The following is a 124264-nucleotide window of genomic DNA, read 5'->3' on the forward strand; positions in this document are numbered from 1 at the left end:
AGTTTTTGACTTCAGATAAAGGTAGAATCGTGTAAGCCTTGCTGGAATGGCTATCTTTAGCAATAGTAACTTGACATGGCAGATTCAGTGGCCTAGATAAGATTCTAGCTAGTTTCTACTACAAATCAAACTACTAACTTAGGGAACAATTATAACAAACTGATCATCCCTCCCATTTATTATGTGTCCATAAACTTTTTTTTCTTGGAAACTACTAGAAAAATGGCTCCACCATTTAGTATGATGCTTTTGGTGGGGGATGTTTTCTCTGAATATGATAAATCAGTGGAGACATGTTATGACCCATGGTGGAACAAGCTAGGCTGTTTAGGACATGTTATGTTAAAGAAGGAAAGGCTAAGTCACTTGGGGGTGCCAAAATGTTAGGCACCCCCAAGTGACTTTAATCGTTTACCTTGTACCCTGGGCTGGTGCCCCTGTTAGGAGAAAACCGCACCAGCCCGGGGTACCTGCAGCGAGCACTTCCACAAATTTATGAATAAAAATGCATCATCTGTGAACAAAAAATTGTCATGTTCAGTTGTCCAGATCTGTAAAGTCATTGAAGGTTTGGATGTAGTTCAGCTGAATAGTTAGGATCTTCTGACTCCTGCTCAGCAATGACTCTGAGTGTGCAAAACAGAATACACAGAGACAGGGGATGACTTTGATGTAGTTGGCCAGCTTGAAGTACATTGACAAACAATCCCTGTTTTGCTTTAAGGGGAGGGCATTTCTTGGTAGCTTAATGCACAAAATATCTCAATGTTCTATATGTATATTGGATCTTTTGTTGTTGTCTGCCTTAACGAGTGTCAAGGTTCACTTTAGTTGCTGAACTTAAATGCAAAGGTGACAGAAGAGCATTTTATTTGGGCATTAAAAGGTGTATAACAAAGCCCCTTTGAGCTGACTAAAGTGCTGCACAAAGCACATAAATTATAGATGAATACATTGAAAAAAATCATTTTTGAGCTTTTGTGGTCATACAAAGTAAAAAGCTACAGTAGAGAGAGTAGAGCAAGCTTCAGTCAATCTAGAAGCTTCTGGGAGCACCAACCAAAGACATTTATTCTTTTAACATGAAACAGCCTTGGGTGTAATGTTCTGCATAATGCTGTTGTAAGCAAAGTTTGTAACAGATATGTATAGTGTTGGATCCCTTTGGACATTGGGGAAACATAAAACTTCATTACTGAAATACATAATATACTCACATAACCTTCTGTCTCCCTATCAGATAGAAAGTTTCATGTAGTCATTATATTTAAATTAGTCTGTTTCAGTGCCTGAGTAGGGGTGATCAGCCAAACTGTCTGTTCAAATTCCCATTCTTGCACTTATATGTCTTCACGACCCTTTGAAAGTCTGTATGGTGTGAAGGGGATGTAGTATTTCTATTTGACGTCCATAGTACAGCTCACCGAGAGCATCTGTAGCCATCTTCTTTCATTGTGCATATGTGTAGGCAACATATAATATTTCTAGGGTGCTTGTACTCACTGGGGTCACAGGAAGCTGTAAGCACTGTAAAATTCTGACTGATGTAATTGAAAAGTGATCTCTGGGTCTCCTCCAGAATGTTAGTAATACATTCTGGTACTACCACCAATTGCTCCCTTTTATCAATGTCCTACAAGAACATTTTAGGAGGTACATGACTTCTGGATGATTGTTTAATGTCTAAGTTACAGCATTGGATTTAGTTATTACTCTCAGTACCTTCTCCTATAGATTTATTTTCTCCTAATAGTTTAGGAAAGAAAGGAGACTACTTTTCCTCATATGATGATTCTTCAGCAAGCCTTCCTGCATAGACTACATTCAATATCAACTTAATGATAACTAATCTGCCCTACAAGCCCACCTCAGGTTTTTATCATGTCATGGCATATTCATGGGTATATGATATTAATATCATGTTCTTTTCTATCTCTATTATATTAAAACACTTTTACTGTAAGGAAAGAATTCCTAAATGCGATAATAAGCATATTGTTGAAACTTGTTTTCTTGAAAATGCCCTTCACAGCAAATTTAAGCTTCTTGTTTTATTCTTTGGATTTTGAAATACCAGGAACACCGTGTGTGTTCACAGGAACACATCCAAACTTCCTCCTCAGGACTCATGCCAAGAATCCAACCTGCCTCAAGAAGGGTTAAATGGGCTGTACCAGTAAACTGATCTAAGAGAAATTCAGAGTATAGCAAAGTTGCTTTTTTATGCAGCTGTAGCATGAGGAACGAGGCTGGATTGTCCCATGAGCTGTGTGGTATAAAGGTTTATACAAGAGAAGGTCAGTTGTTGCAAACTCTTTGGATGACAGAGGTGTAGAGGATGGTTACTTCAAAACACTATTTATATTTGTAATCTCAGATTTTCTAGCCGGTATAGCAGAGCAAGGCATTGCGATTGAATTGTTCTACTTTTTCTTTGTCTACATGTGCTCTTGTCTACTGCTCTTTGGGATAAAGTCAGGATTTTTGTTTAAATAACACAGACCCCGTTGGCATGGTGGTTGGTAAATGCTTATAATAGCTGTATATAATATTTTTTTTAGATACAATGCATGTGACAACATTGTTTGGTAAGTGGGAACACTAGAGGCAATAAAATAACTATTCTGTTTTAATAGAAGAAATCTAATTCTATTAAATGCTTATATATATGTTTCCTTTTTCCTTTATTTAACGTGTATTTACAATGAACCCCCCCCAAAAAGTATCTATTGTAGTTTTTATCAGTTAAAAACAATTAAAAAGGTATGTATTTCAGTGTTGTGTATTAATACAGACAGTTTTACTGTTGCCCTGAATAACTCCCTACTGTCTTGTATCGTTTCATAGGTCCCATTTGTTGTGTAACTGGATTTCTGGGATTAGTTTATTAGATGTTTTTATTATTGTGTTTACACAGATATCTACTGTGCTATATGCTATACCTTATCTAGGGATATATACAGGCATATGATCTATTATCCAGAATAATATAATTTGGATCACCATTTGCCACCAGTATGTATTCATGCAGCATAATTACCTTTAATACAAGGTTCTATTATTATAGAGAAAAGTAAAATCTTTTTTTAAAAAAATTAGAATTATTTGCTTAAAGTTGAGTCTATGGAAGATGGCCTTTTTGTAATCTGGAGCTTTCTGGATAATGTTTCTAATGGTCTTATTCTAAGGAATCCTATATCCATACTGCATTCTAAATACAGATAAACTGATTTTCATCTTGGCACACATCATATATTTTAACAGACTCACAAGGTATCATTTAATAATATGCATTAAACACCATTTCTTACCCCCCAAAAAAGTATAGTATAAACCCACAGTAGAACTGGCAGAGCTTTTGCGATAGGTAGATTCGTATTAATTCCACAAAGCACTGTTCATACTTATACTAATTCATTGCTCCTGGCTGATGTGCCCATGGCCCTGGAGCTGACTGACACCTTGACAAGGAATGTGCCCATTTTGAATGTTGCATTATTGGACTTTATAGAACTTTCATGCTAATAGAGTTTTCTTTTATTAATTTAGGAAGAGCATTTCTTATCATTTACACCCAAAAGCTGCTTGAAATTTAGTCCACTGGTCCCCTATAAAATAAATTATATTTAAATATGTTATTTATATTAAAAAAACATTTAAAAAAATATAATTTACAGCATGCCTGGTAAAATGTGTACAAAGCAGCAAAAAATATGACTACACTCAACAGGCTTGGTGTAACAGATTTTAATAGACAAACAAAAAAATTCCAACATTTCGGTCACATCATCATGATCTTCCTCAGGGAAAAAAACTATATACATATTTGTAGTTTAAAATAGCCAGATTAAGCTGTTTGACACCTCTTCTGCCAGCCCATTTTCAAACTTGCGTAATAATTCTCATCAAGAAAGAAGATGTTATCACAGATTTATGTTGCAAGAGTTACTTCACACTTTTACCTGCAGTCATGTAAATTCTCTGAAGAGAATGATTTGGCTGGCTGACATGGAGGAAACTTGTCAGCTTAATGGCATGATTCTTTTTTCATTTGCAACTTACTTTCCTCTTACTGGGTTCATTTAGTTATACTGCTAGAACACAAAATAAATAAATGCCTGGGTAAGTATGGTTGGGTGTGATAGTTCTAATCTTTGTATTGTGTAATAAATTCTGGAAGTATGACCAAAATGTGGTCACTCCCATATCTATGTAATTAAAGGAGTACTAAAGCAAAAACAAGGGTAACTAGAAATGCTGAACATTATGTACTGAATCAGTAATGGTCTATGCCTTCAAAGTTGCCCAGAGAAACTCCCCATCTTCTAATCTTGTGATCCACCGCACATGCTCAGTGGCTCAGGAGTCCCTAAGTTTAGGGGTCATCATTATAAATCAAAACCTTTGCAGAAAGTGAAATTCTGTTGTATCAGTTAATGTTACAGAGATTATCAGCCTTGTACTTTGAATTTTATATGGTACAGTCAATTTATACAGTCTTTGACTATTATTGCAATAAGAAATAATGCCTTATTAAGTAAATAATTAAGGGCCAGCAATAAACTTTGGTGATAAAAATGGCTTTTGCACATTGAAAGTTTATAGCAGGATCTTCTTAGGACCGCTATACTCTCTATTGTTACACCCATTTTTAATTCTATAAAGTTCCCCATTTACCAAACTAATTCTAATTTCTTCGGATTTCAAATTTATCAACATGCCCCAGCTATGATGTCAGAACTACAGCATTATAGCAATATTTATTGTAGGAGAATATAACAGTGCACCTAAAGTTCAGATTAGCAAAATACTGAAACGTAACGCCTTGATCTTTCTTCATAATAGCTGGGAAAAATATGGCTAGGTGTAAAACCTAAATTAAACAGATTGTCCTTTCTGAACCACCATGAAAGTGTAGAAAAATCAAGTGATTCTTTGTATGTTTCCTGTAAAGCACAACCCTTGAATCCTGACAGCAATGCAACAAGAAAGCAGTATTTTATAAATTCCATTGTATTTGTGAATCACAAATATGACTCATTGGAATAGAAACTCGACTGTAGAACTGAGGTGCACATTTGAAAGGCGTCTGATGAGAGATTGCTGGATAATACAGTACATAGGATTTCGCCTTGATATGATGTGTTGGTGAATTATTTTTAATCGTTGGCCCATCTTTAGGTGTGGGTCTCAGGATTCTTAGATTAAAAACACTTTTCTGCTCTTTGTTTTAGTGACTATGAAGCCTTCATCATCTTTGGTTTAACTGCATATTTCGAATAAGATGGATGAATTGGTTGTTCTTGACCTCCTGGATTGCCCCTTATGCCTTGGAAAATTGGATGTTAATGCCAAGGTGCTGCCATGCCAACATACCTTTTGCCAGCCTTGTCTGCAGAGACTATTTAAAGCCAAAAAGGAACTGAAATGCCCAGAATGCAGGACCCCTGTACAATGCAGCATTGAAGAGCTGCCAGCCAACTTATTATTAGTACGAATACTAGATGGCTTGAGAGGTGGGCAAACCCTTCTGAGAAGAAACTCCTCACGGAGGATGGGGGGACTCTTTGCCCAAGATTCTTTAAAGAAGAGCAAAGCAAACAGAGCAAGCCAGGATTCTACAAGTAGGACCATTTCCAAGGCCAGGATGCCTGTAGATGGGGTAAGAAAATAGGCTGTAATTTCTCTATAATTAAGTGGGTGAAACCATATGGCATTCTAAATAAAACACCAGAATAGCTACATAGCTACAATAAAAAGCAAGAATAGCTACATAATATTACAGATAGTAAAGCTACGCAGTTTAGAGTAATTTCCTAGTGCAGTTATAGGGCTTTTTCTGATTTCTTTCAGTGGGAAGGGGATGGGTGATACCTCCACTGCCACAATTTAAGTGATTGATATGAAATGGTAAAGGTTGTTTTGTCTATATGGTTGTGAAATCTTGTCTTGCATAAGACGGCAGAAACCAGAATAATATTACATCTTATAAAAGCACCTTTTACATGTCTCAACATCATCGATATTGAGACGTGTAAGTCATCGACATTAAGTCATACATATTTTTTCAATAAGAGGTTAAAATCCATATGTCGCTTCCATGTTGCTTGCATTAGATGAATTAATGAAAAAAAATCACAGTGCATTTATGCAAGAACGCTCAGCGCTGAATGTCAATTCAATGCGGCTTTTTTTATCCTGTTATCACACAACAGGGATAATCACGGATTCATGATGACTGCTCATAAATCTTGATCATCTGCATAAGGGATATGTCTTGAGATTGGGTATTATTAGCTCTAAATCAACATTTTACCTAAGGGTCTAAATAACTATTTAAGAAGTCAGCAGAACATATGGCTTGGTATAATGCACCAGATGCTCTTCCAAATCCTAATTTAAGAAAAAAATAGGCATTGTTTTGTATTTGATACTTAAAATATTGCATTTTATACATACCTAGGGCATGTTTTTTTCCATTTATGTCATGTAATAAAAAGTGCAAAGTTTATTCCAGGTCTAGTAACCCATAGCTACCAATAAGATTTTTAAAAAGTAGCCTGGTAAAATGCTGCAATACATTTATACATATACATTTATAATACTCTTTAACTGCCAGCCGGTCATGGAGGTACTTTTACTGTCTGACCATTTTTTAACATTTTTCACTTTAGGGGCCTTTCCTAGGGGTAATTTTAGTTTACCTTGGAAAACAGAATTTTTGTGAATTCCACTTCTGTAACAAGATATAGGCTTCTAAGTGTCTAAAAATGAAGGAAAACGTGTTTTTTCCGTAATATAAATACAAACATCAATCAATATAAATGAAGCATCAATTATGTTATGCACAAAAATAGAAGTCAGGTCGTGCAACAATTGTGTCACTGACTTGGCAGCTCCCTAGCTCAATGTGTTGGGGGCACATCTGACTCTCTGCACCGGCCACAAAAGTTGCCAGTGCAGAGGAGAGCCCTTAACTGCAAAGCATGTATGTGGAAGTGCAAAAGTGTTAAAGAAGGACTATATCCCTAGAATAAATACTTAGCCAACAGATTATATCATACAATCTTACCAAATTGGAATATATATATCAGTAAACATTTGAGCCGCCATTAAGTGATGGGCTGTGTGCTCCCTCAGAGATCACCTGACAGGAAATAATGCAGCTCTGACTGTAACAGGAAGTAGTGTGGGAGAAAAGACAGAACTCTGTCCATTAGTTGGCTGATGGGGCCATTTCATTTTATCTGATTTTCTTCTCCAGAAGAGCAAACTTCTTTAATCGTAACTTATCCTGGGTTCAATGCAGGTGTGGCACAGCAGATGCACACACAGCCAATTGTATATCTTTTTTGTCATCTGTATTGTCAGGAAGCAATCAAAACCTTGTAATTATCCTTTTAAATTTCTTTCTTTTTAACACACAGGCAAATATTTATAACCTTATTCACTTACATGTTGTATTCACAGCCAGATTCTGTTCCAACGGCAAGTGGCACTGGATGAAATTGTTCATCCTATCACAAGGTTATCATATACCATTTGGCACCCGGCAAGGTGTTTCTATAAAGTTCTGACGGGGCAAAGGAGGATTTTTAAAGTAGAAATTGTATTGGTTGATGTGAGCAAGCTGCTCTGTGATGAAACTTTTACTACTAGGCAAACACCTGAGAAACTGTTAATTGCCAACAGCCAGAGCACGAACTCTCCTTTTTTTAAGTTTATGATTACATCTCCTTTGCATACAGCAGAGGTCTCCAAGCTTTTTTTTACCTGTGAGACATATTCAAATTTATAAAGTGTTGGGGAGCAACACAAGCATGAAAAATGTACCTAGGGGGTTGTTATTGGCTATTTGGTAGCCCCTACATGGACTGGCAGCCTAAAGAAGACTCTGACAGTACACCTGGGTTTTATGCAACCAAAACTTGTCTCTAAGCCATAAATTCGAAAATAAGCACATGCTTTGAGGTCTCTTGGAGCAACATCCAAGGGGTTGTTAAGCAATATATTGCTCCTGAGCCACTGGTTGGGGATCACTGGCATACAGTATTCTTCTCTCTGGTGGCTCTTGGATGGAAAATACTTTCTGCTTTTACCATCAGTTAGTAGTCTGTCAGTAAACAATGTTTTGACTACCTAAAGAGTATACATGCTTTCCTCTGGATATGTGGTGCCAAGTTGGTTTCATTAAGGGTTAAACTTTGTAGATAACTATGTAACAATGCAATCATCGATACCAAACACAATACCAAAACGCTTGCCTAAAGTCTGAATAAATGAAGTATATGTTGTAACATGCCAACCACCCGCCGCCCCAACACTTGTGCTTCTTTTAAGCTGGAAGTTTGACTCTGATCTTGTTTCTGTGCCAAGCTAGCATATAACTCCACCACCCAGCCTCAGTGCTTCTCAGCAGCTGCAGCTGGGAATAGTTCTTCTTGTATTTATGCCAACAGAAAATGCATCTAGTTCTTACGGTTAACTGGAAACTGAGATTTAGATGGTATATGATGAAGCTTTGTGTCTGGTGTTTTCAAGACATCATCAAATTTCAATCAGGATTATATTTAATGTGAACATATAATTAACCCTAACAACGTGGGCAGTGCTTACTTTAAAATAAAGGGGGAAAAGATTATCCATAGTCACTTTAACCAATCCCTTTATTGTTAAAAGAACCACTGCCAGCATTATTAACTATCTTCAAAGGCAGCTGCTGCCAAGGTATTCACCAGAATTCCTCTGCCTTTTCTCGTTCATGAAGCTCATGACATAATTAAGAGATGATAACAATTACCTGTTAAATTAGTAGGTTTCAGGGAGACAAACAGCGGCATGTAATAGGGGCAGGTCTTCCAGACTATTTTACTCTACTGTTATTTAAATATAAATAGTAATTAACTATATAGACCTATTTAATTAAATGTAGATTGAATAGAAAATCAGGTACAGGTATGGGATCCATTATCTGAAAACCTGTTATCCAGAAAGTTATGAATAGGCCATTTCCCATAGACTTAATTTTAATTAAATAATTCAAATTTTTTATAATGATTGCCTTTTTATCTCTAATAATAAAACAGTGGCTTGTACTTGATGGTAACAAAGCTACAGAAATCCTTACTGGAGACAAAGCAAACCTGTTGAGTTTATCGAAAGTTTAAATTATTTTAGCAGACTAAAGATATGATGAGCCAATTTACGGAAAGATCCCTTATCCAGAAAACCACAGGACCCAAGCATTTCCGATTATAGTTCCTAAACCTGTACACATTTTTCAATCAGATTATATTATTCAGACTTGTAAAATTCCCATATTTCAGAATGTCTTGAAAAGTACCAATGTATACGTGCTTTTTTAAAAATGTGATGGGTACGTTACCTTCCATTGGTTACGATAATTGCACAAATATGAATTTTTAGCCAGCTGAAAAGTGCTTGCGACTGCTTCTTTTGTCCTCCATTGACCTAAAGTTTTTCAGGCAAAAAAGGTCTCACACAATCTCACGCACTCCTTAAAAACTGTCTAACAAGGAATATTATATTGCAAAATGCAAATTTTTATCCTTACTTATGAAAATTTTTTCATTTGTGATTTGTATTACATTTCCCACTAACAGAGCCGTGGTTACTATGAGCCGTGGTTGCTAATGAAGCCTGGAGGAAGGGAGTCATTTACCTTCAAATACAATTAGATTGTCAACTCATTGTTTCCAAAATAAGGTTGTGTGTCCACAATGGAATATAAGTATCTGGGATTTAACATTACCATTCCCCAGTTTGTTGCTCAATTGAGGAAAAGAAAAATTAAGAAAAAAACATAACATATGAGACATCCCAATGCACCGCAAGCCAAAAGATAATATTTCCATTTTTTTCTCAGGCATAGTTCATCTTTTCTGCCAATATTGTCACAGTATCTTCTCCATCTCTGCTCTAAATTGCCTGCTTTTAGAGTTTAGATGGAGTGTTTGCTTTATTCCTTGAAAGAAAAGGGGCCAAACAATCTCCAAGCCCAAGTGAGGAATGTGGATTTACTGTAGTGTCCGATCAAGCATGTCCTATTTTGAACCAAGGATCTTCAGATCATTCACACTGACAGGTTGGAATGGAGCAATTTGTTAAAGTGTATTGGGATGAAACTGTGCAAAAGCATTTCATTTTTTTGCCTGTTTTTTTAGTATCCTTTTAATAAATCTACAGTGGTTTTAAACTTATACAGCAGTATCAATTTAACAGTGTAGAGTACGGCTCAACCAATATGATTTTAGTTTGATCTCATTGGGTATTTCTAGATATTTACAAGCAATGTTTATCAGTGCTATAATAATACACTTCCCATGGACAGACTGTAACATCTGGAAGTACCACTATAATAACATACAGTATACATATGCTTTAAATGCAGCACACACCATGTTTGCTCATATCGTTGCATTAGTAGCTGTAGCAAAATGTACAATAGGATCATAACAGAAAAAGTCATTAGCAAATATTTACTTGTTCAAAGTTGCTGTGACAGCAAATTTTCAGGGTGAAGACACACTGGGCTACTAGTAGCAGCTGCTTTTTCAAGGCTACTAAACTCTAAAAAATACCCTGCCATAGACAATACCAAGAATTGCCTCTGCTAAAACACACACAGAGACAATTATCAGTAAACGATCAGCATTGTCTATTTTAGTAGCCGTGACAAGTAGCTGCTACTAGTAGCTCTGTGTGTCTTCACCCTCAGGGTTAAGGTACCAAGTAAGCATAATATAAAAGGCTATTGTAATGCTATAATCTACAGTTAGCATAGATATTGCTATTTATAGTTTATATGTGTGACTGTATAGATAGGTCAGTATAAGTCTATATATATATGCACTGGCATTTGCTTGGAGGGGTTGAACTTGATGGACTTTGGTCTTTTTTCTACCCAACTTAAATAAGTCACTATGTAAATGTTGACAAGAACTGCCAGCTTCTTTAGGATTTATTGGAGTTTGCTTAACTTTTCATTGTCCATTTTATTTTTTTGGTGGGGGTTAAAGGATTGCTATTATATGGGATCTGATATCTGAAATAGTTAGGGCCTGGGTTTTTTTCTTTATTAAGGGGCCTTACATAATTTGTTGCACAAAGCTTTCAGGCTAAAAACATTTAAACATTAAAAGCCCAACAGAATTGATTGGCTACCAGCACGGATTTATGCACATTAGTTACCATCAAGTACAAGGTAATGTTCTATTAAGGGGAAAAGGCAAATAATTATTTTAAAAAAATGAGAAATTGTTGAAATAGGAAATTATGGAAAATGGCATTGCTATGTTTTGGAGTTTTTCAGATAATGGGTTTTAATGTTTTAGAGCTTTCTGGATAATGGGTTTCCTGATAATAGATCTCCTATAAAGCAATACTTTAAAGGGGCAGTATACCCTCTTTTTATAACATAAGTTGAATTAATAGGGCTTGTACAAAACCCACTTTTTGTCTATTGTTTTAATTAATTCATATTAGTGTTTGTGTTGCTCTTTTTACACTAAACAGGACAAAATCTAAAACCGAAACCAATTTCTCCTATCAACCTTATTTGATTCCTACAAGCAATAGTGGAAGGATGAAAAGTTAAACAAATTCAGACCACTGTGAAGCCCAATTATTTTAAATTCTGACAAAGGCTGCAGCTTAGGGAAGCGTGGTTGTTTATTTAGGGGTGATTACCTCAATTTAAAAAACTACCTTTATTACTGGAAGGGTGAGGGTTAGAAAGGGACTAAAAGTGAAAACAAAGGAATAATCCATTATTGCTTTTTAATATCCTGCCCCTTTAAAGGCTTACTCAGCATCAGACTGGGGTGTCCAGGGCCCACTGGGGCTGCAAATGGCCCCCCTATGTGGTCCTTTCCAACTGTGAATGGAAGGGGAAGTATTGCAGATTACATGGGGAGAGGGTCTGTTTCAGCAGGGCACGTTAAGGCTGGGCCCTTCCCGGTGGCCCATCACCCCAGTCTGACCCTGGGTTTACTTGTGTTATATCATTGCTATAAACCCAACCCATCAAGCAAAACAGGCTCACATCTTGTCATTCTGTGGCAGTACAGTTTTCAGGTTACATTTACTGACAATGCAAAGCAGAGCTAGGGGAAGTCCTTGAGAACAATAAGAAGTTTAATCCTCCCAGTTGCCATATCCTAAGGTTCGAGCTAGTACAAAGCCTACACTACAGTGCCCAATGGCTGTCTATATTTAACCGGACCAATATGGCTATTAAATCAAAGCGATGCCACTGGTCATTTACTATTGCCCTTGATCAAAGTGCAAGAGCAATGCCTGAGCTTAACCTTAACTATGAGCTGAATTATAAATCTAGAGCACAGTGCAGAGTGCACGACTGATGGCACAAGGCTTCCCTACCCCCTTGTGTATAAGGCACAGCAGAGTACTTGACACTAATGTCTAGATGCATTTGATATTCACCTACTGGATGGAAATTGGTTAGGAATATAATATTACAAATAAGTTAGCCCTTAGCATTTAAATTAAGCATTTATTAATAGTGCTTTCAGCAAATACAAATATTTCAATTTGTGTGCTTATATTTGTGGTAGTACTTGCATTTTCATTGCACCGCTAGTATTTGTGAATTAATTCAATACATTTCATTGAGGTGTTTATTGATTTGCAAAGACTCTGCATTCATTAAGCCAATGACTATATTGTAGTTTTTTACAATGCTTGACTTTCCATCATTAAACAACTTGGTTAGAGCCAGATTAGCTCAGAACAAGATTACATATACAAAAATCTCACCCTGCTGCAATGTCAGGGCTATTCAGAACATATAATTTAACCTAAATTCCCCCCTAATCAGCTGCTGAGAACCCCCCAAATGGACTGGCCTACATTTTAGGTAAAAGCCTATCTTTAGCACAGTAGTTGACTAACTGCTTTATAAACACAGTAACCAAAAGTAACCAGCCTTTTTTGCATTAGACACCTGACCCAAAAATGTCTTTCATTAAGTGTCTTGGGCAAATTTCAAGATGTTGTGTCCGCCCAAATAATTAAGTATGATCGTGTATTTGGTAACAAACAAGGTGTATCCTTATGCATACACATGACTCACTGCCACAGAAAAATAAAACTCATCATAACATTAATGTACAGACACAATTGAAACTTAGGAAGAGATCATAACTTTACTGTATAGACACAATGGAAACTTAGGAAGGGATAAGGTATTAGGAAGGGATCAAGACCTTAGTGTACAGACACAACAAAAAATAAGCAAAGGCTTCCACACACTTCCTTAAGACATTATTAGCCAGGGATAGGCAAGTGGAGGCCAAATAAATGATGTTGACTGCAATTTGCCCATGCCTGTTCTAAGCAAAATAAAGGCTTATCCAACTGGTAAACAAAGAAACACTAGTTTAAGAATTTATAATATTAATATATATTTTTGAAAAGCTATTATTTCATAAATATCACATCAATCATACTGATTCAGAAACTTTTAGTTTCTACTTTTTAAAACTGAAAGGGACTGTTTAGTTAGCTGTTTAGCTGTTTAATTTTATAAAATATTTCTAAGGAGTCTTTTTTTACAACACTGTATACAGTTTTGAGTTTCTCAGTATCTGCCCTGGCTGAGAATTATTTGCAATAAAGATAATTACACTGTTACATAGCCACAGGCAGTTCCATCATAAGCACAGGTGATGTGTCAGCAGTGCTGAATACTGGTTACACCTGCACTCATATGGGACAATTTTACTGTCTGTGCATAATTTGATATCCAGTGACTTGGGCATGTGGATGATATTATTCTGCCTTCTCATGAGCTTCAGCTTTGGACAGTTAGTTCTTTCCTTCCTTTTTTCATTTTAAGAGTTTGGATGGATAAAATACCACAGCTTTGAGGTCATTGCCTCATGTTTAGGCTTTGGGGTATGCAACTATATTCAGTAAAAGCCAGATGCAAGAGAGTTTGTCCTATGGGCTAGGACCTCATGTAATTGCATAATGAGAAATAATGTTTGTAACATGCAAACCTAAGGTTTTCTGGTGATTACAGAAGATGATATATACACTTTACATAGAAACCACAAATCATAGAGATTTGCTTCTAGTTTTGGTTGTTTGACTACCCAAGGTCTCAGCACTGCTGCAGATAACTTTTCCTCTTTCCTTTCCCAAATGTAGCACATATTTTAATGTGGCATAGAGCAGTGTTTTTCAACCACTGTTCCGCGGCACACTAGTGTGCCGCGAGATGTTGCCTGGTGTGCCGTAGGCAGGGCACCAATGTACTAGGGGGGCACTGCTCTTGGCACCAATGTACTAGGGGGGCACTGCTGCTGGGCACCAATGTACTAGGGGGGCACTGCTGCTGGGCACCAGTGTACTAGGGAGGCACTGCTCTTGGCACCAATGTACTAGGGGGGCACTGCTCTTGGCACCAATGTACTAGGGGGGCACTGCTGCTGGGCACCAATGTACTAGGGGGGCACTGCTGCTGGGCACCAGTGTACTAGGGGGGCACTGCTCTTGGCACCAATGTACTAGGGGGGCACTGCTGCTGGGCACCAATGTACTAGGGGGGCACTGCTCTTGGCACCAATGTACTAGGGGGGCACTGCTGCTGGGCACCAATGTACTAGGGGGGCACTGCTGCTGGGCACAGAGTTAAATTTTTTAAAATTTTTTAATGGTGGTGTGCCTCGTGATTTTTTTCATGAAACAAGTGTGCCTTTGCCCAAAAAAGGTTGAAAAACACTGGCATAGAGGTTCAGAATAAATATAGTTTTAACAGTGACCCTTTAGTGCTTAGTTCTGGAATGAGCTTGTGGTATCAGCAATCTATTTATGTCCATTATGACTTACTAAAGAGAACACATAACTATAACCCCCAGAGGGTGTGAGCACTTTTACCAAAGAAACAAAAATATATCTTCTTTCAGTTTAGATCACTGATTGTACCTTTACATAGTTCTTTGGTGAGACTGTTGTCCGCATTGTCTTTTTAATTTCCATACTGCATTTTTAAGATGCTATAATATTTAATCAATCAGGAAGAACCCCCAAGAATTGCTTTCTCAAGCCCCTAATTATACACTATGGAAAAGTGGAAAGAATATAAGGATCTCTTATATTTCTTACACTGTCCTACAAATATAACATATGTAATATGGATATAAATAAAATGAAAACTGTAGACTAGATAATTAGTATCAGTATATATAGATAGTGAATAATATTGTAAAATATGAGCATATTATAAGTCACAGAGGAGTTCCATGAGCATATAAAAGCACTAGGCTGAAGGCCAAGTGCTTTTATAAAGGTCATGGAACTCCGAGGTGAATTCTAATAGCCTAATATTTTACAATAGGGGCTACATTATTTATTTTAATACACAAGTTTCAGTGACTCAAGTGACAGAGTGACATCACTAAGCACCATTGATACAGATATAATTTACAGGATATTGCCTGTATTATATATATATATATATATATAGCATGAAATAATCCATGGCCGGCACACCCTTAAAATTCAAAAAAATTTTATTGAAAACTCATTGTTTAAAAACCAACGTTTCGGTCCTCATTAGGACCTTTATCAATATATATATATATATATTTATATTTATCTGCACAGTGGGAAGCTTTAGTTGTGTTTTGTCTGATGAAGAGCCCATCAGAAGTTTAAATATGCAAACAAACAGATGCTACATCATCATCATTTATTTATAGGGGTAGGAAATTTAATATAATCTTCATGTTTAAGATATGCTTTAATATATTACCCACTGCACAGCTGTGGGCTTACCAGACCATGACATGGTTCCAAGGAGAACTACATTTTCATTCAGGAGGTAGACAGATATTTACAGTATGTATATTCTGTAATAATGCTTAATAGATGGATATACTGTGTGTTGGCTTTATAAAATGAATCATTCTTCTTGTTTTATTTATGAAAGAAGAAATGTGGCCTCAGCACTACTGAGAATGCTAGATGGTTTCTATAGTCTTGTTGCTTTAATAATATTGATGTTCTGATGGTTAACTTAATAGCAAGGATGGGTGTTGAATATTGGATATCCCATCACCATGTTAAATGTTTTAGAGGTTGCAGTAATGATGTTGCCAGAGGTAAAAAATAGAATGGATATGTTGAGGTGCTTGTTATTGCTGAGAAGCAATGAGATGATTCAAGTTTTCTCAACCCTATTTCACAAACACACAAAGAGTACCCAGGCCTCACCTACTTGAAACATCACTACCGATACTGGATTTCAGGTGATAGGTCTCTGCAATCATTACTGTTTTATAAAATTGTTTAGGAAAAACTTTAATTTCAACAGTAATAATGAACTGATTTCTCTGGCAAATGCAAAAGATGTGCCCCATTTCACTGCAGTAAATAGGAGACTGATACTTTAGTAAGTAAAAAGTCCATTCTGGACTAGACAGTATGGCAAATGAGCCCCACTAGTGAGGCTAGTCTCACAGTAGGCCTGGATTTGTGGAAAGGCCTGGACCTAGTGAGGCAAACATTTCAGCCATAGCCATTCCTAGTCCCTTAATTCTGCAGCAATTTCCTAGAGCAGGGGAACCATTATGTGACTCAGCATGCTGCAGTTTGCTGCAGTAAAAAATGTAGCAGGTTTACAACTAAATCAATAAATGCTTCAAAAAAACATAAAAACATAATGATTTTTGGTTTGGTGAGATTTTCACAAATGGTGGCAAAACACGATCTCAAAAAAACCCCATAAATCAGGCCCTTTGTGTGAAACACAATACAGTACACTTTTAAAATAGTAACAAAGCAACTTAGATTGAGTTGATAGACTTTTATGTCTATATGAAACCTGCCTAAATGTGGCCATACACGTAAAGATCCGCTCGCCTGGCGAGGTCGCCATGATTTTCTCCCGATATCCCCACCTACGAGCGGGCAATATCGGGGGAATTTAGGCTAATTCGGTCGAATTATAACGACTGTAATGGGCGCAGTTGGTTCGGGGACCGCATCAACGAGCCGATGCGGTCCCCGATCCGACTGAATATTTTAACCTGCCCGATCGATATCTGCCTGATTTCAGTTGGGCAGGCCCATCGCTGGTGTCCCTACACGGGCCGATAAGCTGCCGAATCGGTCCAAAGGACCAATATCAGCAGCTACAATCTGCCCGTATATGGCCACCTTAACTGCTAGATGATCTAGAGATAGGCAACCTCTCCACTGAAGGAGGGAAAAAGATTCCTTCCTCACTTTAAAATTGCAATCAGACCATTCCCTAGATCAATTTGTACTAAGAGCTATCTCCCATACCCCTGTATTCCCTCACTTGTACTAAGAGCTATCCCCCCTACCCCTGTATTCCCTCACTTGTACTGAGAGCTATCTCCCCTACCCCTGTATTCCCTCACTTGTACTAAGAGCTATCTCCCATACCCCTGTATTCCCTCACTTGTACTGAGAGCTATCTCCCATACCCCTGTATTCCCTCACTTGTACTGAGAGCTATCTCCCATACCCCTGTATTCCCTCACTTGTACTGAGAGCTATCTCCCATAACCCTGTATTCCCTCACTTGTACTGAGAGCTATCTCCCATAACCCTGTATTCCCTCACTTGTACTGAGAGCTATCTCCCATAACCCTGTATTCTGTCACTTGTACTAAGAGCTATCTCCCCTACCCCTGTATTCCCTCACTTGTACTGAGAGCTATCTCCCATACCCCTGTATTCCCTCACTTGTACTGAGAGCTATCTCCCATACCCCTGTATTCCCTCACTTGTACTGAGAGCTATCTCCCATACCCCTGTATTCCCTCACTTGTACTGAGAGCTATCTCCCATAACCCTGTATTCCCTCACTTGTACTGAGAGCTATCTCCCATAACCCTGTATTCCCTCACTTGTACTGAGAGCTATCTCCCATACCCCTGTATTCCCTCACTTGTACTGAGAGCTATCTCCCATAACCCTGTATTCCCTCACTTGTACTGAGAGCTATCTCCCCTACCCCTGTATTCCCTCACTTGTACTGAGAGCTATCTCCCATAACCCTGTATTCCCTCACTTGCTAAAAAGCCATCCAACCCCTTCTTGAAGCTTTCTAATGTATCTGCCAGTATGACACAGTTCACAACTCTCATTGTAAAAAACTCTTTCCGAATATTTAGATGGAACCTTCTTTGTTCTAATGGGAATGGGTGTCCTTGTGTCTGCTAGGACCTACTGGTAAATAAAGCATGGGAGAGTTTACTATATTATCCCAGTAATATTTTGTAATTCTCTTTCCAACCAATTTAAATTTTTCTAACCTTGAAAATGAATTTCGAGGAGACTGCTTCTGGTCTTCTGCATTGCACCAGTTGCAACTGTATGTGGCGGGGCTAATATCAGTAATATTAAATCTTTATTCACCCTTTCTATAACTGTACTGTAACTTACTGAATTAGGGACATGTGAGAAACTGCATTTTGGTCAAATAAATCATTCCAAAAAACTGCAGCTGCCCAATTAAAGATTCATCATCACCAGTTATTTATTAGGACAAATATGTAAAAGGGACTCTTCCTGGAAAGTACAGGCAGTTATTATGAATTTTAAATCAGTATGAAACTAAAATCATAATTCAGTTATGCTTTGTATAGTCTGGCTTAAAGGATTTAAATATATTTTGGGTAAATTAAAAATGTCACCAAATCCCATGAAACCTTATTTATATATCTGACAATGCATTTCACCTCATAAAATAATATAGAGCCGTTTGTACTTGATTCCTTTATCCTGCTCAGTTCCTGAATACTTGTAAATGTTTAATTTACCTATTAAGCATTAGCTTTATGGCTTTTGCGATTCATATGGGATTGAATTTGCACTGATACCAGATGCCTTCAGTGTTGCATACATTATATATTTCATATCCCTGAAGCCATCATGCCCCTTTTACTTTTTATTTATAATGCTATGATTAATAGCAGGGGCAGCCATTACAGCTGGAAAAAAGGAGAAAAGGCTCAAGTTATCTGTTATGTAACCTGTGTTATTTATATGTAGAAAACAAAATGGGAGCTTTCTATTGCTCTTTTAAGCTATATATCTACCCCAATGAAGGTCTGCAAGGTAGTATATAGGGATATACACAGTCAATTCTTATATATTCGCAATAAGGTCTGTAAGGTAGCAGTATCCACGTGGGGTGCAGCCTCCTCAAGCAGATGGTCAGTCTACAGAAATCTATGAACAAGCAAAAGAGAAGAAGGGGCGCATTCCCATAGTGTAAAACCGATCGTAAAATAAAATATATGCACTTACAGGCTTTTAGAAGTATGTAGCTCATTAAAGATAATAGCCCAACGTGTTTTGTCTAGGTGAGACCTCCTCAGATGCCCCCTTTTTTACTTTATTTTATTCAGGCCTCCCTTAACTTATGTTAACTAAGTTAGCAACAGAAAAATAAATAGATATAAAGAGATAACATTTCTGTAATAAATACCTTGTTCCAGTTCTACGAATAACAGTAAACATGCGCTCACTCAAAAATGTTAACCAGGAATGCGATAAATGGTCTAAAGTTTGCTACTTGTATAGTAACCCATAGCTACCAATCAGCAGGTAGCATTTACTGGTTAACTGTGAAAACACTCATCTCATTGGTTGCTATGGGTTACTAGATGTATGCCTACTTTAGACCTTTTATTACATTACTCTGTATTCTGCCTATTGTTGTAATTTAAAAAAAAATCTAATTTGAAAGCTGGGCTTTCGATCTATCTACCTCTAGACAAACAAAACCCTCTTTTTGCCAAGCAGCAGCTTTTGAACAGCTCATTTTCAGGGGCTTCTCAGCGGACTGGCAAATAGAAGCAGTTCTAAAGTATATATTTGTTTAGTGCCAGAAATGACAGAGACCATAGATATTTCCTAATTAAAACAATAGCAAGATTATGTTCAGCACAAGACCTATTGATTGCACTCATGATGAAAAGGTATAGTCCCTTTAAAGACTACTTAGTACAAAAAAATGAAACCTATATCTAGCCACCTACAACTAGCAGGTAATAATCTCCTTGCCTGATACAAGTCCAAAAGAACAGACTTTTTACCCAGTTCAGTTTCATGCAGTGCCATAAGGTAACAATAATTGCCCATTCTATAGGTTGAATCTAGGTTCATAACCAATTTAGTCAGTGCAAGACAACAGAAAGAGCATGCCATATTTGCTTTTCTTTCTTTCTAAGAGTCCTACCACAAGTTATCTTTCAGCAGATGGGCTAACAAACAAAGAGAGCGCCAATAGCGCATTTCCACAGGTAACTACCTGTAATGAGCTATTGGCATTCTCTTTCTTTCTTTGTTTTTTCTAAGGGCTGGTGGTGATTAACTACCTTTGCTACAGAGAAGCCTCTTAGAGACTTATCACTACTACATCACATTGGGATTACCTTCAATATGACTGTGCAAGTTTAATGGATATTTTGGTTATTAACCTCTAACAAGCCAGTATATGAGGAATATTTGAGGTAGAATTGGGGTATTGCCTGCACAAAGCCAGACAATTTCTGTTGAACCTGTTCTCCAAGTTTACTAAACTGAAGCACAGCGGATTGCAGACGGATGGAATTTGCTTGCCATGACTCAGACTGACTGGTGCTGAAGGAGAGAAGGAGAGGCACAGGGAAGAGTGTTGTGAGGATCAGAGAATAACATAGAAGTCTCCATGTAATCATAAACAGCTATTTCCTTTGAGGAGCACAAAAAAGTCACTTTCAGTAAGAAAATAACAGAGAAATATAAACTGACAAGTGCAATAGTTTGTCTCTAATCTCACAACACAACAGGGGTGGGGATCATCAAACATCAGCTGCTCCCAATGTCGCAGCCAATGTCTTTGTAGTTCAGCAGGATATAATAGACCAAAGGCCTCCTTTTCTATTTACTGATCAGAGTCAAAGTTGTACACAGCAGTCCTATAATTCAAAAGGCAAAGACCTAAAAACTTCACTTTTGGTCTGAGAATATTGTACTTCCACTTTAAGTGCAAATTTTCATGGGTTGTGCCGCTGCTAAAATGTTAGCTATTTCTTGTAGCATGGAAATGACTTCATCGCCATCTTTGTTGGAATCAAGTACAAGGTACTGGTTTATTATTACAGAGAAAAAAATGAATCATTTTTAAAAATGTGAATTTTGATTAAAATGGAGTCTGTGGAAGATGGGCTTCCTGCAATTCAGAGCTTTTTCGATAAGGGGTTTTCTGCATACCATACTATTTCCCCTAGTGTCCTATTCCTAGAATTCAGTTATGCTGAGATGGGCACAATCCCACTATATGCATTCTTGCGATACAATAAAATACTTCTAATAGATGCAAAGTAGACTTAAAATCTTTACCAGGATAGTTGCCTGGGGTTAACTGTTAGAACAATACAGGTATGGGATCCCTTATCTGGAAACCCATTATCCAGAAAGTTCCGAAAGGAAAGGCCATCTCCCATAAACTCCATTATAAGAAAATAATTATTACTTTCAAAACTGATTTCCTTTTTCTCTGTAATAATAAAACAATACCTTGTACTTGATCCCAACTAAGATATAATAAAAGGGCCACTATACCCTTAACTTTTGAATTTTGCTAAGGACAGGGGGATACATGTGCTGGGATGCTATAGCTTTCCCTAGTCTATGAGAAAACCTAGTTTGTTGCCCTTGCCTTGGAGAGCTTCATTTATGGACATGATCAGCTGACAAATCCCAAGTTATGTTCCACAATGCCCCTGCAGGGTTTAATTGCCCTCTAGAAACCTGCTGCCTAGTGTTAGAGGTCTGGGGTCTGGCAAGTCTGGGGTTAATGGAGTTCTCAGTGACAATAAGATCACTACAGAATTGACCATTGACCATTAACCCCAGACTTGCCAGTAAGATCATTGCAGAAATGGCCAAGTCTGTGGTTAATGAAGTTCTCATGGCCATTTCTGCAATGATCTGGGGTTTATGAAGTAGGTGTGGCCAAAAATTATTTTCTCCGCAAAAATACTACCTTGCCTAGGTTCACATTTAGTCTTAAACCAGCTCTGGCCCCATGCAAGCCATACACCCTTCTGGCTTCTTGATATGGCATTTTAACACAAAACAAGGGGTATATTAGATGAAGAGGAAGCTTTGGACCAGCCGAAGAGAATGGCAGGGGCAAGCTAATATATATGAATATATGATAGCAAATGTTTGTCCTGGTCTAGTAATCCACACCAGTCACTAGCAGTTCTCTTTTAATGGTCACAATAAGAAAAATCTTTTTTCTCTAAACATGGGTATTATTTGCCCTTTACTTTATAAGTCCACACTGACCCAAGTATTTTCTATATAGTTGCTAAGGGTTAGTAGACACTAGACTGGCACATTTTGCACTTGTTTCTTTTATTTTGCTACATGTATTGAAAGGCCAGGCCAACACCTTGGGCCACCTGCCAGGGCCTTTCCAAAACCAACTTACCCAATAAACGCTGCATTTAATTGTGCCTGACTTGCAGTGAGTACACGTGGTGTATTACTCAATCCTCCTCCACTATCTAAACAATTGGTTTCCAGACAGGTGACGCACATACCTGCCCACTTTATAAAAGGCTTTTATTTATTTATATATTTTTACATCAATGTATTGATTTAATCTAGAATGCCCAAGGTGCCTTTTGCTTCATATATTCTCTTTTAAAGATTAATCACACCCTTTTTTGCATAATGAAAGAAATGTTCTTCTAAGCAACTTGCTTAGAAATAAAAAAATGTTTGGTTTTGGAGTTTTCTGTTAAAAACTGTATTTGTCTGTGCTGTTCTATTCTCTCAACTGCTGGTTCTGGCTGGTTTCTTTCATTCTGAAAAAGAAAAATACAGTAGGGGGAAGAGAAAAATAATCCAGGAAATTGTCAGATCAGGGACAGTTATGATGCATTATATATTAGTGGGGCCACAAAAAAAATGATGTAAAATTAGGGAAAACTTAAAATCATTGGATGTAAAATTGACGTTTCACTGTGTGTTGAGTATAAAGGAGAAGTAAATCCTGTGTTTGGTATGCTTTATTTTATATACTGCACTTACTATACCAGCCCTATTATAGCAATGATTTCTGCTTATAAAGTTGATCACAGCATATTGATCTTGTTAGGCCAGTGCACAGCCTCTTTGTTCTTTGAGCTGCTGATGTGAAGTTAAGTTTAGGGGTCACAAAACATCAGAAGAAAAATGAGTTTACGCTATTAGAATCCAAAGAAACTGTCTTTATTTTCTCATATTAAACTTAAAAAAAACACTAACTCCTTAAGCACTATATTTTTAGAAAGCGTGCACACCCATTGACATCCCCTTATCTAGGCTTGCCTCTCTGCTACAGCTTGAATTGTCAGAGAATGCACAACATGGTTAAATATACAACCAACCAGGTGAATGACCTTCTGAAAGTCTGCAAAGATCTTTGTCTATGGCGGTCATTTCCCTAAATTGTTGTATTTTCCCATGTTGTGCATTCTCTGACATTTCTAACTGTCCTTATCATGTCTCTTCCTAACCATTATTAAAATATAATGTAACAGGACTGTGTCAGTTCCCTTGGAAATTGTAACAATGCCCCTAACACATGCCAAGATTAATGCTCAGCTTTGTGCCTCAGTGTCGGGGAATGTCAGCACACTTCATGTCATCATTTTCACCTGTCTGACTCAGTCACCCTACAGACATATTACTAATGCACAATCTTCCACAGATAAGTTTCTTTTTTTTTTCCATTCCATGCCTGTCTCACAAAAACTACTCTAAATTACTTGAAGGAAGATTATTCCCCCAAAATGTATACTTAGCTGACAGACAGTTTATATCCTAAAGTGGCCTTGAAAAAAATCTTGCCAAACTGGAAAATATATATATATCAGTATATATTGCCCTGTCACTTCCTTTCCCTTGGCCACCATTTAGTGATGGGCTGTGTGCTCCCTCAGAGATCACACAACCAGAAATAATGCAGCTCTAACTGTAACAGGAAGTAGTGTGGGAGCAAAAGTCAGAACTTTGCCCATTAATTGTCTGATGAGGCCTAGCATGTATGTGTGCACTGTGAATCCTATGATTCCAGGAGGCGGCCCTTAGTACTTAAAATGGCAGTTTTCTATTTAGGGATAACCAATGGCACAAACTATTAAAAAAAAAGTATATTTTTATAAAAGTTTGTAGCAGAGTTTCTTAGGGGTTCAGGGGTATAGTTTTCCTTTAAGAACTTCTATATCCCTTATATATATCTTATGACAAATCTCTTAAGAACTTAACAAGAATACAACTATGAAATCACATCAAACTATCCTCTAAGGATCCTGTATACATTGAATGTGAAGCATTTTTTGACAGAGTTGTAGTCCTTTGTTCAGTAAAAATTACTGCCTTTACATCCTTGGCAGCGACTGCCTGACATTGACTTGAAATGATGAAGACATTCTTTGCAGTGTGTTCTTTGAATTGCTTTAAAAATGCCCACTTTGGCCTGTTTTACATTTCTCTTAAATAACTCCCTGTAAACTATAGTGGTTTGTTTGTCTTCAACTTGATATTTTCAATGAACCGTGGGATTATTTTTTATATAAATGTGACCTTGTTTAGCCAAAACAAAAGCCATAGAAAGTGCAGAAAGACAAACTGGACAGTATTTTGTCTAAAGATATCCCTCGGATAGAGACACTACTGAACGACCTCTTTGTCCTTGAGCAAAATAAGGTAATGCTGTGCACTTCTGCTTCTTCTTTTTTTCCTGAATCAATCGCCATGATCCGGTTCCCATAACAGCAGTTGGTTCTTCACGTGACACATAAAAGAGCAGATTGCAAGTACAAATATAAATCAAGCCAGTGATAGCAATTATTGGAAGACACCTGTTATTTTGTCCAGGTGATGAATCAGGCAGGGTATCCTTTCCTGTGGGAAATGTCTGAATTTCATGGCACAGTTATTTCCAACACTCTATAATTTTCTACGCAATGTGTCCTATAAGCCAATTTGATTTTCATGAAACTGTCTCCAACGTTTGTTCACACGGAGAGCTGATTAATCTTCAGTATCTTTTATTTTCGTGCTTTTACCTTTGTAGAGCAGGCGTTAGCAATCGTGCATAAGGTAATCAGTAAAGATAATTCTAACCATTGATCACATTTGTGAAATTTCATTCCATAGAGTTAAGTATGAAAATCTAAACTATATATAACTTAGCAAATACCAAATTCTGTTATGTACTGGGGACCACACTTACCTAGCCAATTTGATATATAGAAATAGTTGATATATAGAAATAAAATACACACAAAATCATATTGAGATATAGGCTTGAATACAAGCATTGTGTGTTTTGCGAGCTAGAGCTGTACAACTGGCAGCCCACAGGCACCTCTTCTATAGCTCATGGCCCTGTGTGATTTTTATCAGTCTGAGGAGAGTGGTCTCAACTGGTAAGCTGTGGGTTCTGGTAAATGCCAGTGGGGTTGCTGTAAGATGCCATAGACAGTCACTATTTTTTGGTCCTGTGGCGGTGCTGTTTGGGCCTCTGTGGACTTGAAATGTCAGGGCTTTAGCCTTATTTTGAATCTCAATATAGGTCTGGAGAGTGATTCTTTATAGGGATAAGCATATTTTTGCCTGAAATTGTTCTGCATCAAAATTTATGGTTTTGGCAGCTGTGATTTTTTTTGGTGAATCTGCAAGTTTCCACATATATGTTATTTTGACCCAAAAAAAATGTTTTTTTTCCACGCTGGAAACAAACGGTAGAACACGTGCCAGCTGCAGTATTTGCGTTTTTTTAACTGCATTTGTAGAATTTCTCCATGTATCTTCAGGAAAAATGCCCATTGACTTAAATGCATTTGATGCGAAAAAAAGTAGAGAAAAAGCTCCAATTGACTCCAGTGCATTTGACGTGAGAAAAATACAGAGAAAAAAATGACCAATGATTTTTTTATGATGTAACGAATTTAGCACTGCAGTGATAAGGGACAGTTTCGCACATCACTAGTTCCTTAGGCTTATGGCATGTGGTATTAGTCGCCCGCGATAAATCTAATCTTTCAAAAATGTAAATGTCAATCATGTAAAATAATGGGAAACCCATGTGCATCATTTAATTTTCTGAAGTTGCTTAAATTGCCTCACAAGGAAAATTAAAGCACTGGGAGGAGATTTGTTGCCAACAAAAATGAATTCCCATAGGAATGAATAGAAGACGGTGGAATATTACTGTGGGGAGCTTTTATTTCACACTTTGATAAATTTGCCCTGTAGAGTATGGGAGGTTGATGCAAGAGTGGCATCCTTATTAGCAACTGCTAAATACTGTCACTTTCCTCTGAGAAAGATACCTTTGTTACTGTTATATTTTGCATGACTATCTGTACAGAATAGATCCTTTATCCTTTGTACATTGCTCCAAGCAAGATGTTCATATCCTTATATACAAGCAGGACACATTCAGTCAGATTGGCTAACAAACTGCATTATACTTGAAGTCCATGTATGCAATACAGGAAGCTTTAAAAATTACTTTTAGATTTAATGGATTAGAAATTGAAGTAACATATTAATACCATTTTGATCCCTACCAACTGAAATAACGATTGCAAGTTTTTGAACAATAAAAAGTGATGATTTATTTATAGAAGTAAAACATTTCGAGGCATTATAGAACAGACTTCCACAGGGGAGATAAGAGTCTGGATGTATTGGTGATTCACATGGATAATGCTATATTGTCACCCAGAGAGCCATTTCACTGGCAGGCTTACATGCAATGTAATGGTTTACTGAGGACACTACTTCTCTTTCTATTCCAATACCCTATATACTTCCTATGCACGTTTTATGAGACAGAATACAAACAAATAATCCAGGGATTATGTGACAGGCAGTGCTATTTAATCCCAATATGTATTAAAAATGCACAGCCCACTGCAGCTAATAAGATGTTTGCTTTTAAAAAGGTGACCAGTAAGTGCTACTTTCTGCTTGGTTGCTAGAATGGCTGCAAAGTTTTTTTTCAATAACCCACTAGCAATGCTTACTAGCATACTAGAATTAGTCTTGAAGAAATAACAGATGTCTACTTTCAAGTTCTACACCAGTAACCTGCTAAGGTTATTATATTGCCACTTTTGTTCTCCCCAACAGTCCTGCAGTTTTTGATCCTTCCTTTAGGAGTAGTAAATATCAATATAGGCAGTTTTTTTTTTATTTTTACGTGCCCATTGGAGTAGTGGTACAATAAAACTACAAAGCAACATTCGATTTTGCATTTTTTATTTTTTACTATTACCTGTTGTAAAATACAGACTATATGTCTGGAGAGATACTAATCAATTGATAGAATTAAGTGCGCACTTAAATACTTTGGATTGTTGAAGTTGGCACTATAAGCATCAAACCTACTGAGAGTAATACTGATAGAGAAAGACGAAAACCTAATTATCACAGGTCTTTTATGGTGTGTTATAAATCCCAGTTTTTGTAGAATGTAAACTTTTTAGTATAATCCATCAATGGTTTTTTTTACATCTAAGGATCTTCACCCTAAAATTCTAAAATGATGGAGTATGCATCGGCATTAAGCAACAGCAGAGAATATACAATTATATACTAGTAGTATTTTTCCTTCAATTTGTCCAGCAAATAGACTCCCAATCTGGGAAAGCTGATTATGAGAGAAAATTTGCATGTTTTTCCTGACATTGTAGGGTGATTTTTCCTTAATGGATTATACCTTAAAGTGGCTATATGTGGGTCGACTCCATATGCTATACTACAGATTGGCTCAAGGGCCAAATGGACAGGCAGCATGTGAATATATATTGTAATATATATTGTGCCCGCCTTTCTGTTGTTCCGATCATTGGGGCAGACAGTTTAAACAGCAGGAAAAGAAGAGGAACCTTATCTGCCAGTTCACCATGCACTTAGGGGCATATTTATTATGCTGTGTTAAATTCGCAGAAAAAATGGCGTAAAAAGCTGTGTAAAATAAACGGAGAAGATCGGCTTCCAAACTCCAGATTCTACACCATTATTTTTTATGTAAGTTCCGATTTTGCACCGGCTTTTACATGGCCAAGCCTGCCGATATGTGGCGAATTTTCTCGTTTTTTACACAGCATAATAAATATGCCCCTAAGAGATATAGAGCATGAAGAGATTCCTTTAGCAGGGACGATCTGTGCCCCAAAGATGCCCCAGTAGCTCCCCATTTTCTTTTCTGCTAATTCCCTGCACATGCTCTGTGATGCTGTCATGTTTACCGAGCTTAGGGTTTATTTCAGTAATATATATATATATAATTAGTCAAGATTGTTATGATGAAAGTCATGATAAAGGCTAATTAGTAATTCATTCAGATTCCAATTACACTGCAGGTCAGAAACCAGTGCAATTAGCATCAGAATTTAATAATCACCCCTGTAGCCTTGGCTTCTATGACATGTGAATATCAGTTTCTGCTTGATTTGCAGTGGCCCTAAGTTTAGCTTCTTAACAGCTACTCAGAGCACAATGAGCATGTGCAGTGTCAATGGCACAAAATCCAAGATGGCAAGCTCCTTTGCACAATTTTAAAGGCCTAGTTCCTTGCTATTACAGGAATGCTGAACATCTAGGCTGGTTCAGTAAGTTCAGCATATAAAATAAAATATTTTTAGACATATTTGTTGTTAGGGTTTAGTTCTGTTTTAAGAACGTGAAGACTCTAATCAATAATTTTGGTATTGTGAACTTGCTATGCGATAGGGCTTGAAGCCTGCATGCTCTTAAGACCTTTATGCAAAAGGTGGTTTAAGATTAGCATTTGTTATTATTATTTGTTATTATTAACAGAGTTATGTTAGTGCTCACATTGCATAGCAGCCACTAATTCCATTGGTCAGAGCCCACATACCACATGCTCAATGTTATACTGCAGCCTATACAAGATTTCTTTGTTGCTAGTTGCTACCTTTTGTGATAAAGCGGACAACTCCCAGGAACCCAACACAAACCTTATTTACAACTCAGACTCCGTTTCAACCATCACAAAAGTAACCACACTTTTCAAATGCTTTTAGGCAACAAAGCCAAACTATCATCTCCTAATAATGGAATTTCTGAGTTCAAATCTGGAGAGGTGGTAACTCTACTTGATGCTATGCAGGCCCAGACTGGCAATCTGTAGATTTTGGCAAATGCCAAAAGGTCCAGACCTGTTGCCATGTACAAGTACAAAAACAATGCACAAGTGGCTTAGAAATTAGGTTATCTTCTGTTCCGTATTGAAGACTTCCCTTGTGCTTCCTATATGTCTGCACTTGTATAATGTTTTCTTTGCTAAAACCAACAGCATTGCATCATTTTGATCCAAATCAGCAAGAACAATGCCGATTCAGTTTTATAGTTTATTATCTTACAGATTGTAATTCTGATAAAACAGATTTGACCATTAAACCGATTAATACTGTTAATAGGAGTGTGACAAGGATGTTTTGTGCTTTGCTGTATCTCTTTGTGATGACTACGCACCGTCCCTGTTAGAAGAGGAGCTTTGAAACAATGCCCATCTGTTCCTGAGCTGCCAACCTTCATGTTTAGCTTACATTATGCAAATATTTCCTTGCAATGTTGTACAATAGCATATCTGTTTCTTCTCTCCGCCACAGCCTTTCTGTTACTCACTCACTGAAATATTTCCATGTATTTCAAATGCATTGTATTTTCATACTTTTCTTTTTAGTCCCAGTTTTATTTCATTCTCCATGCTTTTTCTATGGCTGGAAACCCTCCCTTTGAATGTGACATTAAAAACATCAAAGGACCCCTTCTGTGCAGAATAACTCAGCTGTGGTTTGAGATGCCGTTTGTCCACTGGGTTAAAAATAAAATCTTTAGAAGAGAAATAAACGTATGTAGTACAGTAATTCAATATATAAGCAGGGACCTGCACAGGGACTGTAGTGAGATAAGCTGCACAAAAATGAAATACAAATGAATTTTTGCATTGTTCAGCCAAATTATATTTCTCCTTTACTCATCTGCTCATTCACTTATTTGTATACAATACATTAGGCCCAGACTTGCAATCTGTGAATTCTGGCATATGGCAGAGGGGCTGCTGTAAGATGCCATAGTCACTATTTATTGGGCTGGTGGGGGGCTGTTTGGGCCTCTGTGTACTTGAAATGCCAGAGCCTATTTTGTATCTCGGTCCAGACCTGCAATACATAGTGATTCTGTACCACTTCCAACCACTTACCATTTGTTCTGGACTAGTAAAGCCCCCTCTAGTAATATCATGCCCCACACACATAGTGCAGGAACTGCTCCCTCACCCCAACTTGGGCAGGAAGGTGTGTCACTAGGAAGGAATAGTGGCCATATCATAATTGTATAGAGCTGTTTATTGTAAGCCCCATGTCCCGTAAAATTACCATTTATCTTTGATCATTTATTGTAGCCCTATAATCTTTGTCCGATTGCTGAAGCCCCCAGCAACCTGACAAAGGTTATTGGGGGCTTCACTTGCCATTTAATGTCTTATTTGTGGGACATAATGCAAGTTCCCGAATTATCTCTGGGCCAAACAACGGGGTGCTCCAGGCATTAGGGCAAGTTGGGAAACTTGGCTCAGCAGCAGCACCCTGCAAGTTACCAGGGGTGGCAAAAAGGTAACTTTAAGAACCAAAATTCTTATTTTTGAATTAAACTTTCAGCTTTTCTAGTGCATAGAGTACAATTGTGATCTCTGCACTAGTAATGCAGCCCACCCTTACCCCACGCTGACACTAAAAAGTGAAGTGGGTTAGGGCAGCATATCAACCACCTCTACATTGGAGTCAATGGGCATTTGCTCTTGCATTTTTTGCATGGTATAACTCTAGTGTGAGGTTGCCACCTGTCCAGTTTTGACCCAGAGAGCCCAGTTTTCAAAAGAGACTCACTGAGATTGACACGGCGATCAGCCGTGACTTAGCCCCACCCAGTGACATCACAGCCCCGCCTTTTCACGGCCTGTGACATCACAGCCCTGCCTCTTCCCCACCCCTGTGACATCACTGCCTGCCCCCTGTCAAGCAACAAATGCCGGCAGAGGTGGCAACCCTATCCAGTGCCAATTTGTAAACATTTGCACCACTAGCAAAACCATGAATTTTACCAAAAATTTTTATCAAGGGAAATGCCTAGTAACTGGCATGATACAGGTTTACAGTTAATGAAATTCATGCAATTAAGGGAACTTCATCCATTTCATCCATTTATTTATAACTTGGGTGAAGTTCAAACTGCAAAATTCCAGTGGATTCATAGCAGTTCTATTTTTTTGGTTAGTACTAATTCATTTCTAATTATAAGAACAGGAGAGTGTTGTAAATAACTGGCATCTTTATCAAGGTAAATGTCTATGTCAACTTGGCAGACTGTGTTTTTATTAGGAATTGTTATTTACATTGCTTACAGTTTCCTGCTACTAAATTTAGTAAATAGGCTCACTGATGGCTTGGTTCAATTCCCCATAATATGCCCACTTCAGTTTTCTTGTGGTCTTGTGGTCTTGCTCTACCTCTACCTTCATTATAAACATGCTTATAGGCAAAAAATTTTATCAAGGTTTTGAATTATGCTAAAGCACCAGTGGGGTGTACCAAAATGCCATATTATAGGCATCCAAAATGTGTAAAATTCAATCTGAAAAAGACATTGAGTAGATATAGACAGAGAACAAAAGTGCTATGTATTTAAGAACACTTATTTTGTGTTTTTGTTAAAGTATAGCCCCATAATAACTTTGCCTGATCTGTGGGCCACAAATGCATTGGCCGGGTCATTCAATTGAGCCAACCAAACAGAATCAGTGTTTGAATAATAACATTCTTGCAGTCATACTAAATTTACCATTCAAAAGAGAAAACCTGGTTGGTCAGTGCCTCCTGTGGACACTAGTATAGGGTCATTGGCCATTGTTGGTTAACAGACTAAATAGAATTTATCCACCCCTGTTTATGGCTAAATTTCACAATAATCAAGTGGATAGCCCTCTTTACAGTAATACTTTACAGTAAATTTACTTTAAAGTAAATTTAGATTGACTAATAGGATTCTGTGGAATATTCTGTAAAATATTATTTCTGTAAAACTTCGAAAACTTGCAAAGTCAAATAAGGTGTGTTTGCATTAACCTTAGAGAGGAATTCAGCGTCTAGAGGACAGGTGGACATTCAGGTACTGAAACAAGCAATTAAGTCTGATGTATGAATTTGAAGAGAAAAAGAGTATGATTTCTGTGGGCAAGGTGATTTTTATCTATCGTCATTGTCTCGGTATGTTTCCCGGCACTCTGCGGTCACTCTGACACAAATTAATAAGAAGCGCTTCAGTCGTGCCATGTTGTGTGATTACAAGCTTGGGGATGTGTCTGCGGGATGATTGCCCTGTTGGACTAACAGATTATTATAAGGCATCAGCGGAGACGGTGTCACTTAAAGGAGTGTCTCAGCAAAAAGCTATGGCTCACAGTTGAAACACTAATATCTAAATATTAGAGGTGAGCTTGTGATATTGTGAATTCTAGACATTTTAAAGCTGCTATTCATACAGGGGCTAGTCCAATAAAAACGATGTGCCTTTCTAACATAAAAATTTGGTTTTTGGTTACAACAGGATGGATAAGCCATATTGTGTTACAAATAATACTATTCAAATAACAAAGTATGTGGTTATATTGTATAAGTCTTATTGGGCTTTAGTAAAGACTGATAGGTAATTAGCTCATTTTGCCTACTATAAGTTAAATTGCTTTTTTACATCTAAATTGGATAAATATATAAATCCATCTGTCTGTCTGTGTGCCTATCTATCTACTCTCATTCTCTGTCTGTCTGTCTGTTTATCTACCTATTTTCTATCTCTAGCAAGAATTTTTAACCTATTGGTTAAGATTAGGGTTGCCTTTTTTGCAATAAAATACTGGCCCTGCTTCCCTAGTCTTCCTGGCACCCCAGGGCCTCTCACATACACCACAAGGTAAGCCTCTTGTTACTCATAATTCACCATTGGAAATCGACTTAATTTTCTTTCTTTCACAGTCAGCCAAGCCACACAACCTGATTCCAAGACAGCACTTTCCCAAACATGGCCTTTCTCAGACCCGGATTTGTGGTGAGGCCACAAAGGCCCGGGCCTAGGGCGGCACAGATTAAGGGGCGCCATGCCGCCCCGCCACAACTAAAAAATTTAACATCTTGCTCCCATACGGAGCAATGGGGACTTGAAAAGCACACGCATATGCATTTGCGGCTGCATAGCGGGGGGTGAAATCCGGCACTGGCCTTTCTCCTGGCACAGTCTGCCCTCTTCCACACAAGAGAGACCAGGGAGCCTGCACACAGGCACCAGCAGTAGCACCCACACCTTCAACACCATGAGCTCCATGTATGATTTGTGGGTTCAACTCTCTAAAGGGTAACAGCCCCTTACACCCCGCTACCTAAGTATTTGGCTAGGAGATAACCTTAACCCCATTTATAGCAGGCACTACCGTACAGGCTCTCTTACATATCAGAAAGCCCTATATTTCTGTACACTTGCTGACTAAAATATGCACAGGCTCATTTATGACTGCAAGTGCAGTGATCTAAGTGCAATTTCAAGTGCAATCACAATGTTTTTTCCCCAGAATGCAATTGTCATTGTGCTGTCAGGGGCTGTTGTGCTTTATACAATAGTGACTGATGTGTGAAAAGTAATAAAACTGCACACGCACTAAATCAGCCTCTATTGTGTTGAGTTTTTCAAGTCCAGTTGCTGACATTTCTGGTGCTCGGCATGAGAATGACGTGTGCCTGATTCTTTAGACGCAAGTGCACTGTGCCTATTAATGCAGGGCACTCTGGGTACCCTGGAGCTTCTGCCTGGGCTGGTTTCCCTGCGTCAATAGGCGCAGCTACAATCGGTTCAGAACGGGAGGTGTGCCATAAGAATCATATGATTGCAAGACATTTATTGCAGAGCTTCATGTTGTGACTTAAGTTCAAGTAAAAATATTCCTTATGGCTTACAGACTGCTACAGTCAAAAAAAATTCTACCATTATTCATGATTACTTAGACACTCTGGGCAGGGTCTCAGATATATATATATATGAATATTCACCTTATCATGAGCAATATGGCAACTTCATTGATATAACTTCTAATAATAATTCAGATGAGATGCAGAATTACCTTGTTTTATGTAGTTTTATGTTTGAATAAAATATATATAATTCTGCTTTTTTATATATTATGAATTACATATCTTTCTTCATAGGGCAAACACCAATACCAAGATGGGTTTTAGCTTAATGAAAGACAGCAGTATGTACACATAACAGACAGCAGATTTTATCCTTACAATCAATATAAATAAAGTTATTACAAGGTTCTGAAATGTGTGAAGTGAAACACATGCCAGAGGATACAGTCAGTCATAAAGAGTTGTCTCTATAGACTTTATGACCATGAAACAGCTTCTGCATAGAAAATCTTTGCTTTGGCCATAAAGCTTCTGGAAATGGATTTTCAATAAGGCTTATTTCCAGTTGCCACTGACATTGCTTGCTTCTAAGGAAGAAACATTTGTTCTGCTTTGATGTCTTTGGTGATAAACAGGTGTTCAGCCCCTCTGTGGCCTCATTGCAGCACCGATGATCAACACAAAGCTTATACAAAGCCTTACCAGCATGTATTCTAGTGGGCAACCCATCCTTAAATGAAAAGGGTAATATAGGGTAGTAGTCCCTAAGCAACCAGTATCAAAAGGATGCTATGCTGAATTAGTAGTCAAATTAAAATATCTGCCCTCTAGGAAAAAAATACAGAAAATGCTTCTCAAACTGGAGGTTTTAATTAAAAAAGGGGGATTGTGAAAAGGATTCAGAATTTATTATTCATAATGTTAAGTGGAGCCATCGAGAGGAAGGCTGGATTCTCAACCATCTCCAATCTCACTCCTTTATAAATGAATAAATACATTTTGAATTCAGGTAGATTTGTACCCTAGAAAGTGGATACTGTGGACAAGGCACCCCCCCTAGTGTCATTCATTCAAAATGAATTGTTGCATAGAAGTCCTGCACAAAGGACCCAGGCAAAGTGTGTCAGTACCAGTAATGCTAATCTAAGGAGACATGGTATGTATTGTAGATTGGAGAAGGGACACTATCTGTTATAAAGCATAAGTTACTATTTTGGTAAACCTTAAAAAAAACCGCGAAACCGCCCATCACTCAGGTTACATTTGTAACCACTAAGCGTTTTGATATAAATTGAAATGTCCCCTCCAGTCACTGGCTGAACTTGTTGTATTGTTATAGATGCTAGACTCACAGCTTTAGTCTTTCAGCAAATTTTTCATTGACAGCCGCATTTGTTATTGCCTTGGTTTAATGCTGCAGTCTAGCATGGGATGTTTATAGCAACTACATTTAAGAATGTAACATGAACCCAGCTTTGGTTTTTTAGACCAGTTCAGTTCGCTCTTTTAGGCTAGATGATTGCCTTGGTATTGGGTAATTTGACATAGGCCTCTATTGTTAGATTTCCCAGGAGTGGAGATTAAGTGCAGAATGTATGGCTGTAAGAGCAATTCCACTCAATCTTTTAAATAGCCACTATTAGCAATATTTGTGCAACACCAATTTCATTCAGCTAACACATCAGGCTAATGTCAATAAGCTCCTTTGAAGTCCAGCATGTACTTCTGGATGTTGATGTATGTTTTTGTCTATAAAAAGAAATGTGAATTGAAACAAATAGGAATGAAAAAGAAAGATTATATCAGCTTAGGTTAACATCCCATACTATTTTAACAACCTAATTTTAATATATTGTAGAATTGGCAGTGCTGCAAACCTGAATGCCAAGTACTGTAGAACTTTCTGGATATATACTGTATATATATTGCTTTTCAACAGGTGACCTGTAAATGCTTTGGCTGACTGGTTGCTATGGGTTACAAGACCTGACCAGGAGCAAACTTTGGAGCTTATATTACACTGCCCACCTCATGCCCACCTTTCCTGTTATACAATTGGACTGAGACAGCCCCATTCAGCCTTCCAACCACTGGAGGTGGAGAATGAGGCCCACTTACAACTTAAGTACTGATCTGAAACAGTTTATACCCAAATAGCATTTTAGTATTGATGTAGAGCAAGGGGTGCAGGTTAAATCTAAACTAAATGAACGTGCAACATTCACCGTGCATGGGATAGTGGGGCATCTATTTAAGATCAAGATGGCCTTAGCTTTTTAAACTAGGGGAGTTCAACCCCTGCTCTCCTTCCCCATTCCCACCAAAACTTATATTTGTGGCTTGTATATTCTTACAGATGGAAATGGATTATAGAGACCTTTAGGTTGATTAGGATCTGTTGCCACACGGGCGTTACTTTGATGGAACCTTAAATTATCATTTTAAATGCATTTATAACCATCAGTCCAGGCATGTAAGCAGACGTTAAGAGTACCCCACCTAGCACCACTCTCCCATCCTCCTTAATGCTTGGTGCATCTCTCCGCATCATGGCTGCTGTGTTGAGGGTCTCCTGGTGGGAGGGCCCTGACATAGTTGCAGCCTCTGCTCCCCCCCAGAATGTCTGCCTTTATGTCATTCAGTCAACTTCCAGTGAGAAAAATGTCTTCTGTTTCATATGTGTAAATATATATATGTTTCATATACTTCAGTAAGCTCCCAAGTGGACTCCCACCAGTGTTGGACTGGCCCACCAGGATAGCAGGAAAACTCCCGGTGGGTCCAGGGATCAGTGGACCCTCCTGCTCCTGACCATTTGGCCTGCATCATGATCATTCCCTATTTCTGAATGAAAACAAAGAAGAGAAATAGAAGGAAGAATAGATGCTAGCATGTTAATAAAAGAGATTAGGAGAGTAAAGAGGAAAGAAGGAAAAATAGTTCAGAGAGTGGGCCTATGGTCTAAGGTTTTCTGGTGGGTCCCTGGGGTCTCAGTCTGACTGACTCCCACTGCAAGAGTCAAGCCACATCAAGTCTATGAGTGAGATCAATACTTCCTTGTTTGCTAGTTGTTATATATATATATAGAATGAGTCCATTATCTATGCTGTTGTAATCATAGTTTATATGCTGCCTTAAAAGGTGAAGGATTAAAAACAATACTTACATATTACTGCCTGCAGTAATATAGCAAATATCCTGGAGGGTTTGGGAATATTTCTATTGATGTTGATGTTTTTATGTGATTTTTTTACATATCTGTTAAAAGAAAAAGCCCTTTAAATAATAATAAGTATATATTTTAAAAAAAATCTGCTGGATGAATCTATACCTGTTTCAGGGCATATTCTTCTCTGTCAGATTAAGTGAACTGATGAGCTAACACAGATTTGTTTTTAATCCTCCATTAATGGTGAGTTTGCATAAAACTGTCACCAGCTATCGATTTCCTCTGGATAAATGTGTCAGATTGCAGGCAAATGTCTTTTCTATCCCAGAAACCTATTAATTCTATAAAGGGATGCCAGTCCCCAGGCCCAATGTGCTATTCTAAAAATGGCCCACAGCACTGCTCCGTTGTACTGTAGCCTGCTGGTGAGGATGCCAGGTTCTCCTAGCAACGAGAGCTGCCGCAACCCGCTGATGTGTTAATAGGGAGAGACAGGTTAGGGCAAATCTAGCCATAATAAGTCATCTGCGTTGTTCTGGGACCAACTGAGAATTACTAATTGACTTACATCATGTTGTGCTGGTTAGTTCGCAGCCCTGCTTACTTCCTTGACTGTCATAGCAACAAACACTTTGCATAAGATGTGCAAACCGGTGCCCTATTTACATTCATTATTTGACTCTTTGCCAAAGGTGCTCAAGTCAAAACATTTTTTTCCGCAAACATATCTCGATAGATATATTTATGGATTTATTATTGACACTGATCTCTGCACAATATCTTACTCCTGCTGTGAATCCAGTAGTCGATGTGACATTTGAACTTAAAATCTATTATTTAAAATAAAGTTTCTTTATATTAGCCAGTTATGGATTTGCAAGACAATATGTGCTTCCGTAGCAAAACAAAGCACTGACAGGGGTGAGAGAGAATTTTTATTTTTTAAAGTTAATGTATGGTAGGGTCGCCATGTCAATTTAGGAACTGCACTCAAGCTTGCATTTTTTTGTGTTCGGTCTCTATAATGGTATTGCATTAATATACTGATACCACACCAGGTATCTAGAGAACAGATACACCAGTGATCCCCAACCAGTGGCTCATGAGTAACATGTTGCTCACCAACCCCTTGGATGTTGCTCCCAGTGGCCTCAAAGCAGTTGCTCATTTTTGAATTTCTGGTTATGTCACGGCCAGGAAGACAAGTCGATGTAAGCAAGCCCACAAACATCCCACACTACCGGAGGCTTGCCTGAGTATGGGAACAGGAAGCACAGAAGTGGAGAGAGGCCAGAGAGCCAAACGAAGTACAACAGGATCAGGCGAGAGAATAGTCAGACAGGTCCAGGTCGAGGCAGGCAGAACATGTTCAGAAGCGAAGGTCAGGCAAGGTTCAAAAACAAAGAAGCAGGATTAAGATAAATGCCAGGCACAAGAGTAAACTTGATAACCAAGCAAAGATGGTGGATTCTAGGCAACTATTTAAACGAACAAGATGGCGCCAATACACGAGGACGCATTTGCGTCAAGACGCACGCTGAATGGCGTCACTTGCACAACGAACGTTCTTTCGTGCGCAATTGTGCTGATCGAGCCCATGCAGACGGCGGACACTCTGCTTAGGAGGCAAGTTTTAGTTGCATAAAAACCCAGTGTAACTGCCAATCAGAGCCTTCTGTAGGCTTCCAATCAACATAGGGGCTATCAAATAGCCAATCATAGCTCTCATTGGCACCTCCAGAAACTTTTTTCATGCTTGTGTTGCTCTCCAAAACTTTTTCCATTTGAATGTGGCTCACAGTTATAAAAGGTTGGGGATCCCTGAGCTACACCATTACCAAAGGCTTTGCAAGTTGTTGTGTAGGTTCACCTCTTCAGTATTGATTGGGTTGCCACCATTTGGGGGAGGCAGGTGACATGGGAGGTCAATAACATCACAATGCAGTGATTGGCTGGGGACAGTTTTCACCCAGACAGCTTTTCCGAAATCTGAGCTGTGTGGGCAAAAACCGAACATGTAGCAACCCTATTGCTTGGCAATAACTTTTTATCATAGTCTTGGTGTAACTATAGATGAAGCTAGGGATGCACTGAATCCAGGATTCAGTTCGGGATTCAGCCTTTTTCGGCCGAATCCACGCTCCCGGGCGAACCAAATCCAAATCCTAAAAATCACGTGATTTTTTTGTCACATAAACACGGAAGTTGAAAATTTTTCATTGTGCGATGCCCGCATGGCACCATTTAACCCCTCCGAGACCTAATTCGGATTGGTTTGGTATTTGACCAAATCCTTTACGAAGGATTCAGGGGTTTGACTGGATCCGAAAAAGTGGATTCGGTGCATCCCTAAATAAAGCAGATCTCTACAACTGCTGTGGACCATAGAATGTATAGGAGGCCCAATGGGGTTTCATAATAAACATATTATTCCCTAAGTGTAGGGGGGGAAGGGTCATAAATTGATTTTGCTCTGAGTTTCAGTAACAAGTTATGACACTGAACATTATATTTTAATTCATAAATTAGAATAACACATTTATGGATTGTTATTGTTATAATTGCAAGTGTCTGGCTAATTCATGTGTTGGCACCTAGAAAACTGTCCACCCACTGAAGGTGAACAATAGCAGTAAATGCTTGCACAAATCTCGCTGTGCTGTACTTTTCATGTTTTGCATGAAAGAAAATGTAAACCTATTTACAATTTACATGAATGATTTTTTTATAGTTTTTAAGATAATCACTTTTACAGCACTAATATGAATTGGAAACCACAGCGCCATCCGCTGTTCATTTAGGCCGACTGGAAAAGAAAAGCAAAGTCTTGTGATGTTAGCTCTCCTTAGAACTGACCACAAAGAAACATAAGATGTCTCTTTTTACAAAATTCTCATTTCTTCTATTAACTGTATCCAGTCTGCCTAAATAAACAGTAGACAGCATTGTTGTTAAAAATAAAAGTGTAAAAACTGCTAATATCTTGAAGACTAGAAAACAAAAATGCAACCAGCACAAATGCTTAGGGGCACATTTACGCGTTTTTTTTCGTAATGATCGGTATTTTGCAATTTTTTCGTAAATTGTTGCGACTTTTTCGTAGCCGTTACGACTTTTTCGTAAATTGTCGCGACTTTTTTGTAGTGTTAGAACTTGCGCGAATTGTCACAACTTTTTCGTAGCCGTCGCGCAGAGTACGAAAGTTTCGGATTCATTCAAGCTTCAGTATCGTGACTTTCCTTGGGCCGGGTTGGAGCTGCAGAGTGCCATTGAGTCCTATGGGAGACTTTCCTTGGGCCAGGTTGGAGCTGCAGAGTGCCATTGAGCCCTATGGGAGACTTTCCTTTGGCCAGGTTGGAGCTGCAGAGTGCCATTGAGCCCTATGGGAGACTTTCCTTGGGCCGGGTTGGAGCTGCAGAGTGCCATTGAGCCCTATGGGAGGTTTTCCTTGGGCCGGGTTGGAGCTGCAGAGTGCCATTGAGCCCTATGGGAGACTTTCCTTGGGCCAGGTTGGAGCTGCAGAGTGCCATTGAGCCCTATGGGAGACTTTCCTTGGGCCGGGTTGGAGCTGCAGAGTGCCATTGAGCCCTATGGGAGACTTTCCTTGGGCCAGGTTGGAGCTGCAGAGTGCCATTGAGCCCTATGGGAGACTTTCCTTGGGCCAGGTTGGAGCTGCAGAGTGCCATTGAGCCCTATGGGAGACTTTCCTTGGGCCAGGTTGGAGCTGCAGAGTGCCATTGAGCCCTATGGGAGACTTTCCTTGGGCCGGGTTGGAGCTGCAGAGTGCCATTGAGCCCTATGGGAGACTTTCCTTGGGCCAGGTTGGGGCTGCAGAGTGCCATTGAGCCCTATGGGAGACTTTCCTTGGGCCGGGTTGGAGCTGCAGAGTGCCATTGAGCCCTATGGGAGGCTTTCCTTGGGCCAGGTTGGAGCTGCAGAGTGCCATTGAGTCCTATGGGAGACTTTCCTTGGGCCAGGTCAGAGCTGCAGAGTGCCATTGAGCCCTATGGGAGACTTTCCTTGGGCCAGGTCGGAGCTGCAGAGTGCCATTGAGCCCTATGGGAGACTTTCCTTGGGCCAGGTCGGAGCTGCAGAGTGCCATTGAGCCCTATGGGAGACTTTTCTTGGGCCAGGTCGGAGCTGCAGAGTGCCATTGAGCCCTATGGGAGACTTTCCTTGGGCCAGGTTGGAGCTGCAGAGTGCCATTGAGCCCTATGGGAGACTTTCCTTGGGCCAGGTTGGAGCTGCAGAGTGCCATTGAGCCCTATGGGAGACTTTCCTTGGGCCGGGTTGGAGCTGCAGAGTGCCATTGAGTCCTATGGGAGACTTTCCTTGGGCCAGGTTGGAGCTGCAGAGTGCCATTGAGCCCTATGGGAGACTTTCCTTGGGCCGGGTTGGAGCTGCAGAGTGCCATTGAGCCCTATGGGAGACTTTCCTTGGGCCAGGTTGGAGCTGCAGAGTGCCATTGAGCCCTATGGGAGACTTTCCTTGGGCCGGGTTGGAGCTGCAGAGTGCCATTGAGTCCTATGGGAGACTTTCCTTGGGCCAGGTTGGAGCTGCAGAGTGCCATTGAGCCCTATGGGAGACTTTCCTTGGGCCAGGTTGGAGCTGCAGAGTGCCATTGAGCCCTATGGGAGACTTTCCTTGGGCCGGGTTGGAGCTGCAGAGTGCCATTGAGTCCTATGGGAGGCTTCCAAAATCATGCAAAGTCTGAAAGGTTTGCCCGCCGTTTACGAGCGCTCAGTATGAAAAAGTCGCGACAATATATGAGCAAATCGTAACAGCTATGAAAAAGTCGCTACAATTCGCACAAGTTGTAACGGCTACGAAAAAGTCGCGTCAATTTTACGAAAAAGTCGTAACGGCGACGAAAAAAACGCAAAAAATACGAAAAAGTTGCAAAATGTTCGTTTCCAATCCGAATTTTTCCCATTCTGATTCGTGGATTAGTTAATGTGCCCCATAGATGAGCAATTTTTTTTATTACTTTGTTTGGAGGGTCACATTTTCTTTAATGAATTCCCTTATCCCTTGTGTCCTAGCAATACATTTTAAATACACGTTTGACTATCACTCATGCATTGTGACTATATGCCTTTTTTCAAATAATGTTCATATGTAAAGTACATATATCCTTTTATTATGACAATATATACAATGCATGTGATGAAAAATATCATATTTTAATAAGACTATTTTTACTTTACAGCAATCTTTTTTTAAAGCCCTCACAACCTACAGGGGTAATTCACCCAGAGATCTGACCTTGAATAAAGGAGATATAATTGTTCTACACAGACAACTGGATGAGAACTGGAACAATGGACAAGCCAACAGGGGCAGCAGAATATTTCCTGAGACCTCGGGGAAGTTTCTACAGCAGGCGCCTGCACTTTGCAAGGCTATGTACAATTTTGATGTGAAAGAAAAGAACAGGGAAAGCAAGGATTGCCTGAAATTTCAAAAGGTATGTCAGTCGTATGGGATTATTTTGAAGCAGACATGGTATAACTAAAAAACACCTCCAGTCTTGTAGGAAATAAAGAATAATATATGGTGCTTTTTTCATTCTGGGCTAAAAATGTATATTATCTTTAAAAACGGCCCCTTTATTAGAACCCCTATTGATTTGCTATGACCCCGTTCCTGTTTCAAATGAAGGGTGGGCGTGTTCCAATAGTCCCTGCCAGAAGCAGAGCTGGAGGGGAATAGCCAATCACAGCCCTGCAGTCACATGAACAAAGACAGGCTTCAGCTCCATATCAGGTCAGCCTAGCTGCTGAACCTCCTGCACAGCCTGGAAAAGGAGGCAGCAGGAAGTAAAACAGGTGGATGGGACTAGTATAGTTTGGTAGGATTTTTCAACCCAAAACATTTTTTTTGCACAATCCTTCTATATTAAAGGAGTATAATGCGCTGGCACACTTTTCACACAATATGGGGCAGATTTATCAAAGTCCGAATTTCGTCTATTTTAAAGTATGAATGACAAAAAAACGAACCTTGAATGAATCCGAAACTTTCGTAGTCGTTACAACAAATACAATTTTGACGCACAAATTGACGCAAAGCACGAAAAAGTCATGGAAATTAACAAAATTTTAGAGGTAAATAAGCAAGGTTCTATAAATTAGAAGAAATATGAATTTTTCTTTGATAAATGTGCCCCTATGTTTCTTTTAAAGTCGTGCTAATCATTGCAAAGGAAGCTCACTTATTTGTTCCATCAGAGTGGAACATTATTACTGGTTACTAAATACTTAATCAGATTCTATTCAGTGAGAAGAAGGTTAATCACAGACAAGATTCAATGTGTGATGTAATTCAAATCAGAAAAATGTACCTTAATGTTTATCGTGTGAAAACACTATTGAATCTATGGGGAAAAAACTGGAGCTGAATTTGGAGAAACATTTTTCTCCTTAAATTAAATCTCATCCATGAGCTTTTACATGAAAAACCATGAGATAATTTTTTCTCACTGAACTGAATCTGGCCCATTGTGCTTTAAGGATTGCTTGATTTAGTTAGTGGCATAACTACTGTACAGCAGACCCTGCAACTATGGGGAGCCCTAGGAAAGGAGGCCCTGACAGGCAGTGGGGTCTGCTGTATGGTGCCAAGTATGGTGTATGGTGCCACTTTTCATGCTGTTAAGAGAATATCTGTGCACATGTGGGTAGGGTGTAGTCAGTGACCATTCCATAGCTGCCAATAAAATAAGCACTTAGTAAGGGAAACCATCCACTCCATTTTTATGTACTTATTTTCGTATAAATAGTGATGGTTTAAGCCAAGGGTTCAAAGCAAGGGATAGTTGTATAAGAGGAATCCATCACAGCCAAGGTGCTCTACATAATATTTCGTGATAGGAAGGGAATTACCACCATCTCCATGCCATGAGTAGCACACGTTAAAGGAGAAGGAAAGGCAAAGTTACTTGGGGGTGCCCCGGGCTGGTGCCCCTGTTCGGAGATAACAGCACCAGCCCGGGGTACCTGTAGCGCTTCCTTCTTCCTGTATCGCTCGCGTGCGCATGTGCAGTAGAGTGAAAAGTGGAACTTTAACAGAGAAGTCGGCTTTTCACTCTACTGCGCATGCACCTGTCCTTAGTCCTTCCCAAAGCGAAGGTGGAAGGAGGAAGAGCTGCGCTACAGGTAAGCGATTTAAGTCACTTGGGGGTGCCTAACATTTTGGCACCCCCAGGTGACTTAGCCTTTCCTTCTCCTTTAAAGCCCTCTTATAGGATGTAAAAAGTGCCTTTTTTTCCCTGGATTTCTGAAAAACTGTAAAACTTAGTTATGAACATATGTGCTAAAACTGATAAGTGAAGTTACCATTAGTAACTCAGGTTTTTGCTCTCATTTTCCAACTTGTAATAGAATGGTTAAGACAAACTGTTGATTGGTTGCTATTGGAAACTGCACATGTGCACTTTAGCACCCATGTTTGTAATGTAGACTCTAAACTCTTATATATTTTAAGCTCTAGAACGATAAAAAAAACATTTAATTGTTATGTGTATGTGACTTTTACAACTTGAACTTTCACTTAAAAATGTATTTACTGCACTGCTAAAGCTTTGGCAACAGACTGGTAATTGTTCTTTTTGATGCTAATCCTCTCCAACATTTATATACAAGACATCACTCTTCTCTTTGATTACCTCTCCATTGCTGCAGGGTAAATGTACTTCCTCAGGCAAAAGAACATGTACAGTAACAGGTCATGACTAAACCATCAATAATTCACCTTTCATGAAATATTAAAATGAAACATTTAACTTTCCTTTAATTTTTTCATCATTTATGTAATGATATATTTGTTAGCAACATTTAGAGAAGGAGCAAAATCAGCAGCACTTATTTGTAGTTTATACTAGGTCACACAATAGTCAACCCCCTTATATACGTTGTACAACAAAAGAACTGTACATGGGCCAATATTGACTGATGGTTCGGTCAGGAGTGTAGCCTATATATAGGGCAAAATGTTGCCTAGAGTGATTGATATCTGATAGGGGCTCACAAAGATGTCTAAAGGGGACAAACAATTGTATCAGACTGATTCGGTCCAAACTGAGCACATTTCCTTAATGAGATTATCTTTATATGTGTGACTAGCTAAATACAGTATACATGTACAGCATTTTCATAACACTTGCCGTTTTGTTTCATAGGATGATGTTATCAGTGTGATCCGACGCGTGGATGAAAACTGGGCAGAAGGCAAGCTTGGAGATCAAGTGGGCATTTTTCCACTCATGTTTGTAGAGGTATGAAACTTCATTGAGAATAAAGCTTGATTTGTTAAAACCAGTAACCTGAAGAAAACACCAATGTTGTTAGGGTGAAAATATTACTTTCAAAGATGTGTTAATCTATACCCCTACTGGTACCAAGGGCAGTATGCCACATAGAACCATGAGTCTGTACCCAATTATTCTTTGCTGTATCCTGTCTCATCCCCCCAGCCCATAGGGATGCAATATGCCCAAGCATTACTTTCATTATTCTATTTTATTTTGTTATATTTCTTTTTTTATTTCTACTCCAATAGAAATGTATTTGTGTGTGTTTGGGACCAAGTGGTAGGCAACATTTTCTGTGCATGCTACATTTTCTCCAGTCTCTCCTTTTCTCTCCAGTCTCTCCTTTTCTAACCACATTAACACCACTATCAAAACCTGTCACTTTTTCTTACGCAATATTGCCAAAATCCGCCCCTTTCTTTCTACAGCAACAGCTAGGCTGCTCATGCATGCTCTCATCCTGTCACGACTGGACCACTGCAACCTGCTATTAACCGGCCTCCCTAACTCCCATCTTTCCCCCCTACAGTCTATATTAAATACTGCTGCCAGAATTCTCCTCCTCTCATCCAGGAGAGTTCAGGCCCTTATCGTGGCTTCCTATCAAACAAAGAATATCTTACAAACTTCTTCTCCTAACCTTCAAAGCCCTCCATTCCTCTGCTCCTCACTACATCTCGTCCCTTGTGTCTCCGTATGTTCCCGGCCGACTCCTTTGTTCCTCACAGAGCAATCGTTTGGTTGAGCCCCCCACTACTACTGCAGTTTCCCGCCTTAAACCTTTCTGCCTTGCTGCCCCTTACATTTGGAATGCCCTCCCTGATTTCCTCCGGAGAGAATCCTCCCCCAGTCTTTTTAAAACTACGGTTAAAGACTACCTTTTGGAGCACTCGCCCAGCAACTGATCTGGGAACTGGCACTTATATTGTAGTGTTACCCACTGTGTCCTACAGCACTTATATTTGCCTATTGGTGTCTGTTAGTTACCCTCCCATATAGATTGTAAGCTCTACGGGGCAGGGACCTCCTTCCTCTTGTGTCCTCGACTCTTAACTTATTGCTGCTGTATTTATCTGTATTTATTATTATACTTTGTATTTATCTATTATCTTATTAACAACCTGTTTGTATTAATGTATTCTACTGTACAGCATCGCGTACATAAGTAGCGCTTTATAAATAAAGATATACATACATACATACATACATATACATACATACATTTTGTTGTGTGTGCTGTACCTCTGTGTGTGTAGGGACTGTTAGACTGTAAGCTCATCTCATAATGATTACACATTCTTTGTAAATTGCTATGGTCCATATACTGCTATAATATTACTTACAAAATTATCTATGCAGATTTTTTTCATGCTTAGAAAAATAACTACACCTTTAAAACTATATCTTTCTGCTACGCTATTCTATGGAATATTGAGCATCAACCATCAACAAGCCCCATTTTGCCTGTTATTTATGTTGGCCTTATATTATTATATTATACAGAATTCCAGGTTTAAAGTAATTCCAAGAATACGTTTCCTCTAGATTTTTAACCCTAATTTTTAGATTGTCAGCCCTAAAGTTTATATTGATAACAAACATTATGGTAAATAGTTTTCTTGATCAGTTTTGGTAACAAAGTCTCCTTCGACACCTATGTTTTTTGCCCATGCCCAACTTTTCCTGCCATTCTCTGCACAAAGGCTGACCCAGCCCCCTAAGTTATCTCTCCCCCCCGCCACATAGCCAATGACCTATTCGTACAAGGCGAACAGAAGGCCCCCACACTGTATGACTGTGCCAACATTAGCTGAAAAATTGGTCTTTCCATACTAAGCTGGTAGTTTATTAACCCATGCAGAAGTTGGCAAACCGTCTGCCTGACCAATATCTGCCCAAAGACTGGGCATATTTAAAAAAAAAAAAATAGCCTAATTATGCAGTCCTGTACTGCCCTTAGTATGGGTGGTCAAAAGGGACAATTATCCACTTATTTGGTGACCTTACCAAGCAATTAGATGTGTTAGTATGTTGCAAGCTGTTGTTTGTTCTTTCAGGCCAATTTGTATGCTGTACCTGTTTTTTTTTTTTCATTTACATTGTTTAAACTTTCAGTTTTTACAAAAAAACAAATGTAAAGGCAAAAACGCAGAAATTCTTTTAAAGTAAATGTGTTATTTTTATAATAACCACTGCTGATACTATAAAAGAAACTATTCATTTTTGTGCCAAAATATAAAATAGGTCATTAACCTGAAGAGCCTGACTGCTGAAGCACCAGCTGTCTGCTGTAATGCTGTAAAATATATATTGTAATATATACTTTGCTCTACAATCTAATATTTTTCATCGTTATAAACATGTCTTCCCTTTCTCTCTGTCACTGGCACAAATAACAGCAATGTATTTTCTCTTTGGTGTGAAGAAAAATAATCTTTGTCTTCCTTTTTCTGTTGCTTAATATTCTGTAGAATAGCGTAGGAGAAAGATATTGTTTTAAAGGTGTAGTTATTTTTCTAAGCATGAAAAAAATCTGCATTGATAATTTTGTAAGTAACATTATTATCCTTTATATAGCAGTATATGGACCATAGCAATTTACAAAGAATGTGTAATCATTATGAGATGAGCTTACAGTCTAACAGTCCCTACACACACAGAGGTACAGCACACACAACAAAATGTAGCATGCACAGAAAATGTTGCCTACCACTTGAGCTCAAACACACATAAATACATTTCTTCCTATTTATAGGCTGTGGAAGGAAGCCTGAGTGCATTAATATAGGAAATCATATAAACTCAAGAAAAGATAGGAAGAGCGCTTATTGAAATCAAACTCAGAACCCCCAGTGCTACATTGTAGTAAATGATGGGGCCCTGTGCCAGGTCAGGAATTTCCCAACCTGTGTCTAGCCCCATACTACCCCTCTCCAAACCAGCCAGGAGATTCTGGGTATTTTTAAAGCCCATAAGTATAAAACCCATCCTTTACACCTATGATGTCAGGCAGATAGGCAGACTATGGATGGTGATATCAACAGAAGGTGTGGGGGTCACTGACCCCAGTAGCCAAAAAAACTATTGCTCTGCGCGGCTACAGTTTTATTATTATTGCTACTATGTAATCCTTATTATTCTATGTAAGTCATCCTCTGTTCATATAACAGTCTTTCTTTTAAACCACTACCAGGTTGAATTGGACCCTAGCAACCAGATAGCTGCCAAAATTCCAAACCAGAGAGCTGCTGAACAAAAAGCTAAATGATAAAAAATAAAGACCAGTTACAAATTATCTTAGAATAGCACTTTTTATATCATACTAGAAATTAATTTAAAGATGAACAACCCCTTTAGCTAGACTTCAAACAGAGGACACCTTATACACATGCTCCTATACACTCATTTCTAAGTCTGCTTGTTTTCAACATGTCTTCATGGCATCGCAAGGGGTTCCAGATAGACATGAGTAATTATAAAAGAGTCACTCAGAAAAGTGACTTGTCCACTTCTTCTACTGGGAATATTCTAAAAGTCTCCACTGCCCAAATAGTGACAGACATTAGCTTTTATATTACATGTAATCGTGCAGCAGGGTCACCTCTGGCACAAACATCTTTACTTGATATTTTGAATGAAGCCAAAGATGAAGAAGCTGTTACTGATGTATGTGCCTCATACACTACACCAATCATTTCAGTGGGAAAAGGTCGTAGCTGTGTATGCAGCATGCTTCAGTCAAGTTTGCTCATCTATGACTGTTATTCTTGCTGCTTTTTTTTTCTGGCTTCAGCAAATTTTAAGAATGTTCCCCCTGTGGAGCAAACTATATGTATGTGTGGCTGGGTATAGTCAAAACTTTGGCAGGAAAACCTGCGTACAGAATTTACAGTACCCCTACTAGGGGTTTGATTTGCATGTCAACAACACTATTGGGTTTTTTTTGCTGTTTTTGGACTAGTTATCATTAATGCATGAATAAATAAATCAGAATACATATTATAGCGTATGTGCTTTTTTAACAGCCAAACCAAACAGCCAAGCAACTGTTGGAGTCAAAGAAAAATAGAAGCAACCACAATAATGCCCTCTATCCACTGATAAAAGTGCCTTCAAAGGTTAAAGGTACAGAAGTGGCACCAAACCATACGATGCAAGAGGGTCGGAGGAAAGGCCCACGTCAGTTTCTGATCACAAATGCCTTGAACAGATTCAACAAAATGGTTCATTCTCCAACAGGCCGTCAAACTCCTGAAATAAGCAGCCCTATTCTTATTAGTTCCAGCAATCCTGCAGTCATCGAGAAGGCAGAGGCCTTGTCCAGCTCACCAGCACAGGTACCTTTGCAAAATCTTAGATATTAACATAATACTATGTCATTTATCACAACATGGTAATTCTATAACCTTATACAATTCAAAAAAAATAATAAATGATAGAGTGGCACAGCTGGTGATAATAGGACACAGCATAATGGATAGGGGTGTATTTATTAACACTGGAGACAAACATCAATGCCAATAGCAACTAATTAGATCTTTGCTTTATTTTAAATTGTAGGTAACTGCTCAAATATAATTGCTGATTGGTTGCAAGGGGCAACATCACTGTTGATGTTTGTCTCCAGTGCTAATAAATATTCCCCCTTAGTGTGATTAAACCTTAATTGTGCAAGGAAAGCACAATCCCTGTAGAAGAACTGTGTCAGTGGTGAGTTTAGGAGGCTTTCAGGGGATGTGCGAATGTTGAGAAATGCTATGCACTGACTTCAATGCACTTGAAGTGAGAAAAAAAAATACCCACTGATTTCAAAACATTTCTAATAATAATTTCTAAAACTTGAGAAAAAAGACTTACTGACTCCAATACATTTGGCAGAGAAACCACCCACTGACTTAAATGTATTTGGAGACATTTTAGCACAATAACGCCATCAATGCCTGTATCCCACCTCAGGCAGCAGAATAGCCTAGATCACCCCTACTAGATAAAAATACATTTGAAACCATGTGCCTTGTTTAATAAAGAGACCACTTTTCACTTTCTAAGCACCTATTCCCTATAAATTATAGAAGAGTTCAGTAATAAAGGAGAGAAACTATTCTCACTTATGTAAAAATGTCATGGTATAGTAGAGTTACCTTTGTAGCAGCCATATTAAAGCATCTGATTACTCAGGCCCTCCAGTGAGGCATTTATAATTCTGGGCACCCCAAAAGCCAAATTGTTGATCATGTCTGGTGTTACACCCCATCTTGACTGCTGAAGCAGTTTTATGGTGCTTGCCTACTTATGATTGGTCAACGTGTATGTCTTGTATTTATATTGTATTATATTTTGTATTTTAGTAGCAGGTTTCCTTTAAAAAACCAAATGTACATAAGTATAAAACTGGGATGATAAAAAGTATTACAGATAGCATGTTTGTTTGTTTTTTATCTCTGACACACTTTAAGCACCACATTTCAGTGGGTTTTTCTGAGAATATTTGCTGGCACGCAAGAGCTCCAGGTCTCCACTACAGTGAATAGGTTAAATCAGAGAGGCACTGTCTGGTCTACTGGCTTGTTTCCTGCTTATGATTTTAGCTAATGGGTGTTGCTGGAAAACCTGTGTTACGCTGCAAGACTTCTAATTTCACGCTAGCAAGTTCAGAAGCAGAGAAAACAGCTCAGCGCTTCTATCTGCCCAAACAGCTTTGCATGAAATATAAAATAGTGCACGACAAGAAGACCAGTACTTTTGAGATGAATAATGCACAAAGAATTATACCACATATTAACCATTTTACATTTTCAGTTTGTGAGTAGGGGCCACACGGAACTGTTTTGTATTCCTGACTGCCTCTTCCTGCAGTAAATACTATGGTTTAAATGCTGTGTTTATCCACGGTAGCATTTGCTAGAAAAATCAATTCCTACCCCCACGGTTATGGGACGTGTCCTCTAAAGTGCAAAAGCCATTAGCAAGTTGTTAATGAGCTTTCATTCAAATGGGTATTAATGGATGAACATAGCTAATGCTTTTAATGTGCTGCAGAGGTATAGAAGAAGAACACAGAGTGAACAAGCAAAACTGTAGATTAGATGCTATACTTTTAGGTCTGTTTGCCAATTGTTTTTCTTTATACTGGGCAAAAGCCAATACTTAAGTAAAATGCAGTATAGTGTCTGCTATGCATGCTCAGTTTTTTAACATTCTGGGTGGGGAATAGAACAATGAGCACAACCTCTGGGAACACGAGAACTGATGATTCCAACTTTGTTCGAACAATCATTATGTGGTCAACTGTACATGGACAGTGACAAACTTGAGGAGTACATTTTCCCACTTGAAGCCTTCATAAATGTTCCTCAGCCATTATGAGCATCTTTTGTTTTTTTAGTCTTTTAGTTTTTTTCATCTCTGATACTGATTAATGTACCCTAATGTCTCGTCCTGTCCTAATACAGTTATTTCCAAACCCAATTCAAAAGTCACAGGAGGCAGACACAGTAGCTGCTGGGGGCCAAAGTATATGGAGAGCCCCATAGGGTTCTTGGTTGTGTTCTTGTTTTATATGCTACATGTGTAGGAGAAATATCATCTTCCCCAAGGTATAAGATGTATAGCCAAAAGAGTTTGCTGTGAGTCTGTTAACTTGTTAGCAATCTCACTTTAAAACTCTGCTTGATCAAGTCACAACGTCTGTATAGGGACCTGATCTTCAAGTGGGAATAAAGGAAAGAGAAAAATTATTGGCAATATACCAAAACAGCCTATTTTTCTTGACTCAGATATAAAGTTCATTCATAAATAGTCACTGATTTGCAAAATACCTTTAGGTTCTTCTGGGCTTTTGCTCAGCTTCTGGTGACATTATCCTTGTTATAATTCACTTCTTTTATGGATCATGGCTACCAACATCAAATCTGCATCTCTCATGCTCATGGCTGCTTTCTACCGTCAACATCAACAACAAGGGCAGATTTATGAAAATGTGAGTTTATAGCTTAATACATAAAAATTCACCCACGTTTTATTCATTCCTATGGGATTTTTAGAAGCGTGTTTATCATTGGGTGCAGTAGTTTTTTACAGTTCCAGTGTAATTGCAGCTGTGAGGTGGTGATGCGCCTGATTGGGGCCCTTGCATTTACAGGGCTTGGCATCCAAATTACATCTGCATCCAGTTGCAGGTTTTCTCTTGAAGTAGTTGAAGTAGGGTGATTTGGGAACCCTGGATGACTTGCACCTTTAAGGTGGCATTAGCTGCAGGATTGGGACTGGGACCCCAGGGGCCCACCAGAAAACCTTAGACCATAGGCCCACTCTCTGAACTATTTTTCCTCCTTTCCTCACCCAACCTCTGCTAGTTTCTTTTATTTACATGCTAACATCTATTCTTCCATCTATTTCTCTTCTTTCTTATGAAGCAGGCCAAATGGTCAGGAGCAGGGGGGCCCACTGACACCTGGGCCCACCGGGAGTTTCCTGGTATCCTGGCCCAAAAACTGCAGTGAACTTTGCACCTAAATGAGCCCTATAATATTTAGGTCACCATATTTTATAAATTGTTAAATATTTCCAGGAAACAGAGTTTAACTGCTTTCTGCCAGCTAACCTGAGCTTTGTTCAGATATATTATGGATGACAGATCTCTCTTACATCTTGGCATGGACTGCCCTGATATATTGCTGAGAATGTTTGTCGCCAAATAGCTTTTAAGGTTCCGCCAGTTTTCTGTTCCAGTATTGCTAATAGTGTTTGTGGGTGAGCCCTTGCCCCTAAGGTGTTTTCTTCAAAGCCTGTCAGAAGCAAGACAATTTGCTGTGCTACTACCATAAACAACTTATAAGTAAATAAAGATTAGGAAGCAACGCCTTAAACTCTTTGCTTCTTGGGATTTAAAACTATGACATGGCTTTAATAATAATAATACATTTTTTTCTGTTACTATACCAAGAAAAATGTATATGTGTGCATGATAAAATTGTGTCATGTACTTTAGTTAGCATGTATTGATAGGTCTGCAGCTATCATCTTTAAAATATATTTATTATCAAAGTGAGGGAATTTAAGGAGAACATGTGAGATACTTAATAATACTATTCTTGGGTGGGCTTGAGAGATTCTGGGCTCCATCTTAAACCTTTTTCCTATAATTACTCTGTGCAGTCATCAAGAAGAAGCAGTTTCACCATATTATGATATTCAACACATTTGGACTTTAATACTTTGATTTAATACTTTTAGTAGGGCAGAATAGTTTAGTATACTAATATTATGTAAGATCATTTTACTGCAAAAATAGTCAGCTAAGGTGCTATTGATGCATCTGATATACATGTCCATGCTCGCTATTTTAAATTAATATAGGTCAAGCATAGTTTAATGGATAACAGTTCGCTAGGTGTATAATTTAGGCTGCTGGCTTAATCTGCTGCACCCATCTTCTATTTGAGTTGAAGATTAACTTTATACACCAGGTGATCTAGGAAAATAGAAAGTGCAGTGCTTCATCTGTGTGTAAAATTCACCATCTGTAGGTTCAAATCACAAATAATGCATCACACCAGTAAAAATGCAAAAGAATGAGTCTGAAAAGTAGCCATAAACAAGTATAGTGAGTTGCTATTGGGCTGGAACTCCACTGATACTGCATAGAGACCTTGTCAGGCAAAGGCTAGCAACTCACTGCAAACATAGCCCAAATGATTCCACAAGTGATTCAATGAAAACTAAGCATATTGGTGGAAAGATATCTTCCTTAGTTGGCCTTTCTTTGATCCACTTTTCATGAGATTACGATGATTGTTTTTAAACTTAGTTTGAATAGCTGTACATCAATCTGTAGATCAATGGATCACAAAATGTAGGGCTGGAACCCTAGGTTAATATTTGTAAAAAGAAAATGCCCATTTGCTTTCCTAATATTCCTAAAAGCATAATCTTCATGAATGGTTAGATTTGAGGAGAAAATCTATTTGTTCTCCCAGTTATTTTTCGAACTATGTTGGCTAATACTGTACAACTGTGTTTTCATATATCTGTAACTTTAGGGTAACCCTGACCAAATTTTGGACTATAAAGGGGGCTTGAACCTAAAAAGCCTGAAAGCTGGATGTAGACAAATGGTATTTAGTACAGCTGATCACAAAAGCTTAACCCTCTGATTTCTAAGCCTTAGCTCAAAGAGATACAGTGGAGGAAATAATTATTTGACCCCTCAATGGCTTATGGAGGGAAAGCAATGTCACCTTTGGCATCTACAAAAGATCCATCAATTATTATAGGCTGTCCTTGTCACATTCATTATAGAATAAATCTGTTTCTGGGATTTTTCTGCCCGACACATGGAGCTTTGCCCACTCGTTTGTCATTGAGCTCCACCTACAGCATAATCCTTACAGGAAGGTGTACATTGTGGCCTAAGGTACAGCCCTTACTACCTTTGTTCACTTTGTACAGGACTTTTCCCTTATTTCCATATATAGGGGAAATACTAAAAATGGAAAAATATGTGTTACGCAAGCAATTTTTTCTTTGAGTCAATGAAATATACTATTTGTGATTTTTAGAAGCGTATATATCAAATGGTGAACTAAAAATCTCATAGGAATGAATAGAACATGGGTGAGTTTTTATGTATTAAGTATAAAATCACATTTTGATAAATCTGCCCCTAAGTCTATTCAAGTATCAAATGTCTGAAAGTACATTTTTATAGCAGCATTTTAGGCACAATATGGAGAGGTTAACAAGTTCTGGCAGATATAGCTGGGGGCTCAAACACTAAACATATTTATCAGGAGAAATGAATTGTGGGTGCTGGCTATAGTTTCCTATCCCATGCTGATTACAGAAAAGATTTCAAATTGTAAAATGGTAAATAAACAGCTGCATTCGGTCATTTGGGTTTTCCATGAATATGCAGAAGGTACTTCACTTTCTGGCAAATTGTTATCCCAGTGTTTCCTCATTCAGTGGAAGGGACAAATCTCCCTCCATTCAAATGAATAGGAACAGTGGAACTTTCTAGTGAGAAATTGCATTAAAACCTGCAGTTATGCATACTTGCCTGTCTCTGAATAGGACCCAGTGCATAGCAGTGGTTCCCTTTCATTTGATTTTTAGCATTTTGGCCCCACCCACAGATAGAATAGAGTGACAAAACACTAGAAACAGCCTAGTGTGCTGTTAGTATCTATTCGGCACAGGTCCTGCTGCTTGACATTACCAGTAATTATAGGGCCCTATGTGGCTTTCTATGTACTATACATGCATATTGTCTTACAAAACATACAGTAACTCAGTTTAAAAAGAAAAAAACTTTAAGTTTTGGCCACTATTTTAGGAGTCTGATGGCTATGATCTTGCAGTGGTCTGTGAGCAAGTATCATTTATCTACAGGAGGATTTCTGTCGCTTTAGATTCAAGCCCCCTCTTTAAGGTCCAGATTTTGGTCAGAGCCCCATTAGCTCATAACAAGGTTATATAAACACATAGGTGTAACTATTAGCCATTGTTCCAAGAATATATGAGGCAGCAATTAGGCTTTCACCCCAAATCTAACCCTAATGACTTTAGACCGGACTTAGAACACTTAGGGGTCCCCAACCTTTTCTGCACCAAGGACTGGTTGCCATGTGTAAAATTTTTTCATGGACCGGGGGGGGGAGCGCGGGGCGAATTTGAGGCGATTATTTGGCCCTCTATGGGCGCAACGCATTCATTGCGCCTTTCTATGGCGCGTTCTGTTGCGCCATGTTCGTCCGCGCCTTTACGTGTGCGGCACGCCTATATCTTGTCTGTAGTTGCGCGACCCTTTGCGCTATGTTGGAAAGCCGGCGGCCCAGTGCCGAGCTGTCCACGGCCCGGCACTGGTCCGGCTGTTGGGGACCCCTGACTTAGGGAATACATTCATGTATCCCACAGTTATCCCACACTAAGGGATTCCCTTATCAGTTCACTTCGCAGCAGTCTAAGCATTCTAGTGGAAGATTAATACATCCCTATGAAGAAATGAGGTGGAAGAGTTTCTGGCATACACATTAGTGATTCTTATTTGGAAGTTTAAGTTCTTGTGTGTCCAATGCGCACACCCTGGGGTCTGCTCTCATAATCTTTCGTAAAATTCAAGTTATAGGGGTATTAATGTGGCTGCATTTATCACTTGTTTATAGCAGTAGGGCGATAAAATCATAGAGGCAAAGTTTCTTCTGTTATTTTATTGCCGACAGTTTAATAAACTCTGCTAAAAAATTTAAGCGTAATGGATTAACCAGTTTATATTTCTGTCTACTGCTCTTTCTTGATTAACTATTTATAATTATTATCATAATAAATGCATTCGGTAGTGCTGTATTCATGCAACATTCAGACAAGCAAGTTCAAGAGCACCAGTGGGTGCATAGTGCAAAGGAGTCCAGAGAGCTGCCGAAAAGAGTGTTAAATAAATAAACAGAGGAAAATGAAGACCGTTGGCACATTGTCAGTATCAAAGTACTGCAATTCCACCCAGATACAGGTTTTACATAAAATTAAATCAAATATAATTCTAAGCAGTTTTTTAAATATACAGTATTATATAGCTGCAAATTTTGTTGTTCAAAGGTTAATAGTAAGGCTGCAGTATCATATTAATCACTTGAGATTCCTTCTCCTCCTCTAACCCACTCAGGCCCCTCCCTCAAGAATTTACTTTGGCTCTGGGCTAACTGAGCATGCTCAGTTTTTCTCAACTCAGGTAACCAAACATACCCTCAGACAATGAAGAGGTGGCACTGCTGGTTTCCATAGACATATAGCTCTAGTTGTGCATTCTGCTTGAGACACAAGTTTTTTCCTGTCCTGAACTCATCTTGTAAGGGGGTAGAAAAGGGTGTTAGTTTAGAAATAGTGCTCAATCCAAGCAGAACTTTTTATCAGTGAGTAAGTCCTGCCTGTGTAAGCCTGCATTCTTCATTGCATGAACTTTACAGCGCACATGTGCTGTCTGCAGATGTAAATGTCACTGATGATGCAGATAGATACTGCTTTCAATAGCAATTACATTTGCAAATAGCTCCAAAACTTTATGTGGTGGCGATATCTTTAAATTTAATTCAGTATATAGTCAGACAGTCTGTTTGTTTACAGGTGTGGGCTCAACAGGTTTCTCATAGTATATTGTACATTTTGTTTTTAATATAGTGGTGTGGATGAGTGCAGGGAATCAGATGTTTGTTGGCACTGAATTACCTGGTCACGCCCTAATTCCACCCTACTTTATAATTATAGGTGTTTATAGCGGTGAGCACAACTTCCCATTTTGCTACTATTATACTACCAAGCAGGTTATTACATTAAAAGATTATAAACCTCTCACTCTGCCAGTTAAAACCAAAACATACATTTGAAATATGTTTAGATTTGTAAGGTGTGACATTAAAATACATGTTTATGAATCACTCAAAATACAATGTACTGCTCCATATTGGAGCTATGGGAACGTAGCTATAACCTGCTATCCAGCCTCTGAGTTTTTATTTTAATAACAAAAGAGAACACTATTGTTAAAGTAATAACATGAATAGCATACTCCGGAGTACATGGCTCCATTAAGAAAGCAGCCTATAGTATGCTCCAATTGCCACTCTCTGTTGAAGGATGTTGGGAACTGTGGTTCTGTAACTCACCTAGAGAAACACAATGCCACAGTTCCTGAGTTAGGAAGCCACACAACAGATAAAGGATACTGGCATTAAGGGGATAAAGTAATTTGAAAGTTTGCTATTGGTCTACTAAACCAGGTAACATGGTACTGGGCACTTGCTTAAAAGCAGGCATCTGAATGGCTGCTATGGGTTACTTGATCTGGGCACACTTTCCGGCTTTAATTACATTAACCTATTAGAACTATAAGTGAATTTGAAAAGCTTTCTTTTGTGCTTGATGTGCATCACAAAATGTTACTATAGATATTTAATCTCACTGTCTGTGCATTACTTGCAGCTGAATACGTCCAATTACTATCCCACATTTGGAACACAGAGCAACGGAACACCATTTATGGCTCTTCCCAGTTCTCACCAGACTATTTTGGCAAACATGTAAGTACTCATGCTACCTTAAGGGAGTGTCTGAACTGCATTGGAAGGAATCGGAGCATTGTGCTTATTTTCAGAACTGGACAAATGTAGTAAATAAAAGTTATGTTTCTGTCAATGCCTTTTCTCTCTAACAACAGTTGGCTTTAAATAAAAGGATGTACTAACAGGTGCAACATTTGCTCTAGGTCAGGTAATGCTCAGCAACCAATTAATAGGCTGCATTTTAAGGTTTGCTCTTTGAAAGCAAACATCTGATTGGTAAGTAGAGAGGACAAATAAACCCAGTTGCAGGGAAATCATGAAGTATACAGTATATTATATATTGTAAGCTTATATCATGTAGCTTTGCAGGAATATCCTCTAGTGACCAATAAAAGGAAAAAAATTACCAATTAATATATATTCTTGCACAAGTAATAAGGTAAAAAAAAATTGTATTTATTTCAATCCATTAAAACCTACTTACACCCTGTGTGCAAAGCCTAACGCTCCGAGCTTATGCTGGGTGCTGGGTAAGCATGAAACCCGTTAGGCTTTGCACACAAGGTGTAAGTGGGTTTTTATGGATTAAAATAAATACAAATTATTTTGGGGTAAAATTCCTCTTTGCCCTGTTACAAATGTCAGTATGTGTGTTGGTTTTGCTACTGTTAATATATGTATAGGCCCCAGATTCTAAATGTTAGGCAAATTGTATCTTATCATCACACTGACCATTTTAGTTAAAGACTACTGTTCTTCAATTTTTTTTGACCAGGTGTGTTGTTCTGCATCCATACATGGCTAATGGCCCAGAGGAAATGGACCTCCAGAGAGGGGAAGGAGTCCGTATCCTAGGGAAATTCCAGGAAGGTTGGCTCCGAGGAGTATCACTAGTTACTGGAAAAATTGGACTCTTTCCAAGCCACTGTGTTAGTCCTGTATACAGGTTGGAAACTTAAATCTTTAACTAATCACAACTCAGTGTTGGTTCATATCAAGGTTAACTGAGTCTTAGGAGTTTGTTGCAGGACATTAAATGGCAAATGTAATCAAATTTGCATTCAAGTTTTGTACCTATTTTCATATATACCGTATATACTCGAGTATAAGCCGATCCGAATATAAGCTGAGGTACCTAATTTTACCTAAGATAACTGGAAAAACGTATTGACTCGAGTATAAGCCTGTACCGCTCCCCATACCGCTCCCCATACTGCTCCCCGTACTGCTCCCCGCTGCGTCTCGTCTCTCAGCTGGCAGGTGTGACGGAAGACGCCGGTGGGGGCCGGCTCAATTCACAAGCGGGGGGCGCACGAACTCCACTAATGCGCACGTGCACATTCGGTGCGCTCTGACACTGCTGACATGCACGCACGGGGGGGGGGGGTGCGCGCGTACTACTTCCCGTATCATCTGTATTCACGGGCGCACGAATGCCACTAACGCTGACACTCATGACACTGCTGCCATGCGCGCATGGGGGGGAGTGTGCGCGCATACTGCTCCCCTTTATCTTCTGACTACACGGACGGGGGCGCACGAACGGCACTAACGCTGACACTCATAATATTCACGGGCGCGAATGTCAGCAGTGTCAGAGCGCGTCGAATGTCAGCAGTGTCAGCCGTATATACTCGAGTATAAGCCGAGGCTGCGTTTCTCAGCACATTTTTCGTGTTGAAAAACTTGGCTTATACTCGAGTATATACGGTAATATTTTCGAATTTGCTTTCTCCAAACTCAAATTTTCATTATTCATCACTTGTAGATCTTGAAAATTTGAATAAAAGAAATTTGCCAACTAAAACCTGGCAATCTAATATAGAAGTCAGTGGGAGCTGTATATTCAACATTCAAGCTATTTTATAATACAGGTGTTTTATAAGTAACTGCATGCGTCACAATGAAAGACTAATATCCACACCGATAAATGAAATTAACTCTCATGCTAATAATCAAGGGGTCATTAAGTGTTGAGATCAGCAAGCCAGTCTGTTATAGTCTGACTGATTTGCAAAATCCTAATTGGCTTTGGGAAATTAATGCCTCTCATAAGTTCTCTGCTACCATTTTGATAACATTAGCAAGATGAATGTTGCTCTCACTTTGCCTGGGTTGACTTCCATTACCTATTCCACTTCCAGATAAAATAATCCTGTGCTTGGAAAATAAATTTTATAATTCAACATTTAACATTCATAATTCACATATACATTGTCCACATTTAATTTGCATAGTGTCTGCTGTAAGTAACCATACATTGTAGCTAAGGATGAAAAAAGGAATAAGCTCATCATGTTCAAATTTTTACCCATGTAAATCCTACCTAATCTGTAGTTGGCCCAGAGGAATCCATAAACACAAAAAGCTGTCTCCAATGTGGGTCAGAAGGGGAAACAATCCCTTCTGACTCCAAAATAACACTCTAAGGGCAGTGGCGCATGGGAAGATTAGTCGCCCTGCGACAAAGCTTCGTTGTCGCGGGTGACTAATCGCCCTACAATGCCATCTCACCGGCTAGAATGAAAACTGCCGGTGGGATGGTATACGCGTTGCTACGATGTCCCGCAGTCGCTTCAAAGTTTCCTCCAAAGACAACTTTGGGCGACTGCAGGACATCACAGAGCCGCGTATGCCATCCCACCGGTGATTTACATTCTAGACGGTGGAACGGCATTGCGGGGAGATTAGTCGCCCGTGACATCAAAGATTTGTTGCAGGGCGACTAATCTCCCTGTGTACCACTGCCCTAATAGTATCATACTCTTTGTTACATGATCCTAGTTAATCCTTTATCGTGTCTGTTCTAACGGTGTTACAGTTATGGGGATTCCTTATCCAGAAAGCTCTGTAAGAATAAAACATTTAAAAAATCATTTTGAGATCCAAATTATGAAAAGATACCTTATCCGTAAAAACCCAGGTTCCAAGCATTCTGGATAATAGATCCTATACCTGTACCAAAAATCACAGACCTTTGTTTCTAAAGCAAACATTTATACAACACTGAATCAAAAACTATGGCAAAATCCAAGTAGCTTACATCTACTGCAACCCCATTGACCACTTCATACATACTACATCATAATCCCACTATATCTTATCATACAAACTGAGTTTGGAGACTTTGTAAATTCAATCGTTATATGAGCACACATATAAGGTGCAACAGTCCTTTCAATAAGGGGTGCAAGCAGCAAAATGTGTTCACTGTCACATACCTTGGAAGTATATGTTATGAAAATTGCAGCACTCCCCTTCAATAGCAATAATACCACCTTTATTTCACATATGGCACATATGGCGCTTCTGTGCCATATATGAAATAAAGGAGATTTTATTACTATTGAAGGGGAGTGATGCAATTTTCATAATATATATTTGTGGACTTTGTAAAGATGTAAAAACGGCAGTGAGCAGTCAAGGGAAAAGTGACACAAATACACGTGATACACGTTATTCTTACCTAATGTTTATAAAATGAGTTCATTTAAACATTTTGAGGGGGGCATTTTGGCCAGATTAATCTTTAATCAGATAAATATCCCTGCCAAGGGACAGATTTGTCAAAATGTGAGTTTTTAATGCATAAAAAGTTTACATTTGCATTATATGTATTATTTTGGGCAGCGGAGAATTTTATCAGACTATAGTAGTGTTAAAAAGAAAAAGTACAAAATGTCATTTAGCCTAAAAGGTATCCATGTCTAATCCGAAACTATGTCTGTAGTTCTGCCTATCCATCCCCCTTCATGTGCTTCATAAATTAATATGGACTTTAATGTTGAAACGCTATCTGTGCTTGAATATAAATGAGTGTTTCTGTGCCTATGGCTGCATTTTTGCAGTCTAGAAGCCCCCCAGCTATAACAATAAACTCTAAGTAGAAGAGCACATAAATGGAAATGGGATAGGAAGCATAGTGTTACTGCTGAAGATGATTATCCTGGAGGGGTTTTTTTTTTTTCTAGCAATGTGCCTGGTTATGAAATGGATCGGTATGGTAGGTTGCCAGAGTATAGCTGTATTATTAAGCTATAAATCATCTTCTCTTGGAAGCCACATATAACAAGAGTATGAAACGTGTATTGTACCGCATGGTGTAGTTTAGGTTGATTTATGGAACACTGGCCTGTAACTGTAGTAGGCTGCAGGGAATAGTGCTGTGTTTGTGCATTCAGCAATGCATACAGCCATATTCAGTTAATTAAAATGCATAAATATACCTCTAACTGGGCAGTGGGATTTGCTGTGTGGTCTGGGCATTGGCCTCAAGTCTGGCTAATCTCTCTCCAATTAGGTAAATAGTAAGTTTAGAACTCAGTGTAGCAGAAACCTTACATGTTTATGGTCTGATATGACTTTGTAAGTCACTAGAAGCATTTAAGAGAATATTGAAGTTTAAAGATATATACAGTAATTGCTTGTGCCTTAATACACATCAATGTATACAGTACTTACTGTATAAATGTATTCACTTCATAAAAAATATTCTAGAAATGTATCCATCCAACAGAGATGGACATCATGCATTGATATGAAAATCTACCCTTTTGGATTTGGGAGAGATACATTCTTCACCTTAAAAGGGAGGTTGCAGTCTAATAATTACTAACTAATGCAGTTGCACTGGAATTTGATGCTTCCAAGCGGCACATATTGTCATTTCTATGCATCTATTACAAACCTGTAAAAATGTATTTGCATGGTTGTGCATGATGGGGTTGTGCAATAAAAGTAGCAAAATTTGCATTTAAATCAGTAGTACACACCAAGTAGCAGGTATTAGTCTCCTGCTTAAAATCCTAACATGTTGCCACGGGTTACTAGACCTGGTGCAAACTTCCTGACTTTTAATACTCTTAAAATATCATACTGCTAGGAAGTACAAAAGGTATGTGGTCTGGGTGCTTGAGCCTGTTGGTAAATTTTAATTTTCCAGAACCTTATTATAGAACAAGACTCTGAGACAAGGTTCTCAGCATAATTGATGCTTTATTCATTAATCAATTACAGAGTCTTGTGGAAGCTTTCAGCAACACAGAACAACTGAAATGTGTCACTAACAGCTTCAAGTGAGACCCTGAAAGTCTGAGCCTTTTATAGAGGATGGCATACCTTATCTCAGTATATCACACCCATTTTACCACTACTCTGTGGTTACAGCTGTACAAACAGCAAAGTGCATGTGGGGGCTTAGCTAGTCAGCACTGTCATGTCAGGTCCTTGTGATTTTATAAGATGGCATATTTTATACTTCACATATATAGCATATTTATATACTTTAATCTCCTACCTCACCTGCCTTGGGTTGTCTTTATAGGGGACACTGGGGGATTTAACGTGTCCCTTTATACAGAACGTACCTGTCATAAGTGAGCGTCTCAACAAGCCTAAGAGCCAAAGCTTGAAGGGAGCCACATATTCCGTAACTCAGAGGGGAAAATTGTCATCAAAGCACCATGTAAGAACTTATTACACAAGGCTTTTGGGATTTGTAGTCCAGTACTAGCCATAGGTCAGACCCAAAATGGAGATCTATGGATTCTGGCAAATGCCAGTGGGGCAGCTGTAAGATGCCATAGCCAGTCACTTTGTAGTGGGTTGCTGGGGGGCTGTTTGAACCTCTGTGTACTTGGAAAGCCAGGGCCAATTTGGAATCCCTGTCCAGACCTGCCCCAGGTTGTACCTTCATGGCAAACAGTTTGCTTTATAGAAGCAACATTCCAGATATATGTTGTTTGTAGTGCTGCCACTATTAACTGATAACTGTGCTTTGCTCCTTTCTGTAGGAAATCATCCAACTACTCTGATCATAGAGTGTCAGCAAATAGCACTAAATGGATATCAAGCAGTGCTTCGGTTTCTTCACAAGGCAGCATGTCTGAAAATGGATTCACCCGCCCCGTCCGACCTTTTGTACCAACTGCTGTGGTCGAACCAATGAAACAGAGCATGCCTTCAGCAGTGGTAACCCTCAGGAGGAACAGCAATATTCTCAGAAAATGTATGTGACAGTTCATATCCTGTAGATTTCTCTCTTAAGGGAGCCATACACGGGCAGATTTAAGATGCCAATTCGAGTCCTTCAGACAAATGCAGCAGCTTATCTCCAACAGGCCAACCCACTGATATCTGGCCAAAAATTGGACAGATGTTTATCAGGCAGATTTGATTTTCCAGTCAGTTCGGGGACCACATCAGCACATTGTGTTCCTCACTCCAACTGCCCCTAATCCCATCCCAAGGGCCATACAATCGAATTACTCCGATATCACCCACCTTAGGTGGCCATATCAGTGGAATAATCAACCTCACCAAAAAGCAAATCTTACAGTGTATAGCCAGCTTAAAACTGCAACAGTAGAATTAGATGTGGTCCTGATATTGAGACAGTTTAAATATTTTGAGTGGCCGATGACCTGGTTAGTATGTCTTTATGGGAATATTGAAGTATTTACTGTTGTTTGATGAACCTGTTCCTTCTTTGTACAAATTGTAGAGTACTATTGGCTGCAACAGGATCCCTGCTAGGCTGCCCCATCAAGGGTATTGGCTTGAGTGAAGTTGTTTTAAGAACTGTGTACAGCACATACCTCCTAGTGCATAACCTCAGATTGTTTTGGGGGCCAAATTATTTTGGGGAGTCAAAAACATACATACCTTTGAAGGAATTAATAAGTAATTGGTTCGATATTCCAGTAATGTAATAAATGTATGTGAACACGGTTTTTATATTGTTAACAATGGCTATATATATATATATATACATGTTTCTGTGTATTTAGTATAACAGAATTACTTTAGCCTGAGTGCTATTTAGAATTCGTTATAGGATGTAAACACTGTTTGGTTAACCAAATGCTACCCAAATTTTTATGGACTATAGATTACAGCACAAAGCAACATTTTATAAATTGTTCGAGCATACATACAGTATATCTATAGTGCAGCAACAGCAGGGCTGTATGCTTAAAGCAATATTACGCAATAAAACTCCTCATTAGCTCTTCAGGGCCAGGGGCCCAATTCAAATGCAAAGGAATTCTCCAATGAGACTGCCATCTGATTTGTGAAAATTTACAATCCCTTTAATTATGCCCCCGCTATTATAGGCATTGATCCCAGAGACTCCTCGTAGCAAGTTTTAATGTTGATTTGGTATTGGTACACCCACTGCCCTTATCTGTTATCCATTTTTCAGGGTTTTCTGAATAAGGGGTCATTTTGTAATTTGGATCTTCAAACCTTAAGTCTTCTAAAAAATCATTTAAATGTTAAATAAACCCAATAGGATTGTTTTGACTCCAATAAGGATTCATTATATCTTAGTTGGGATCAAGTACAATGTACTGTTTTATTATTACAGAGAAAAGGGAAAAAGGAAAGTAATTTATGGGAGATGGCCGTCTCATAATTCTGAGCTTTCTGAATAATGGATCCTATACCTGTACCACCCACAAATTGTAAAGAAGATATGCAAGGTGTAGGCTGGTCTTGAACTTTTGCTCCACTTTTGTTTAACTACAGAGAACTGACTTGGTAGCCAAACATTTTGCAGTTTCATTAAAGCCTTTGTTCTTTTCAGGCTCAACCGACTCTCGTGCCCTTCGGCATGATGCCTATGTTAAGGTATACTCTGCTATTCATACAGCTGCATAGGAACTCGTGCAGTCAAGATTGATATGAACACGAGTCTATTAGCTGTGGGACTTGCAGTAGTACAACCCCTGTTGCCTTTTTCAGACTGTTATTGAACAGGAATACAGTTAACGTTAATAGTTTGAATGCATAAATCAAGAGTTATTTTTAACTTTTAAGTGCTGATGTGTGATAAGGGTGGATAATCCCATGTGTGCTTGTAGAACTTACATATGCTATAGCACTGTCATAACAAATCAGGATTCAGAGAAGGCTATTTAAGTTCCACTTAGCTGCACAAAAGTCTGAGTCTTTCTCCACCCTGGGTCTAAATATTAACAGTATTTATAGGCAACCTCATGAATTTATTTTGCCATCACTGTTACCATCAATCACCCCTCCACCCCTAATAAAACTAAGCTGCAACCAGAGTAGCAATCTTAAATTCAGTGAGCAATTTGTCGGGGAATTACTACATTCCTAATAATAGGCATAAATAAACAAACTGTAAAAAAAACAGTACTGTCACAAATTTTCAAGTTGAAATTATATTTGTATTTATCTATTGCTTAATCATTTCTCTTACTCAGTTAAGGCATTCTTAACTCTTAGCTCCAATACACCTACAGTTTTGGCTGAGGTCTGGAGACCCACAGAGCCCAGCCGCTATATGATCCATATACAGGTACCAGGAGGAGATATATCAGACCACAACTCCATTCTTACCAACTGCCCATTTACCTCTTTACAATAACATGGCCATGAAATATGATTACATGTCACTCTCTGAATCCCATTTTAAACTGGTGTGTTAATCATTAAAAATGAGTTCTAACCAAATTGCAAGAACAGGATAGAAAATCAAATGGGGTCTGATATTCTTGATGCTAAAATCCAAGTTGAGCAGGGGAATAGTATGTTGAAACTAGGCCATTGATCTAGTAAGTTGTAACAAGTTTATTTGGCATGGTGCTATAATAGAATATAACATGAAGACCAGCAGATCCCCTTCTTTCTTGAAAACAGGAGCACTTGATCTGCTCTTTAGTTATGTAGTATATTATATAGTGTGATTTAGTTTAGTTATTGTAACCCCCCCAGTTCTTTGACTTTACTTTATTTAGAATTGTGAACCTTCCTACATTCTGTATTAACCACTATTGTGCTTTTATCATATGCCATATTCCCATGTTAGCTTTTATTTTCTTCTGCCTTTGATAACGTACAATGAGGCTGCTCTATTTTAATCAGTGGCAGCTTATACAAAGTCAAAGAATCTAATGTTTTCTAAAACATTCATATTTTCTAAAACAGTCACTGCTTTTAAATGTTTAGATACATTTCATTGCTTCAAAAGTACCTTTTGTCATTTTTTTCTTGTGTGCATCTATTTGTACATCTGGGAGGGCTTTAACCAGACTGTAGAGAAATAGAACATTTAAACATTTGAAATTTGGAGATTTAGCAGGGATTTACTAACTGAGCTATTATTAAGGTTATTGTTCATATAAAATATATAAAGGTTGGCTTATCATCTATATTCTCACAAGGTTAGTATAGCACAATCACTGATACTATTAATCTTCCGTTGCACGTCAAACAGTGTCCCCAAACACTACTCTTATCTCAAGGTAATCCTGAAGATAGCACTTTAATATATCAAGCTTGATAAATAGCATTAGTAGCTTAAAGCTTTGCTTCACTTTACCCCTGTTTGTGCAGTAAATGCATTTAAGCATGTACTGGAGTGCTATCTCCTAATTATTTTATCATCCAGATGATGGACTCTTACAAGAAAGGTCATTGGCCTCTCCATTTTTTAAGAGGAATTATGGATATTTAGACTATTATTTTACCTTAATACTACATACAGTATATAAACTAATACAGAAATGCTAACTTTCAGTTCTTCTCATTGACTGGGAAGGTCTTGCCTTTTTCCCATCGTGAAATAAGTTATTAGGATCCAGCTTTAAATTGCATATTTTGGTGAGACTTTCCCAGGCCTTGAATAGGTTTGGGAATGAGTTAAGAAGTACATTATTTAACAGGTTTATTGCCGTGTCAGTTCATGACTGTTTTGTAGAATATAATAAATGTTTAATTACTTTTATAGCCCAGAAAAAAAATCTACTGTGTACAATTAATGTGAACCTAGAAGAAAAAAAAATGAAATAACCTCTTTGTACTGGTAGCATAATCTTCCAGGCTAAATGATTTCCCTTTGTGCTAAATTGAAGGGGTAAAACATGACATGGTAAAACAACAACTGAATTAACACTTTTCTAATGGCAGGCAAACTAAGTTGGAATGAAGGGATAACTTGAGAGCTTGAGGTTAAAGGGATGTTATTTTAATCACTTATGAATTAGAAAATCTATGATTTTCATTGCATTCCACAGAAATAGATAAGTTCATATAAAGAAATAAAAATATACCATTATTTATGTTTGTTCATTCATTTTTTATATTTAACTTTGAAATTTCACATGGGGCTAGTCATATTCTTGAATTCCCAGGGTGCCACAGTCATGTGACTTGTGCTCTGAAAAACTTCAGTCACACTTTACTGCTGAGCTGTAACTTGAAGTGATATCACCCCCTCCCAGCAGCCGATCAGAACAACGGAAAGGGAACAAGATAGCAGCTCCCAGTAGGTATCAGAATAACACTCAATAGTAAGAAATCCAAGTCCGGCTTGGGACTCCTCCAGTTACATGGGAGTAGGAGAAACAATAGGTTACATGAAAGCAGTTCTAATGTGTAGCGCTGGCTCCTTCTGAAAGCTCAGACTCAGGCACAAGGCACTAAGATGGCGCCTACACACCAATATTACAGCTAAAAAAATACATTTGTTTGTTCAAGAATAAAATAAAGAATAAAAAGTGGTAGAGTGAATTATTTGCTATGTAAACAGTGTAATTGAGAAATAAGAAGTACACCATAAAATCATGACAGTATCCCTTTAAGGAACACTATAGGGCCTCGTATTCATATTATTAAATAGAAATATGTAGATAACTAGTATAAATTGGGAACAATAACCAATGCTAAAATGCTTTAATGAACATGTGTAGGAACAAAAAGTATCACTGCCTTACGCTGCCTGCCATTGGAGTGCATTGCAGCTCAACTGGTAACAGTCATTTTCACCTGCAGAGTAAATGTCATGGGCTTTATCATAATGGGATTGAAAGCTTAATGAAAGCAAGCAGGAAGGTGGGGTTTCAGCATATTCAGTATTTTATTAACCATGGCTCATGTACTATGTAGCTGTTCCCACACTTTGCTGAGAAGCCACATCAGATGCAGAGCAGAATTACAGTAAAGTTTTATGCTCTGTGCAGTGGCGTAACTAGATGTTAATAATTGGTACATTGACCTATTCCACCAAGATATATTGAAATTGCTCATTAATTAGGGCCTTACTGGGCCCTTTACACTCCTAGGCCCCTTCTGCAATCGCAGGGTCTGCTTCCTCTGTAGTTACACCATGTGTGGCCCTGTGTATTAGGTCTGCTCTACACAAGGCATAAGACATACAAGTGGAAAGATTCAAGCCTTTATATGACCATTTAAAATTGTACAATAGTATGTAAAGGATGATTGTTATTATTGTTTCTTTTGTTTCTCAACCCAACTTTATGTCCTGCTGCAGACAACACACTCATGCTGTGAGTCACTGGCATAATTCTCTTGCTCAAATAGACTGATTCAGAAATTTGCAGTGTCCAGTGGCCAAACAGAATGGTTCAATTGTTTTTATAGCTCAAAGACTATAAAGAAAAAAAATCCTATTAAAATGGATATTTAAATACCCACTATTATTTGTGTGCATGTTAATAGCTATGAAAGAAATGAACGGCAGACTGACTTAGGCAGAGCTAAGGATAGTGTCTTGTCTATCTGTATCAGAGAAAAGAACGTCTAATGACCCGCCAAGTTTTACATATATGGAATACATTAGGGGTTACTTCCCCCTAAGGCATTAAATGTATGGATGCAGTGAATGGTAATGCTGCCACTGTCTGGCATCTGTTATATCATATCCATGAGATATATTACATATTTACAGTATATACAATACAATACAGCAATAGTAAACACTCTAGTGCAAACTGATATTTGTGTTTGTTCTGTATTGGGTACTGACGATAAAAGGAATATATTAATTGGCAATATGGTGAGAAATAGACCTTAGATTGTTTGCCCCATTGGGGCAGGGAATTGGCTGAATGAGGAACACTTTCTGTAACGTGCTACATACAATGTGAGGAATGCTCTCTGTACAATCCTTGGTGCCATATAAATTAGACATACAGAGTAGATGGTAGAGAGATTGCCATCAATGAGAAGGAGACATCAATAGGTAGCTCCTTCTTCTGAATTATTGCCCAAAAATGTGTGATCAAAAATCTATCTGTGCCTTTGCCGTTTTCTTGGTTTGGTAACATATATCAGGTATAGGATCTGTTATCTAGAAACCCAACATCCAGAAAGCTCAATTTTAATCAAATAATTGACATTTTTAAAAATTGTTTCCTTTTTTTTATGTAATGATAAAATGGTACCTTGTGCTTTATGGTAACTAATCTGCCATGAATCTATATACAGTAGGTGGCAAAACAATCCTATTGAGTTTATTTAATGTTTAAAGAATTTGTTTTAGTAGACTTAGTAGATTTAAATTTGAAATTGTTGGTATATTGTTCAAAATTACAGAAGAACCCTTTATCTAGAAAACCCATTGGTCCCAAACATTCTGGATACCAGGTCGATACTAGTTTTGTTTCACATGATTTGGCCTACTGAAAGATAGAATTCAAAAAGCCATATATATAACATAAAAAGCCACTTACTAAATAAATATGAAACAGAGCAATTGTGTTTAACAACCTTGCAACATGCAGTACTACAACTTTAAGGAGATTGTAGTGCAGTCTGATTTGGGTGTTCTCTTTATTTACTGAAGAGTTTCTAGCTAATACAGATGATATATAAACCAAGTGTGCCTCATAATTAATTTCTATATTTTTGTTTCAGGTTCAACTCTTCAGAGGAATTCCCAGAGCAATTCCGCTGCCCTTCCCATGACTCCCATTAACCGACCTTCTTCAGCCATCATTCAGTCTCAGCCAATCCAAATTATTTATAATGCCTCCCAATCCAATGTTGGCGCGAGTGCTGAGAACTGTCCAAGACCGCAGTCAGCCTACGATACACTATCTTCTGGTGGCAGAGCAAAAGATTACAGGAGATATTCTACTGCCAGCTATGTTTTCATAGAAACTAATGAATCCTCTGCTAAAAGCGATCAAGCAGTAAAATCCCCATCCAGCGGGCCACCATCTATTCTAGTGAAACCAGATACACCTAAGAGCGCATCTGACAAGGTATGCATTTTATTCATTGGAACATTTTCTAATGATTATTCATGGCTACATTTGACATTTCAAGATCTGTTGGTTCAGGTTTGCATTAGGTCTATTTTATACATATGGGGCTTATATGTTTTATAAACTATTATCTTCTGGGAATTAGAAGCCTAAAACTAACTAGAAAACTAATTCCTTTGTGTGAAGGCAAAATATTTTCTGCTGAAAACATTTTTTAAATGTTATCAAATACCAGATGTGTCATATTCTATAAGGCATGCAGTAAGGACAGAGCCCCTTTGCTGCACCTTAACACATCTGAATGACACAAAAGTTAGGGGATTGGTAGGGGTAGTCTATGGTTGCCACCTGTCCAGTTTTGAACAGGCAGGCAGGTTTTTACACAGATTATCCAGTTCAAAACTGCCTGTCTAGAAATCTGTCCCTGCACTAATTGACACTCAGTGTGGCCAATCAAGGGATGCTGAATCATAACCAGGCCCAGACTGGCAATCTTCAAATTCTGGAAAATACCAGAAGGAATGTTGTAAACAAATAACTAATTATTGGGCTGGTGGTGGGCTGTTTGGGCCTCTTTGTAATTAATATGCCAGGACCTATTTTGAATCCCAGTTCAGATCTGATCATAACCTTGCCCTCTGTTATCACCAGCCCACCCCTGATATTACCAGCGCACCCATAAACATCATTACCACACCCCCAACATAACCCAACTGTCCAGAAGGACCACCATTAAAAGGTGGCAACCTGACACTACCCAACAAATAAAGCACTAATGAACACAGTCAATGCTGTATTTGTTGGGGCAACAGCTAGTCTCTATGCTCTGATGGGTAGCACAAAGACCTGGGGCAATGTGGAAAGAGGAGAAGACAGTAAACAACCTCTTATTTCTATATTACTGTACACATCTCATGGCATGTACCTGCTGTTATTGTATTTTTATTAGTGCATCATCTACACTACACTACAGCAAATGTCTAAAATAAAATTATATTTAGGGAAAAAGCATGACCCAATTCCCCTTGGTTTATTTATATATATATATATATATATATAATATTTTTATTGAATAACCAATATTTTTTCAGCAGGTGAAGACAGTGAGGTTCTTGAATTTTAGTCCCCCTCCACTAAAACGCCAGGGGTCTCAGATACAACACATTAGCAGGAATGAGCAGCTATTGACTGAGGTGGAAGGAAATGCAGAAATCTCGAATCAACAGCAACGAGCTATCTCCATCACAATAAAGCCAACGGAAAACCGAAGAATGTACAAACAAAAAAGTTCCAGCAGTGACATTGTTGTCCCTAAATCACCAGCAATTTCTGTTGCCAGCAAAAGAGGGCCCAATGAAAGCAGGAAAAGATGGAGTGCTGCCTATTACCCGCAAGATATTCTCTCCTCTTAAATTTGCTTTATGGAACTTGAGATATAGAATACTATCTTCAGCCCTGCTCTTTCTTTAGTGATTTTTTTCTACTTTTTTTTTGCCTTGGTAAATTATATTTTGTGTCAGAGTTTCAGTGTATCTTTTTCATCCATTCATTTTGTCGTTCTGGACAGACTTACCATGTCGAGCAAAGGATCACTGGCAGGTTCAGTAATAAATGTCTTTTCTTCACCTCATCCTTATTACCCGGCCAGTTTTATGGCAGATATTCTGTCATTCCTTTTTTTTTTTTATAGCACAGATAGTCACATCATTTTTTGTCCAAAATATCGTCTGAAAGATTTTTCTCCCCTGAATATAAGGTTGCATACTCATCAAGGTGAAAGGAAAAGGCACTGTTTGACAGGAAGTATAAAGATATAGAGGGAACAGAAGTGTCTTTTATGCCATAATGAATTGCTGATATTTGCATATGCTGACGTCGCTATACACCTTTTTTAATATGTCATAGCTGATTTTGACCTATTATTGTATAGATTCTGTATCAACAAGTGAGCATTGTTACTTTTTCTTGACAAAATTATTATCATCCTTTATTTATAAATCTCCAAAGTATTCCACAGCAAAGATACATTTATTATTCACATCAGTATCTGGCCCTGTGGAGCTTACAGTCTAACTTATCCATCTCTTTCATTTCTAAAACCTGAATCTCGCCATTTGTGCCAAGATTTTTATTCTCTTGAAAGGGCAGGATTGTGAAAAAAACGAACACATCAATCATGATTTTTTAGCCACCATTTATGGCAAAATGTATTCCTGCCCCATGTACAGTAAGTGGTTATGTGCGGGGCAGGGAATGGAAACTGAAATACCAAGAGAAAACCTGCACAAATAAAAACTAGGGTTGCTGCCTGTCTGGTATTCCAAGTTAGAAAATCCAGACAGGATTCTCCTTGAATCAGGTGGCAATCAGGCAATTGCCGATCACCACATTATAGCCCCACCCCTTAATGTCCTGCACGACATCACTGTCTTGCCCCCCATTACTTAAAATGAATGTGAACAAGGCACCTGGGCCAGATGGAATACACCCTCGGGTACTGAGAGAGGTAGGGTCAGTTGTACAATGGCCTTTATTTCTGATATTCTCAGACTCACTTTCATTTGGTATGGTGCCTATGGATTGGAGGAAAGCTAATGTCATTACATTACTAAGCTGATAAAGGGTATGGAAGTCTTGGTTATGAAGAAAGACTGGCCAAGTTGGAATTGTTTATACTGGAGAAGAGAAGCTTAAGGGAGACATGAAAACTATGTATAAATATATAAGGGGAATCATTTAATAACCTCTCTAATGTTTTATTTGTCAGTAGGTCCTTCCAGCTGACACAAGGGCACCCATTCCAACATTCAGAAAGGGTTTTTTTTTTTTTACTGTGAGAGCTGTGAAGTTGCAGAATTCACTCCCTGAATCGTACTGGCTGATACATTATATAGCTTCAAGAAAGGGTTGGATGGCGTTTTGGCAAGTGAAGAAATACAGGGTTAAGGAAGATGGTTCACAGTACAAGTTGATCCAGGGACTGGTCCGATTGCCATCTTGGAGTCAGGAAGGAATTTTTTCCCCTCTGCGGCAAATTAGAGAGGCTTCAGATGGGTTTTTTGCCTTCCTCTGGATCAACTAGTAGTTAGGCAGGTTATATATTAGAAAAGTTTGAACGTGTGTCTTTATGGACGTGTGTCTTTTTTTAACCTAACTTACTATTTTACTATGTTATGTCACCACCCGCCACCTGCCCGAAGTTCCACAAACTGAAAGGTGGCAACTCTAATACAAACTCCTTATAGCACCATGGCTTTTAGAACCCCAGTGCTGACAGGCAGCAATGCTAACTTCCTATCATATCTAAGTAATTCTGGAACTCCCATATTTACAAGCTATACAACCAACCACTGTTTTGGGACCCCTATAGAATATAAGCCCCCTAACCTTGGAAGCCTGAGAACGATCAGACAATCCTAGACAAACTGTTTTGGAATAGATCCGTGAGTAGCATATTTTGCAATTCCCCCCCAAAAAAAAAAAAAAAAAAAAAAAATATATATATATATATATATATATATATATAGTTTGTTGAGAGGTTTATTATGCCTGTTCAGGACCATAGATAGGATGACTCATTGCCACACCCTTATTTTAGAGTTTCTTTTTTTATGAGCCCAAATTTTATTAAGCCCATTAATCCTGACATAAAATTGCTCTCTGCCGTGTCATTATTCCTTGGTCACATCCCACTGAAACCTAATGAAATTGAAAACTACAACGTAATAGCAAGACACATAAAGCTGATATGCGAGTACTTTCCACAGTTATAGAGGGGTAACTGTAAGCAGATAATTCTGTAGCATTTTCCAGTCCCCACTAGACAAGGAACCTGGACAGGATTTTCAGATTTTTATTTCCTGCGGAGAAAAGAGTAATCTTTCAGCAAAGATATAAATCAGCCGCAGTTTGTACCCAGAGTGCTTGAAAAACGATTGTGTTGCCATGATATTATTCACTTTATTTATTATGACATAGCAATAGAAGGGCTGACCTTACCAGAGTTACGTAAGTAGGGCCCTAGGGAAATGTAGTTACTGAACTATAACTTCCAGATCTTTCCAATAGCCATTGGCTTTTCTTTGGATCCTGGGAGCAGTAGTTAAAGAACAGCTGGAAAGTCACAGATGAGACTACTTGATGCAAACATCAGGACACGGCAGGGATGTTTATTTCAGACTAAGTGCCCCTCAGGATAAGAGCCATAGGCAAGTGCTATGTTTATATTACTCTAAAACTGCCCCTGTCGAAAATATCAGAGGTCTCCCAAAAGTACTCAGCCCTGTTCCAATTCCTTTTTATCCCTGTATAGAAAATATATAAAGATTATGGAAGTCATATCACGTAATGGAAAACATGTATGCTTGGGTGACGTCAGGAGCATGCCTAGGAATACAAAGGCATTAATAGGGATAAAGAGCCCTATGTGGGACATCACCTTCTAGAGCTGAAGTTCTTAAACTTGGAGGCCAACCTCACCAGTGAGTTATCAATATTAGCAATATTAATTCTGTCATATGCTTCAGGTTCTTTGTTTGGCATAGATTACTGTGGGAAGTGTTTACAGGATGAGATGGGCAGCTCTTATCCACCCAAAGGCAGTGGCGGTCAACTTGCTCTGTGTGCAATTAGCCTTATTATTTACCTTGAGTTACAAAACATTTTATATTTTATTATAACACGGCAGAGAATCAGGTTAACTAGGTAATTATTTAATTTAACAATGCACTATAGGGAATGGCCTATGTGTTCCCTAATACTACCATATTGCTTGGATGCAACTATGGAGGAAGCAGACTTTGCGGCTGCTGTGAGATATAGGAGGCCTGACGTGGCACCGACAGATTAGCAGTTTCAATATATATTTAGGGAAAATGCCATATTGCAAAGTCTGGTGGTCCAGTAATTTCCACCAATTAGAGAGCCTTGAGTCTGAAGGATACTTAGGGGCACATTTACTTACCCACGAACGGGCCGAATGCGTCCGATTGCGTTTTTTTCGTAATGATCGGTATTTGGCGATTTTTCGGAAAATTATCGCGACTTTTTCGTTGCCATTCCGAATGTTGCACAAAATTGGGTGATTTTTTCGTAGTGTTAAAACTTGCGCGAAAAGTCACGCCTTTTTCGTAGCCATTCCGAAAGTTGCGCAAAATGTTGCGATTTTTTCGTAGCGTTCGGATTCATTGAAGCTTCAGTATGGTGACTTTTCTTGGGCCGGGTTGGAGCTGCAGGGTGCCATTGAGCCCTATGGGAGACTTTCCTTGGGCCGGAGCTGCAGAGTGCCATTGAGCCCTATGGGAGACTTTCCTTGGGCCAGGTTGGAGCTGCAGAGTGCCATTGAGCCCTATGGGAGACTTTCCTTGGGCCAGGTTGGAGCTGCAGAGTGCCATTGAGCCCTATGGGAGACTTTCCTTGGGCCGGAGCTGCAGAGTGCCATTGAGCCCTATGGGAGACTTTCCTTGGGCCAGGTTGGAGCTGCAGAGTGCCATTGAGTCCTATGGGAGACTTTCCTTGGGCCGGGTTGGAGCTGCAGGGTGCCATTGAGTCCTATGGGAGGCTTCCAAAATCATGCTAAGTCTGAAAGTTTCGCCCGCCGCTTACGAGCGCTCAATACGAAAAAGTCGCGACAAGATACGAGCGAATGGTAATGGCTACGAAAAACTCGCGTTTTTTTGCGCAAATCGTATTGGTAACGAAAAAGTCGCGTCAATTTCCGAAAAGTCGTAAAGGCGCCGACAAAATCACAAAAAATACGAAAAAGTCGCAAAATGTTCATTTTCCAGTCGGAATTTTTCCAATTCGGATTCGAATTCGTGTCTTAGTAAATCAGCCCCTTAGTGTAAAATCTGAGCATGAATCCGTATTAACTGTCTAAGATTTCTCTATAGAACAGTGATTGTTGCTTCCATGTTTTCTTATATCTTTACCCTTGTTATAAGCTAATGGGGGACCTGAAGCCAAAATGACCTCTGCCTTATATTTAGTAATCGCTGTATTCTTTGTCAGGAATATTTTAAATGAGTGTTTTAATACCTACATAATTTGGTGATGGAACTTTTGCTTTCAATAAAATAAAATATAGGTGAAATCTCTTTTCTAAGCTGTACATTTTCTTTTAAAACAACAGCAACAGCATTGCTGCATAGGATTACTGAAGTGTAGGATGGGTATAACTGAGATGTAATTAAAACGTGATTTGTAAATATGTAAATAAATAAATAAATAAATAAACAAACACAAACTGCATATATTTTCTTTTATCAATAGTATATTCAGGAAAACATGTATTTTCTCGTAGTTTTATAGTGTCTACAGTGTTTCCATTTATCACACAGCAGGCATGGGCAAGTGTCAGATGTTACCAATCCTACATTGCCCCAACAGCAAAAGGCTCAACATCAGAAGGCTCTCTGTTTGCCAGTGCTGCCGTATAGTAAGTCATTTGGAATAATGAAACATTTTTTAGAAGAAAAAAAGTTATTCATCCTACTTTTTAGTATTTTTGGGTCTGGTTCTCGCCCACTCTATCAATTTAAATTGCAGTATTAATATCAGGAAATATGGTTATTTCACAGATGTTGGAATTTAAATTTTTTTTTTTTTTTTTTTCAAGCTGTATTGAAAATTCCTGCTGTTTAAATGTATTTCCTGCACAGGAAGGAGAAATGGGTGCATTTAATTTGCAAGTGTGCCTGGTACCTGCACTTATGGGTCGAATACCCAAGCTGAATCATATCAAACTGGCCAAAACTGTTAGTGAAGTGGGGGTGGGAATGGGAGACATATCTTTAATAAAGATATATAAATTATTTTAGAAATTGATCCTACATCTTTCAAAAAATCATTTATTTAAAGCACCCAAGCACAGGAACACAAGGGGCACAAAATCACACACCCCTTAGTGGTCATTCACCCCTTAGTAAACTTCTATCTGGGGCGCTGCCCTTCACGCCAGATTATCCATATTCAGGCAATAAATACAGGGCTCCATGTTGGAGAACAAAGACCTGCCCAAGGTGTAAAACACAGGACAGGCTGCAATACCTTGCACCATGGGCACAGAATTGAGCCCTGTACTTACTGCCTGCCTATGGATTTTTATCTTTTTTGGGCAGAGCACAGCAATGGCCTGAAAGGGAAGTCTGAAAATTAATCAAGGGCTGCGGGAGGCCTGAAAAACTGAAAAAAGGTTGGAGCGCTGCAGCATATATTTGTATTGTTATTAAAGGCAGATTTTATCAAGATTTCAGGTTGTCATACTAAAAATATTATATTTTCACCTTTTTTCACCAATAGTACTGACTTTCAGGTTGGAGGTGGGACAATAATGTAACAGAGTAGGGAAATGGCCAGGCTGGGCAATGGGTGAATGGGGAGGGGAAATGGCAGGGCAGACCTCTGCTTATAAGAGGTGATCAGGAGGGGGGAAGGCAAGGGCAGGGCAGGAATTATGGGTAGGTGTGCCACCCTTACAAATTTACTGGCAAGTACATGGCAGGTAAATTCGCCAGCACTGGCCCTAGCTGGTAATTTGCCAGCTAAACCGGTCTAATACCGGCTGGGTGGCAACCCTACCAGTAACAATAGTATTCCACATTCTGGATATTGGTTGAATACAATAAGTCAATTCATTTAAAAAGAATCTAATATGTTAGATGTTGCTTTCATTTAATAAATGACTTGGGGGCAGATTTATTAAAAAGAAAATCGAGCCAGCGAAAAAACGCAAATGTGAATATAAGTGCTTGTATTGTCTAAATCATTCAATAGTTGAAATTTATTAAAGAAAAAGTTGCCAGAAAAAAAGCCAGATAAAAGATTCACAGTCTCTATAGGAGTCAATGGGAATTGTCTCCAGCAACTTCATTTCTATATTTTTCAATTTGTTATTTTCAGCCTGCTGAGCAATGTGATTCTTGTTGTTTGACAGAATGTGAACATGACTATTCAGTTTTTTATTTTCTTAAGTAAGCTAGCATTTGGGAAAAAAGTGATTGCGTAAAATAAAGTGTGAAGGTTAGCAAGGTGAATTGCCCCCTACAGAAAGAAAGGAAGAAGTCCCTAGGCGGCGTGCTGAATCAATAGGGTTAATGGGCAAGCCATCAGTGGGGGTGGTAAAGGCGGAACGGTCTTGTTGGAAAAATGATCAGTTCATCATGAGCAGTGGAACTTGTGTCTGGGGTGCACTAAAATAAAAATACACATTTTGCACATTTGATGCAAAACACTGCAGTCTAGCAGACTGATCTCCAGCAACAGCCGGGACAAACTAAAGGGCAAACAAAACAAATCTTAGCAAGAATACTTCTAAATGTACTGTGCATGATATGTATTGCTCCAAGCCTGCAGATGTGGGATTTGGTTATATAAAAGGAATTACTGGCAATGTAAAGCAGTTGCTGGGTACTTCATAGTTACAGTACCAAAGCTTTTAATTACTTTTCAGTTGCTATGGTAACCTACCATATGGGAACAGTCTCTGCCTGGCCGCTCCTACAAAGGGGTAGTTATTGCACAGAGACAGTTAAGCCATACAGTGTATCTGTCACATACAGAAACCTACACCCTTTTAGTCTTTGTGTTGACTCAGAGCATCTAAAGCTCCAGTTTGCCTTGGAAAACTCATCATTTCTGTCTCCAGAGGGACATTTGACCTGTTCCCTGATTTAAAGAAAAAAAAAAATAATTTATTGGCCAAAAAAAATGTATCCAACACTCAGCGGTGCATGCAATTCCTCTCGGGGCCTGCATTCCAAAGCCTTGTTATTGATAATGGCCAAATAACCCACCATTCACTAATCATACTTATTTTCCAATACATCAGTATAATTCAGTTCTCTCATTCCAAATAGGGGGGAAGGATAACATAGTAACATAGATAAGTGGGCATCAAAGCAAGTGTTGAAACAGGATGAATGCAGACCCACAGCCAGACCAAATATACATGTCTGGGTGGAAGCTGGATTCCTTTGGCTGGCTTTTATGAAGGAAATATTTTCTAACCTGGGTTATTCAAACTTCCCAGCCTGGTAGCAATGAATGAATTATCATAGCTTCAGCAACCCTTTCAGTGCCACCAAATGTACAGTAGAATCTATAGCACATACAGAGAAAGAGCAGAGTGCTTGACATTTCCAGCTGACTCTTTAATCTATTTATATATGGCTGTGTTTATTTGTGCCCCCATCACCAGAGCAAACGCAAATCCTGCCCAGTGCCACCTCCTGTGCCTAGTAACTAACATGCAGGCTATTTCCTTTTACTGTGCACAAAGGGCAGCAAGTTGGCATTTTCTGGCTGCAGTCTGGGCATTTCCTCAACTGGCATTTTACAGCCGGCAAAAAACACAGTGGCATGTCTAACAATGGGATGTAGCCGTACAGCAAGTTAGTAACAATCTATTGCTAAGCAATTCATCCTCCATTTCTCTTAGCCATGAGCAACACAGAAAAATGAGTGTTATGCATCACAACAAAAAGAAGCAAGCCAGAAGTAATCCACTAAATACTGTGAACGGGAAACTGTTATTTAAATATGCATCTAGTTTTTAATGAAGGTGTCATTAAAGGGGAAGTTCACCTTTACTTTTTGAATGCGGAGGATGGAGCTAACCTAAGCAGATGTTTTTATTTAGCCTTTATCCTTATGGTATGGTTTGTGGCTAATTAACATTCCTATTCTAACTCTGCTTATCTTTCCCTTAGGCAATAGGCCCTCTGCCAATCTTTTTTAATTTGGAAAGTGCCATTATTCAAAAGTGCTGGCTGGTTACTAAGGTAACTTACACCCTAGCAAGTAGACAATAGTTCCATTTCCAAGCCTGTGTGTAGCAATTAACCCATAAATTATTAAAAAAAAATACAAGATTAAAAAAATGAAAACCAACAGCAAAAACACAGTACTAATGGGCAACTTCTTGGCTTAGCAAGTAAGGTAATATAACAGGCAGTGCAAAAAGCCCTTGAACCTGAATATGTAAAGGATCAAGCTTGCTGTTTCAGCATTTAATCTTTACTAATTTTGATTACAAGTTGGATCAAACAGGATAAACCTCGGCTTTCAGCACTGCAGCCCCCCCTTACAGGTTTAAAAACAAACTACTATAAAAAGGATTGTGCATCTCTGGTTCAATACCTACTCTGTTCGGTTACATCTAAAATCGCCTGCACAGAAGACCCCAAAAATGAACCAGGGGGGTATACTGTAGTCCCTGTTATGCTGAAGAAGGAGCAGAGGATGAGAATCTAGATGGGAGATGCACTGTGGCATGGGCATATGTGACCCTTTCAGGGTAGTCAAAAGCACACACCTATATATACTATAGTGTACACAGCTCACACAATTCCAAAGGGAGCACCAATATAATACCCTAACATATTGGTGGTTGAAAGAAAGAAAAAAATCAGCTCTCCCTGTGGTAGCAGATACCAAATGCATTCCAAATGGGGTGTCAGGGCCATGCCAGTTAAACAGACCCAAGATTGGCACCCTTAATAGTGAAGACAACTCCCTAATATTTTTATAACAATAACATTCTTCAGCCAAAAGTATTTGCCCTTTACTAGGCACAAATAATATAGACCAGTGTCCATTTAACTGATTTCTATTTTATTTAGCTGATTTCTGACAGCTACAGATGTTACAGGTGTTAATCCTTCAAAGTACATGACTGGAAGTGTGAACTGTTGTGAAACTGCCGGGGTAAGGATGTTAACGCGCCATTGTATGTTGGTGACAAGCGGTGTCTCAGGCCCCCTCCTCTGTTCAGGGATGGTTTTTCCAGGCTGGCATAAATGGCCTCTTTCACACCTCTTTCAAACCATCTGTCCTCTCCGTCCAAAATATGCACGTTACTGTCCTCAAAAGAGTGACCTTTTTCTTTGAGGTGTAGATAGACCGCTGAGTCTTGTCCTGAGGAGTTTGCCCGCCTATGTTGGGCCATTCTCTTACAGAGAGGTTGTTTTGTCTCCCCAATGTATAAGTCTGAGCACTCTTCACTACACTGGACAGCATAGACCACATTACTTTTCATGTGCTTGGGTGTTGGGTCTTTCGGGTGCACCAGCTTCTGTCTCAGGGTGTTGCTGGGTTTGAAAAACACAGGAATGCGATGTTTGTTGAAAATTCGCCTAAGTTTTTCCGATGTTCCAGCAACATATGGAATGACTATGTTGTTTCGCCTGCTGTGTTCCTCCCTTCTGTTTGTAAGTCTGGTCTTTCTGTTGGTCTTTGATTTGGTTTTGATGAAGGCCCAGTCTGGGTACCCACAAGTTTTCAGAGCTCCTTTTAGATGTTTATATTCTTTCTCCTTAGCCTCTGCATTGGATGAAGAAGCCACTCGGATGAGTGGTGAAACGTTTTCAAGAAAAAACTCAGAAAAGTCCAGTTGTTTTAGACTTAATTCTACTAGATACTGTATATCATGACCTGGATGAATGAGAATCTTCATAGACAGTTTTACTCAATATTTCTGTAGCCATTTGTAAGCAGTTCTTCCATCTTCGTTTTATTCTTCATCATTTGCTATAAACAACCCCCAAGGTAAGTAAGTACAGCTCGATATGCAATAACAAGGCGCATTGGCTCTGAGCTGGAGAAACAAGCAGCTGCGGGTCTTTCCACTTTCTTTTTTTAAAGCAATTTTTGCTTTAAAGTTACATACAGGACAATATTTGTAAATAGCATATATTTTATTTATGAGATAGCCTCATTAGCTGTACAGGTGTTCCCATTACATTGCTTTTACGCGCTGTACAATGTCTGATACAGTGTTGGATAAGTGATGCAAGTGCTCCACCTAGAGACAGTGTTGCTGATGTGCCCAGTTACATTGCCACATAAGGCTAATACATAGGAAGGTTATTATTGATCTGTCACAAAGACAGGTATTATACTGGTATGTAGTTACTGAGGTCAGTGCCTCCTTTTTTGGGAAGTAGCAGGCCCATAAACATTTGTTCTTTGCTCACAGAGTAATCGTTGAGGATTACATGCTATGTGCAACACGGACAAATGCAATGCCGTGGCACAAATGTATGATAGCTGTGTCCATGTTATATAGGCATTTAAGCTCTATAGGGTTTGTTCAGATATAAGCCTGGGCTGGTGGGAAATCCCATCAGCTGATAAAGGCCTGCACTGACCCAGATTGCTTGCCAGATTTTCAATACCATCCTTTTTATATATAATAAACAACTTACAGGGAAAGTTTGCTGCCCTGATGGTCAGGTTTTTTTTCTGATAGACTGAGATATTGATACCTAACAGTGAATGCACGGTTCACGTGCACATTATATTCCATGACAAGTGGCTGTTGATAGTCTGATAATATACAAATACAGACATTAACACTATGGGGTATATTAATCATGCTGTGTAAAAAGTGGAGTAAAACATTACTGGTGATGTTGCTCATAGCAGCCAATCAGATGCTTTGCTTTGGTTTTCTAACAATTGAAATCTAATTGCTGATTGGTTGCCCTGGGGAACATCACTGGTAATGCTTCACTCAACTTTTTACACTGCATGATAAATACACCCTTTAGTACGGTACGCCAAACAACTTAAAACTGCTTCGACAGTATATATAATTTTTATAGATTCTTTGGGTTATATCAATATAATACACAAGAGCCATGAATATTCTGTAAACTGTATCCTTCCAAACAGTTTAGTCATGTCATCAGTTATAATCCGTGCTCAATGACGTCATCACTTATTATCAGTGCTCAATGATGTCAGTTTGTGTCACATGACTCACTGATACTTCTGTATTATAAAAAATAATGCACCCCCCTGTTATAAAATGTGATATCAGAAGTCACTTTGGATTTCCATAACCTATAGGCAGGTCAATGGCATTTAAAATGGGCCCTGATATTTCAAGTATGAAAAGTAGGTACATGCCTTTTCTGCTTATACACCAATTTCCAGCCCTGCTCTTTAGCCCTGTGCCTTTATATGGTCATGGAATTCCTGGGTGACTTATATCCTTATATTTTACAATAAGGGTACATTATTCACTATATATCCTTAAGAGGGATTATCACAAGAGAAGTCGGCATCGTATGTAGTTGCATCTCCATCACTTTCTATGAGGAAGTCTCCAGCCTTGATGGTCAAGAGCATCTGCCTATTCATTCATCCAAAGTGATGAGAATAAAAGGTGCATTTCAAGTATATTCCATGAAAAATGCCCATTATAGAAAAAGTCTGTGGCAAAATGATCTCCATTCAGGAACCCGCTGTTACCCACAGTACTTAAGTCTTTATGTATGTGCTCTTATAGGATATACAATACATTGGGCTTCAGATAGAATTGCCAGAGAGACAGGCATAAAATCACTGCCTTCACAGTCATGTCACATTCAAAAGCTCCCTTTCATTAGTCCTATAAAGCCTAGCAAGTCCTCGCTTCCCACTGACAGAACAAATTGTAAACAGAAAAGCCATATACTGCACAGGGACAGGAGTTTTTCTGCAAAAGTATTATTCTTTGCATTCCACGCAGTGTTTAAAGCGTCAACATATTGCACTGCACTTTACAGAAGTTAGGTAGGTAGCTATAACAACCTGAGGTTTAGAGTGTTATTTTAGGGAAAAAGTTCAGCTTCAAATGATAAAAGGAATTAAAAATTTGACTGGATGGTAATGTTGGCACAATTCTAGCCATACAGGTTGGCTGAATCAATGGTAGTAGGGTACATATTGAGCCAAGTCATCCCTCTAGTGTTAGGGGAACACCACCTCACTATTATGGCATTCCTCGGCATGCATATTTTCAGAGATTCCATTGTGGGTTGCTTAATATAATATCAGCCACATCTCCAAAGATGCATACCTCTAGCAAAAGAAAAAGCCAGAGTATATGACCAAAATGAACATTAGGTAGTTACGGTTGTTGGTGGTATTCATATTACTAAGGCATTGTGGGGTAAAGCTGCAAATGAATGATAATGTAATTGTGGGACATGGGTTGCACTGTAATGGGGTTATGTAATAAACGCACTACCAATCAGCAGGTAGCATTTACTAGTCACCAGTTTAAAAGCAAACATCTTTTTGGTCACTATGGGTTACTGCTCCTGGGAAAACAGGGCCTTTTATTACATATGGGGGTTAGAGTTTTCACCACGTTATAAAATAATTATCTGGAGCCAAGTCTCCCTTCTGGTTGGGTTATTAAAATGTACGCATTGAATTGAAGAAAAACATTTGGCTCCAGGGATTGGTGCCTACAAGACGTTCATCGCTTGGGTTGAAGATGAGGTTGAAAATGAGAACTTCTTAAATGAAAACTTTACCTCCATGCAAAAGAATTTAGGGACAAAAAGGGGTAATAGTTTAGTTTAAAAAGTGTCAGTATCTTTCAACCTGTTCCTATCCCAAGGACATACTGTCTGTCTGAGCAGTTCTCTTTTCCCATATAGTCTAATCTCAGAGCAACAGTGCTCATTGTAGAGTACAAATTGGCCAACATTGAGGAAGTTGCTGGGGAAAATTAAGAAAACAAAATGATTTTCAAAATGTTATGGTGCCAAAAACAATGACACTAATCCAAACCTTATATATAACTTACCAACGTGCTGTAACCTATATACGCAGCTAAACTTCACACTACTGTCATCAGTGACCACTTTAATTTGTAACTGCTATGTACGAATACTTCAATGATGAAACCTCTTCAAATTGCTGACTTTTGTTTTTTGTTTTCAGAGGGATAAAATAATGCAATGCTGCAAATTTAAGAACTTTATTCTGAGCATTTTTGCCATGTTACACGCTACATGCATTGAGACAGAAAAAAACAGGTTATATGAGTTAGGGTGAAGACACACGGAGGTACTAGTAGCAGCTACTTGTCACGGCTACAGAGATAGACATTTACTGTCATTGTCTCTATGTGTGTTTTGCAGAGGCAATTCTCAGTATTGTCTATGGCAGGGTATTTTCTGGGGGTTTAGGAGCCATGACAAGTAGCTGCTACTAGTAGCCCAGTGAGTCTTCACTCTTAAGCATTTTCATCTTGTGGGAGAGCTGTATTCATTTTAAAGGGGTGGTTCACCTTTAAGTTCACTTAGCTTTTAGTATGTTATAGAATTAGCAATTCTTAGCAACTTTTCAATTGGTCTTTATTTTTTTATTCTGTATAGTTTTCAAAAGACTTTTTATTACTTATCTTTCTAGCCAGGTCTCTACTATTTATCTCTCTCACACCACTGCTCGGTTACTAGGGTAATTTGGACCCTAACAACCAGATGAATTCCATACTGGAGAGCTGCTGAACAAAAGTAAAATAATAAAAAAACACATATAATAATAATAATAAAATAAAAAACAAAGGACCAATTTTAAATTGTCTCGTAAAAGCACCCTCTCTACATCACACTTAATGTTAATTTAAAGGTGAACAATCCCTTTAAATATATATACAGAACAGGACAGAGCCTTATACACAAAAATTGTAGCTGTGACAAACTCCATATTGTTATATTTAAGATTACATATACCAAGTAATGTTGTTATGGAGAATGCCTGTGCTGTTGGGAAAAGTCCAGGTAATTAGCACCTAAACTCACCAAATTGATAGGATTCATTTTCAGACCTGTCAATGCACAGACACTGACATGTACAGTTCGAAACACTCCCCTACATTTTCATGTTTAAGAGTGTTGTACTTTGCAGCAGACTCAATTTAAACAGACTTTCATGTACAGACGCTTGTTTGTTATTCTGGTGGGTAAGCAGAATCAGTGGAAGGAAACATCCCCTTTTGGGGAAGGGGTTTTAAGGTCCTGGAAGGTTCAGCTTGGCACACAAGTCTGACAATCCATAACTGAATTGTTTTAAAACTGGTCCTTCCTACCAAATATCTTCTTTAAGCCCCATCCATTTAGTACTGATTGCAACACCAGGCTCTGCCTTCTTGCACTGCCTAATGCAACATGGGGGATGAGTTCATAGTAATAACTGGTATCAAAATGGACTGCTGTGGCATGTCACAGAGCAGTTAGATGCATTGCTGCTATTACTCAACAACGTACACCAACGTGTCTCCAATATCAGTCTTCAGGCCATTGTCTGCGATGTGCACTTTCTTCTCATTCAAGTCAATGTGAAAGGCAGCTTTCGGAGATATTACACTTTTACCCACTTCTTCTTTCCCAAGCACAGGCACTCGGCGAGGTCCTAACACTGGGTCATCGTACCTCATTAGTTTCACCTTTGTGACATCTAAACAGAAGCGAGATCTGTTAGTCTTAAGAGCGACCAAACCAACGTATGAAAGGAACACTTAATTTTCATTTCTGCATCACAAATGTTTTCTGGGCCATTGTATAGCAATATTTGTACCAAACAAGTCATTCCATGCCTTTTCTGTATAAGCACATACAAACAATTCTAGGAAACCAGGGGCACACACTAACATTACTCAAGGCTATGGCTCCTCAGAAACACAGTTTACACATCACGACCTTATACTGTAGATGTTTCCTTTTCATATTCTAACTGCTACAGGACAGAGGCAAACCCAATTCCTAAAATACATAGCAAGTATGTAATGTCATCACCTCAGGCTTCTGTCGAGATGTCTTATTTGCATCCCCATATCTAGGATTCGGCAGGATTTCTTGTCATAGAATGGCCAATTTTAAGCATCTTTTCAGCTGGCCTTTTTTTAGTTTTTGAATTATTTGTCTTTTTTTCCTGAATCTTTCCAGCTTTCAAAAGGGGGTCACTGACCCCGGCAGCTAAAAATTTTTGCTGTTTTAAGCTTAAATTTTAATGTTATTGTTACTTTTTATTACTTATATTTTTAGTCAGGTCCTCTCCTAATCATATTCCAGCTTCTCATCAATTTCCTCTCTTGAATATACAAATTAGCATTTAGCTTTGGCTTGGTATTTGGTAAAGCTTCTGTGAAAGATTCTGTATTCAAAATTAAAGTCATGGATTTGGTGTATTGCTAGTTGCTAAGAAATGTCAGGATTAACGTTTTATGACTAATGACTGTGGATCCAATGATATAAAAAAAGAACTCCAGAATACTCAGACATTTCTGACCATCAAACAGCGATGTTTCATGGTAACAAACTGCTGACAGTAAGAGCAGTCTTAAATCAAAAGGCTCAGAGATTCTTACATTGCTAGGTCTGTAGTCTTTCATTTACCTTTGATTCCCCTGTCCGTCTTCATAAGACGTCTTATAATTGACTCTCTGCTGTCTCCTTCCCTAATGGCAATTTTGGTGGAAAAGTGGCCATTTGCTGGCTGTGGGTTCACAAGGAAAACTGGCACACCAGGCTAAAAGCAACACAGGAATATGAATCATAAAATATTCTGTATAGAACACAGAGTAGTCATGCCTTACAAATGAATAGTGCTTTTACTAAAAAAAAAAAAAATACTGTTACTGTCAGTTGTCTATTTTAAAAAGAAACACAGAATCCATGTAATAAGTAAAACTGTGTGACGCTAATATTACAAGGATATTACTTACCTCTGTTCTAAATACTGAAAATGGCTTTCCGGGACAACAGTCCTCCTTAACTTTGTCATCTGCATCAGAAGCAAATTTCACTTCAATCTGATCCAACTGCAGAATAAAAGAACATTATTCCTGCAAGAGAGCCTAGTACATCCAAGTAGCACAAATCATCTTTGGCTGTTGACAATGATTGGTTTGAATTAGAAATGATTGAAAAGTACATGATCATTGCTAAATCATACACTACAAATAAAAAGATTTGTAATTCATTACACTACAAACGCTGCTTTTAGAAGATATCTGCTGTCAGATTCCATAACCAATACATCCTGCCTGTACCGCCCACAGAGAAGTTACCCTTTGATATGGCAGCTTAAGCATTTTATCTGACATCGCTTGTCGTGAGCACAAGTACAGAGATCATTTGTATCTAATTAATCTAAAACCCTTATCGGTCTTTCAGCAGAAAAAGCGATCCTGGCTTCAGATGTGATTGACATCAAGTGAGATGTGGATCCAATAAAAAGAGGCAAAGCAGGGCATTGTCTAGAAAGAAAGGCGATCACAACGGTAACCTTGAAAAACAGTAATAGAAAAAGTGCCAGTTGCCCAGGGATGTGAAATACAGTGACTTCAATTGTATTAAACTTTGTGCTGCGGCTAAAATAAAGCACAGTTAACTTTGTATATTATTTTCTAGGAAGGCTGCACCAATGTTTGGAAGAAAGATTCTCTATAATGTTTTACAGACACCCTGATAAATTGTTTTATTTTGATCTACACTGACTTTTACTTAATAAAAAACTCAATCAGAATCCAAAGGCAGCCTCTCTACATGACTCTGATACAGAGAAATACTTTGTATCCATGTTAATACTGTAGTAGAGGGGGAATTTTGGTTATAAAAGCTACTAACCTCCAATGAGTTGGTCAAGTATACAATATTCTCCAGTAGAACAGTTTGCTCATCAAATTCCAGTTCCAGATCAAGAACTCTAAGTCCTTTCTTTTCTAGATTTTCCTGTAACATGAAAAAAAAAAAAAAAAAAAAATGAAAACCAGAACACAAACAGCTGCAATCTCTGCTTCCTTAGAAAATAAAGTGCTTCATAACATACTGGCCCTATATCAAGGAGGATAATAATGTAATTCCAAATAATAAACATTACATACCAGAATAAAGCACTGATCTTATGAACTGTCAGATTAGAAAAGTAAACTTCATAACATGAATATACATATTTCCCTGTGCAATCTACATGCTGCTGTAAAAATGAGCATGCAATCTTACGTCTAAAATTTGCAGTATATTATTATTACCTTGATCATGGCAACAAATGGCATAACACGCTTCATGTATTTTTTCAGCTCTGGCAAAGCATTTAGCTCTGTGGCTATAACTTTGTTATCTGGTAATTGTCCAGCATTAGCCTAAAAGAGAACAAAATGTAACAATTATTCTCTACAAAAATAAATGGGGACTCCTCTACAACCCACAGAGAGAGAATGTTCCTCCATACCTCGTAATGCTTACGAAGAGTAAGCAAGGTTTTGTGCTGCCATGGAGGATAGTTCTTTGCCACATATATGGTGCAGTGTGAGGGCTTCTGGGGTGGTTGTTTGTCCACTTTCTAAAGAAAACAAATGCAGTGTGTTTAATCCTTGCACCTACATAATGTACCAGGAGCCCTTCTTGTACTAATGCAATATAATATATATATATATATATATATATATATATATATATATATATATATATATATATATATATATATATATATATCAATCCAAATGGTGTCCGCACTCCAAGGCTCAATATTCTGCGGGGTGCTTAGCCAAAATTATGTATGCATAGAAAATAATCATGCTAATTATATATATATATATATATATATATATATATATATATAGGTTCCCATTTCTTACTTTGCCCTTAGCTGGAGCCATGTAGTTCTTAAGTCTTAGCCGGAGATCATGGGCAGTTTCAGTAAGATACTGAGAAGAGCGGATTAGCACTTCATCCACAGGGCCTGTAACTGGCCATGAAGCCTTCATAAGTGAATCTGTCTGTAGGATATGTAAAGAAAAACTCATGAGCTCACTCGTATTACAAGAAACTTACACTTTATCAGCAATAGCCACTACTGGCTGATAGCATTACATGGAAATCTTTCTTTCTGGCTTGTTGTGCAGCAGGAGTCCTTTAGCATTAGAAGCTATAACTGACAGGTTGAGAATGTACTGTCAGGTTGGCAAAAGTCAGATTTAGGAACTTAATTAATTACAAAAGCACGATTATCAGCGGAAAAAACCTACATGACCTACAGGTAACTTTTAATGTACATTCATAATTTGAAGAGTATCTTTTTGGTGTCAATATCACTTTAATGTGAACCACCCATTTTACTGTACATGGAGCACAATTCAAATGCTCACCTTCCCCAGCAAAGACCATATATGCTCACACAAGTGGGGGCATATTGGTGCCAGAAGCAGCGTCTGGGTTTCTATGAACTTAAAGACCAGGTCTCTGTGCATGCCTTCAATGGCCAGCTCCCGGTACTTATCCTTTGCAGCCTACAAGCATTAAATAAATAAATAATATAAGACAAAATGATACATAATATTTCAATTACAGATACAGATCAGGAAGATTTTTACATCGCATTTTACAGGGAAACTCCTGCTCCTATTTGGGTAGCCAAATAAAGGGCAATTGTGTGGCAAAAAAAATCAGGCAAATTTGCATCTAAGCAATAACCCCTAGCAAACAAACAGTGATTAGCTTTGTTCATACAGCTGCCATAGATCAATGAAAGCAAACATTTGATGGTTGCCATGGGTTACTGCACTAGTATAAGATTGTCCATTGTTAGTAAATGAGTTTAAAGTGTTTATATGGCTTGACATGAATTTCCACTTCATTGGCCATTAATAACTTATTTTCTATACTGATCCTGCAGTACGGGGAGAAGTTTCAGACTTCTTGGAATCAAGTCCCCCCCCCCCCACAAATTCCAACATTTGACCATCCCCAACCCTGGTCCATAGCATGTTTACAAAAACATGTAACTCTGTCTTACTGAAAGAAGAAATGGCACTTGCCAGAGACTACAGCAACCCACAGTCCAGTTTTATGGGAGGCAAGGTGAAAATCATCATGAGAGCATATGCACTTGCAGGTCACCTAGTTACTTGACTGAACAAGGGCACAGCTTGCATCACTCTACTCCATCCATCATAGGTGTCGCCTATTAATCTGCAAGGACTAAAAAAGCTTTGCATTTATGTATTTTAATAACCACTATGCTGACATTTCTGCAGGGATTAAAAAGCCATTCATTTCACACCACTCACCTGAAATTCAAAAAATCCTGTTTTTAGTGCTTCCTTGAACATCATTTTTTCATAATTTTGCTCAGTCTTTACAATTCCTGCATTGATTTCACTAAAAGACAGAAAAATGACAGATTGGGTAGTTAAGTGATGTCAAGAAGTATAGATTACTTGCAGAAGGGATGAGCGAGGTAAAACAACGGAGCCTCATCCGACCATAACGCATCATTTAAAATCTGTGCCTGAAACAGTTCTTGGTTTGCAGTCATTTTTCTATCTAAAACCCATAAGTGTTATCAAAGAAGTGCAGCAAAGAAAGAGGAAACCCTTTTCAGTCAGTTTAAAGGGAGTCTTATTGGACTACTTGCACTAAGCCTTATTGGTGGCATCCCCACTGAATAAATACAATCATTTCGTCCTCGTGCTGGCAAAGAGATTGCAGAGGGCATGGAGGTCATAAAAACTGTGGCACCAGCTGGCCAAATTTTTCAACCTGCTCAGTTAACTTCCCTTTGGCTCAGAGAATAGTTTGATTTAAAAAATCTAATTGCTTTGGCCCTATATACAGACACTAGACTAGTCTAGGCAAAAAAAACCATCTAAAACACAGCTTAGCGGTACAATTCTCTCTCACAGTGTATGAGTAGGTTTAGATGGCATAGCAGATTCCTACAAAACATAATAGGGCTGATTTATCAACCAATTACATTCTGCTTTTATTGTTCTACTTGCAGCTGGAAAAAAAAATCTAATCACTGGTTGGTTGTTTTGTGTCACTGCCCATGTGCAAATATGCCCAGTTTTGATAAATGGGCTATAGCGGAGGTTTACAGATAGCACTATTTTCTCTTATTTGCAGCACCATGTTGCAGTGGATATCATTACTGCCATGCAGCGCTAGGGTCTTAGGTTTGATTCCAGCCAATTTACAGTATGCAAGGAGAATATGATTTCCATATGCTGGCATGGTTCTCCTCTGTGTTCTACAGTTAACTGGCTGCTGACAAAACTCACCAGAGTGGGTATGAATGTGATAGGGCCTTAGACCGTAAGCTCGACTAGGGTATGGCCTGATGTGAACGACACTGTAAAATGCTGCAGGATTTGCCAGCACTATATAAATAGATAATAATGATTATGATGTTGAAAGGATGGTATTCCTTATTAACTATCTCCTAGTGCAGGAACTGGTGCATTGGTGCAAACATCTCAGACAGACTACTACATCTGCTGCAGATGAACATCTACTAGGAAATACTGGCTCAGCATTACGCATCTGATGTAATATAAGAAAAGGACTGTTGTTCACCGCTATATTTAATAAGCTGTCACTTTTGCTTTTAAAGAAAGTAATCAAAATGCTTAATAATTTAGCTGTAAGGCTTGGAAATAGACTACTTCTGTGACTGACTGGCACACTTTGGGTGAGGCAGACTATAATGGAAGTTTAATGTGGCCACTGGCTTTGATAGTAATAAAGTTTGATAATCCCAGTCATTTGCTGTTCTAGTTTGTTCCTCCCACGCCACCAAGGCTCTGAGTAACAGGAAGCAGCAGGTTACAAAGGCAATTAACAGATCAAAACAGTCAGTTTTCTGTATGGGTAAAAACAAGCAATATTAAAGGCATTGTTCAGTTTCTTTTTATACAAGCACTGGTAGGTGGTGCTGCAGCAACTTATTATTTTTGATGTGCCATTCTTAGAAGCCAACCTAATATTTTCTATATATGTATGAGCTGTGACTTTTTAAACTACCTTGCAAAAACACGATCGTTAAAAGTGTGGGATGTTCCACTTCTCAGGCTGTCAAAGTTTGCGAGCATTTCTTTAACCCACTCCACCCAAGTGTACAGCCTCAAAATCCCTGCGTCAGCCATGGCTTCCACAAAGTTGGCATCTTCCACGGTGTCCCCGGCATCAGCTAAAGCCAGACGCATACCTGGAGTCAAAAGATGTAATTATTAATACTCTGTGTCAGTATAAGTTACTGTTGGCTTGCATAAGTTACTGTTGGCTTTGTTGTATACATGGGGAAAATCACAAAGTACTGTATATTAAAAAAAAAATGGAAACCAACTGGATTCATTCATGAGCAATAACTTAATTCCTATAGAGTACTGATATAAAATCCTTACCATCGGCTGAAAACTTTTCAACAGCTTCGCTTAAAGTAAGGAAGTTCCCTGTAGACTTGGACATCTAAGAGAAACAAAGAAAATTATATTTTAGGTCTAAATCAATTATTTTCTTTTACTTTGCATTTTGCAGTTTATCTTTAAGTTAACTTATTATTGTAATTTTCTTCCTATTCTGCCTTTACAACTTGAAGATCTAATAGGCAGAGGGTCTGTTAGAGAGACCTTTTCCTATTCATTTTCCATTTTCACTGGCTGATAAGATAAATCAGAACCCTTAAAACCATACAGCCACTATAAATTACAAACAGAACTGTTACAAAACAATAAGTTACAATTTTCAAATAAACACAAAAATAAAGAATGGAAACAATTTGCAAATTGGCTTTGAACACCACTTTCTACATCATACTAAATTGTAATTTTAAAGTCACCCAGGCATAAAAAGCTGTATTATAAAAATGCCTTTTTAAATTCAAACTACTATTTTTTTTTATTTTTTTTTTTTAACACACCCATACCCATTACAAAAGCATTGAAAACCCCCAGCTGTCAATCATATATTGCCTGTCCTGCCTCCATGATTAAAATATTTATATAGTGTAAGTTTATTTTGCTTGACAAACACAATAGAAAACAATTTGGAATTATTTATTAGGGTGACAGATGCACTTAAAATTGAATATGAGTTTCATTTCATGGAATAAGAAAATTTCTAAATATAGTAAAATACCCATTTTACGTTTTTCAGGGGACCAAACAATGTAAAATCAGGAAAATTCATTATGCATTAGATATTTGTGGGACCACAAAAATACAGTGCAAGAAGCAGGAAAAAAAATCAGGGTATAAAATTGAGATTAACCTGTACAATGAAACATTCTTTGCCATTTCTGCAATAATCAGGTTACTTTTTACTGTCTCCAACTTATCAATCAGTCTCTCTTCATGCAGCAGTCAAAGGTAGATTTTGAAAGTTAGGTCTAATATGGCTTTTTTTGGGGGGGCCTAGAAGATGTATTAGAGCTCGCTCTTTCAAAATAGACTCTGGCACAAATCCTGTCTCTCTTCAGTAATTTCGGGTTAGCTCCAAAGAAAAGTATTTTGGTTAAGGAGGTAACCTCCTCAGTCTCAAATTCATCTTATGTAATCAGAATCTGAATCCAGCATGAAGAGAGAAAGAAGAGAGACAGCTCTGAAAGTTTCCTATTTCCACTTAAATGTTCATTTTCACAATAGTTCCCCTTTAAAATAAATTAATTCTTTCATTTACTAATCTACATTCACGCAGCAAACTCACACCAAATTAGTTTGCTTCCTACAGATTATTCCATTATATTCCAAATGCTTCAAAAAGTACTCACCTGGGCACATGTTGTCTGTGGTGTGGGTGTATGCATATGTGTGTGTTTTGTTTTTGTGCATATCTGGTAGTAGTAGTGTAGACTCAGATATAGCATAGCTGCATGTGACTAATAAATATAGGGTACATCTATGTATTTATCTATATTTAACATGGGATATACACATTCAGATGTTAGAGGAGATTTATAATAAAATACCTTTTCTGAATTTAGCAGCAGGTGTCCATTTGCTCTGACTGCAACCGGCCATTTCCCACTTACATGAAGTAAAAGAAATAAAAATCACTTATACAAAGGCCTACATAACGGACAATCAGTCAAAGGTTTGAAAAATTAAATCATTAAAAGTTTCAAAACATTAACAATATAAAAACCTTGTTCAACAGTGCAGTACACACCTGTCTTCAGGCCACATAGCTACATGGTTGTAGAGGAAGTAGGACAGATGATTAGGAACAAGGTCTTTGCCAGAAACCCGCAAGTCTACAGGGTACCAAAACTCAAACTCTTGCTTCAGCTTTTCCAGCTTCTCCTTCTGAATGGTGGTCTTTGGGAAGGGGGCTTTCTTAAAGAAGATGTAGTCCCACACCTCTTTCGTCATTTGCTCTGGCCTGAGTATAATACACCAAATGAGCTTAGATATGGTTACATGAACAGACAAAAACACAGTCCATGAAGATAATGTATTTAGGCACTTGTAAAGGAATACTGCTAACTAATAGAGCTTAGAAAATGTAGGGCATTTTCTGACACTTCTATAGCTGTGACTCGTCTTTTTGACTGCTAGTATCTCAGCCATAAAGAATGAGAGAACTGCCGCTTTCTAAGAAAGCATACAGTGTAGCCTTTAAAGGGACAGTCCACACCTAAGACACCTTGCTAAAAATTAACACAATATGTGTTGAAATTACATGCTGTGTATTGTTTAAAAACTTTATATTTTCCTATTATTCCATTATAAAGCACTCATTTAAAAGTTGGGCCATATTCAATGAATTTACCCTCCCCCCAGGGCAATTTGTTCAGAGCTCCCTATCTACCTTTGTACAAACAAACCCCTCCCCTTCTCTAAGCAGCAGTCTTTGAGCAGCTAATTACTGGGGGGCTTCTAAGTGGGCTGGTAATTCATTTTATCAGCTCCTTTGAAGTTCTTAGGGATCAGGAAGTGACAGGAAGGGCTAAAGTGAAACCGGCTTCATAATCTTGTTTAGTACTAGAAATAACAGAAATGGAGGATATTTCTTAATTAAAACAATTGGCAAAAGGTTTGTTTAGCATATGCCCTATTTACTGAGGGGTGAAAGGGTTATGTGTCCCTCTAAAAGTTTCTGACACACATTGCATATTGTAGCAGATCAATTCCCACTGTACAAGTTGAGGATTACTGACTGTATAACTCAAGGACCCAGTGGGAAATAATCTGCTAAAACTGCATGCTATTTTTTTTTTCTTGGCTGTCACTTCAATGCCTTCAGTCACAGAAGTAATGGTGATAAAATACAGGCTTCAAAGTTAATAAAAAATGTTACCTTATACCAAGTGGAGATGCCCCTTGACCACTAAGTTCCTTCCCCTGAAGCAGATGGCAGACAGTGTAGTAGGCCATGTATATTGTTGAATCAGAAAGGGACTCAATCAGCCACTGCTCATCCCAAGGCAAGCGAGAACCTGAATTTTAAATTAAAAAAATATTACATAAAAAACAGAAAGCTTGTAATGACTACCAGTCTCCAAAACTATTTCCATATAGGGTATGTCTTATTGGTAGAGCATATACCTAAGCCATATGTCCTTGAGCAGGCATGTTCCTGCAGCCAGCCAAGACTTGCTTCAAAGTTTCTCCTGGTCTCTTCACAGAATCTTTGGAAAAATGAAAGCTCATTGATTGTCTGCATCATACACCAACAGTAAAGACCAACATGTATCACTATTTATTACTTATAGACTTACGTTTCCAAGCTCTTCAAGCATTCAGTAGTTTGGGTCTTCCAGTTTGCTTCACCATAGTCCAAGTACCTGTTAATGGCATTTGAAGTTAAATCAGTTAAAAGTATTAATTCAATTAATCAATAAGCACTGCTTTATAGGAGAGTAAGGCAAATCTCACAATTCATTCAGAAGAAATGTAATATCTGCAGAGTCATAGTAGTATATAGTAGTAAACACTTAAAGGAAATGAGAACAGAAGGTATATATTAGGTATTGAGTAGCAGGCATATACAGAGATAGTAAAGATAAAACTTAACAGCTGTATTTTGGGTACCAATCAGTTTTAAAAGTGAAGTAGTCAATTATCAGACCTGCTTCTCAAATATATGCCACAGAGCTCTCTTATTGTAAACACAAAATTGTACTTATAGATTTGCCACAACAGTTTCTATAGGATCTAATAAAACAGCACCATAAATACAAATAAAATAAAGAAATGCAATAAGTCACATTTTACAATCAGCAAGACCCTTATTTATATTAACCAGAAGCTCTACAGCATGCCTCTTTGATGGAAAGGGAAATATTGGTACTACTGAAAATGACTATATTTTAAGTCTGATGTTTGGGCAACAAGTAAAGCTGTTGTCACAGGATATACATTAGTTCCCTAAATTATTAGATCTCTTCAGTCAATATCCCAGGGGAAGAATGCTTAGAATTAGTTATTGGCAATCTGTGAGAGAGGTAGAATTGCTTTAAAATGAAGCGCTCTGGGTTTCCAGGGCAATTTCCACTGAAACTTGGCAAGACAGTACAAGTAAATTACAAGAAAATGAGTTTGCTAATGAACAGACTTAAAGGCAATTTCAATCACTTACTAATTTCAGTGAGTACAATAAGCAGAACATTGAACAGCTTGAGCTGTGGGCAGGAATAAAACATTGACAAAAGAAATATATCTCAATATGATACAAAGGGAACAATGCTAAAGTCATTATGGTATGCTAAATCAAGGTGCTAATTTTATAGGGGAAGGCAAAAGAAGCATAATACAAAAGGACTTTTTGTCTAATATCCAGACTTCTTTAGTTTTAGTTAGGCAGCAACTTGAAAACAAACTAAGCTTAAAGCTATACTGACACTACAGTTTCAGTTTTTTTATGAATGGCAGAGGGATCCAATTTCCTGGGTATGGTGTTTTGGTTCAAAGTCATCCTAAAGTAGGTTCTGGCTCTTTACTGAACATTCATAAACAGGCTGCTTCTCATTATTCACAGTGCAAGTTTCTTTCCATGGAAAGGCTATTTTAGTGCAAAATGTGCAGGCTTTACCCCCCACTTAACCTGTTACGGCACTGGTGTGATTAATAAACAGATGCCAATGACAGATTTTAGGACTTTATTTTCTACGAAGTTCCTGGGTGCACTATAATTTATTTATTTATTTTTTTGTATTATCCGGTGTTCCTGACTATTCTGATTGCTGCCTGCCCTGACTATTGGCTGTATTCTGACTACGAGAGTCTAAAGCCATGTGGCCCAAAAGGATGAAAGCATTGGGTCAGCTCCCTTAAAGGAACAGTAACTCCAAAAAATGAAATAGCTTTAAAGTAATAAAAATATAATGCACTGTTGCCCTGCACTGGTAAAACTGGTGTGTTTGCTACAGTAACACTACTATAGTTTATATAATAAGCTGCTGTGTAGCCACGGGGGCAGCCATTCAAGCTGGAAAAAAGGAGAAAAGGCACAGGTTACATTGCAGATAACAGATACGTTCTGCAGAGTACAATAGTGTTTTATCTGTTATCTGCTATGTGCCTGTGCCTTTTCTCCTTTGAATGGCTGCCTCCATGGCTACATAGCAGCTTATTTATATCAATTATAGTAGACTTTCTGAAGTAATCACACAACTTTTACCAGTGCAGGGCAACAGCACATTATATTTTAGTTACTTTTATACACTTTCATTTTTTGGTGTTACTGTTCCTTTAAGCAGAAAAAAGACCCTAACAATTCCCCCGATTCTTTTTTATAGGAGCAACCTCAGTCGAGGCCTCTTTGAAGAGTCTACTCTAGGCTGTATTTTCCAGGTGCAGGCAGCAGTGAGAACATAGCTGTTTTGACAGGACAGAAATCCATTGATTATGCTATTTTTTTCAATAAAAGAAGTATTTTACTTACAAATTATTAATCAATTTAAAAATACAAAACTAAATGTGCAGCAAATTCAATTTGCAAAATAAAATGAAGTAAAAAGCCAGATGTTTTGATATGCTCACCACTGGTCACATAGTGCCACCACACATTCATCAGCAGAACGAGACATAACTTGCTTTTCAGGCTCCATGTAAATCATAGCCTCGCCCTAAAGGAGAATACAAGAGGCATTACATCTTGGGCATGCAAAGACTTAGCACTTTGCAGAAATAAATTACAGAATTACTAAACTGTGCCATAAGCTTGCTGTTCAGCTACTACATGCCGCCTCTGAAGGTGTTATGAAGCATTCTATGCTGATGACACAATGTTTTTGAATTTTTTTTTTGCCATGCAGTGTTCCTAAGCATACCACTGCATGCCAATGCATGGGTTAACGGACTTAACAGAAAGTCTGTACAGACAGGAACACAGCCTAGGCTGAGAATGATATAACTTAATGCACTCATGTACAAATGTGTGACCCCCATGCAAGTGATTATAATAGTGAAACATCTTTATTAGATTGCTAGTAAAAAGACAGACCAGCAGACAGACATTGCGTGGGGTTCTTAACTCTTCTCAAAAGTCAGTGCAAAAAAAAAATTCATTTTGTAAGATCAGCATTTCAGTCTCCAACATTGTTATTTTATTCACTCTCAGGTACAAGAGAGTGTTCACTGCCATGTTCTGAGACTGCGGCAATAGTATCTCCTCTTTAAATATTCAGGATACACCAGAGTTGTATCTCTTGATACAAAAGTGAATGTGAGCTTTTTTTGCTCTGTTTGTATCTCTATACTTTGTGCTGGAAGAAAACAGATATCTTTTGCTTCTGGTTTTACCGGGCAATTGCATTTTTCATAGATGTCTAGAAGAAACTAGGCAGCTGAAGAAGTAATTGCTTTTAAAATAGTTTTTTTTATTTTTTCAAAAAGGAGCAGCTGGCACTATTCCAGATCACCAACAAACAGTCAAACATACTGAATTTGTATTAAAAACATTCCTAAGTTTATTTCATTACACAATTATACATAAATGGCCTTATGTGTTTTGTGCCTACACAGGGCACTTAATCATAGGCTAAAATTATGGGGCTAGCCATATTCTTCACTTCCCAGGGTGCCACAACCATGTGACTTGTGCTCTGATAAACTTCAGTCACACTTTACTGCTGAGCTGCAAGTTGGAGTGATTTCACCCCCCTCCCAGCAGCCAATCAGCAGAACAATGGGAACCGAGCAAGATAGCAGCTCCCAGTACGTATTAGAATAGCACTCAATAGTAACAAATTCAAGTCCAGCTCGGTTCAAGAATAACATTTTAAATGATAAAGTGAATTATTTGCTATGTAAACAGTGTAATTTAGAAAAAAAAAAACTATACCTTTAAAATCACAACAGTATCCCTTTAACTAGTATAGTGCACATTTAAAGCTTACTGTGGGCATGATACAAATGGCAGCTATCTAACTTGCTTAAAGCTAAAACAGACATTGCAGTTAAAGGGCATGTCAACCCCAAAAATATTTTTTGCATAATGAAAGAAAACATAATTCTAAGCAACTTTCCAATATGACGTAATTAAAAATTTGCAGTGCTTTAAACATTTGTAAATGTAATTGCTATTAAAAGCAGCATTTGGTGAACTCCTGATTGTTACATTTTAAACAATGTTGCAAAAGTCTTGTTTCTCCAGCAAGTCAGGTCTGTCAGTCTGCTGCTTGTGTTACAATGTTTCAACAGTCTGAGCCACCAGGGCAGAGAATAGAAACCACAGGCAAGCACTGCTTCTAATAGCAATTATAAATACAAATAACTCAAAAAGCATTACAAACTTGTAATAAATGTATATTGCAAAGCTGCTTAGAATTTTGGTTTCTTTTATTAGGCAAAAAATTATATTTTGCGTTGCCTTGTCCTTTAAAGGAGACATATCCTATAAAAATTAAGACTGCACCAGGGAATTATACTCCTCTAGATATAGAAGGATTGTGCTTAAAAAAGTTGTGTTTCTGACTGATTTATTGAGAAATTCCACAAAAACCCCACTAGCCCCACCCATCAGTTCCACTTCCTGCTGGCTGAATTCTCTGGATGAGCTGGGGAGCCGGCAGCCCTCTGTACCCTGCACTGTAGGATAGGAACCAATCAGCAGCTAGGCTGACCTGATAGGGAACTGAAGCCTGTCTTTGCTTGTGTGAGTGCAGGGCTGTGATTGGCTCTCCCCCTCCTACTGTGCTTCTGGCAGGGACCGTTAGGACACGCCCACCCTTCATTTCAAACTAGGACAGAGAAGTGAGAGGATCTATAGGGAGCTCCAATAAAGGGGCCATTGTTACAGATAGGATTAATTTTTAGCACAAAGTGAAACCAGCACCGGATATTATTCATAAAATGACCTTTTTTCCCATTTATCCAATATGTCTCCTTTAATCAATAATGTTAGCCCATTAGCGAATACTCGACAACTAAAACAACCTAAATCCAAGTAACCAACTCCTAAATTCAAATCTAGATATTCAAAATTGAGCTTTTTTTTTTTAACTAAAAAATCATCTGTGGCATTCAGCTGTCCCAGATTCAGCGCACCTCTAAAACCCCATGAAATAGAGGTGTAAAAAACCAAACAATGATTAGCTAGGAATAGCTTATCTTCTTCCCCATGCTCATTTAAAAAGGAAAAAAAACAACATATTTTATATGTATTCTATTCTTTTTTTTTTTCATTATGGCAGCCATGCTGTTCAACTTACTTTCTCAATCATCAGTTTCTGAATGGGTTTTTTCACATCCTGGACCTTTTGGCCTTCGTATCCAGGGACTATCATGACCTGTGGAAAATGAATATACAGCAGTATGAATACTTTCATTTATCATTGCCACTGCAACATCAGATGTTCCATCAGCATTTGGCACATATAAACTAACATCACCTACAGTGGTGCTGTGTCAGATGCCAACTTGCTCAAAAATGGCTATGCCAGTAAGCAGGTCAGGACTGAGATTTAAAATAGGCCCTGGCATTTCAAATACACAGAGGGCCAAACAGCCCCCCACCATCCCAATAAATAGTGACTATCTACTGCATCTTACAGTAGCCCCTCTGGCATTTGCCAGAATCTGTAGCTTGCCAGTTCGGGGCTGCCAGTATCGAAAATACTTACACCTTCATAGAAGCCTTTGAGGTAGACTTTCTCTTTTGCCTCTGTTAGCTTTTCTCTATCATTCTGGCTCTGAATTTTTAGTTCATCACAGACCATTGGAGCAGAGAGGTTACCATAGCCTGGTATGTCAATAATTGGTACCTGGAGACAGGAAAAGTTAAAAAAACACAGTTTAAGGAAAGTCAGTGGGTCAGTTACGTAGACTTTTTAATTAACTTCATATTTGACAATCACGGAGAATCCGGTCAGTATAGTTAATTTACTTACAGGTTCAAAAGGCAACACCATCTCATCTTTTATGCCATACTTCTGTCTCAGTGCCTAGATTGAAAAAGCACAATTACTCCATGAATCACACAATTCAGGCTGACTGTTGTGTTATTCTTATTAGGAAAAAATAAAAGTTTGAAGAAAAAAAAAACTGTTATAGTAAATTATAATTTAAATGTGTGAATAAGCATTTCTACTGAAGATTAGATCAACTTCAGTTGGGGTTTTAAAATTTCTCTTTGAAATTATCAAAACAAAGCAGCAGTCAATATTAAATATATTTGTTTTAAAAATACAGTTAACTTGACTTTATACAAACATATTTTTCTCTGCATCATTGTATTTGTACAGTACTGAACTGGGGGCTGAAATATTTCTTGACTTGGCAAAAAGCCCCTTAAGGTTATTCATCAGCCGTGGTAGTTCAAATTACAAATTTACATAGAATCAACCCTGTATTTTTTAAGGTATTCACAAGATGCTTTATTCAGCTTTAAGATTAGGGATTTATTCTGTCTGAAAGAAAGGGCTACTTCCAATGTGTAGTGTGTCAGTTATGGAAACTCACTTGTTTTTTCTTCAGGTCTCTCAGGGCTGCTATATCATCTGGTGCATCAGAGGGCACACTGGTTACCACACCAGTGCCTTAGAAAAAAGGGCAAGGAGAACAAACGATTAAGGCAGAAGACAAGTAGTCTTTTAATATAACAAAAGTGCAAATTAATCAAAAAGTTTAAAACATGCATGCTCATAGGAAGCCATGCCAACAACATGCCCCATACATTGTCTAGCATCTGTTTGCTTTACACACAGGTTTTTGTGGACCTTCTGTGCATTCACAACATAAGCAGATACCCTAGTTTGGCAGGTGTATTTCACCGATTGGAAACTTACCTTTATCTTCCTTAATGGTTAACATTGGAAGAGCATAGATCACTTTATAAGATGTCAGTGGGGCAGACAAAGCAGCACCAAGAAGGTCCTATAAAGTAAGGGGAAAGCAAGTTGGGATTTTTTTTTATTTGGAAGCACAGTAACTAGTTACTGTTCAAGGACAGAAACATGAAATCAAGCAATCTATTTCTAATATGCACAAACATTATGTTAGGGACATCATGTACTCGAGGGTCAGGGCCATAGATTCTACGATCTATGGCATACAAGAGATTTTTATGTCTGCAAATCTTCAATGTGTTTCATAATAAATGTAATCAAGGCCAGCTAATAGAGCAATCAGCTGTTTATTGATAGGTGCTATAAAAGTGAGTACCTCTCCCATGAGCTCCTTGACAACAGGAACAACTCCATTGTCTTTGGTAAAGCCTTGGTATGACATATTCCTGGCTGCTCTTTGAGTACAAATGAATATATCACCATTGGCTGTTTCAAAAGCAATGTATGGCATATCAGGTCTCAGCCAGCAGTTAGTCTGTCCAAACATGGTCTCTGGGCGCAGGGTAGCTGCCACCAGGAAAACATTCCTGCCCTTAAGGCCACTGAAAAAAAGATATATACAGAGATGATAAAATGTTTAAACTGGCTGCACAATCCTTTCTAAAGTCCGAACATCAATTATATGTTTTTAAATAAAGAAAACATGCAAAAATTTAATCTGAAACTAGAATCACTGCTTTGACTATCCATGGGTGCAGTTAACCAAAATAAATTAAAAGCTATTTGAGGGAGGAACATAATATACATGAATTTTGGGCCAATGTATTTATTTCTAACCCATAAAAATATAATTCAAAGCTCAGACATTCTCCTAAACATCAAAAGAATGTATCCTCCTTCTAAATGACATAAAAAAAGAATTCTCTGAGAGCAAAATCAACAACTCCATTAGGAATATTTTATTAGGTGTTTTACCTTAATTTTGTTGGAATGGGCTCAAGAACTTTCATTTTGATTAGTGTGTATTCCTGGGGTCCAACACCCTATTTTAAAAAAAAAAGTTACATCAAAAATATGTATTTGCATTAACAAGCATTAAGTTTATTGTATGAGTTGTGATTCCCTTCAATACTTATGACTTTTCTCAAATGACATTTTTCAAAGTTAAAGAACTTGAAATAACAACTTTGTGACATTTTCATTTCTTGTGTTAGCTTACAAAGAGTAAATGAACAAACATATTCACAATGTATATGAAAAAATGACTCAAATTTGTTTTAAAACCCAGAATAAATATGAAATATGGCAAAATCCAACCTCTCCAGTTTGTCTGTCATGGTCCATGCAGGGCTGCCCATCTCTTGGGGAATAGATAGTGTACCTTAGAATAAAAAGGAATTGTACTCTTTGTTAGTGTGCTAGAAAAAAGGAAAGCCTTTCTTGTCACTTGTCAAGTTTCTCTTAACTCATCTTTTCATTCTCATTTTTTTTTACAGGTCTTAATGTAATTTGGATCTCAATACTTTAAGTCTACTAAAAAGATATTAACATACTGTTTGATTACTACAAAGGAAAAGGAAATCAATTTTAAAACATATAATTAAATTGGACTCTTTGGAAGATAGCCTTCCCTATAATTGGAGCTTTCCAGATAATGGGTTTCTGGATAACAGACCCCATACCTGTATAAGGTTTTCCCACCATTCGCTATTTCAAGCACCTAAATATATTGTATTTTGCTTATTGGTACTCCCCAACCCCATTTGATTTCTTCATAATTTCTTTCTTCTTGTTTTCACCTTTTCTACTACATTCCAGAACTATTACATGGCATCCCTATAGTGAATCAGAAAACTCCTTCAAAACATACACTGAAGTCTCCTAGCCAGGAAATGACTAAATCAAAATACCTTTTGCCAAACTTGATTCTGTTCCTTTCTTTCAGCGTCAGAAACTGCCACTTTACAAAAGAGTCATAAAAAGGGTTGACATCTGTGGTGATAAATGAGCGGCGCCAGTCCACCTATTTGAAAAAACATGAATATGCACAAGATAATGTAAAACATTTAGCACAGGTTGGACCTGCCCACAAAGCCTAGGATGTGCTTTTAAAATAAATCTCTAAAGAATATGACGATTGTGCTAAAAATCCTAGTATTTGTTTGAGCTATACTTGTCGTCTATTCCATGTACACTGGTGTCCATCACAAAAAAGAAAAGCAGAATGCACAATAGCAAGGAGTAAGTTTTACAAGGCTGGTAGATAGATATCTATGACACAGACAATAATCATGACGTAGATTAATGCCACACAGGCTAAACTAACACCATTGTTGCTGTAAAGTTTCTACTAAATTAAAAATGATTCATTAAAGTTGCATGATTATACTACAGTTTACGGGTCTCAATTTTATCCCATCGTGTTTCAAAGGAATTTAAGTATGTATATTCCCAGTGTCGGACTGGGGTGCCAAGGGTCCAGCAGAAAACCTTAGGGCCACTCTCCCCTTCTCTGCTCACTCACTTTCTTTAGTCTCTTAATGACTTATTTTTACATATGTTATCTATCCTTTCCTCCATTTCTTCGGTTTCTTCTTAAATAGATTTGAGTTATGGCCATGGAACAGGCATACAAGGCAAATGGTTGGGTGAGCAGGAGGGCCCACTGGGAGTTTCCCTGGTATCTTGGTGGGCCAGTCCAACACTGTTTATTCCTCATGGGAATATTCTGTATCAGGCAAACAGTTGGAAAATTACCTTTAACCCCATACTCTTGAGATCTTCAACAGCGAGAGGAGGGAAATAATCGAGCCAGTGTTCTGCTTCAGAAAATCTTATAATCTCTTCATCAGATAGGCCAAGAGACTTCATAATTCCCCACTGGTATTTTGATGAGCCAGATTTTGCAGCTGCCTTACTCTGTCGGGTAATATAACAAGCACAGAATATTTAAAGCTACAAAGTATGCACCCAACATACACTGTTGTTTTAATATGAATGAACAACAAAAAAAGACCTTTGGATGTATGCAGTATAAGTCCCAGTCAATCCCCTGCAATTTAAAGAAAATCAATAGCCCCAGAATGAATACTTAACCACTAGATAGATTATATTATGTTAAGTGACCTATTAAAGAATCTCACCACACTGGAATATATATATATATATATATATATATATATATATATATATATACCAGTAAATATTGCCCTTTTACATCCTTTGCCTTGATCCACCATTTAGTGATGGGCTGTGTGCTCCCTCAGAGATTACATGGCAGCTTTAACTGTAACAGGAAGAAGTGTGGAAGCAAAAGACAAAACTCTGTCCATTAATTGGCTGATGAGGCCTAGCATGTATGTGTGCCCTGGCTTGTTTGTGTGCACTGTGAATCCTATGATCCCAGGAGGCGGCCCTTAATTCTTAAAATGGCAATTTTCTATTTAGGAGTACCTAATAGCACATACTACTAAAAAAGTATATTTTTATGAAAATGGTTTATTTAGATGAAACAGGATTTTACATATGAGCTTGTTTATGCAATATATTTTTATAGAGACCTAGATTGTTTGGGGGTATAGTTTTCCTTTAATCCTACTATATATGAAAAGTGTCAGAGATATAAAATCATTTTTATGCAATAACCATTACCAAGATTTAAGGCAGCTATCCTGCACCAGGTTAACCAATGTCATAACTAAGTGGCAACTCTACTTAAAATAGTCACCAACTTGAGATCAGCTATCACAGGCAATCTCAAAGGTCAACAATGCCCCACAGGTTTGCAAAAAAAAAAAATCACAACTTGCACCTGCATCCCCTGGGGGAATAAATTACCCCCACCAAACATATTATCTAATTTTAATTCTAATCCCAAAATCAGCTGTAATTTTACCCCATGGTCCCACTGCCCCTAATAAGAGGTACAAGTGATCCCTTGAGGATGGTGTGGGCAATGCACATGCACAAATCAGTTTTTGTGCAAACCTTTGTCCAGGGCAGCAGCCCAAGTGATTAAGTGTCTCCTTGTGCTTTAAAACTGCTCATTTACATGACCCAGCTGACATTTGGGAAACCTCACAGTATTCCTTTTTAGGGCTCTGGCACACGGGGAGATTAGTTGCACGCGACAAATCTCCCTGTTCACGGGCGACTAATCTCCCTGAGTTGCCATCAGTTGCCATCCCACCGGCGAAAATGTAAGTCGCCGGTGGGATGGCACACGCGGCGACACGATTTCGGCAAATCGACGAAAATGCCTCGCGAGGCAACTTCGGTAATTTGCCGAAATCGCCTGCGCAGCGTGTACCATCCCACCGGCGACTTCCATGTTTGCTGGTGGGATGGTAGTTCAGGGAGATTAGTCGCCCGTGACACAGATTGTAAGTTTTTAGAAGCAAGAAATTCATTCCTACCGGGTACTGAAATTTAAGTTATAACATCTGTACTTGCTCATTTTCAGTCCTTGTAAAGTAATGCATACACTTGTGGTGTTATAAAAATGCATGAATACAATACCACTTTCCCCATAACAGACTTACAGACTAAAGGTGGCCATACATGTTAAGATCCGCTCGCTTGCCGAGGTCGCCAAGCGAATGGATCTTCTCATGATATCCCTACATACGGGTGGGCGATATCAGGTGAATTTTGGCTAATTCAGTCGTTTTGGCCCTGGCGAGCCAATGCGGTCCCCGATCCAACTTAATTTTTTAACCTGCCCGATCGATATCTGGCCAATTTCAGGTCAGATGTTGGTCAGGCAGGATCGTTGTTTGTGCCCCTACATTGGCCGATAAGCTGTCAAATCGGTCTAAGGCACAGATATCGGCAGCTACAATCGGCCCGTGTATGGCCACCTTTACTAATGAGAACTCAGGATGCACTTACCTTCTTTCCTTTGGCTTTGTCCTTGATTATCACTTCATCCTCTTTCTTTGCAGATGTTTCTTCTTCCTCCTCCTCCTCTTCTGGGAACTGAGGTGGATAGCCAAACAACTCTGTTTCTCTTTTTAATTTATCCGCACAAGCCTGAAGGTGGGTAGTAACAGGATTAGTCACATAAGATTTCCTCAACCTTTTCCTTAAGACATTACTACAACATGATCTCTTCTAATTATTTGTTTTATATTGCATTCATGTGTGTCATCATTGTTTAGTTGAATAAATGCTTATCATGTAAGCATAACTCAAATTTTAAATCACTGAACAAGCTAGCAACACTCTAAGCTATTCATTCTTCTCAGCTATCAAAAGAGTATGTGGTATTTTGACTGAATTATTACAGCAGTCATCCGTGTACTAATGGGTGGCCTCCACTGCTCTTGATTCTTGATTAACTATCTTGTTCTTCTTCATCTTGCAGTTTCTGCCTTGCTCAAGCAGTTACTGTCTCACTTGCAGCCTGGCCCCAACATATAAACTTCTACTGAGTACTCAATACACAGAGAGATAGTTTAAGTTGGTCATACAGGGACAGACGTAAACTGCCAATCTGGTTTAGAGGGCCCGATTATACCAGTGTATGGGCAACTTTAAGCTTACTGGCCCGTGTATTGGGGCCTCCCAACACCCTCCCCTATTTATATCTGCCCAAAGATTGGTATATCTGGCCAACAATCAGATTAGTCTCACTTGACCCAAAGCATGGGTTGCAAAATAAAGAAGTCTGCATAGATCTCAAGGAGTATGGCCAGCTTATATCTGCCAGCTTAGTTATTACAATGTAGAAAGCATAAATCTGCAGGAATTCTCTTCACTTTTAATCAGACTCTTTGTTGTCAGTGTGTAGATTGCTATTGGAAAAATAGATTAGATGTGTTTTCAAAAGTTTCTACGGCAAAAAATAATAATAGGGAGTATAAATTAATAACTGGAGAGTATGATTAATTATGCTTTGAATCAGTACAATAACATGAAGATCAAGGACAAACTACCATACAATGGTCTCAATTAAACCTCCACACTTACCTTGATTGGCATGCCAGTACAATGCAGACCAAATGGAAAGAGGCATATTTTGCCTTTCATTCTCTGATAGCCAACAGCAAACTATAAAATAATATAAGGACAAAATTAATCAGTTATCTTTAGGTCAAAACAAACAATACACTTTCCTTTGGAAAATGTTTTGTACCTTTCAAATCTTGGGCTTTTACAGGCAGTTGCCATTCAAGTCAATGTCAGGAACCCCAAGCTGTGACATGAATTTCCTTACCAGAGGAAATATACTGGTGGAGCAAATGCTGTATGTGGTCATGTTCCCATAAACACTTAGTAGTAAGTGACATGATGGGCACACAAACCACTTCACATTTATCCTAGAATGCCAACTTTATAAGGGGCCATTTGGACTTTAAATATGGCCACAAAAAGACAGAATAAAGACTAGATGTATTGGCACCCTGCTGAATGATCTGATCAGCCAAACTCTCATTTGACTGCACCACAGATCATTGCCTAGAAGTTAAAGTGTCCTACAATTCAAAAGGCTGCTAGTATCTGCTTCATGCAATATCATTTTCATTAACGAGCAAAGGGTATAACAGCCTACTCCATTTTCCTACCGATACTTAACTTCAACTCCCTCATTCTACCTGTCAAAAGACCACAGTTAGAACTTGCTGTCATTGCATCAAAAAAAAATTCCCCAATGTTTGTTTTGAATTCTTCCAAGACAATCATAGTTGGAAAGAAAAGGGATCTAGAAGTCACATATTCCTATTGGTGGTATTTATAGACTTTGGGAACAATTACATACAAACTATTTTAATGTTAACAGTACATACACGTTAATTCTTAAATCATTGAATAATGCTAGTATCCAATACTACTTGTTATATACAGCCAAATACCTGCTGATCACTGCATACCAGGAAACTATGTACCACCATCTGAATAAGATCTATCCAGTGTTTTGGGTCCCCTATATAGTATTTCCCCTGACCCAGTGAAATAATTATATTAGCGTAGAGATGCAGGCACTTACCTCACATTTAGACAGCGAGAAAGTGTGCCCCAAGTGAAGACGTCCATTCATGTATGGATAGGGAAAAGTTACAAGGTATTTGCCTTTGCTAAGAAAGTTCAGAAAACAATATTAGAAAACAAACTGGCATTTGAAGAAAGTCATGTAATACATTAAGTACATAAGGATATGCAAAATGTAGAATATGCCAAAACACATAACAGTTCTCTGTTTAAAGATTTAATGTCCTCAAATTTGTACCAGCTCAGAACATTATGAGTTGAGAGTATAACTATTTTACCTTAAAGAGCTATTTAACCTTAGCCTTAAATATGATGCCATCAATGATGTTTTAATGCAATTTTCATTTTTTACTGAATTATTTAGCTTTACGTTTAGAAGTTTTCTAGTCTGGAAGTTCAATAATTTGGATATGCCAATAATTTTTCCATATGATGATCACCTACCCAAATTATAGGAAGTGCAAATGTTAAAACTAAAGCCCATAGCTCAGCCATTGCAAGCAGATTGTACTGTTAAAAACCACAACATTCTGCAGAGCGTTAAATACACAGTATAAGCACTGAAATATTAACTAAATGATATATTATACTGTATGTTATATCTTTAAAAAGGTCACATTTCATTATTAATTTTCAAAAATTAACTGGCTACCAAATATTCTAGCAAAATACAATATGTGGGAAGTTTATCAGAGGGGTGCACACAGCATCATATGTTCACCTCCACATACCTTAAGACTTCAATATATCGAAATTGCAGCACTCCCATTTCATATTCATAAAACTGCCTTTATTTCACATATGGCACAGACACAGCAACATTTCGGTCCTTTCTTAAGCTTGAGAAAAGACCAGGAGGTTTCTGTGTCTGTGCCATATGTGAAATAAAGGCAGTTTTATGAATATGAAATGTGGTGCTGCAATTTCGACATATTGACAAATATTCTAGGCAATAAGCAAATGTATCTACATAGAGGCCCCATACATTTAGTGCTAGGTTGCATACTATTAAAGATATTTAGCACAATACAGTACATATAAAACTATCCACTACCTGTATATTACACCAATTAGGCTATATCAGACAGCATGGGCCCCAAATGATACTTGTCCTACATGCGGAATGGCTTTGGCCGACTTCTTACACATGATCTGGTCCTGCCACCAGTTTCTGAGATTTTGGACAGCAGTATTAGATTTCCTGGGAAGCCACTTCATTGCTCCCACCACTTGCCTAATGGTTGTTCTGGATGATATTGTCCCTATGAAATATTTTACATTCAGGTTGCAAATACTTGTTTTATGCTATGTATTGGATGACAACAACACCTTCTGCTCTTAAAGCTTGGTTATTATAATGTGGACCCATTATATAAGCATACATATAAAAACACTACATTTGATAAGATCTGGGGTCATTGGTGCGATCTAGATGTAATTGCCTAATTAAAGAACCAGAGATATCTTGTTTTGTATTTCACCAAGTATGTACACTGTATACTCTTTTATACTCTCAAATTGTTTATACACCAATTCAGAATAATGAACGCTATATTTAAAGCAAGTGCAATCTACCTGTTCTGAGCCTGCAAATCAGAAGCATTGACTTCAAATAGTTTCTGAGCATCCCATTTTTCCTGTATGTCTTTTTCAATCTTCTTGAGGAAATCAACTTTAGCTGTTCCTTTTCGCTCCTTTAACAGAAATTATAAGTATTAGAGGACAGTTATGCCACACACTAAATATGCATGACTATGTAGTATAAGCCCTAATAAAACGTGATGCAAACCTATAATTTAATAGTAAACAAAAGCCCGCGTTCCAGTGTGCCTTACTGCCATAATGCCCAAGAAAGATTTAATATTCAGTCTTACAAAATACTTACAAATTATCCTGCCTATCTACAATGGTGATGCACACTTCACAGAAGAAATGTTTCAGCTGGCTAAAAAGAGGTAACTCCTGTATTGCTAAGAACATTTGCCAGGTTATAGCCTTTTTACTATAAAACAATTTTAGCCACACGCAGTGTGCCAGAGTGTAATCTGGTAGAATTAACAGCAATTGCCCCAGCCAAAAAACCTGCAGTTAGATATATTGCTCTGGTGCTGTCCAATAGGAGAAAGCAAATATTCCCTATGTTACTAAGAAACACCTAGTCGTTATTGTGGCCCCTCAACAAGTATCCTGGGACACAGGGCCTTACAAAATGTAAAATATTGCTCCTCCATAGTTTTATGTTCTGTTACAGGTTTCCTGCTTATGCTGAACTTAACACAAACCGCTATTTTTATTGCTATGATAAATACTGCTCTTTAACCTTAAAACAGAGATCCCCAACCAGTGGCTCAGGGGCAACATGTTGCTCACCAACCCCTTGGATGTTGCTCTCGGTGCCCCCAAACCAGGTAGTTATTTTTTAATTCCTGACTTGGTGGCAAGTTTTTGTTGAATGAAAACAAGATTTACTACCAAATAAAGCCCCCTGTAAGCTGATAGTGTGCATAGAGGCTGCCTAATAGCCAATCTTAGCCCTTATTTGGCACCTCCATGAACTTTTATGGTGCTTGTGTTGCTCTCCAAGTCTTTTTACATTTGACTGTGGCTCATGAGTAAGAAAGGTTAGAGACCCCTGCATTAAAAGAAAAAAAAATAATAAAAGCACAAAGCCTCCAAACAGATCTTAGAACATTTCTATATGTTCTCCTTTTGAGTGTGATCAGCAAGCTATCTTTGGGTCAACTGATCTAGTGTAGCTAGTTTGAGTTCACTGTCTCAGACTACTGTTTCTATTAATACTCCTCCTCACTTTAATGAAAGCCACACAATGTTATATTGGGGTTGGACACAGAAATTTTGTTTTAAGAATTTATGTTCCCATATTCCATATAACAATCTTGTAAACAATGTGCTCCTGTTTCCTGGACACAAGGCAGGGTGGAACAGAGTACGTTTCTTGAAAAGATGCAAGTTTTAAGCTGGCCATACACGTGGCGATCTGACGATGTTTCGAAACATCGCCAGATCCGCCACACACAGTCAAGGCTGAAACAGCAGATAAGGAGGTAGAAACAATAGGATTTCTACCTCCTTCTGCCGATTCAGCCCTGACGGCAGATTTTGGTCAGGCGCCTTCTATGGCGCCCGATTGGCGAGTCGTCCGATATCAGCAGCTTCCTGCGATATCGGTCGACTCGCCGACATGCCATACACGCACCGAATATCGTACGAAACGAGGTTTCTTACGATAGTATCGGTGCGTGTATGGCCAGCTTTAGGGAGATAAAGTCTCCCTTGGTCAAGAAGCAGGCACATAAACCACACTAACTGGGCTGTATATTCATATAGGACAATTGCCCTATATTAAAATGAGGAGGACACCTTAAATGAACTTTAAGTTGTAGGTGCAAGCACATCTGACCTGGGTTGTTTTATTTATTGTTATTACTCTTATACTCTGCCTCTAGTAAAGTTTGGATTTAAAATACTTCCTAGTTATCAGTGACTCTAGAATTAATGAATCTCATTGACTAAATGATTATATTATTAACATCCCTAGCAAACAGCAACAAAAAAGTGAAAAAGCTAAATAATAAAAGAAGCAGCTATATCCCCACTGCCCAGGGATACAGCTGCCTGCATAATAATAATGAACTGGCACCATACAGAGCAAACGGATCCATCAGGGTGACAATTGTAAATCTAAGTGCAGTGTTTATATTTATTATAGATTCAGTCTTGAACTACAACTTTCAGAAGCCCATGCTGAGCATCCAATAACAAGTGAAAGCGGCCAGACACTCATTTATTAAAATAAGTTATTAAAATTTGTTTCTTTTTAAGATAAATGACACATTTGCAGACTGTGAGACTGTGTTTCTTGGACATGCCATTGTGAAAAGGGATCTTCCACAGAATATATTTTTTTTTTTTAGCACAATGTTGGAAAATGTTTTCAAAGAAACTTTCCTATGTATATTTGTACCGTATATGTGTATTTGAAGAAAATGTTAACTGGATTTGAAGTTATTTTTAAATGTAAATGCTACTAAAGGCAGGATCTGTACGACTGTTTATATATTTTGCACTGCTGGGTCTGACTTCTGAAACAATGTAGCAGATGTCAGATGCTTAACAGATCTGGAGGACTCCTATTACACTACTTTAAGGTTCAGTCAGCTGCTAGGAAAAAAGTGATCAGCAAATGCTGCTTTCCCTGGCAATCACACTTTCAAATAAGTAGAAACCCACTGAAAAGGTGCAAATAATGTATATTGGAAAGTTGGTTATAATTTTTCATTATGCCAAAAATAGTTTTTGGGGTGAACTTCCCCTTTAAAACTTCTCTCATTGCATTTATAGAGAAATTCTGGTTGCAAGTTAACAGCTGCACTGGGGATGCCCAATGAACACAGTGTAAGACGTGCTAATGTAGTCTACCGCCCCTTTCCAAACGAGACCGCTGCCATGCATTTAAGTGGCCACTATATCCCGACCAAAGACAAGGCGAACTAAAGGCATAACCATAGCACACTGACCGTCATGGTGAGTCTCTCCCAGCAGCCTCAGGCCCAAGCACAGCTACACACTGTCTCAGCTCCTTGACACACGTTGCCGGCTCCTAGATGGAAGCTTCCTGTTACGGGCGCAAGGCACGCTGGTCATTGTAGTTTTGCTTTCCATTTAGACTTCGTATAATGTTCCATCTTGAACGGCATTTCCCATAGTTCCCATACAGTGAGACGTCCACAACCATGTGGAAATTGCATCATCCGTAGCTTGACAGCCAGAGGTAGGGGTTCCTGGCTTAATATCAAAAATAGTTTTTGCGTTGGTGCTGCTTTATCAAATTTATGGGGAGTAGAAGGTGGATGAAATTTGAATACAGAAGTTAAAATGCTTTTAGGCTAAACCTGTAGAACGACGTTTTGTTTCTTCTTTAGGTGGCGCTCTAGTGTTAGTAACATGCTAAAGTTCCCTTTCCCTTCTAATCAGCTGTTAATTGTGGAGGAGTGTGATATTACACCTTTTTTCATGGGGACCTATCCCAAGAAAGTATTCATTAATTAGAGATTAAAGAGTTTATTGCAACTATAAGCAGTATTTGTTTTTCTCTTTTTGTTTTCTGGGTCTGGCTCTTATAAAAATGTAGGAGTGTGGTTTTTTTTCTAGGCCTGTTATGTGGCTTGTAACATTGTTTAAAGAGTCAGAGTCCAGAGTTTATTTAATATTGCATTTGATAATAATAAATAAATAACATTTACAATTATCTTGAAACCCCCTGATAATGTTTAATGAATGTATGTTGAACAGTTGGTTATCACTTTATTTCACTGTGGATGAAGCTCCCCTTTGAATTTCTATATATCTAAATATATATATATATATCTAAATATATATATAGAATGCAGAGTGGGGAGCACACCAAAATCTTAGGTACAATACCTGGGTGCCAGAGCAGCAAAATTAAATAGTCGAAAAAGTGTCGGCATTCACAGGATTCTCACGAAAATATTCACAGGCAGTACATCATGGTTGAATGCAAATAAAGTGAGGTTTATTGGTCCGGCTCAAAAATAGAAAAAAGGCAGGCACTCCGGTCAAATCATTAGTGGATAGCAATTGTTCATGAGAAGTGGAGGTAAAATCAAAAAAACTTTTTATTTAACACATGATACAAAGAGCCTTACGCGTTTCGTACCTCCTGGTACTTAATCATAGGCTGAATGAGAATTGATACATACAACGTATTTAAAACAACTTGAGCCAATGGTTATTCAAACTTAATTAGCTGATGTAGACTTAATTGACCAATCAAAAACCTGAAAGGTCAGTTGGTAATCAGACATGAATTTACAAATCAGTCTGAGGAAAAGGTACATGTGTTCAAACAAGGAAAGTTTTTTATAACAAACAGATCGTTAAGTTAATATATATAAGAGTAATAGTAGATGTAGAAAGAAGGGGCAATCTTTTTAATAGTAAATAAAATTTGCACTAGGCAATATTATGTATAAATATCAGTATAAAAATCAGTATAAAAAGTATAAATATAGGTCCAGTATATCTGTACCCCTTTTTTTTTTTTTTTATGTAGCTTTAATGCTGCTAACCAGGTTATAAAGATTAGTGAAGTATAAATATAAATTACATGTGAAATTGTTAAAAATGTTTCATTAAATATGTATGAAATATAACTAGCCAGTTACCAAATAAATCTCAAATAAAGAATAGAAAAAAAGACAATAGGATATAAATTTTGGTCTAAAGTATAGTCAAATAGAAATCATATATAGCAAAGATCATACATAGCAAGATACGTCATAATCAAAATTTAGACCCTTAGGTTGTCTAGTGTGAAGGTAGAAAATCCATTTTGTCTCTTTTTTTAGGAGGGCACTGACAATGCTACCTCCTCTAGGACTAGGGGTAACCTTATCAATGGCTGTAACTAAAAGATTACTTAAAGATCTATTGGAACATTCTTCAAAATGTTTAGCTATTGGTGTATATGATTTAGTGTCCGTGATATTTAAAACATGTTCACGGATTCTTTCTTTTAACTTCCTGCTAGTCTGTCCAACATATTGTTTCCCGCATTTCTTGCATGTAAGGAGATAAATGACATATCTTGTATTGCAATTTATAAAGTGCCTAATAGAATATGTCTTTTGAGTGACAGTTGATAGAAAAGTTTCAGTTTTTTTGACAAAATTACATGTAATGCATCTCTTAGAGCCACATTTGAAGCTACCCTTCATGGTTAGCCAAGTTTTCTCTTGTTGATTAGTCTGTACTAAACTCGGAGATAATTTGTTCCCTAGGGTTTCTGTTCTTCTAGGTACATATTTTGGGCCATTAGTTAATATTGATCTAAATATTGGATCGGTTTTTAAGATAACTAAATTATTGTCTATAATATTTTTAATTGCATTGAATTGCGGACTATAGGTAAGTATACAAGACAAAGGGGGGGATATATCCCTTGACTCTGTAGGAGTCAGTTCAATTTTGCTGGATACATAATTAGCTGAACTTGCTATATTCTTCTGTGTTGTATATCTTTTAAAGAGATTATTTCTATCAACAGAAGCTGCTCGTTTATATGCCGTATTCAAAATATCTAAAGTATATCCTCTATCTTTTAGTCTCTTAAACAAATCCCTAGATTTATCTATAAAATCTCTTTCATCAGAGCAGATTCTTTTTAAGCGGAGAAATTGACTATACGGTATGTTACGGATTAAGTGTCTAGGATGGCTAGATTTAGCATCTAGAATAGTATTCGCAGAACATGGTTTGCGAAAAATAGTGGTTGTGATTGCGTGATTATTAGCAGATAATTTAATATCCAAATAATTTAAGTGAGTATCATTGATTTCAAATGTGAATTGCAAATTGTAAGTGTTTGTATTGAGGGAGGTAAGAAAATCTTTAAATTTATCAGAGGTACCTGACCATATAATTACTATATCGTCTATAAAACGACTGTAATATTGAATATGTTCATGAAAAATATTATTATTAAAGATATGTCTATCCTCCCACCATCCCAAAAAAAGGTTGGCATATGATGGGGCAAATTTAGCCCCCATCGCCGTACCTTGATTTTGGAGGTAATATTTTTTATCAAACAAGAAAAAATTATGTGTCAATAAAAATTGTATGGCTCGAAGAATAAATGCTATTAGATTTTCCTCATATGTGCTAAAGTGAATCAAGTGATACCGAATAGCTTCTAGGCCTAAAGAATGAGGGATACAAGAATAGAGGGAGACAACATCTATTGAGGCCCATTTATGGGTATCATGTATCCAGTGAAAAGTTTTTAATATGTGTATTAAATGGTTACTATCTTTTAGATAGCTTGGTAGTCTGAGAACTAAAGGTTGTAAGTAAAAATCAATATATTCGCACAAGTTTTCACCTAAAGAACCAATACCTGCTATAATAGGTCTACCTGGTGGAGGTCTTTCTTTTTTATGGACCTTTGGTAGATAGTGAAAAATTGCTACCTTAGGTTTATCAGGTTTCAGAAAGGAAAAAAGCTTATCATCTATAATTTCGAAGTCCGGACCAATAAACCTCACTTTATTTGCATTCAACCATGATGTACTGCCTGTGAATATTTTCGTGAGAATCCTGTGAGTGCCGACACTTTTTCGTCTATATATATATATATATATATAATAAGTTCAAGAATGGACTGCACACACTTTAAAGTGCAAAAGGTATATTAAAAGATCAAATTCATACTGTACACAAAATGCGACGTTTCGAGCCTGGCCGGGCTCTTCCTCAAGGCATGTGGGCAGTAATTGCAGAACAGGTTGGCACCTGCTATATTTGGTTGTGTCTCATGTATGTATATCTTTATTTATAAAGCGCTACTTATGTACGCAGCGCTGTACAGTAGAACACATTAATACAAACAGGGTGTTAATAAGATAATAAATACAAACTACAAGATAAATACAGCTGCAATAAGTTAAGAGTCGAGGACACAAGAGGAAGGAGGTCCCTGCCCCGTAGAGCTTACAATCTATATGGGAGGGTAACTTACAGACACAAATAGGCAAATGCGGTATAAGTGCTGTAGGTCACAGTGGTTGACATTACAATATAAGTGCTAGTTCCCAGATCAGGTGCTGGGTGAGTGCTCCAAAAGGTAGTCTTTAAGTTTAGTTTTAAAAAGACTGAGGGAGGATTCTCTCCGGAGGAAATCAGGGAGGGCATTCCAAATGTAAGGGGCAGAAAGGTTTAAGGCGGGAAACAGCAGTAGTAGTGGGGGGCGCAACAAAACGATTGCTCTGCGAGGTGGAGGCTCCACAGTGCTGATCTCCAAGGATGAGCATGTGCACTGAAAATCCAGATGTAACAGCTAAACACAATGGCTGCCCACCCTGAAGTGCTACTCTGCTTTCTCAAACCATATTTTTGGACATATTTTAATAAGATCATCATTCTGTAGTCCAACATCAGGGTTGTATTAAAGCAGTATTGCACAATAAAACCTATTAAAAACTTTTTCCCAAATCTTCACAGTCAGGGACTGCTTTACAAGGCAAAAAATCCTCCAATGTGAATCCCAGCTGATTCAGGTAAACTTAGCTCCATGTTGCAAGTGGAATGGAAAGCAATAAGCATAGTTTTCCACCACTGAACAAGTCTGTCCTTTATATCCATGTGTGATATGTAATAGAAATATTATAAAGAAAAGAATGACATATGTAAGATAACAACAAGATGGCTGATTATAAATAACTAGGCCCCCTAGTGCAGTGTTCCTCAACCAGTGGCCCAGGAGCAACATGTTGCTCACCAACCCCTTGGATGTTGCTCCCAGTGGCCTCAAAGCAGGTGCTCATTTTTGAATTTCTACTATAAGTATAATGCCAAACAGAGTCTTCTATAGGCTGCTAGTCCACATAGGGGCTATAAAGTAGCCAATTATAGCTCTTATTGGCACCTCCAGGAACCCTTTTCATGCTTGTGTTGCTCCCCAACACTTTTTCCATTTTAATGTGGCTCACGGGTATAAAAGGTTGGGGGATCCCTGCCATAATGGGACATTGTTGCGGTTGGGTTTACAACTAAGGATGCACCGAATCCCGGATGGGATGGCATTTCAGGGAGATTAGTCGCCCGCGACAAGGGAGATTTGTCGCGTGGCTACTAATCTCCCCGTCTGTCACAGCCCTAAATCTCTGCATTTCAGATCCAACACCTGTAATTATATTGTGTCATTTGTAGATTAGCATGATTCATTGTGGTCTGAATTTTGGAAAACGGAAAAGAACCTTCTTCTTGAGTTCCGGGGGATCCTGTTCCCATCTCAGGCTTATTTCCATTGGCTGCCACTAGACACTTGTGATACTTTACTTACCCTCTGCAAGGAGTATTTTTTCATATTTCTGCATCGCTATGGTAAATGAATCCCTTTGACTGCTACTTTGACGCTATATTTCTTGTTGGCATGCAGAAATTGATAATCAAATACATTAAAGCAAAATATGGCCAATTTAAAAAGCTCAATAGGTTAGCACTCAATAAGTTAGTCTTGTCAGCATTGTTTTCTAAAGAAAGGAAAAGGGCTCCCATCACAATGTCTGAAGAAGGAGAGTTGCATGGGCTGTCTGTGGGGAAGAGACTGTTTTTAACAGGTGGCTATTGTTAATTTTTATTTAATACTGTATACCAATACAATTGCATTTGGACCTTCACTTCTGGTTTGACTGGTAAACATTCCAAGAATTTAGCATCCTAACACTTCCACTAATATTACATAATCTTATTTTATAAAACTACAACATCCTTCCAAACAGTTGAGGCTAGCTAGAAGATGTTTAAGAAGAGGTGTTTGTTGTTAATATGGAAAACTGTAATTATGCAGTTAAGTCCATTCAGTGTTTATGTATCTCATAATAGCACTCTGTATTTTTTCATTACCCAAAGGAGAGTGAGAGCTGGAAAAAATAGGGGATGGAGAATAAGTACTGAAATAAGTATTCATATGTACCATATGGGTGTTTGTTCGTGTATGATCGAATTGTCAGTGACAGACAGAACATTCTCATTGATCAGGGAACTAGTATGCTGAAGGGATCTTCTGATAATCTGAAAGACAAGCTTATTGCTATTGACCTACTACATGAAAGTGCTAGATCATAATGGAATCAGTATGTTTGATCAAGGCTGTCAATAACAGATGCATTTGTTTAATTCTAATCACAGTGACATTAGCCCTTTAAAATGCCCTTGAACTCTGAAATACAAAAGAAAGAATTACTAGTTTATTAATCCTCTGTCTGTCTTAAGTGGGGAGTAAAAAACAGCTCATAACCTTCCTTGATTAGAAAATTCGGCAATTCCTATAAATGCCAGCATAAATTATTTTTAAGAGCCATGGACCCATGGACCAGATGTTGGACAGCCCTGATAGAAATAAATTTGCCGGCACCACAAGGTGTTCCAGGTATGGTTTATTGGGACATTTCACTTCTTCTGTGAGTTCAAGTTGAACTGTTCCAACTGATGTATGATGGCTTGCCAACTGGTTCCTGGAGATAACAGATATGCAGAACATTAAACAAAATAAAATACTATTCCATGGTATTGCTGCTGAACACATTGTATAGCTGCCCACACAGCTAGGCAAACAGGTGGACTATGAATTTCCTGTAGCAATGCCCAGTAGAGAGGACCTTGGACATAGATAGTTCTAATCGATTATCTGATGGCTGGATAACACCAATAAAAAGGACTCTTGTAGGGCTGCAACCAGACTGAACGGCAGCTATATGTGCTTTAAAGGAAGACACTAGGTGCTTTGATATGCATTAATTGAAATTTATTTTTGCAGATAATTTACTAAAACACCTATCTGAATGCACTTATGTGCCCAACCAGGCAGAATAAAATATAATCAATTAGCTTTTGGGCTTTGTGGTAATCAAAACTAATTATAAAGTATGTGTCAAATGTTCATCAATCCCTAACACAATATTGCGTAAAGACTTTTATACAAATGCCCCCTCAACTTACACAACATACCTATTAACATATTACAAGTACATTAAAGGGGGTTAAAAGGATCAGGGCACCAGAGGCCACCCCTTTCGATTAGAGGAATATAACTTTCATTTGAAGCAGCATAGGTGGTTTTTCACAGTGAGTGTATAGATAGGTCGGTATGGGTTTATGTGTGTGTGCCAGGTTCACTTGGTCTTTTTTCAACCCAACTTACGGTATATACTCGAGTATAAGCCGATCCGAATATAAGCCGAGGTACCTAACTTTACCTAAGAAAACTGGAAAAACTTATTGACTTGGGTATAAGCCTAGGGTGGGAAATGCAGCAGCTACTGCTAAGTTTCAATAATCAAAATAAATACCAATGAAATGACATTAAATGAGGCATCAGTGGGGTATATACAACCACAAAAGATCCTCTGCACTCACCCATTATCAATATTTAGAGATAGGACATTAGGACATTCTGTGCATTCAGCTACTTAGAAATGCCCTCCATACATACTTCAAGCTGGCCAACTACATCAAAGTCATCCCTTCTGGCCAGTCCTACACTGACTGACCTATATAAGTAATTTAAGATTAGTACTGAGCAAAGGGACTAAGTTTTACCTGCAACATTCTTGCTTATAAGATTAAAACTCCCATATGGTTGCCCTTTTATTGGCTCCATTGGGATCACCTGACTGTAGCTGGGAATAGTGGGGGCTACAACATGGAGCTGGCCACTGCTCCTGTATAAACAATAACACAAGAAAAAGGGAAAGTTGTGCTCAAACACTAAATTATAAACCATTAGGCGGGGGTGCAATGAAGCTGTGACCACAAAATACATATAAACAACCGCAAAAGATCCTCTGCACTCACCCATTATCAATATGTAGAGATAGGACATTAGGACACCAGTGGGGTATATGTTTTTAAATATTTAAAGAAAAACAGTAAACTAGCTCTGTAAGTGAAGAAGAGGGTCAACAAAAACAATATGGTATCAAGAATGATACCTTAAGAGTACTACCCCCTTAGCTCAATCAAATCCTTCAAACTATATATAGTTTATATAGAATATAAAGTGCAATGTCTAGTGCAGAATGGGACAGGTAAGAATGGTAGATGAAGATGAATTTGGTAGTGGGCCAGGGCACTGGAGGGTCTGGTTGTGGGTGGCCTAATTTGCATACAAAGGACAGAGGGTGCTAGTCTGGAGGGACCCATGGCACCCGACTCAAGTATAAGCCGAGGGTGACTTTTTCAGCACATTTTGCCCAGTCCTGCTCTTAAGGGCAAATGCCCATACCTGATGCACTCTTACCTTCCAGTTT

General features: G+C 38.3%; 2 protein-coding genes across 3 annotated transcripts; one reads left to right on the plus strand and one right to left on the minus strand.

Annotated features, from left to right (window-relative positions):
• Positions 1-2225: 2225 nt before the first annotated feature.
• On the plus strand, positions 2226-73263 carry sh3rf2 (SH3 domain containing ring finger 2). Of its 2 annotated transcripts, none has more exons than XM_031898815.1 (10): positions 2226-2297; positions 5235-5662; positions 42440-42697; positions 45410-45505; positions 49567-49878; positions 58517-58614; positions 59372-59542; positions 64389-64603; positions 71281-71630; positions 72725-73263. In XM_031898815.1, exons 2-10 carry the CDS (start codon positions 5285-5287, stop codon positions 73043-73045), a joined length of 2199 nt encoding a protein of 732 aa, XP_031754675.1. In that variant the 5' UTR covers positions 2226-2297; positions 5235-5284; the 3' UTR covers positions 73046-73263. The 2 variants fall into 2 exon arrangements, with proteins under 2 accessions (XP_031754675.1, XP_002935311.2); XM_002935265.4 differs by having other exon boundaries at positions 72728-73263.
• Positions 73264-86372: 13109 nt separating this feature from the next.
• On the minus strand, positions 86373-115968 carry lars1 (leucyl-tRNA synthetase 1). The gene is given in 32 exon segments (NM_001015831.1): positions 86373-87869; positions 88808-88940; positions 89137-89232; positions 90041-90145; positions 90445-90555; positions 90645-90755; positions 91051-91191; positions 91561-91701; positions 92482-92572; positions 94217-94400; positions 94597-94660; positions 96159-96216; positions 96359-96571; positions 97490-97628; positions 97738-97820; positions 97911-97976; positions 100174-100259; positions 102846-102923; positions 103257-103397; positions 103524-103577; positions 104095-104171; positions 104421-104508; positions 104797-105022; positions 105396-105463; positions 105738-105801; positions 106331-106443; positions 107178-107339; positions 109311-109451; positions 110391-110471; positions 111409-111496; positions 112986-113104; positions 115949-115968. Coding segments are annotated over 32 exon segments (3534 nt in total). The 5' UTR covers positions 115955-115968; the 3' UTR covers positions 86373-87663.
• Positions 115969-124264: the final 8296 nt, after the last annotated feature.

Source organism: Xenopus tropicalis, chromosome 3 (genome assembly GCF_000004195.4).
Source record: "Xenopus tropicalis strain Nigerian chromosome 3, UCB_Xtro_10.0, whole genome shotgun sequence".
Taxonomy (NCBI): Eukaryota; Metazoa; Chordata; class Amphibia; order Anura; family Pipidae; genus Xenopus; species Xenopus tropicalis.

Excerpts from the sequence above, each read along its gene's own strand:
- sh3rf2 (XM_031898815.1), top strand. The coding sequence starts at position 5,285 with ATGGATGAATTGGTTGTTCTTGACCTCCTGGATTGCCCCTTATGCCTT. Across the intron at positions 42,698-45,409 it reads ATTGCCTGAAATTTCAAAAG|GATGATGTTATCAGTGTGAT; the intron begins GTATGTCAGTCG and ends TTTGTTTCATAG. Across the intron at positions 45,506-49,566 it reads TTCCACTCATGTTTGTAGAG|CCAAACCAAACAGCCAAGCA; the intron begins GTATGAAACTTC and ends CTTTTTTAACAG.